Genomic DNA, 144,179 nt, shown 5'->3' with positions numbered 1-144,179 from the left:
CTGTGGAATATTAGCAACTAGTGTATCAATTCTAACAGCTGCCTTTAATGAAACTCAGGGATTCTGCTCAGCGCAGACAAAGATAACAAATGTATCAACTAAATGTATCAATTTAGAACAGCTAAAGTGTAGGCGACCCCCCCCCCTTCCCAGAGCTGCTTCAAAAGGTGAAAAATGAAACTTTAAACTTCAATATTAGAAAAACGTTAACAAATAGAAAATGGAAAGCAATTGGAAAAAGTCTTTATTTCTGCTAAACTATCTGAAACCATCTGAAGTGAAAAAAGGGTTTGAAGGTGAACAACCCCTTTAAAATGGAGGCTTTCTGGATAATGGGTTTTTAGTTAATGGATCCCATACCTATATGTAATGCTTATGATATCACAGTTGATAATGATAAAACTTATGTCAAAGTACTTACAAAACTGTAATTATCATGACTGCAACTTAAATAGTGCATACAATCATACAGTAAACTCATGACTGTCACTATTTAAGCAATGTTTTTTTTTTTAGTTTTACACAACAGAATTTGGCTTTGAATTCTCAGTTTATCTCATTCTTAAGAATCTTCAAACAAATCAAGTGAGCTTTTTAAACTTTTGCCAGTACTGGTGAAAGTAAGAAAATGAGATTCAGTTACTTAAGATGAATCATCATTCGAGATGTGTTACAGTATTTAGCACATTCCTTCTGTTTCTTTGCCTTGTGACGAAGGATGTTATAGACCCAGTGTCTTTCACTTCTGGTAACGTTTTAACGAACAAAGGTGTTCATAAATTTACTCAGCTGTATTCTCCCAAAACAAACAGAATAATAATGAACAGCTTGTTGTGTTTCTCAGTTTTTATATAGAAAATGCATACATTCCCTTTGCCCTTCTTAAATAGCTCAAATCCATCATCCAATTGCTTATATTTTAATGATAATTCCGAGATGCTGTCATAAATAAGTATGTATTGGTGAAATTAAATGTTAAGCAGAAGAAAGAAAACACAGGAAGTTGTAAAATATATCAGAGGAGCTGTAAATGTTTTAATGATTTCGAGTCTATCTACAGTATCTATCATGATCGTGAATAGTGATGGGCGAATTTGTCCCATTTCGCTGAAAAATTCGTGAAATGCGAATTTTGATGCCAGCGTCAATTTGATGCGCACCTATTTTGTCCAATTGCATTGTCAATGGGCGTGCATACAATTGTCACCAGCGTCAAAATTTGCAGTTTCACAAATTTATTCGGCGGTGGCGAAACGCAGAAATTCACCACAAATTAGTTTCTGGCAAATAAATTCGCCCATCACTAATAGAAACAAAGAAACATGTAGATTGTCAGAGAGCAATAGTCAAGCAAATCAGCAAATATTTTTTCATTTTCCATAAATTTATTTGCATTTGCAAATTAGGGTGGTAAGGGGAAAACATTTTCTACTTCCTTGTTTTGTGACAAAAAGTCACGCGATTTCCCTCCCCGCCCCTAATGTGCATATGCAAGTTAGGATTCGGATTCGGTTCGGCAGAGCAGATGGATTTCCCCGAATCCGAATCCTGCTGAAAAAGGCCGAATCCTGGATTTGGTGCATCCCTACATTCAACAGTGCTTTGATAATGATGTTATTGCATTCAACTGTACAATTAACTATGTTATTGCATCTGTGCTATTATAATGATGTCATTACATTCAACTGTGCTATTTTATTGATACTATTATATTCAACTATTATAATGATGTCATTGCATTCAGCTGTACTAATATAATGAAGATATTGCATCCAACTGTGCTAACTGTGCTATTATAATGATGCTATTACACCCAACTGTACTTTTATAATGATGTCATTACATGATGACATGATGGCAATGATGTCATTATGACATCCATATTAACAATTCTCGTCTTTTTTTTGCAAACCAGATCTATAGAAAAAATTTAAATGAATACACCTAAAGCATATTCTGGTTGACATCAGTTAGTGCCTGCTGGCGTAATTATCCATAGAAAGTGAGAACTATATTGCACATTTGAAAATATTTCAATGCCCACATTTGCAAATACTTTTAAATACCTTACATTTTGCATTAAAAATACATTTATTATTGGACGCAAATGACAAATAAACCAATCCAACCAACAATAGAATGGGCCCTATTTAGCATCACTCAGCAATACCCGACCTTAAATAAAGGGGAGAAACATTTGGCAGCTCGGTTGGCAGCAGCGTCTCGGAAAACAATCCTACACCAGTGGCTGTCTACGGAAATCCCATCAACCACACTTATGAAACAGAAATTGCACCATATCTTTCATATGGACTGGCTAGAAGCCTCGACGAGAAAAGATTTGCAAGCGGAAAAAAAATTTTCCACTTGGATCACATACATCAATAGTCTTCCCTCGCCACTTCGATTTTTAACCACTCACACCTTCATAAATACTACATGGTATGACATGGAAATCTTGAAATGTAATTCTTTGCTTCAAGAAACAAATGACTACTTCCAAAACTCACTTCAAGGAACCGGACCATCCACAAGTTCACCCCCCAGGACTCACCGTACTAATAGGCTTCTGTCGTCTTACTTAAGGTAAATAGACCTAACCTGTCTCTTTAGATCTGGGTATCGGTGTCCAATCTCGGAATATTGATATATATGTAATACAAAACCGTAGAAATATAATGTTATGCTAGCTTTGTTTTATGTTTCTGTTTATTTTCTCTTTCTTTAAATGTTTCTTATCTTATATGGCATGCATACTTCCTTCACTATGTTGACTGATACTGGGACTTTTCTGGTCCATTGATGTATGTCATGCTTACAGAAATCTTTAATAAAAACAATCTTTAAAAAAAAAAAAAAATACATTTATTACAACCTTTCAGAAGATATCCTGCATGCCTGAATTTGAAGTTAAAGCTAAATGTTACAGCTGAAACATATGTGAGCTGAAATGATTTCAGTGTGAATGAGCTATGAAGTATACCCTACTGTCAGGTCTGTCACTGACCCTTAACTGTGCTATGGGATTACAAGAGATGAACCTTTCTGTACAAGTCCTTGCAGAGATGATAGCATTGTGTGTGTGAATGCAGGCGCACGATCGGCTGCTTCATTATCTGCACATCAGCTTTCTGAGAAGTCCTGCTCTCCTGGGACAATATGGGAAAAGTCAGTTTTTCCTCAGTTCACAGCATATCATACTTTATCTAATAAGCGAGAAAGGCTAGTAAAATAATGAGCTAATATGCCATAACATGGTTTAAATCTAGAAATGAAATAATTTTAAATATAAAATGTGTCCAACTTAAATGAAGTAAAAAGTTTATGTTTCAATTAAAACCTTTACTTTTGTGTTGCTGTACTTTTGTTTATGAATTTTCACTGGATCCCTAAAGTTACATGAGTGTAACACAGCTCATTAATAATCTGAGATGTGCACAGATGAATACTGGAGCTATACACACTGGGGCTCATTTATTAATGTAGCACAATGCCTAATCCAATCCAAGCCATTTTGTGCACACACACAAATACATTTGCCTTACATGGCCCATGAAAGATTATTTTTGCAATGGTTTTATTTATGCACATGTCACAAATATAGGGAAATAATGTTGGAAGTAAGGACATCTTTCTTGGGGGCATGTCTATACTTGATTTTACTAAACTGATTTATCTATTTTTACAACATATTGTTCTGCTCAAAAATTCTAGTAGTTGCTGAGAATGGTGTGAATTGGGCAGGGTAGTCATTTAATTATCTGGTCCTAACCTGTGGCTGGCCTTGGTAAGTAACTCCTTCCTTTTGTGCCTATCCTAGATGAAGTTGACTTTGCATATTGTGGCATGTGTGTAAAATATACTGTACAGTTGCTATTTATCTAGACCAGTGGTCACCAACCAGTGGCTCGTGAGCAACATATTGTTCAACAAAAAAAGCAATTATACGGCACTCTGGTTTAAAAGATTTATTGCAGCAGGCTGCAGATGGGTATAACCAGCCACCTCCAGGAACTTTTGTCATAGTTGTGTTGCTCCCCAATATTTTTACATTTAACTTCTTACATGAGTAAGAAATGTAATGGGGACTCATGACTTTTGGGGCAATTGAACACAGCCTGATTGCTCAATAGCTCTGTAGTCAGGCAATGAAACACTAGGCGGCAGATTTATCAAAGGTCGAAGTGAAAATTCAAATTTAAAAAATGCAACAGTTTCAAGCTAATTTTTGTGTACTTTGACTAGGGAATAGTCCAAATTCAATTTGAATATCAAAATTTGGAGTCAATTGGTGCACTTTGAAAAATCAAAGGTTTTTTTTTTGGAAAAACTTTGAATCAAATTAGATCAAATTAACCCCTATATGAAATATAAGGCACTACATTTGCACAGGAGCAGTAACCTATGGCCAGCGTCGGGCCAAGCGCCCTAGGCGTGTACATGAAAAAAAGATGCGAGCAAACGTCCGAAAAAATTATGTGAGCGCAATAAAAAGAAGCAAGGAAGCAAGTATTATTGCAACCCCCCTGTCCGGGGACCGGACAGGGGGGTTGCAATAATACTTGGCGACCTTTCAAGTTTTCTTTCTTTAATAAATCAAGACTCTTTATGGTTTCAAAATATACACTAATATTCACTGTCACAATTTTTCTTTTTCTAAAAAAAAAACACAAACTCAATGTTTAATAAGTAAACCCTTTACAGTTAGGGATGGGCGAATTTATTCGGCAGGCGCGAATTTGCATCGAATTCCCGCGATTCGCCGCCAGCGAATAAATTCTGGAAACCACCATGAAAATTTGCCGGCATCAAAAAAAATGGACGCCGGTGCAATTTCGGGAAAAACGAGACGCCGTTTTGTGAATTTTTTGCCGTATCTGGAAATCTGCCGTTTTTTTCTGGGAAGCGAAACGCCCCAAATTCCCCCATCACTACTTACAGTTGATGAAAAAAATTGTAATCAAAAATGCAAAATTCTTTTTCAAGAATAATCAACATAGATAGTACACCCACTGGAAATGTTTATAGCAGTATCTATGGTACTTCACCAGATTTATAAGGAAAGGTTACTGCAGAAAAGTTGTACCTATAGCTTGACATAAAATCAATAAGTAGAAATGATATGTTAACAAATATGATATCAACTAAGGCTAAATACGTTTTCCTCTGAGGTCTGTGCCAACAACACCAGAGGGAGTTATGAAAAACTTTTTTCTTCTAAAAAAATGATAAACCAAACACAAATACATCTGATATGAATGGCTAAACTAAAACGTTATCTCTTTTTCACAAATTTTTCACAAAAAAGTAACATAAGTAACATAAAGTGAGTAAGGTGTAAAAGGGTATCTGTATAGGTCACTGGGCAAGGCTTAGTAGAGATATCCTTGATTTGTCTTTACTCCATAGAAAGGTTGTACATATGTTATACAATTCTCGAAATAATATTGTTGGCATAATTATGAAATCTCAATTTGTTTGGTAGCATGATACCTTGCGGATTAAAGATAGAAAAGCTTTTATTATGATGAGTAAATATGTGCCGAAAATTTGTGAAACACATTTAGGGCAATATGAGTTTTTTGCTGCACTTCATTCCATGCAAAATACATTAAAGTCAGTGACTATTTTTTCACAGTCTTATTTTTTTTTTTGAGAGGCATTTTTTCTAGCATGGTTGTCTGCAGCAAAGATTTTCATGGTGACATTTTGCTGACGTTTTAAATAACAAATTTTAAGATGGTAAAACGCAGAATTTTGCTGTAAATCCAGGCCTGGCAAACATTTCACTATTTCCAACTAAAAATGGCCTTTTTTTTATATTTTTGGTAACAATGAAATATAGTTATACTTTTAAAGTATTTTGGGGTTCGCCATTATCTTTACCCCTAAGCAATCTATAGTATGTCCCTTGCCTTGTAATGGGTAATGTTTCTAGCTCTTTTGCCAACATTTTTGTTGAAGAGCATGGTAAAGAGACCTCAGAAATGAAGTTTTCATATTTAAGTGACTGTTTAACGGTTGTGCTCACTGGAATAACCCCAGGCCGTTGATCACTTGGGGGTGTCTAACTTTTGGCACCCTCAAGTAAAAATTACTTTCCTTCTCCTTTAATAAAAAGTGTTTTTTTTTTGTTTTTTTTTAATTTAGGGATGGTGTGCTCCATGAATTATTTTCTTATTCTGGATGATGCTGCAGCTTAAGGGGGCCATGCGTTGATGGATGCAAACCCAATTCCTTCTCTGGATATTTATAGGATCAATGGATGAGACCAATAGGTTAATAATATATACATTTTTATCAGGTACTTTTATTTCTTGAGGTACACAGGGCAAACAGGAAAATAAAGCTACTCATGTTTGGAACTTGCATGGTTTTTCTTTTGACTGTTTTGAAAATAGAATTACAGGGGGATAATCTTTGGTAATCTAATTATCTACCTTGCCAGAACCAAACATGATGTAGCTTCAGTTTCCCTGTTTGCCCTGGTAAGATCAAGAAATCAAGCTACCTGCTGATTGGTTGGCATAGATGACACGACTTATAACAAACTTGGTGCCTTTTATTACATAATCCTTTAAGTATATTGTTTGAGTTATAAAGTATCATAAAAATATATTTTATACATTTAATAGATCAGGGTATATTTTTTATCATTTTCTACAGAAAATTTAACAAAATCCAACACAGAGGGGCAAATGTATCAAGGGTCGAATATCGAGGGTTAATTAACCCTCGATATTCGACTGGGGAATTAAAATCCTTCGACTTCGAATATCGAAGTCAAAGGATTTTGCGCAAATAGTTTGATTGAACGATTGAAGGAATGATTCAAAGGATTTTAATCCATCGATCGAAGGATTATCCTTTGATCAAAAAAAGATAGCCAAGCCTATGGGGACCTTCCCCATAGGCTAACATTGACTTCGGTAGCTTTTAGGTGGCGAACTAGGGGGGTCGAAGTTTTTTCTTAAAGAGACAGTACTTCGACTATGGAATTGTCAAATAGTCGAACGATTTTTAGTTCGAATTGTTCGATTCGAAGTCGAAGTCGTAGTCGAAGGTTGAAGTAGCCCATTCGAAGGTCGAAGTAGCCAAAAAAAACACTTCGAAATTCGAAGTATTTTTTTTTCTATTCCTTCACTCGAACTTAATGAATGGGCCCCATAATCAAGTTTAAGAAAAAATCAGGACTAGGCAATAATAATTTAGCAGGTTGACAAATTTAACATGTTGAAATTGCCATTTTTCCTGCAGCTGACAACCGAAGCAATAGGATAGTGGTAATAATAATAATAATAATAATAATAATAATAATAAAAAGGTACATTACTCCTTTACAAAGATCATTAACTTACACCTATAATTGTAATGTTTTTTCATTTGTCTTTTTCAGACTAAACCTAAATATATAGATTATAAGGGAGGCCAAATGTAAATGGAAATCTGCCAATAAGAAAATATAATAAAATGGATAATTATAACAACTGAATTGTTTGGCATTATTCCCTAAAATGTCAAGTGTATGGAAACTGAGCACTATCCAAATAATAAGTATCATTTAAAATAGAAGTGTATTGAACTGTCTCTATTACTAAACTTGGTAGAATGACTAAAAGAAAATGTATTGTACCCAATTATGCCCTTGTGAGCAGGGAAGTATCAGTATATTCATTATTATCAGCATTGCTATTATTCTGCAATGCCACTGGAGACATAAACAGTATCCTCACTGAATTTGCAAGAAATGTATGTTATGATCTTAATTACACGTGCATCCAATTAAGTCCTAAGCTATTCTCAAGCAATATTCCTTGTAGATAACTTTAATAGAACTCCGGAGGATTGGCTTGGCCAGTTAACTATAATTCATAGTGAGTGGCATTTTTGGTGCAACATTAAAGTTTTTATCTTCATAAACACATTTTCTATGGAAAAAAAAACACATGATGCACTTTAGAATTCTGGAAAAGATGAGGATAAAGCAACTGTTAAATGATATACTTCCAACATGGATTTTTGGAGATATGATGTGGGGGGAGAGGAGATAAAGAAATAAGGTGGCTCGGTCTACATCAACTCCTGTGCCCAATGCTACTCCATATTTGTCAGGGAATCTTGACTGAGCAAAGTAAACACGTTTTTCTTTCAACAGAGAGTCAATGATTAGTTTTTCTATTGACTTCCATTGTAGAAGAATGGCTTCCTGAGCATAGGAAAACAAAGGTAGATAACAGAGTTATAGGAATACATATTACTAGTAATGCCCTAAAGGCTTAGGCTAGGAAATACTATATTGGAAAATGTCAGCACATTCTATATAACTCAGGAACTCACAACAAAACCCTCAAATTATTGGACACTCCCAAACACATCGAAGAAGCTATCAATTGCATTCAGTTATGTTCTCAAATCATCTCACACTACAAACACCAATGGCTGTGGGAGATATTGCTTCTAATGTTTATAAAGATGATTGCTATCATTAATGAAAAGTGTGGGGGTTATTTATCAAGGTCGAGTATTTCTAACCTAAAAATCCGATCAACTCCGAATGCACGAAAGGACCTTATTTATCATTTAAAAACTCCGAAAAAATTTGGTCGGGCAAAAAAATTCAGATAACTTCAGAGCTTTGGCCGAAAAGTACGAAAAATTCATATCATACTACAGATTTTTCTGACTTTTTGGTCCAAAATCCCCAAAATTATTGGATATCAGTACAAACAGCAGATGGACTTTTAAGACCATCAGGCTTTAATACATTTCTGAAAAATTTCTGAAAAACCACAAATTATTCAAATTTTGGATATTCTGAGCATAATAAATAACCCCCTGTATGTACATTGCCAATTTCTCAAGTTACATGCAGCACCCTCTGTATTATACAGTACATGTTTCTAATGTAATACAGGATGTTGAAAATTTTGTATGAATCAGTGGGGGGGGGGTTCTGATATCCAATGAGTGTATGGTAGAACCCCCATTTTACGTTTTTCAGGGGACAAGAAAAAAATAGTGTAAAATCAGGGTAATGCGCAAAGGCATTCTTCAGGCACTCAAAGGATATAAGCGCATGAGTCAGTTTAACTTTGAAATATATGATTTATTGAGTGGGGGAGTTAAGTATTGCAGTATTAATGTTACACTATAGGGGTATTTTAAAGACCTCTATGACAGTCAGAGACACAACCTAAAGCAAAAGGTATCTATGCACAACTGTATGCATTGCAGACTAATTGGACTTGGCTAGGCACAGACAAAACCATGGCAAAATACTCATCTGGTTAGTATTTTAAACCTTTTAATTTCACTATCAATAACATTTACAGAGGACAAACAGCCATTTCTGGGAACATCAGGACAACATTTTGGTGTAAATATGTGGAAACATGGTGTAAATCCAGGGAAAAACACCCACTGAAATGCATTATAAATCGGTGGGACCACAAACAAAGCTGTAAAATGTGAGGAAACTTAGAATCAGGGTAAAGTGAGGTTTGACAGTATTTTCACATTATGGTATCAATGGGCCAAGTCAATTATAATAATTGCACAGTTGCTCAAGTTCTCAAAACTGTACTTGGATCTTACACACTAAACAAACCCAACTGAATTGTTTTGCCTCCAATAAGGATTAATTAGACTTTAGTTTGGATTAAGTACAAGATACTGTTTTATTATTACAGAGAAAAAGAAAATCAATTTTAAAATGGTTGTTCACCCTCAAACACTTTTCTCAGTTCAGTTGTTTTCAGATAGTTCACCAGAAATAAAGACTTTTTCCAATCACTTTCTATGTTCTATTTGTGACTATTTTCTAATATTGAAGTGTAAAGATTCTTTTTTCACCTTCAAAAGCAGCTCTGGGAGAGGGGTCACTGACCCTGTAAAGTATTCTAAATTGATACATTTAGGGGCATATTTCAAGGGTCGGATTTCAAATTGGAAAAACTTTGAAATTCGAATTCAAAAAGACCAACCGAAATTAAGTCAAAGGATTTTTTGGGTCAAATAATTCCATTTTTGATCGAATAGGTCCATATTCAGCCGAATTCGAATTCAAAAAAAACTTTGATTTTTCAAAGTCTACCAATTGACTCCAAATAGGTTCTAGGTGTCCCCCATAGAATAAAACAGCAATTCAGCAGGTTTTAAATGGCGAATGGCCGAAGTCAATTTTTAAAAGAGACAGTACATGATTAATTTCGATTTTTTTTTTTTCAAATTCAAATCGAATTTGGACTATTCCCTAGTCGAAGTACACAAAAAATAGCTTGAAATTAAAATCTTTTCATTCAAAAATTCACCTTGACCCTTGATAAATCTGCCCCTTAGTTGATACATTTCTAATCTTTGTCCCTGCTCAGCAGAATCCCTGAGTTTTAATAAAAGCGACTGTTAGAATTGATACAATAGTTGCTAATATTCCACTGATACTGCTGAGAAATGTATCAACTAATTGTATCAACTAAATGTAGGAAATTGTATCATTTCAGAATTCTCATGGATTACTGAGTTGTCAGACTGAGACACCAGAGACACGAACATTAAACTTTAAACCTCAATTTTGGTAAAAAGGTAAAAAATAAAAGATGAAAATAAAAAAGTCTTTGTTTATGTTGAACAGTCTGATAACAACTTAACTGAAAAAGTGTTTGGAAGGTGAACAACCCCTTGAAAGATTTCAATTACTTGATTAAAATGGAGTCTATGGGAAATGGGTTTCCAGATGATGGATCCCTTACCTGTACTATATGTGTTAATTATTCATTGATCCAAAATGCTGTAAATCTCTCTAAAAATGGCAATGTCACATGGTACATATTCATTATGCATTTGGCTGGGAAATATACTGATATCAAAGAGTCACAAATATGGCATAATGTACTCTCTGCTGCTAAATGTGTTAGAAGAGACTAAAGCTGGCAATAGATGATTATCCCGAAACGATCGTACGAATTGTCCATCAACTAAAAAGACCAATTTGCCAGGAAAACAAAGGGTAGCTGCCTGCTTGGCCCTGCAAACATAAATAGATTGCACTGGGAACGATAAAGATTTTTTAACCTGGCTGATCAATTTTCTGGCAGATGTCGACAAAAATCGTAAGATGTACGATCGTTCGAATCCCACTGACCGCACGATAATTTCAAAGGATTGGTTGGACATCCCTATGGGGACCTTTAGGGTCAAATTTACTAAAGGGCAAAGTGACTAACGCTGGCGAAAAGGAGAAGTGCAATAGAGTAGATTGGACTTCCTCAAAAGTAAGTTGAAAAAACCCTGGCGACTTTTACTTTTTACAGGGTGATAGGCTGAAAAAGATCGTAAATATTTTTTTGGGTTCCCTCCTTCCCCCCTACATTTCCTAACATATGGCACATAAACTATACAGTGGGCACATGTGTAGGGCAAAATAACAACTCTATTTTATTTTATTAAGATTTCCTGGCCTTGTGTAGTGTAATGTAGTTACTGTAACATATACGTCAATGGTACTTTAACTTCACGCCGTATGCTAATTAGGCAACGCTAGCCCAACTTCAAACTGCTTATAATATTATCGCTATTGCAACTTCACAAGCATTCGGAACCAGGGGCGCTTCGCTAATGAGGCGACTTGAGACTGTCGTCTCAGACGGCATCGTCCCACTAGGTACCAGGGGCGGCAAAAATGCCGCTCCTGGTGATTTAAGAGCCAAATTTATGGTTTTCAAACCGGAAATTTGGCTCTTCTAGCGCAGAGAGCGCAGTTAGGCGCTCTGTGCTAGTGTACTGGCCCTCTGCCACCCTGGTGGACCCCCCCGGACCCCCTCAGGCGCAAAAAGGTAAGAGCACGGGGGAGGGGGCAGCAGCAACTGCTGCTGCCTCGGGCGGCGGAGGGGCCAGGATCGCACCTATTTGGAATCCTGGACGCAACTTGGGATTTTCATGAATTAACGTTGTCCTGGGGAATCTAGTGCTTGTGAAGTGGTGCAATGTCAGCAATGCCATCGCTGGCGTAATTTCGGAGGTAAGTAAATTTGCTCCTAAGAGAATACACGACTCTATAAAGGTTTATATAAAAGCTATAAAGGTGTTTTGAAGGGTCAGAAGGAACTGGACATATAAGGAGCAGTGCTACCCTGTCTATATGTCTTGGAAGAAAATTCAAATTAACCTTCATGTCTGGAACAGCACTTGAATTGTCTTTAATCTGCTCACATCATGCAAACATTTTGCAGGTTCATCACCTTAACATATTACTGGTGGTCATGGCTTGGAGTCTATTTACCTTCTGCTCCTCAGACAGTTAGGGGCATTTTTATCAAAGTTTGATGGTCGAAGTTAAAAAAAACTTCGAACTTCGAATTCAAAAAGACCAATCGAATGGAGGTCAACGTTTTTTTGGGGTTGAAGTGGGCTGAATTCGGCCTACTTCAATCGTACTTCGATTCAAAGTTTTTTTTAACTTTGACCTTTGATCTCTTAAACACCCCCAATTGCCTCCATACAGGTTGTAGAAGGTCCCCCATAGGCTAAAACAGCACTTCAGCAGCTTTTAGGTGATGAAGGGTAGAAGTCGAAGTTTTAAAGAGACAGTACTTCAAAAAAATTCGACCTTCGAATTTCGCCGTTTTTTCATATTTGAATCGAAGTATGACTATTCCCTAGTCGAAGTACACAAAAAATAGCTTGAAATTCGAAGTTTTTCACTTCGAAACTTCACCTCAACCTTTGATAAATCTGCCCCTTAATGTCATGTACAACTTAACTCCATTACACAAACTACTGACTGACTGATCTGTCCAGGACGAGTTATTTCATGTGTATTTAGCCAGGATGTCAATAGTGCATCAAACGAGAAGGAACAGTGGCATATGCAGTATCCTTATTTAACATCAGTTACAAGGTTTTATTTAGCAGTATAATTGAAGCTGTTATGCACTATAAGGCTTTTTCATGGCATAACTTAATCATTTGTGTATTTTAGAAGAAAATTACAATCCCATAGCACAGAGATACCCTAAAGCTATTACTTGTTATTCTTGTTCTAGTAATTACTTGCAGACACAGTAAGATACAAAATTAATCTCAAAAGAATAGGGCTAGTACAGACAAGAAGCGATAGAATATGTGTGCTGGGGAAGACATGGATAGAAGAGGTTCAGTATACTGTACCTTCCAAAATTACAATATAGCAGAGGACAGGTCAGAAGAAACAGGAGCCAGATTCGCCTTGAAATTAACACATTACTCTAATGCCATTTTGTTGATGTTGATCGATATTTGAGGAAGTTTTTTAAAATGTCTGTTGGTGGCATTGTAAAATGAATCCGATAAAACAATATGGAATTGTATTTTATGTTATGGGATTTCACTATTTATTGAGACTGACTTAAAACGCCCCCCCCCCCCACTAGGGGTCATTGTTATTATAATCATTTGACATTTTAAGCAAACAAGTACAATATATGATGTAGGAAACCATCTTTTGTAGAGATGTTGTATTTATGTAACTGAGTTTGTTTACTACTGTGTTTCTCTTTATAAGTCTGTTTTTTTTTTTCTTTGAAAGCTTATACTGTGCCACTATAGCTAAATAATAAAAGACTCCTACTGATCTATGTAATATATATTCCAGAAACTTGTTTTTCTATATAACATCATGCTTCCATGAGCATATCAAATCACAGTGTTTCATATATTCCTGTGGAACGGAGATGTTGCAGTATGTGATCAAAGACAGTTCCAGTTCTGCAGGGGACATTAAAAGAAATAAAACAATTTTGTCTGCAGAGGAATTATTTCAGCCCCTTTTCAGTTAGAATGGCTCATGTGTCCAAAAGGACAATGGTAATTTTACAGTGCTAGAATTTGAAAATTTATAAAACTAGGCTGAAAACATATATTGTGAATGACTGGATGATATTTGGAAGAACATTTACATAATTTATGTCAGAAAGAACAAAAGTAACTCTATTCATGCAAAATTAAACAAATCCGTGCATCATCCGGAGATAATTGGCAGGCTCTTATTGCCAGCAGTTCGTACCCATGACATACAGTAAAATGATTAGAGTGAAGAAAGATAAAGTGTCCAAGTTACTTCGGAAATGAATCATTACATGGTGCCCTTGGGAGAACTTTAAATAGTGTTAAGCTTTCTGGCAGACGATCCAAAATTCATTTTTGTTTTAACTCCTTTTTTTTTTTTAAATTCTTACCAGTGGGATGATTTGATTTGCTTCAAGTTATTCAAAGCAGCGTAGGTCATTGTCAATCTATCATAATGTTGTTACTTCTGTTATATATAATTTAATTTAAAATCATCTTCATTCATCTCTTTATCTTAATTTCACAATCTTATGAACTAGTCACTTAGGAGGTCGTTTTTATTATGATGGAGAAAGGAAATTCTAGACACTGTTGGTGCCCTTTATTATTGGTAGTGATGGGCGAATTTATTCGCCAGCGGATAAATTCGCGAAACGCCCGAAAAAATTTGCGTCAAAAATTTGCTGGTGTCAAAAATGTTTTTTTTTTCGAAAAAACGGACGCCGGCGTCAAAAACGGGCGCCAGCATCAAAAACGAGATGCCGGCACCGTTTCGCGAATTTTTCGCCGTTTCGCGAATTTGCAAATTCGCCCATCACTAATTATTGGGAATGGAATGAATGGTACAAATCCTGAATTAATAAGTCATTTTTAAAAAAGTAACCAAGAACTGCACACCTTCGCGCAGGTTGTTCAAATCCCCTGCAATGCTGCTTTAAGACATGAGTGCAAAGATTCCTTAGCTCAGGAAAATCTCCCAGAAAAGAGAAATATGAAGTAAAAGTACAAAAAGTATATCAACCCTTGTGCTTAAAGGCAAAAACTTCCAGCATAATTAGTGCTTCACTCTGAGTATGAATGTAGTATAGTAAAGTAGTAAAATAGAATGTTGTAGAGAATGAAGTTGAATTTCCTTTACGTTGTGTAGTCCCCCCCCCAAAAAAAAGCATTTTACAGCACAAAGCCTGCAAATAATTGTAGCTATTTGAACACTGCTCATCCTAATGTGTATGGTAAGTTCCATGATTTTGTGCATATGGACTGAACAAGAAGTGGAAACATCCAGTGGCACCATTCTTAAAGGAAAACTATACCCCCGAACAAAGTAGGTCTCTATAATAAATAAATTGCATAAAACAGCTCATATGTAAAACCCTGCCTCATTTAAATAAACCATTTTCATAATAATATACAGTAGAACCCCCATTTTACATTTTTCAGGGGACCAGAAAAAAATGGTGTGAAATCCAGAAAAATGTAAAACCAGGGAAATGTATTATGCATAATATAAAGGTGAGACCACAAAACAATAATGTAAAATGAGAAAACTTTAAATCAGGGGATGTAAAATTGAGGTTCCCCTGTACTTTTCTAGTAATATGTGTCATTGGGTAATCATGAATAGAAAATTGTCATTTTAAAAAATAAGGCTTGCCCCCTGGGATCGTATGATTCACGCTGCACACAAACAAACCATACATGTTATGTCACATGAGCCAATTAATAGACAGATCTGTATTTTGCTGACACACTTCTTCATTTTACAGTAAGTATTTATCAAAGTCAGATTTTTTCTGGTTGGAAAAACACCATATATCCTGATTTGCACTGGGTTTCATTCAATAATCTGAAGATTTTGTTATTTTCTGGGGTCAAATACAAAAAAGTTGCAGGTTTCAGCAACAAATTCAAAAAAGCCGCTAGTTTCTGCAACAAATTCCAAAAATTTGATGATTCCGATTTTTTCATGATTTTATTGATTTTCAGAAAAAAGTGAAAACTTTGCAGATTTTATACAAAAATTAGCCCAATGTTAATCAAAATTACAACAGTGATAATATTAGCATCTTACCAGGGCCGTTTTAGCTTGTTCTAAACAGTCATTAAGGGGCACATTTACTAAGGGTCGAAGTAAATTCGAAGTGAATTTTCGAATTTAAAAACTTCAAATTCCAAAGTAATTTTTGGGTACTTCGACCATCGAATAGGCCAAAATTTGATTTGAATTGAAAATACTTTGAATATTCGACCATTCAAAAACCGAAGTACTGTCTCTTTAAAAAACTTTGAATTTGACACTTCGCCACCTTAAACCTGCCGAATTGCTATGTTAGCCTATGGGGACCTCCTAGCACCTATAGCCAATATTTGGCTAAGTTTTTAGAAGTCAAAGTTTTTTTTCTGAAAATCGTTTGATCGCTTAAATCATTCGAATCGTTCGATTCAAACGATTTCTACGATCGATCGAACGATTTTAATTCGATCGAAAACAGCTAAATTTAATCAAAAAAAAATCTTTGACTATCTGATTTTTTCAATTCGATAGTCGAATTTCGAAGTTTTAGCCACTTTCGAAATTCAACCCTTAGTAAATGTGCATTTACTAAAGGTTGAATTTTGAAGTGCTAAAACTTCGAAATTCGACCATTGAATTGAAAAAATTAGATAGTCGAAGATTTTTTTGATTAAATTAGCCCCCAGATTTATCAAGGGTCGAAGTGAATTTGAGGGAATTTTCGAAGTAAAAAAATTCAAAGTAATTTTTTGGGTATTTCGACCATCGAATAGGATGCTATGACTCTGACTTCGAATTCGATTCGAAGTAAAATAGAATATTCGACCATTCGATAATCGAAGTACTGTCTCTTTAAAAAAAACTTCAATACTTTGCCAAATTAAACCTGCCGAAGTGCTATGTTAGCCTATGGGGACCTTCAAGAACATTTTTCTGTGTTTTTGGAAGTCAAAGTAAAATCGTTCGATCGTTCACTGAAATCCTTCGAATCGTTCTTACTTCGATTTTACTTCAACCTCAAGTGGCCAAATTGGATGTAAAAAAAACTTTGACTTCGATATTCGAAGTCGAAATATTACAATTCGCTGGTCGAATTTCAAAGCTTTTTCTACTTCGAAATTCGACCCTTGATAAATCTGCCCCCAGATCTCCACCACAGCTCTGGGAACCTAAAAAGAGTGAAATCATCTTATATCCAAAAAGCATGTAAGGCTGAAGTGATTGTTATTATTATTATTATTAACATGTATTTATATAGCGCCAACATATTGCGTAGCACTGTAAAGTAACTGTGATTATACAACTACATCACATGAATTACATACATAGAATATATGGAGTAACAAACATCACAATCAATACAGGTACAAAGAGGTGAGGAAGGCCCTATGCATAGGCATACAGTCTAAAGGGAAGGGAGTAATACACAAGGTGTGGGAGTGGGCAAGATCGAAGTAAGTGGGTGAGAAATGTGGTGTTGTATGTGGTGTTGCGTTTGGTAGTTAAGCAGAGTGAGGGTAGGCTTCTCGAAAGAAGTGCGTTTTCAGAGATTTTTTGAAAGCAGAAAGGTTGGGAGAAAGTCGGACAGATCGTGGGAGAGTGTTCCAGAGGAGGGGTGCAGCCCTTCCAAAGTCTTGAATGTGAGCATGTGAGGAGGTAATGAGAGAAGAGTTGAGTAGCAGGTCAGTAGAGGAGCGTAGTAAGCGAGTGGGTGAGTATATAGAGATGAGTTCAGAGATGTAGGGTGGAGCAGAGTTGTGAAGTGCTTTGAAAGTCAGTGTCATTAATTTGAATTTGATTCTGAAAGGTAACGGAAGCCAGTGCAGGGATTGACAGAATGGCGAGGCAGAGGATGAGCGGTTGCTGAGGTGTATGAGCCTCGCAGCAGTGTTCATTATGGACTGGAGAGGTGACAGTCTCTGGAGGGGGAGGCCAATTAAAAGAGAGTTACAGTAGTCTAGACGCGATATGATGAGAGAGTGAATAAGAATTTTGGCAGCGTCTTGGGTGATAAATGATCGTATTTTGGATATGTTCCTTAGGTGGAAGTGACATGATTTAATAAGTGACTGGATATGAGGAGTGAATGACAGGGCAGAATCTAGGATAACCCCAAGGCACCGGGCCTGGGGAGAGGGGGTGATAGTGGAATTGTTAACTATGATGGATACTTCGGGGATGCTACTGGTGTTTCTTGGAGGAAAGAGAACCATTTCAGTTTTAGAGAGGTTTAATTTAAGGTAGCGTTGCGACATCCAGGTAGAGATAGCGGACAGGCAGGAGGAGACGCGAGTTAGGAGTTCTGGGTTGAGATCAGGAGATGAGAGATAGATCTGAGTATCGTCAGCATAGAGGTGGTAGTGGAAACCATACGAATTTATTAATTTGCCAAGGGAGGAAGTATAGAGGGAGAATAGTAATGGTCCCAGGACAGAGCCTTGAGGAACTCCAACAGAAAGAGAAGATGATACTCCATTGTAGGAGACACTGAAGGAACGATTGGTGATGTTAGAAGAGAACCAGGACAGGTTTGTGTCACGAAGGCCAAGCGACTGGAGGGACTGGAGGAGGAGAGGGTGATCTACAGTGTCAAATGCGGCTGAGAGGTCAAGCAGTATTAGTAGTGAGAAATGATTGTTGGCTTTAGCGGTTAAAAGGTCATTAGTTAGTCGAGTCAGGGCAGTTTCCGTGGAGTGTTGTGGCTTAAAACCAGATTGTAGGGGGTCCAGCAGGTTATTGTCAGAGAGGAATGAGGTAAGTCGGTTGTAGACTAGGCGCTCAAGTAGTTTAGAGATGAAAGGTAGCAGAGAGATAGGTCGGAGGTTGTCAAGATTGGAGGGATCAAGAGAGGGTTTTTTCAGAATGGGGGTGACAAGAGCATGTTTTAGTTGAGAAGGAAACAGTCCAGTTGAGAGCGAAAGATTAAATAGGTGAGTTAAGGCTTTGATTAGACAAGGATTGGTATTGCGGAGAAGTTTCGAGGGAATTGGATCAAGCGGGCAGGTGGTAAGGTGAGAGGAGGCCAGAAGCTTTGAGACTTCCTCATCAGTGACAGGGGTGAAGGAGCACAGGAGAGACTGGGCAGTGTGGAGGGAGGGTGGTGGAAGTCTAGGGTGGTTGAGTAGTGTAATGTCCCTTCTGATAGTGTCAATTTTGTTTTTGAAGTGCTCAGCAATATCTTGAGCAGAGACAGATGTGCATGTGCATGTTTAAGCCTAATGGAAACCTAGTTTGTAGCCAAACATCCAGGGATAATTAAAGGATATTGTGATCTATCCCACAATTTCTATTCGGGACTGGCTCGATGGCCATCAGTCTTAACAATGATACATTGTGTCTGAATTGTTTACAGTGCTGAACAAGCGTTATAGTTAGCGTAGCAGCCTTGATTACACTTTTGTGTTTCATATATATATATATATATATATATATATATATATATATATATATATATATATATATATATATATATATATATATTTTAATTTTTCTACAATTTTGCCAATATAGTGTAGGCCACAAGGGAATTTAATGACATAAATATCATGAGTACTTTGCCAAATAATCCTCTGTCTGATGGGAAACATTTTATGAGTCCTAGGGTGAGTCATCTAGTAAACTTCAATAGAATCCTACCTCCAATACTGTGGTGCTCTATCTGGGAACTTTGCTGCTCTTCAGTTCCATACATGAAGCAATAACAAGGAAAAATCAGATGGCACTCACCAAACAAAATGTGCTGAATTTTTATGATTTATTCAGATCTCTGCACAACATTTCAGGGGATCAACCCCCTTTCTCAAGTGCTCTTCAGTCATCTAGTAATTGCAAATGCTGCAATTATATCTGCAATAACAACCTGCTTTTGGTTCCCAAACAAAGTGGTCATCTCAGTAGTATTCCAATATAAGGTAAACCTAATTGTGCTCTCTCTGCTGTTCAGGTAGTTGATAAATTGGCATAAGGAATCTTCATCCCCTACCAGATAAGAAAAGTGACATGAAGAGGTTAGCGTATGTGGGGGCAACATTGTTACCTTGTATTTGCCTGTAAAGAGAACCCTCAAATTTAAAATAATTTCTGAAAACTTAATAGGTAATCCAACAATGCCACTAAATCATGTTAGGGGAAGTGGGTCTCTAAGACCTTATGGATAACTCTCTTACCCTGATTATGTGGTGATATCCATTGATAAATTAAAGATCACTTGTCCTTCCCCTGGCTCCTGGTTGCTATCTGTTGGCCTTGGGGAGGCTCCTTTTCCCTTGCCCCTTCTACTTTTTTTTGGATCTTCCTCTTTTGGGTTTTGCTAAAGAAGAGTACAAAGTTTGTCCCTGGGAGTCACAAGGCCCCTCCTCTTATGTGTGATCTGCAATTGTACCTGTAGTCAATTTTTAGCCACCTTACCAGCTTTAAGGGAAGCAGCTTTAAAAGGCAGCACTTGGATGCCTATATTGAAAAAAACATAACATGAGGAAAATTTAGATAAAAAATATGTCTAAAAAACTGATACTTTGCACCCATTATCACTCCCTAATTTGCATGTCTGAATGATGTGCAAGCTAGGAGTCATCCAGTGGGATGCCAATGTATCTCCTCTAGCCTACCCCACATGAATGCAGTGCTGCTGAATACATGCAGAAGTTTTGGCAAGGGTGAAAAGTTTGAAAAACACAGCAGCTTGGACCAAGGCCTCTTGAAAGGTAATTGAACTGTATACTGTATAATACTAGTCACATCTGTGGGGGATTTGTTATTTAATAAACTTTGCTGATCCTTGCTCACCCTTGTTTACTTAAACCAAAATCATGATTTTAGCCCAAACAGTGCAGTTAGAGAAGCTTGGCTTCGTTCAATGTACATCCTCAAATCCATTCAGAAACCAACATGAAGGATGGCTTTTCCTCCCTTTTATTCAAGCTTGTGCCAAATACAATGGGAGTTTAGAGTTCTAAACTTTGATTCAATGACAGGGTAATAAGTCATTATAGTATGTCTATAAGTCCTCCTATTTGTTTTTCTTGCAAATTTCTAGCAGATTTCCATGCTTCTCAGGTTTGCTGCATCATATACAATCCAAAAAAATCGTTAAAGAAACAAAACCAAAGCAAATAAAATGATACCAAAAAAGTGAATAAAAATGAAGTTATATCCTGTATATATATATCTGTTTACTAATTTTTTATCATTGAAGGAGAAAAAGAGAAGTAGATTTAGCCCAAGCAGAATAAACAGATGAACAGAATTTTACTACAGGTATTGGACTAGTTATCCAGAATGTTGGCGACCTAGGGTTTTCCAGATAAGGGATCTTTATTTAATTTCAATTACCGTACTTATTATTTATGAAAGTTCGAATTTATCTCAATATTTTCTGCTACAAACTCCGATCAAATCTGCTTGGGTTTTTAACACTTATTGATTATTGAATTTTTTCCGAAAATTTGCTTTGCGGGAAAAACTCTGATTTGCACAATTTCTTTGTATTTTTTCATCCAATTTTCCCGATTTTCATGTAATTTCCATAATTTTTACCAGAAAACTCTGACTACTCCAAATACTCCGGGGTATTGCACGAAACCCAGTGGACATCAAAAAATCATTGGGACTTCTCCCATTGACTTATATGCAACCTCGACAGGTCTGAGATGCCGGATTTTCTGATTAGGACTTTTCCATCCTCGGGGTTTAATAAATTCAGAAAAATTTGTAATTTTTTAAAAGTCTGATTTTATAAAAAAAAAAAATCCGAATTTTTCATGATTTTTGCATTTGGAGTTAAGTTAATAACCCCCTCTGCTAAAAAAAATTATTTATTTATTAAATAAACCCAATAGGGTGGTTTTACCTCCCAGGGTCAGATTTGTGGCGAGGCCACAAATACCCGGGCCTAGAGTGGCAAAAGGGCGCCACAGAGGGAAATCCGGGTCCTGTTACCTCCAATAAGCATTAATTATATTTCAGTTGGGATCAAGTCCAAGATCCTGTTTAATTACTACACAGCAAAAGGAAATTGTTGTTAAAAAGTAAAACTATTTAATTAAAATGGAGTTTATGGGAGGTGGCTTTCCCATAATTTTGAGCTTCTAGAATATTGGGTTTCTGGATAACGGATCCCATATCTGTACTATATAAACATGTAAGGGGGTTCTCAAAGACCATTGTGAATGTTAGCGACTATGTTTGTGTCCTTACAGACCTCAACGACTTCCTCGCAAAGTTTGTGACCAAATGGCTTTTGCAAACATTCGCAGAGTATGTAATAATATTTTGCAATCGTAAAGTATATTTTGCAACAAAAGATTTTACAAAACTCCAGAGCAGGAGTTAACGCTAACCTTTGCTTCACGATAATGACTGATGTAATATTTGTTAGCATATAATTTTACATTGTGAGCAATGCTAAACATTCTCAAAAATGCAATTTTCAATATTGCTCGTGATTTTTAATTACATTCCCCTAATAAGGACATCTGACAATTTTTAACTATGCCCCTAAATGTCATTGTTACAAATGTTGGTATTGGTATCCCTTTAGATAAGTACATATATGCACTCTATTTTTACATTTAAAATATATATCGTATGGCTAACGTTCAAAATAAATGTCCTTCTTGCACAGGATGATACAAATGAATGCATCTCTATCTTTTACTCCCCTTGACCATGCTCATCTCATGATTACAATGACTTTTCAAAAGATCAAATGTAACCTCCCTTTTTCACTCAAAACCATTCACAGTTCGATTCCTAAATTAGGCAATTTTTAAATACTTTTTTTTTTTTTAAAAAAAAAGTGTGAAGCTTATAGCGTGGCAAAGTCTTTATGAACATCATTTTTTTTTTCCCTTCAAAATCGTCTCCATTTTATTTCTCCATTTTTCTCCAGAAGAGGTAATATTATTGCTGCAGGCTGGAGATATAAAGGTCAAGGCATACTAGAATCATGCAGTCATTCCCTTTGTTCAATCATTTGACTCCAGCAGTCAAGTAAACCAATTTCATTAAACTGTTTGAGAAATTGTGCATTTTCTTTCGCTATTCTTTGGCTGCTGCATTGTTATGCAATACAAATAAAAGACCAATGAAGTATTTTGGGGAAACATGAGCTAGATTCACATGATTCAAAAAGTACTTGTTAATGTATAAAGTCCCTTAAATCATATTTCACTGTTCACTGCCTCCAAGACAGGGAGGCCAATTTATCAACATTCACATTTTAGCGGTTTACAGTTTTTTTTAAATAAAAAACTATGATTGCAAGTATTTCTGACAATTACTAGTGAAAAAAATGTGTGTCCAAATGGATAAAAAAAGGTCCAATAGAATCTGCAATAGAATTCTTGATTTACATCTCAAATATTTAGAGCTTTAAAGTAATAAGAAAAAACACAATTTTGGGAGAATTGTTAAGAAAATAGAAATGCAAATGTTAATAAATTAGTTAATAGGCTGCTTTAACTTGTTACTGATCACCCCCTGTGGGTGTGTCTCCCAGAGCTGAAGAAATCAGTTCTTAGAAATCCTTGGCTTTGATTGGTACATTTAAGGGCCTATTTATTATGCTGTGTAAAAACTGGAGTAAAGCACTTTTGCCCATAGCAGCCAATCAGCAATTACGTAGATTTCAGCAGTTAGAAAACAAAAGCAAAGATCTGATTGGTTGCTATAAGCAACATCACCGATAATGTTTCACTCCACAGCATAAATAGACCCCTTAATGATACCAGATCTACCTGAAAGACTCACGTTTAACTGATGAAATATGACAAATGATTTGAACCATGACTGGATCTCTACTAAACTTCTCTTTTTTTTTGGACTGTATTATTATTGGAAGATATTAATTAATATTCACATCTATAGAAAGTTGCAATAGTTTGGCACTGCCAATGAACTGTAACCACCCATAGGATATAATTGAATTAGACTGCTGAAAGGACCATCAACATTGTAAACACAAAGTGAAAAGATTTTTTTTTTACATTTAGGGTTTTTTTCTTTAAAACTTGACTTCTTTTCACTATAATAAAAAGAATATTAGACAAAACCCGAATTCCCTTAATTAATAACAACTAAATTGTGCATCAAATGTGCATTAAATCGAATTGTACTTCTTTTTGGCTCTCGAATTCTCAACTTTTTCAGATTATCAAACGAAAACCACCCCAAAATCCTTAAACATCATGAAGGCAAGAAACATCTTCAATTGTTAAAGGGACATTTGCCATTGATCATGTTTCGACAGGTTTCGACAGAGTATTTTTGGATTCTGATTTTTAGCAGCTCTGGAGCATAATAAATCTCGAAAAGTTTGAGGGGTTTATTTGCCTCTAAAAATTCAAATTTGTCTACAACTAAACTTCTTGGCATCAAATGTCCTTTTGTATATGTGAGATGCCATCCTTTTTTAGTTCACTTTTAGTTTTATGTGTGAGAAGTTTTCAATTTTTAGTTCTGTAGAAAGTTCTACAGAGAGACACAAATGGCATTTCACACCTGTTATCTTCCTGTGTAAGAACCAGCAACAATTGTGGAGAGAGGGATCAAACTTTTTTTCCCAGATTTCCTGGGTACTTGCACTTATTCAAATTGGGTGAAGATGTTGGCACATGACAATTTAAGCAACAATTGCATTCCAGTTAGCAAATGGAATGCAGTTATGATCCAAAATTGTATCTTTATGTAATGGCTTTATTTATAGCTTTAATTTAAGGTTTAGGTCAATTGGCTCTTGATAAAATTGAGTGTGAATATGATAGGGACCTTGGATTGTAAGCTGTTCTAGGGTACAGACTGATGTTAATGATGTATAACCTCTGTAAAGAGCTGTGGAATATGTCAGCACAATATAAATAAAGGATAATTAATTAATTAATTAACAATTTCAGTTTTGTTTTAAATCTCCTTCATCTTTTAAAGGATTGGAACAATCATTCCCTGGCCAACGCCATGTCATACCTACTGGGATATCCCTGTCCTATTGCTCCCATCAGAAGGACCCTCCCCAAAGCTTTAAAAACCTAACCCCACCCCCAGTCCAGCGTCTTTTTGTCCTTCTGCTTTAGTTTTTTGCTCCCATTGGAAGCAAGTTTTCTTTTTAAGCTGGCCATAGACATGCAGATATACCAGCAATATCGGACGAACCATTGGACGTCCCAATCTCCCGACCTGCCACTAACCATTCAGATCAAATAAAGTAGTAAAAGAACAGATCGGACAATGTTCTGCCCCTGACAGCAATCGTATGAAAGTTATGTCCAACAAAGCTGGTGACAGTCTCCCACTGATATCGGCAGAGATATTATGGGTAACCTGTCACCCAATTTGAAAGAGTGCAAGTACCTAGGAAATCTGGAAAAAAAGTTGGATCCCTCTCTCCACAATTGTTGCTGGTTCTTACACAGGAAGATAACAGGTGTGAAATGCCATTTGTGTCTCTCTGTAGAACTTTCTACAGAACTAAAAATTTAAAACATCTCACACATAAAACCAAAAGTGAACTAAAAAAGGATGGCATCTCACATATACAAAAGGACATTTGATGCCAAGAAGTTTAGTTGTAGACAAATTTGAATTTTTAGAGGCAAATAAACCCCTCAAACTTTTCGATATTTACTATGCTCCAGATTTGATAATCTAAAAAAGTTGAGAATTCGAAAATGAAGTACAATTCGATTGGATGCACATTTGATGCACAATTTAGTTGTGACTTTTTAAGTTAATTAAGGGAATTCGGAGTTTTATCGAATATTCTTTTTATTATATTGAAAAGAAGTCAAGTTTTAAAGAAAAAACCCCTAAATGTCTGTCTGTCTGGTATCATTAAGGGGTCTATTTATGCTGTGGAGTGAAACATTATGCTTATAGCAACCAATCATGTGACCCCTACATCCTTATGATTTTTACGATGGGAGAGGGAGAAGTCTAAACTTTTGAGTTCAGATAACCAAGCTTGTTTTGGAATCCCTGGGTTACCCCAGTGTTCTGGAGTTTGCAGACATCTCTCTAGTGAGGTATGTTTAGTTAGGGGGTCTGAGCCTTATAGTATTCTTTATATTTTCTCCCTATGTGGGAGCATCCTACTTTCTTTAATGGAGGATTTTAGGTGTAGAGACAGTTGCCTCCTTCTCAAGAGGGTTGAGGTGATTTACCAACAAAAAAAGTTTGCCTTTTATCTGTGAGCACAAAGGTAAAGTTCAAGCAAGTGCAATGCTGGTTATTGCAGGCTCCAGATGCTGTTAATCGGGTAATTACCTTGTAGGTAATGTAATTAGGTAAGTTCCCCTCCCACTCCCTTCTGTAGCAGCTCACAATGAAGCTGTTGGAGTTTTGGGTAAGGTTCTGTGTCGTCTTAGTTACTGCACAGGTTGGTGAGCTTCAAACTGATTTAACTTATCTATATAGCCTGGAATTTGTAGTCAGTTAGTATGTATAGCACTTGGATTATTAGCAGAGTGTTGCTTGCATAAGGCAACATCAGACCTGAAAACATTTCAATGGTTCTGGAGCTGGCTAATATAATCTGAATCTCTATGTTTAAACATGTCAATGGTTCTGGAACTGGTTAATGTAACCTTAATATGCATGCTAAACCCCTTTAGTGGTTTTTGAGCTGGAAAATGTAATAATGAAACCTGAACATGTATGCTTAAACATGTCAGTAGTCCTTGAGCTAGCTAATATAACCTCAATCTGTATGTTAAAACATGTAATTGATTTCTGGAGCCAGCTAGTATAATTTAAATATGCATTCAGCTCAGAACTACATGTCCCCCCCAAAAAAGAATAAAGTAGGGGCATATCTTTATATCTCTGCACCAAGATTTATTACCTTTGTTTCCTTGGATGTTTCTTCATGTTAAATAGGTTTACATAATAGATGTTATCTGTTAATGTCCTGGGCTGGATCCCTAGGATAAGGAGGTATTTCCTGGTAGCTCAAAGTCAGTATTACTTTAAGCAATAAAGTATAGAAGTAATTCTACTTTTCAATATCAGTGTTTTACTTCTGTTTAATAAGCTCTCTGTGGAGCATGCCAAATAGATATATAGCCATAGTTCTAATCTATGTGGTTTGGAGAATTTTATTCTGACCTGGTCACATCCTAATAGATTCAAGAGATCTGCATTCCTGCAAATGCTAGGCATTTCTGCATGTATCTAAAGAGGCCCGTACCATATAACATGCAGATCCACTGATGCTAAACAGGTTAATTTTGGTGGGGGATCATGGGCATAAGGTTATAAGAATTATTTTTAACACTTGACTGAAGCTTCGTCTAAGCTGCTTTATCCTTTAGGATAGTTTTCAGGACATACATTATAGGCTTACAATGTCAGTCTGGGATATGCCTGAACCATTATTTGGTATATAAATTGGGGTGCTTATCCAGCTGGGAACCCTGCAGGTGTTATGTACAGAACTCCATTTGGAATTCAGCATCAGTAAATAGGAGTTATTGGGGCTCATTTATCAACACTGGGCAAATTTGCCCATGGGCAGTTACCTATAGCGACCAATCAGTTATTAGCTTTTTAAATCCAGCTGCAAGTAGAACAATGAATGCAGCAATTTGATTGGTTGCCATGGGTTACTGCCCATGTGCAAATTTGCCCAGTGTTGATAAATGACCCCCATTGACTTTATGGATTGCCAGATATTGTACTATATTTGTCTGTTGCCTGTTGGTCTAGTTTTCTATATCTTTTCAAGTAAGTCCAAAGTGGGTTTTTGGATGTCCAACAGTGGTTTTCTGGGTGGTTGTTCTTGAATTCCCCTGAAGTATTTTTTCTTAGATTCCTGTCTAGGGGACATGCATGAATTATGTACAGGCGGTGTTTCTCTTCTCAGTTATTGAGGTACTCTAAGGGGGGTTATTTATCAAAATCCAAAAAGTTCTCACTATTTTTTGAAAATTACCCCAACCAAATCTGCAGTGATTTTTGCCCCCTATTTATCAATTAATTTTTCCGAAAATTTCTTGTGAAGGAAAACACTCAATAAAATTGTGTAAAAATCGGAATAGTACAAAGTTTTCAAATTGGTCTCCAAAAACTGGGATTTTTTTCGGATTTGATGCCAAAACCTCTGACTTTTTCGGATTTGACGCCCTAAATCATGAAATATTCAGATTAATGAACGAAACCCAGTGCCTATCAGGATATCAATGGGACATCTGCCATTGACTTCTACAAGAACTCAGCAGGTCTGAGTCGGAGTACTTTTTAATTCGGACTTTTAAAATCATCAAAGTTTAATAAATCTCGAAAAGTTCTAGTTTTTTTTTCTACTAAAAAAAGTCTAACCAGAAAAAAATCGGACTTTAATAAATAACCCCATAAATGATTTATTTTATGGTGCAAGGGCATACTGTATGTAACAAGATACATTTCTTTAAGTGCTCAGTTGACTTCTATACTATGCAGATGCATAGATGTGCCAGTATGATGGCTATCTGCTATATTTTATACAGGTCTTGTACAAATAGAATGTTAATGATTGTTTCTTTCTCCTGAGAGAATGTTAGGCTGGTTTCATACTCAGTGACATTATTTTGGTGTGGGTTTTTCCTTGGAATACTATTCCTTTTCATTGCTCTGAATATTTGCACTTTTTTTCTTCCCTTTGTCTGGTTCAGTCTGTTTCCTCCGCAGAAAGGGAGTTCACATGTTTGCTACTGTGCATTTCTTTCTACTTTCACCTGTGGAGGTTTCATTCTTCTTGGGATTTGTCTGTATGCAGTTACATTCTGTAATCCAGACTTGTTTGGAGCTTTCACCATTCCATTTTGGACAGTTAACTTGCTACGTCCCAGTAGATATTACATGGAGTTGGCCAAGGAAAAGGGAAAATTGTATCATACTTAGTGATTTCCTTTTCCAAGTCAAATCCATGTCATAGGATTCCCAACTCCATGTCATAGAATTCCCATCCCCTTCTCTGTAGTTTCTAGAAGCTTGTCTAGATGCCAGACTGTGAGTGGGGTTGGGCTTTTAAAGCTTTCAAGAGGTTCCTTTTGATGGGAGCATTGTGTGGGTTATACTAGCAGGTTTGACATGAAGTTGTCCCGGAAAAGAAAATCACAATACAGTTTTCCCTTTTTCTTGAATAAATGTCCATTGGGGAAGCAGTATGGTGTCACCGTATTCAAAAATGCACTATTTTCTGTAAATTATTATTCAAATATAACCTACCTAGAAAATAATGCCTATATAACTGGCAGACAGTATGACTATGTTTGCAGTTATAATATAATATTAGAAAATTAATACAAAAAAACACAGAAAAGTAATAATAAGCCCTATTTATGAAACACATGAAATCCAATACAATCTGTTGCCATAAATATGACAATATTGTGTGTGTGTGTTGTGTGTGTGTATTTTTCCGCACCTTACATTCAGGCTATTCTGTACTATGACTTTTTGCAGACCACATAATCCTTCAGCATCATAATTTAGTTCTCCTCAAACTGGAATGAATTGTTCAGAACAACAAAACAAAGATGTTCTCAGTCTTCTACTAAAATGTAAAGGTCATGGATAGACGGAAACCCTAGTATATTCCATTTCTAGCCCTGTCAGAGACAATTACAAGGCAGCAGAAGAAAGAAAGATAGTGAGTGCTTCAAAAAGAATTTTTGTTAATTTCTAAGTTAAAGGGTACAGACTCGTGTCAAATCTTAAATTTGCAAAAATTAGAAAAAAAATATTCTGACAAGCACACTTGGTCAATGTTTTAATTTTGGTGAATGTTATTACGTTTCTGTCCAAAGCAACCAGATAATATATATACAGATCCTGTGCGTTGTGACTGGGACATGTACAGAGTTTGGCTACCGGATCCTGAGTTCACCAACCAAAATAAAAAAATTAAAATAATAATGGGTGTGCTATGTTCTAAAAGAAAACATCTAGGCATAATTTTAAGTTATCCTCTGCCTTCAAATGGTTTGTAGCAAATTGGATAGCTGACAAGAACTAACATGGTACATAATAAACTTTTATCTATTGAATTAAATATTAAAAAGAACTTAAATAGTCAAATTTTTTAATAAGCAGCTTGTAAGCTTGCCAGGTCACTCAAGTTCAATTTGTCAGGGCCTTCTCACTGGGCTTGTAGATTTTATAGGTGAAACCACATACATCTTGGCAAGCTCACCATATTTATGACAATAATTATAATTAAATATATAATTGCAAAAGCGATGCTTGAAGTATTGAGTATTATGACTTTCTGTAAGGGTAGGTCAGCTATAAATAAATACATTTTTCTTCATAAATTATTCATATAATAAATAAAATATACAAAAAAAACTTTACTATTCAGAGATTTTATATTATGGTACCATAATGATATCAGATGGCCTACACCCATCTCCCATGGAATTAAATAGACAAGACTTCCCTATTTATGTCTGGGGTTTCATTTATTTACCCTTAAATGGCAACAAACCCCCCCCCACCCCAAAGGAAATGTGCTTTAAGCTCCTGTACTGATTTCCATGATTTCACATGTATAAGGAGTTAGCAATGCACCTGTGAACGTTCCTGTTCTTTTGGGTGATGACTTGCTAGGTCCCCAAGAGCTTGATTAAGGGGGGGTTCCTAGGGAAATTACTTCTTCACATCGTCACTATTGTGTGCACAGATTCTTCACCAGTAGCTAACATACAGTATGGCTTACTTCAGCAAATGTGTGTCCATTTTCTATAGTAATAGAACATTGTATTTTATTATTGATCATTGGGTATGGTGTTATGCAGAAGATATTGAAACAATCAATATGGCAATATTACTTTTCACTGAAAATCCCTGTAGTAACACTGTCTGATATTCTTGTTGCCCACAGATAATATTTATTGTTTTCCTAGAGGGGGTGGAAGAGTGACATAGAACAGCATATCATGCCCATGTCTTCTTTCTTCCTTGATGTACCATAGCAATAGATTCACTCTTCCACTTTGACACTTTAGCAAAGAAAAGTTTGGGAATATGAATCAACTTTTGCACTAAACTATAAAGCATTGTAATAAATCTAGTGATTGGTAATACAAACCAATGGAGTCTAGACTACCCAACAAATTTTGTGAAGAAGGGGTTTCAGAGATATGAACACTGTGGCAGATATTGCCCTACTCAAGCAAACAAATTACTTTTTAACTCTTTCAGAATTTAAGTAAATGAGCTTTTCAGCAATTTGGATTTTTGCTAAAAACTATGCAATGTTTTCAAGCACATATACAAGGGTTTTAGTTCAAATAATTGAGTCCCTGTTTATTGGGCCTAGATTAAGAATGACAACAACTAGTGCTAGACCACCCCAACTACCAAATAAACCTGGCAAGATATCTAAATGTTTATTCCAGCATTTCCAAGGGGCATATCAGTCGTTGGGTCAGTTAAAAAACCTTTCCACGGGTGGCATTTCTGCAGAAGTGCCAAAACTTTCTACAGAAAAAGAGCAATATGCTCCTTTGGAAGGCATGTCTGTTGTACATTTAAGAGCTGATCTTCTGGTCTCAAAGTACATTTCAAGCTGATCTTCTGGTCTCAAAGTGAAAGTTTAAGGCTTATAAAGTAGTAAACCATGCTTTGCTTAGTTGGCATGGGAGAATCTTTGCCACCCACCTGTTTTCCAATGGAACCTGCACATCGGAAAAAGTTAGGAGGTCTTGGTTGTGAAGACTTTGGGGCAGCTGGAGTCTATAAGAAGAGTTCAGATCTTTTTCAAGCAATGTTATCTACTGCTAGACATACATGGGCTCCAACCTTGACTGTCTTAGGAAAACATAAAGTTACCAGAGTATAAAGACATATAAAGGCTAGATAGAAGTAATTGGCATTATGGAATATCATACAGTGAACGTAATCTGTTTATTATACTGTTTATATAGTACCAATACATATCAGTCATTTTACTCCCTGCCTCTATGGGACTGACAATCAAGTTTCCTTATAATAGTCACACAAACATCTAGGAATAAAGTCATTAGAATCCAATTACTCTGCTGATGTGCTTCTAGAAGAACATACCATAACCCCACACAAAAATACCTGGAGACCATACTAATGCCACTGTCAGAACTAATCCCAAGACCACAGCAGTAATTGCACACAATACACACTGCAGTCCGATGAAAATGCTTTGGGGAATGGTAGGGAACATACTGATGGGTTTACTTGATCCTGAAGAAAATTATGTGTGTGTTTGTGTATGTCTTAAATTGTGGTACTAATTAGATTAGTAAACATGAATAGTGCACATTGCATGTAAACAGGTGTATAGATTTAAAAAGTACTTGGTTATCTGTCGACTGAGAGATGCATTTATTATTTCATAAATCTATAATTTATAAACTCCTATTCAATATCCCCCAAGAAGCCAAATGCTATTGCTGCTAAGCCATAACAGCAATGAATATTTTCTGAACTATTTTTTTAGTTAAAGGAATGCCCTTGGTTTATACTGCCCAAAAAGCCATAAGACTCCATATTATTTTCAGTATCCAAAGTCAATCATTTTAATGTGCATGAAATGAAATCACATGCATCATTACTAGAAAGCAACATATAACATTTGTCCAAACTGTACTGTTGTTACTTCTCCCAGGAACAGTTGCCGCAACAAAGCACTAAGTATGATACTGTCTTTAGACTTTTTCAATAATATTTTTACCTATAGGCCTCTGAATATAATGTAAAATTTATAACTTCCAGTAGGCTGTGTGATTGTGGGTTTTTTCTCCTGGTACTAGAAATAACATGTCTACATGGAGCGGCTCGGAGCTCATGTGATGGTAAGTCTGGCCATTTGTGAAATTGGAGATATTGTGGTATCCCCCCACATATAACAGTCACTTTTACCCCATATGTAATATAAGGCACTAAGTTTGCCCAGGAACAGTGACCCATGACAACCAATATGATTCTTGCATTTAAACAGGTGACTAGTAAATGATACCTGCTGATTGGTTGCTATAGGTAACAGCCCCTGGGCAAACTTATTGCCTTTTATTGCATAACCCCATAAGTCTTTTAAATGATTATAATAAGCTAATATATATATATATATCAGTCTATGAAATCTTTCCTACAGCTAAAGTTAGGGAGGAGGGGGTTCATGACAATGCTCGAAGCCACAGTTTGAAGCATGGGAATGATATATTTATCACAGATCAACCTAAAGTCCTCCAGTTGCTAACTATCCTTCAGTGGCCAGGGACATTTTCAAAGTTGCAATTCAACAATAAAAAGACTACAGGGTGGATATATCTGATGTATATTTTAAAAATATCAAACAATTATACAATATAAATTGTTCTTAGTTCATTTATCTATTTTTATCCAATCCTAGGCCTCCTTTGTGAATTCAGTAATAAGTTTAATAAAAAATGTTAATATTAATTAAAATAATGCAAACAGATTTATGTCGGTAAACGGATGGATCTATTTTTATCCAATCCTAGGCCTCCTTTGTGAATTCAGTAATACGTTTAATGAAAAATATTAATATTAATTAATATAATACAAACAGATTTATGTCGGTAAACGGATGGGGCAAACTTTCTGTAGAAATTGGACTCAAACGGTTTACCATGACCCACAATGTCACTCTACTTAAAATGATCTATATTGCATCTAGAGCTAAGGTATATTTCTTATACTGTGCTCTGTGTTGCAACATGAGCCATTTGATGTAAAAACAATGTTTGCTCCATCTGTATATCTATAGTAATAGGACAAAACAACTGGACTTGCTGTATTTTTTTCCCTTGTATTTTTACCAATACTGCAGGACCCAAATCTAAACTGTACCTGCATTCAATCTTAAACTTTGCCCTTTAACCTGCTTTTATTAAATGAATAGAAAATATACTGGATACACATACTTTGTGGTTGAAGTGCACATTACTGATTATAAGTGTACAGTTCATTTGAAGGTTGCTCTGCATTTAAGAAGTCCGGGTAATCATATAAGCACAAAATCCTTGTAATAGATGCGAATGGAATGGGTCAAATGAATGGAACAGTTCCCTTTGAGATGATAAAAACTGCAACCTGCCAGCTGGGAATCTGCGGTAAAGCTTCTGTAAGAGCAACCTGCATTATCATTGTTCAAGGTGAAAAGTCTAGAGAAACAACTGGAATGCAGCATACACAAACTACTGCTAAAATCTCTGCATTAAAATGCATTAGCCTTAGGGTGATAACTCTCCAGCTAAAATAGCTTTTTTAGGTTTGTGTTTTCAACCAGGTTCATTGCATCATCCTGTGTTCAGTGAAGGCCAGGACAGAACTGGTTAGTGTGTATATTGTAGTATCAGCCATAAAGTGAGATTCATGAAGTAAATTATAAACTGGGCTGATATTGACTTTATATCACAATGATATGGAGACAAATGCATATGTATATGTGTAAAGCATACTGATAAATCACTGGCCAGCCTAGCATATATCCCTATAGCAACTGATGAACTGCACCTCCCAGAACCCCTTCCATAGAAAGTTTTACTTTAACAACTGGACAAACAAAAAAAAAAAAGCTAAATTAAAAAAAAAAATAGAAATGATTGTGGTGTGCTGATTGCTTTGCTTGGGTTCTTAAATGGGAATTCAAGTCTAAAATAGAATAATGCTAGAAATGCTGTATTTTGTATACTAAATATAAACATGAACATAGGGCACCAGAAGCCTAATAAAACAAATGATTTTTGCATTTAAATTTGGCTGCAGGGGGGTCACCATCTTGTAACTTTAAACATCTTTGCAAGACCAAGACTACACACATGCTCAGTGTGGTCTTGGCTTCAGTTGGGAGGTTAAGCTTAAGGATCATCATAAATTATCAAAACAGCACAAGTCAAATAATTTCTGTTATAGAAGCTGATACAGCAAGAATGATTAATAATTAGAATAGTTAGACTGCACTGGGTCTGTGCATACAAATCTCTAAACAGTCGCCGGCTGCTTTATAGGGAAACAAACAAAGCTGCTTGAGTTCTGGGAAGTAAGTTGGTGGGCTGTTTGAAAGTATGATTCGTTTCTCTGCAGAGCAGTTAGGGACCGTCTGAATCTGCATCCTATCTGCAGCAATCAGAGCAAGTAAAATGAAGGGGGAATTTCACTGCATACAGTCAGGTTTCTTATAAAAACAGTAGACATTTTTTAATTGAAGTATATTGGAGATAGGTTTCTTTTTCATTAAAGAAAGTAAACATTGAATTTCATTTTTTTGCCTTTACATCCCCTTAAAGCAATCTCAAAGCCAAAAGCAGAACAAAAAAATCAAAATAAGAATGGTCCTGTATTTAAACACAGCAGCTGGGCACACATATAGTAGCTCTAAGGAAGAGCATGTGTGTTTTCATATCATTGATCCTAGGACCTATGCAATGAAATATGCAAAAGGCTTTCAGCACTGACGTCCACACTCCCCTGAATATTAAAGTATAGAAAGTAACTTGGAATCACTACAGGAAATCTAAAACCTGATCCCATGTTTCTGATAAATACGCAGCAGAAAATACACCAGATCCTTTGGTAGCTTCCAATGCTATTGTTCCTACTGAATATATACTGTTCCCGAATATATATATATATATATATATGTATTCTACCTAAGATGACATCACAATAAAACAGAATCATTCAATCTGCTATGAAGTTGAGCTCCGACCCGTTTCAGGAATAAAATGAGTAGAGACAAAGCGCACAACTGTTGTCCCCTTGGCGCAAGAGATAAAGCGGTGACATCTCTTTGCATATTACTAAAAATGCTCCGGTAAAACCGTGTGTATTACATGATATGCTGTACATATACCACACACAGGGCGTGTGTCCAACTGTATTACAATGCATAGGGTAAGTAATAAATACTCTGTCAAGTGATGGAACCAATTTAATCAGCACATTGTAATGCGCAATAGTAAAATCTTCTTTATGGCCACCGACCCCAGACAGAACAAATGCATAATTAAGGGACGCGCAACTCTAGGGAAAGCAGCGCACAACAACGCCAGTTCCAGCATCAAACCCTGCGCTCAAACTCATGTTTCTCATGGTTTCAGCATATCCCTAAATAGAACATGTGCTGTTTGTTGAGATAGACACCTACATCTAAATCTTTTACGGTCCAACCATGTTTTAATGGAAAGCCGACCCTATATGGGATACTTTGTTACTACTGACTGATTTTCCGCGATGGAGCGCAACATGCAAACCCTTAGGCAGCACTTAGTATTCAGCCAGTTTATGATGGAGCGCTACATTCAAGCACAGACAAATCAGATAGATGACTTGTTATTATAGTAGTGTTGTGTAATAGATTCCCTTATTCTGGGTGCTATGAAGAAGCGCTGCATCCAAGGCTAAAGGCCAGACTATTATAAAAAAAACTTCGACCACCATAAGAAGCGACAGCTACACTTTCTGCTATATGATCAAACTATACCGAAGTGTTACAGAGCCAGTACTTATTACAGTAGTACAGTAGTGTCCTCCAACGTATTCTGTATGTTATCTCCAGTTTCAGATACATACAGCTACTGTTTAGGGGCACTTGTTGTACAACAACTTACTGTGCGCTCCATTGCACCAAAATCTCAATAGTGCACTTGAGGTATTATACAGACTACAGTGGGGCGTAACTATAGAGGAAGCAGACCCTGCGGCTGCAGGGGGAGCCAGGAGGTATAGGGGCCCCCTGAGGCCTTACTTAATAAACAATTTCAATATATATATTTGTAAAACAGGACAACCTCTGGATATTTTGGGGACCCTAAAATTAATAGAGGGGCGTAACTATAGAGGAAGCAGACCCTGATGCTGCAGGGGGGCCCAGGATTTATAGAGGGCCCCATGAGGCCCTACTTAATGAGCAATTTTAATACATATATATTGGTAAAACAGGACAACCTCTGGATATTTTGGGGTCCTAAAATGAATAGTGGGGCGTAACTATAAAGGACGCAGACCCTGTGGCTGCAGGGGGGCCAGGATTTATAGAGGGCCCCATGAGGCCCTACTTAATGAGCAATTTTAATACATATATATTGGTAAAACAGTACAACCTCTGGATATTTTGGGGGCCCTAAAATGAATATAGAGGAAGCAGACCCTGTGGCTGTAGGGGGGCCCAGGAGGTATAGAGGCCCCATGAAGCCCTACTTAATGAGCAATTTCAATATATTTATTGGTAAAACAGGACAGCCTCTGGAGATTGTGGGGGCCCTCAAATGAATATTGGGGTGTAACAATAGAGGAAGCAGACCATGCAGCTGCAGGGGTGCCCAGGAGGTATAGGGGCCCCATGAGGCCCTACCTAATGAGCGATTTCAATATATACATATTGGTAAAACAGGACAACCTCTGGATATTTTGGGGGCCCTAAAATAAATTTGCTGTGGGGTCCAGTAACATTTAGTTATGTAGCCACTGATAAAGGGTGCCTCCAAACCCAAAGAGTATTTATAAGCGTTTGCGAAATAACGCAGTTTCCCTTTATAAAGGCTGCGCCGAAATCCAGAGAGACCACTTGTAACAATAATCGTTGTCTTTCACTAAGGCTGCACCGTTCTGTTCTGGAAAGCCTGCACCAAAAACAAAAATCAGACCGGGTATGTTTTATAACAATAGCCTGATTAACTGGAATGCTCCTTGGGGATTGGTGCCCTTTGTTTTAAAGTAAAGGTTCAATTCAGAACCATGGAGAGCGCTCGGTTATAAGAAACACTTGATGGACGTTTAACCTCCAACCTGAATACCTGGACAATTCCTATATGCCCAGTGAAAATGTTACTCACAAAACACTTTGTCATGTGATGTTGCAATTAAACACTGCACCCAAACCCCAGTGGGAGCACTTGGCGCAAGATTACTCTCTGCTCTACTCATGCGCCGCAAAATAAACGCAACTTTTTTTTGCAGTGCTGAGGCCCTGGGCGTAATTTGGAAACAATAGACCAGTTGTTCATTGAGAAGCTTTACTTTCATTTCACTTTCACTTTCAGGTATATATTTTCTCTCTAATGTACACCCTTCAGCACCCTGAAATAAAATAGATCAAGATACAAGTACAACACAAAACGAAATAGGTAATTCCAATCGTGCAAAATAGGCTTCTGGGTATAAAGCACTTCTTGACACAGTCATGTCCAGAAATCCCCTCTAGAAACATTGCTCAGACTGAAGCCATTCGTTTCTTAAGGCTGTACACAAACTAAAGAAAAGCATTGCAAGAACACTGATTCTGGATTGAGAATTTTTTTTTCTTCTTCTTTTTTTTTTTTGTGTGTCATTCTTGACTCTGTGGTCCAAGGATTCGTCTCAGCAGCAACAACAACGAAAAAAGAAAAGAGTCAATGATCCCAACAAAATAAATTCCGATATTGACTTTACAATCACGGGTACAAATTGCTTGGGTCGATAAATTCATTTATCCTAAAGATCACTGTCGTCTAAAACGAATTAGATGAGCCGTTTCCCAGCGGGGGGAGAAAAAAAAATGACGATGCCAAAGTTTAATATTTTGGAGAGAAGAGAATGAATTCTTCTTTAGTGGGAGGGAGGCTGAAAAAGTGATGTCTTTGTTCCGCCACATTAATGGCTACATGGAAAGAAACAAAATCCAGAACTCCTGCTTTGTTTTGTTTTATAGTGGAAAAATTAAAAAGCCAGAGAAGGTGGAATATTGCCAACCTCCCATAAGGTTCCCTCTTTCCAGTCTTAGATGGACTTTATCAGATCTTTCCATGTGCAGAAGAACTCCATTACTTGCTGCTTCTCTGGTCACATCCTGGTCCCCAGCAAAGGCAGAGATCACCGCGTAGTTGTTCTGCATTAGACTTACCTACAAACAGACACACACAGTCACATCAGACAAGTGGAAGAGGCACCTAAACTAATGCAATGCCATTAGCGCTGGCTACATCCCATCCCCTGTCAATTAGTCAATGATAAAGTAGACTGTAATGACTGATTTTTAGGGATTTACGTTCCTACCTGAATCGTTTGCCTGTTGTACACCTTCACCACGTGGAAACTGAAGCTATAGATCCCCTTCCTTGGAGCTGTAAATGTGCTGGAGGCAAGGTCAAAGTGATTCCCAACATTTACCAGCACCTAGAATCAAAAAGAAGTCAGTTGAGCCATAGCTGCAGGCCGTTGTCACTTTCTGAATTCAATAATAATTTGTTTGGGGAGTTTAAATTTTCCATTAATTTGATATACATTTGCAAATTCTTCTTTAAATACATACAAAATATATACCAGTAGTTATTGGCTTAGTTAGAAAACTCGCATCAAGCTCAATGTTTCACTTTACATATTCTACTTGTCTTGACTCGGTTACTCAGCATTGTACACAATGAAGCTCATGGATGCAAGAGCAATGCCATTTTATTACAACAAAGACTAAGGGGACACAAATATATACAATGACAATACTTATACACACACACACACATCTGCAACCAAATGCACGCACATACATAGCACAGACAGACCCTGCTTTCCTCTATATCTATCTCTCTCTCTCTCATTCTATCTGTCTCTCACTCTCTCTCTCTCTCGCTATCATCTCTCTCTCTCTCTCTCTCTCTCTCTCTCTCTCTCTCTCTCGCTATCATCTCTCTCTCTCTCTCTCTCTCTCTCTCTCTCTCTCTCTCTCTCTCTTTCTCTCTCTCTCTCTCTCTCTCTCTCTCTCTCTCTATCTATCATCTCTCTCTCTCTCTGTCTCTCTCTCTCTATATATATATATCTTTCTTTCTCTCTCTGTCTCTCTCTCTCTCTCTCTCTCTCTCTCTCTCTGTCTGTCTATATATCTCTCTCTCTGTCTGTCTCTCTCTCTCTCTCTCTCTCTCTCTCTCTCTCTCTCTCTCTCTCTCTCTCTCTCTTTCCTATTGCCCAGTCTGTGAAGTCTGCTGATTTTTTCCTACAGACACCGTGATAATAATTCAATATTTCGGGACATAGTTCGGATACTATTAAGTTACACCCTTGTGACCTACATTTCATGTGTTAAATTTACCCTCCATTTACTCAGCTGACATGGGGGGGGATGCAAATATGGAAGCAGAGTATTTATTCACAACACCTTCAGTTCAATGGGAAGGTGAAGTCAGGCTGAGCAATCTGGGTTTCTATTACAAGCATAATTTAGCTCAGGCAGGTTGTTTAGTAATTAATCCAGGGAGGGGGAGAGGGGGAACGCTGGATCTTGTAATTAGCAGTAAATGATTTAGGCGCAGACGCGTTTCTTTACAGCTCTATTGTCCCCATTAGAGCCTGGAGTGCTGCAGGTTCAGCAAGTTATCCATAGACTCATACATACATACATGACATGTGGGCTGAAATACTTTCCCTTAGCACTCGTATTCTATCAGAAAGCAATAACTACAGTTTTCTAACCTTTGACGTTTTGCTTATGTATCATAAATAGGCTGAATCTGTAATAGTGACTGTCTGTACTTGCCCTTTGTACTTATGGCCCTGGGGCTACAACCTTTCACAGAATTAGGGGGGGGGGGCTGCAACAAACACTGATGGATTTGGGGAGTAACCCTCCTCCACCCCCACCTCCCGCTTGTTGCAGATGAATGTTGATGGTTCCTTGGGTTACAATTATGTGACAGCCTGGAGGATTCCTCCTAATCCACAAGCAAGCATACAAACTGTCATATAGCACATGTCTCCGAGTGTGTTTGTGTCTATATGATGTGTATGTGTCTGTGAGAGTCTATGGATGCATGTGTGTGTGGGGTGGCATGTGTGTGTGTCTGAAAGGGAAGAAGCCACATGGGGAGCGACTGTTGCAGACTTTTCCCTGAAAAGTGCTGAGTTTTTAGACCTGTACCTGCCTGAGGAATTTCGCTATGGTAAATTAAACATAAATTCACCTCTGTTAAATGTTAAGTCGGGGTTGCAAGCAAAAACAACTCCAAAATCGGTTACATTTTCCCAAAAAAAAAAAAAAAGCCCTACCTGATCAAAATAGATGGTGTTGGTGCGATTGATCATCTCAGGCGGCTCATGGTTGGTGCTCCTAATAACTGAGAAGCCGACCTTGGCACTCCCAGAGCGAACTGAGATCCCTAAAGAGGAGGTGGCGGCTCCATCAGAAGACGGGTTTGAGTCGCAGACCACCAGGCACTTGCCTTCCAGCACGATAGGCTCCGTGTCATTCTGCGCATTCACCAGAGGGGGCGCAAAGAGCATCAGCACAATGGACAGCGCCAGTTTAGTAACTAGGTCCAAGCTCCATCTCCAGCCTTCAGCTTCCCTCTCTCGTGCGCCATTCTTCTCTAGATTCATGGTGCTACAGCCAGTCACTCTAGCAGGTTCCTAGTGTTGGGTAACTGAGCCTGAACAGGAATCTTCTCAGTTTGCTTGCTGGATTAAACCTTCAAATGGAAACAACTACATGCTGTAGCAAGTTATAGACATAATAAGCGCCAGCATGTCCATCCCAATGGCCGTTACTGAGTTATGCAATAGGAGCAGCCCATACAGATACCCAAGCGGTTTGTGCGCAGTCAGTAGTAGCAGGACAGGCTAGGGATTAACACTATTTATATGGACAAGCTCATTTCCCCATTAGGCTTTTTATAGATCAACCCAACCCTCTTAGATTGTAGAAAAACGAGCTCAGTTACAGGAATGCAGTCAATAAATAGATAACCGAAGTCCCCTGCCCCATCTGTGAGCAGAAATTCATGACTTGCAGTCAGCTTTAGGGACTAGTAAACTTTGGCCAACCTTGCACTTGTCTATCTACCCCCCCCCCGACCACTGTCTCCAGATGCTCCGACCTGCTGCCCATCACCAATAACACATCAATAAGTCAAAGGAATCGCTTTGTTAAAATCTAAAGTGCATCCCATCTTCTCCATGAACAGCAAAGTCACCGTTAGGCTGAACAATACATAGAGATGACAGTGGGGGAGAGGAAAGAACTTTGGGTAAAAGCCATGAGATAGATCTATAATGCTGCCAGTTATTGCGCTGAGTGTCTCTGATACATTCTGCTGAGAAGAAGTGAAAATAAGAAGCTTTTACCTGGAAGGTCCATGGTGCGACTACAGAAGGCAGGTGGCTCCTCAGTTCTGTGTGAAGTTGGATTTCTGAGAGAAGCAGGGGCTGTACTGGCAACACACACACAGGGAAACAGCAGTCGAATCTCCCCCGCCCATTGCCAATAGTGTCTCTCTCCCTCCTCTGCCTGCCTGTGTCCCTCTCTCTTCACTCCTCCCTTCTTCTCTCACTCTATTCTCCCTCCCATCATTTACTCTACATATCTGCTGCTCAGCTCTCCCCCTGTCTCACAGCCTCAGCCAAACTTCTCCCAGGACTTTTTATTTTATTTCTTTAGTCAGTCTTTCATAGGCTCCTCCAAGCTGCACAGTGTGGATCAGATCATCACCCCCCACCATCCAGTTGTTGTTAAACTATAACTCTCAAACTCTACTGACTCCCGACAGCTGCAAATAGTAGTTACGTTCACCAACAATTGGGGGGGCTGTAGACTTAGTATCCCTAAAAGAAGAGCAAGATGACCCCCCAAATAAACAGGGGGATCGGGCAAGGATAAGTCTTTATGTTTTGGGGTGCACTCAAGAGCTACTCATAAGGGGCGCACATATTTGTGATGGTTTATACATCACCGTTATGTTTTATTCATATACCTGATTGCACTTTATCGCTAATCAATATCGTTAAGTTGATAACATGACATTCGCTCTCTCGATATCGTTCTTCTAAATGGCTCTTCCTCAAAACATGAGATTTGCATCGGCCAGCTCTGATCTTCCAAGTACCATTCTTCATTGTTCGTTTTGGCAAATGACTTATTTATCAAGACCATTGGACCTTCTGTTACACTATTAAACTCACTGGCGGAGCGAAGACAACACGACGCATTGTTAAGTTGGTGGCGCCATCTAGCGGTGGAAATTGGTATACAGGAATTTTCCAATGTGCGACCAGAAGGAGAACAAGGGATTTTTTTGGGGTCTTTAGTATTTTTTAAGCGCAAACTTGGATATTGGGTTTGCAGATTGTCCCTGCTTTCTGCCAGGTGGATAAATGTCAATGGCAAAAGCACTATCCGTTCTCACTGTGTGCAGGTTTCACCAAAGAGCTGTTTCTACTCAATGCGCAGATAAAATGAGTTGGCTGGATCAAATGGAACTGCTTTTTAAATAATTCCTGGCATATCCACAAGGAGACAGTGAGAATGATATTTTATTCTGTAGATTTTAGCAAATCTTTTATTACTGTTTCATGACTTTACATGTTACACTTAAGTCGCATCCCATAATGATTTAGAAGCATTCTTCTACTTCTGTCTTGTCGGATGTTGTCAGTTTCTCTTCTCTAAAAACAAAGGCACCTGGTTTATGTGAATGGAGCCAGCTGGGGCAGGTTAGCCTATCCTTGATGCTTTTACAGAGGCGACTTTTGTAGCACTGACTTTGTCAGACTGACAACTGCACAGAAAGAAAATGGAAATGATTGGCACTGGATGTGGGAAGCTCATATTTTTCTCCCTATTACATCCCAGGCTCCCCTGAGACTCTTTCATAGGAGGAACACACTTCAAACACCTCCTAGTAGATGTGATCATCTCTTGCATGGCTGGAGGAGATACCATAGTTTTTAGATTACAGTTTGTACCTGAGATTCTGCCTTCACATTTTGGGCATCATGGAAACATCCCAGCCCTGTTTGATTGCACAGATGCACTGTATTGCATGTATGGCTAATGTCTTGATTGGCATTAGAACCTGCTGGGGAGAGTGGGAAACATCAATGCACATAATGCACATTGCCTTTAGCTTCTTTCCATGGCCTGCTTTTTATTGATGTCCGATTTAAGCAATAGGCGCTAGTGTCATCATAGGATATTGACAGGCAGAAAGCATGAGATTTTCATCCCACAGACCTTTCAGAATAATGAGACCCAATCTGCCTTTCATTGCAGGTATCATTTTCTAAATGCCATGAATTATTTGTGTGTGCAAGCTATGCTGCATTAGCCCAGGGAGCGACATCTCTGTGTCTCCATTGTCTTCCCCCCCTAAAGTACAAACTCTGCAAAGGCAAGTTCCACTGCTTAATTACAACAGGCATGGCAGTACCTTTCATTTTTCTACAGATATTAGGGCACATATTAACAGAGCCGTAGTTTTGGTCACTGGTTTTTGTGTGCTCTCATTCAAGCAGTTAAAGCAGTATAAACATATCTGTGCACATTTGATTGTATAATGGGATCTTCAAATGGTTTAGAATCATAACATTTAAAGCTAGGACACAGTTTCATCAGTTTTAACCTATATGGAATTCTTAGCATCATATCCAGCAAGATTATATCAACAAAGATAAAAACACAGTCTCACAGTTATTTTTTGATAACATCACAGTATATTTTTCTGCAATTTTTATTTCTAACAGGGTGAAGGATTTTCATTGCTCTTGCTCTATTCAGACTGATGTGAGCTACAACAGCATCTGCATAGTCAAAGCAAGGTTCATCTTGCCTGGGCAAATAATATTTTCATATACAATATAAAATATATCAGCATTTCTTTAAAGGGGGTTTAAAACTAAAAATAAAATGATGCCAAAATAAAATAAAATATAATTCTATAGTATTTACTACTCCCTGCAATTACAAGGTTTTAAAGTTCTATGTAAATGTAATTACTGTTAAAATCAGTATTTGTCAGTCCCTTGTTATTCTCCACCCTGCTGGTTCTGACTACTATAACAATGCAGATCAGTGAAAGATACCAGACACACGATAGCTAGTGAAGCAGGGGTGACCCCTGTGTGTTTATTGCGTCAAATGTAACGTTTCGGGGGCGTGCCCCTTCGGCAGGCCCCCGAAACGTTACATTTGACGCAATAAACACGCAGGGGTCACCCCCGCTTCACTAGCTATTGTGTGTCTGGTATCTTTCACTGATCTTCAAGTAGGAGAGGCGCCTACCTCTCTAACCAGCACCGGGCTTGAACTACGAGAGAGGTGGGGAAAGAGGATCATTGTGAATACTATAACAATGCACCAGACACCATTTGATTATCAGACTTGTGAAGACTCCTGCAAGGCATTACGGGAAATGGAGTCATGACTGGAAGAGAGTAGATTTCTGTTTCAGAACCAGAAGTGCAGAAAGACACAAACAGAAACTGTTTTCAATAGCAATTACATTTACAAATAACCACTGAAAATGTTTTAATGAATTTACATTGCAAAGTTGCTTAATATTGTTTTCTTCCATTATGCAAACTAGCTTTTATTATTATTCTTATCATTCTTATTATTTTTCTTATTATTAACATGTATTTTTAGAGCACCAACATATTTTGCAGCTCTGAAGTCCACCTTTAAATTCACAGGATGGACAATATGTTCCTTTACGATGCAACAGTACAATTCATTGATATGTTTTACATTTCTTATACTGTACCCCAGGGCTCGTGGGATTTGAATGCCTTGAACAGTCTAAATTGTATATGGTATTGTTTTCCTAAGGGCAGAGGGAGAAACTGACCATCACTGCCTGAGTCTCAGTGTGGAATAATCTCTGTTTAAACTCCTGAGGAAATGAAATCTGTAAGATCTCTGTGGCCTGAAAGCCAACTTTAAAACTTTGTTTTGTTGTTTGTGCACAAAGGCCATCAATCAACTCTCTCTAATTCCTTACCCTTGTCACTGGCATTAATCTACTTTAGTTGTAGTGGGGATTTGCTAAGACTGTGTTAGAAACATGGCCATGGTCCTGTGGGTATTTTCTGTGCCGTTCACTATGTGATTCAGTGCTATTTCCTTTCATTCAGGATAAGCAAACAGTTAGGTAGAGATTCTGAAAAAGCCAGCCTTAATCAGGCATTCCCAGATGAGAGTAAACATCTGTATTTAACTAGCCTTAGAGAAAATACCAAATCTCACTTGATTTCTAATTGCGGCATAATAGGCTTATGCTAACAAATATTAGCAGCTACATCTCAGAAATATATTAGTGTGCTGCATATTTTACAGGGCTAAACATATTAATTTAAGCATACATTTGTGGATTTTTATCTATCTTTTTTTAATTTATGTGCTATTAGATGACTTTCTTTTATAAGATACAGACAAGGAATAAAGGCTAAGAAGCACAGAGCATTCAGTTTTATTCAGTAAAGCAGAATGCATACTAAGTGATATAATTTAGGGAGAATGACTCCATACTAAGGATGCATCGAATCCATTATTTTAGATTCGGCCGAACCCCCGAATCCTTCGCGAAAGATTCAGCCTATATATTAAAAAGGCTGAATCCTGGATGAATCCCAAACCGAATCCTGGATTATGTGCATCCCTACTCCATATCTATGTACCAATCATGTTATTAATGGGGGAGGGGCATGTTTTATAGCCTGTAGAAGGTCCTTGGCAAGATATCTAATGTCTCTGTGCAGTGTACTTCTGGCACCAGAATTTAATATTAGCAGGAAAAAAAGAATCCCCAAATCAGAGGCTCAAAAACAGCAACAAATAATGGTATGCCTCTACTGCAAGGAAAAGCCATCATCATTTATTTATATTGCTTTAGTAATATACTAGTGATGAGCAAAATTTTTTCCCCAGCATGGATTCTAAGCGAAAATCTGTATTTTGTCATTGGCTAAAAGTTTTAAAAAATGCCAGCGACCCAAATGTATTTTGCACAAAAAAAAATTACCACCACCCATGTATTTCATGCAGAAAAAGGTGCAACATAAAAATGGCCATTGACTTCAGTGTGTTTTGCAAATTGAAGTGAAACAGGACAGAACACTTTATAATAATGAATAACAAACAGGGGTTTTACAATACTTCAACAAACAAGGGTTACAACATAAAAATAGGAATGAAAGGCCCTGCTCACAAGAGCTAAAGTTCTAAAGATGCTTAAAGGATATCTAAACCTTTAAGGAACAGGAACATCTCAAAATGAAAGTGTTTTAAAGGAATGGCTACTTAATGTAGTGTTGCCCTTCACTGGTAAAAATGGTTGTTTGCTTCAGAAACACAACTATAGCTTATATAAACAAGCTGCTGTTTAGCCATGGAGGCAGCCATTCAAGTACAGGATACACAGTAGATAACAGATATGTTCTCTATTATTGTATTAGGGTTGCCACCTCTCCGGTTTTGACCTGGAAAGCCCGGTTTTTTTGAAGGGCAATTTTGGTCAAAACTGGCTGTCCGTTTTTCTAAATTAGGAAAACCGGGCAGGAATTCTTGGGATTGACGTGACGATTGGCCAATTGCAGATCGCCATGTCATAGCCCCACCCCCAATATCACAGTCCCACCCTCACGATGTATGACCCCTCCCCTGCTATGTCACTGTCCCACCCTCCACTTCTTCAAATCACACCCATACCAACCGATAAGATATTTTATTTTAAAAAGGTTACCAGTAAATGCTACTTGCTGATTGGTTGCTCCAACTATTATTATAGTCCATAATTATCTAACATATAAAAATAGTAGCTGGCTAGTGTCCTTATGCATTGAGCTATAACACATATAAAAACATGGGGGTATATTTTAATATATTTAAAGAACATAAATCCAGCATAGAAATCTCCAAGTTACTAATTTTCTACATGCAATATAAATCCCTATTAATAAACACATAGGGCAGATATACTAGGTATTCGAACTAGGGAAAACAGAGAAATCCCCAGCAGTTCAATATACTGTATTCCCCAGTTATTAATATTTTTTTGACTGTCGGTAAAATATTTTACTGCCAATAAATGTGTTTAATTTTATCAAAGCATTTACAGCTCTGATCAATAAGTCATTTTGGAAAATGAATGCAGGGCTGAGTTCTTATTCCCCAGTTAAACCACATGAGTTTAAAGAGCATTGCGTTAATATTAATGGAGCTTAACTATTTGTTGGAAATCATGTTTCATGTTAACATAAATCAGTAGCAATATTACATTTGATTATTTTATCAGACCTTCTCATTATTTTTTTTCAAATGAAAACTCTTGCCACTGCTCAAAAAACACAACATAATTAATTTGCACACAGTCATTTATGTGGTTCTGCCAACTGGAACTCATGTAAAGCCAAAAAAGCCCACTATGTGGGTTAAATTAAAAAGTGTATGTAGAAGGTTGGTCAATGACTATTTTTAGATGAGTAATAAATGCTATCAGTATTTTGTTGAAACCTATTGACATCATTTAGAAGCAGGACTGGCAGCAGGAACGCAACTGCCAGGCAGAGGTGTCAACAAATATGGAGACCAAACCCAATAAATAACAAAAAGGGTTGCTTGCAATGTCCCAGGCAGTGTGCAAAGTGCAAAAAAGTTAGTAATTTGTACAGAGAGCAACTACCCTGGGGGCTGCAAGTCCTGTTAAAGCAGAACTAAAGCTTAACTAAAGCAGTAAGCTAGAAACGCTGTACATTAAGTTCTGGACATCTGTACCAGCCCAAGGCAACCACAGCCCTTTAGCAGTAATGATCTGCGATTCCAAATATGCCCCTGTAGCTCCCCATCTTATTTTCTTAGGGACAGACTCAAAAATATTCAGTACTCATAGAATATACAGTACATGTCACAGTATAAGGCTGATTTGTAATTAATACAGATAATTTTTACATGACAGCTCAGTAACCAGTGCAACTAGCATCAGAATTTAATAATCAGCCCTGTGGCATTAGCTTATATTACAAGCCAACCTTGTTTACTGATTGATAATTAGTGACGACCCCTTAAGCTTATTAGCTTCTCAGACGCAGACACTTTTCAAGATGGTGACCCCCTGTGACAAGTTTGAAGTCCTGGATCATTGCTGCTATTGAGAAGCGGAAACTTTAGGCTCATACAATAAGTTCAGTATATGAAATGTGAAATTTTTAGCTGTATCTATTTTTAGGGTTTAGTTCTCCTTTAAATGAGTACTAAGGTGTGTTCCCCTGGTGTTGTAAATGTACTCTAAAAACTTTATGGAAAGTGAAACTGAAACAATTAAAATGACTTTCACATAACAGATTATACATACTATAAGCTCATATCTTTTTTCTTTTTATTTCACTGATAAAATTTTAAGAGGTTAGCATACAACTTTAACCCTATGGGTGTTCTGGCCTGTTACTGGCATACATTTACTGCACACTATTAAATGGAATGAACTGTGGATTAACCTGAAGCTAAAGTCCTTTGGGAAGGCCCAAAATCTTTGGAGAATGTCTGAGGTCTTTACAAATGATTTAGACTTTCCCAAAGAATTCAGTTCTATAGTTAGGGAGTAGAGTAGAGCTGAATGGTGAACACTAGGCTGACTGCTAATATTCAATGTTCCGGGCCAGATTAAAAACTATCACGCTAGGCCGTTTGCCTCAGAGGGGGAAAAAATTCCTTCCTGACTCCAAAATGGCAATCGGACTAGTCCTTGGATCAACTTGTACTATGAGCTATCTCCCATAACCCTGTATTCCCTCACTTGCTAAAAAGCCATCCAACCCCTTCTTAAAGCTATCTAATGTATCAGCCTCTACCACTGATTCAGGGAGAGAATTCCACATCTTCACAGTTCTCACTGTAAAAAAAAACTTTTCCGAATATTTAGGCGGAACTTCTTTTCTTCTTATCGGAAAGGGTGACCTTGGGTCAGCTGGAAAGACCTACTGGTAAATAAATCATTAGAGAGATTATTATATGATCCCTTATATATACATAGTTATCATATAACCCCTTAAAGGAAAACTATACCCCCAAAATGAATACTAATGCAACAGATAGTTTATATCAAATTGAATGACATATTAAAGAATCTTACCAAACTGGAATATATATTTACATAAATATTGCCCTTTTACATCTCTTGCCTTGAACCACCATTTCGTGACTCTATCTGTGCTGCCTCAGAGATCACCTGACCAGAAATACTACAACACTAACTGTAACAGGAAGAAGTGAGGAAGCAAAAGGCAGAACTCTGTCTGTTAATTGGCTCATGTGACCTGACATGTGGTTTGTATGTGTGCACAGTGAATCGTACGATCTCAGGGGGCGGCCCTTATTTTTTAAAATGGCAATTTTCTATTTATGATTACCCAATGGCACATACTACTAGAAAAGTATATTATTATGATAATGGTTCATTTACATGAAGCAGGGTTTTACACATGAGCTGTTTTACTCAGTATCTTTTAATAGAGACCTACATTGTTTGGGGGGTATAGTTTTCCTTTAAGTGCCTCTTCTCCAGCGTGAACATCCCCAATTTGGCCAGTCTTTCCTCATAGCTAAGATTTCCCATAACTTTTACCAGCTTAGATGCCCTTCTCTGTACCCTCTCTAATACAATAATGTCCTGTTTGAGTGATGGAGACCAAAACTGTACGGCATATTCTAGATAGGGCCTTATCAGTGCTCTATACAGTGGAAGAATGACCCCCTCCTCCCGTGACTCTATGCCTCTTTTAATAAAGCTCAAGACCTTATTTTTACCTCCCAGGTGCATGACTTTACATATATATGACATTATATGACATTGAATCTCATTTGCCACTTAGCTGCCCAGATTGGCAGTTTGTCAAGATCATGTTGCAAGGATGCTGCATCTTATATGTAATTAATTGGGTTGGATAGTTTTGTGTCATCTGCAAACACTGATACATTACTTACAACACCCTCCCCTAAGTCATTAATGAACAAGTTAAATAAAAGTGGACCCAATACCGAGCCCTGAGGGACCCCACTAAGAACCTTACTCCAAGTAGAGAATGTACCTTTAACAACCACCCTTTGTACCTGATCCTGTAGCCAGTTTCCTATCCATGTGCAAATGATTTCATTTAAATTCTTTGCTGCTTCTTATCAATCGCTGGGGACTGGGTGGGCAGTAGATTCAAACAACTGTCAAAGTTTCCCACCCAATACCCAGTTCAGATGTGTCCAGCGGGTGGCATGCCGCCCCCAGCAATTTGCCACCATAGGCTCAGGCCTTTGTTGCCTGCCCACAAATCTGGGCCTGCCAGTGTCCTTCTAATTAATTTTTCTTTGGTGGCTTTTGAATAGGGATTTTTTTAATACTATAAAGCCTATTTATCAAAATTCAAACTATTGGATTTTTGGAATTTTTTTTCAGTTTGAATAAACTGAAAAAATATTTTTTTTTAGCAAACTTGAATGTTTGTGTTACGATTGGTATCCCAAACCCAGAACAAACCCCAAGGTCCTGGTCACAACTTAGCCTTCTGCCTATAACAGCCACCTTTCACTTCAGGAGAAGCCCTCCACTACTCATGTGCCGCCAGCTCTTAATATGAGAAGACCAGGCAAAGGAAAAGGAGAACAAGGAGCATAGCCGGGGTCACAGGCCGGGTCAATACACCAGACAGGCAGCGCAGTACAATGACAGGAGACAGGAGTGTAGTCGGGGTCAACGGCAGTGCAGTACAACAGGAGGACAGGAAATTAATCGGGGTCACAGACCAGGTCAATACACCAAAATCACAGAGAGTAAACAGAATCCAAGAGAGTGGTAAAAGTACAGGCAGAGGTCAGGACAAGCAGAAGCCAAGACTTGGTCAGGAACAGGCAGGGCCAAATACAAATTAGAAGTACAGAGAATCGCACCCAGGAACTAATGAATAGACCTTTATGTTGGGCAAGGAGATTTACACAGAGAGCCCTTTAAATATTTGAATTTTGTGCCGCCAGATGATGTCACATTGGGCACTTTCCAGATATAGCCAGAAATGGTGCAAACCCGGAAGAAGATGCGCACTGAAACAAACATTGCTGAAGAGGACGGACGTGTTGTTCCCGCTGAGGGTGCGATGGGCATCCCTGTTGCACCTCCACTAGACTACCAGAGTGAGTTCTCACAGTTTGCTTATTTGAATGCAAAAAAACTTGATTAAATACAACTGTGCTAAGAACTTGATTGCATCAAATTTGTATTTTATTCATAATCTTCAATGGGTGTAAAAGCTCTCAAGAACATTCGAAAAAATCGCTAAATTGTGCCTCTTGAACATTCAAGGTTTTGAGAGTTGATAAATCACCATCTGTTTCTGACGGGTTGTTATGGCCTCACCCAAATCAAGTGTAGTACCGTATACGAGTATAAGCCGAGTTTTTCAGCATCCAAAATGTGCTGAATAAGTCTACCTCGGCTTATACTCGAGTCAGCGGGCAGTAGCTGAGATTGCAGTCACTTTTAATCATTCCTATACCAACAGTTCGCTTGGGGAGAGACTGCAATATCCCACAATGCCCTCTGTTGGTTATATGAAAGAATAACAGTGACTGCAATATCACACAGCGCCCTCTGTTGGTTATATGAAAGAATAACAGTGCGCCCTCTGTTGGTTATATGAAAGAATAACAGTGACAGCAATATCACACAGCGCCATCTGTTGGTTATATGAAAGAATAACAGTGCGCCCTCTGTTGGTTATATGAAAGAATAACAGTGACTGCAATATCACACAGCACCCTCTGTTGGTTATATGAAATAATAACAGTGACTGCAATATCACACAGTGCCATCTGTTGGTTATATGAAAGAATAACAGTGCGCCCTCTGTTGGTTATATGAAAGAATAACAGTGACTGCAATATCACACAGCGCCCTCTGTTGGTTATATGAAAGAATAACAGTGACTGCAATATCACACAGCGCCCTCTGTTGGTTATATGAAAGAATAAAAGTGCGCCCTCTGTTGGTTATATGAAAGATTAGTAGTGACTGCAATATCACACAGCGCCCTCTGTTGGTTATATGAAAGAATAACAGTGACTGCAATATCACACAGTGCCCTCTGTTGGTTATATGAAAAAATAACAGTGATTGCAATATCACACAGCGCCCTCTGTTGGTTATATGAAAGAATAACAGTGACTGCAATATCACACAGCGCCCTCTGTTGGTTGTATGAAAGAATAACAGTGACTGCAATATCACACAGTGCCATCTGTTGGTTATATGAAAGAATAACAGTGCGCCCTCTGTTGGTTATATGAAAGAATAACAGTGACTGCAATATCACACAGCGCCCTCTGTTGGTTATATGAAAGAATAACAGTGACTGCAATATCACACAGCGCCCTCTGTTGGTTATATGAAAGAATAACAGTGCGCCCTTTGTTGGTTATATGAAAGATTAGCAGTGACTGCAATATCACATAGCGCCCTCTGTTGGTTGTATGAAAGAATAACAGTGACTGCAATATCACACAGCGCCCTCTGTTGGTTGTATGAAAGAATAACAGTGCGCCCTCTGTTGGTTATAGGAAAGATTAACAGTGACTGCAATATCACAGAGCGCCCTCTGTTGGTTGTATGAAAGAATAACAGTGACTGCAATATCACACAGCGCCCTGTGTTGGTTTTATGAAAGAATAACAGTGACTGCAATATCACACAGCACCCTCTGTTGGTTATATGAAGGATTAACAGTGATGGCAATATCACACAGCGCCCTCTGTTGGTTATACGAAAGATTAACAGTGATGGCAATATCACACAGCACCCTCTGAACATGGTAGTGGGACAATGCACACAGTAATCCATTTGGCAATTCTCTGTCACCATCAACTTTGCAAAGAAGTCAGATTGATCACTGGGGGGGTTTGCTTTGGCAGAATGTGCGCTGCTGGGAGACAGGGCTGTAGTTGTGTCTAGGCTTATACTCGAGTAAATACGTTTTCCCAGTTTTCGTAGGTAAAATTAGTTACCTCGGCTTATACTCGAGTTGGCTTATACTCGAGTATATACGGTATATAAAAGAGACATCCATGAAGTAGAAATGTAATCACAAAAAACCTCTGCCCAAAATCTTTTTTTTTACTGCATAATTTTAATGTATATATTAAAGAGGATATATTGCCTTTATGCAACTTGAATATATTAGAATTAGACCCCTATCACCTTCAGGAAAGCTAATATACAGTATATAGTATATAAAGTATATAAAAAAATTATATTCACCTTGGCTATGGATTATTATTTCAGAACTCTCCTGATTTCTCAAAGGTATCATTTTGTAAGAAATGCAAAGAATATAACGCTGAATTTTTTCATTATATTTGGTCATGTCCAATGATAAAAATTTTATCTGAGATAAGTGAACGATTCATCAGATTTAATTAATATAAATATTAAATTGGGTCCAGAGTTTGCACTTTTAGTCATGAAAGTTTCATCCGTTATGACAAATGATGTCTTTTTTGTCAAATCTTCAGCTGAAGTTCTTGACTTTCGTCAACTATTAATGGCAGCCACAAGGAAATCTATATTTTTATGCTGGATAACAGAGAAAGCCCCAAACCTGAAATATGTACTCTCATATTTACATAGCTTATGTACTCAAGTTCAGAATGGAAGATTTTTCTTTAAGGGAAACAGGAGGTGGTCAATTTATGGAGAAACTTTAGATGACAACAAAAAGGAATTTATACATAAACTCATGGGGAAGGCTGATTAATAATTCAGGAATTAAACTGAGTTGTCGCCCCATTCATGTAATTTTTAAATTGTGTTTACTAATTCTCTCTTTCTGAATTTTAAAATTCATGTGTTTTGAGCAATAGTGAATATGAAATAAATGAGAAACAGGTCAAAATAGTTAACAAACTATGATATAAGATACTAGATACATAACTTAAATGCAACAATGCAGAATCTTACTGTCTAGTACTGTATGCATAAATACTATGTACAAATCTTTAAATAAAATTTAAAAAAAACAAGTTTTAAAAAAAAAAATAGTTAACAATATTTGTTTATTGTTCATGTAAAAATCTGTATGATATTCATCTGAAATATGAAGCTGCATATTTATTTCCATGCTGTAAAATGGTCATATTGTTTTATTGTAAAATTCAATGAAAATAATTTGAAAAGAAAGAAACAGACCAAGAAATTAGTGCAAGCGAGAAATTGTGAGAAAGGGACAGTTATATGTTTGGAAATAATATATATCATTTTGAACCATATTTGGGATGGAAATGCAAATGGTATGTTTACGTCTAAAGATTCTGGAAAACAGTTCTGCACATAACGTAATCAAAGGGTGTAGTCTATAACAGTGTCATTGCGACCAGTAATATTTGGGCCATGCTAAGCAAATCCTATAGTTTCCAAAAGAACATGTATGAAATTCATTCTGGAGGAGTGATGGGCGAATTCATTTGCCAGGAGTGAATTCGAATTTGCGCCGGCATCCAAAAATGGATGCCGGCATAAAAAACGAGATGCCGGAGCAGTTTCATGAACTTCTCGCCGGTTCGTGAATTTCGCAGGAAATTCGCAAATTATTCGGCGAATTGAAACGCCACAGATTAGCCCATCACTATTCTGAAAGTTTATTTGCTGTCAAAGTGATTGGTACAACATGCATTGTACACTAATTAAGATGGCCATACAAAGGCCAATAAAAGCTTTGCTGATCCAGACTGAGTTGGCAGCTAATTAGCCCATGTATAGAGGGTTCCCAATGGTCTACCTGACCATTATCTGATACAAAAATTGACCAAATATCTTTTGGGCGAGTTAGAAAAGCCTGCTAGGCATCACGGCACTAAAACTTCCTTGCCGAAATATTTCAACTTAGCACCATCGCAGTACCCCAAGGTCCACTTCCAACCAAATTACTGAAAATTGCTACATATACTCTGCTGCATTGGCTGGTACCATTTTAGGCAACACCCCTTCTGTTCACTGCATGAATCCCACAGGTGACACTTGAACAGTGCACTTGTGCCTGAATGTGAATTCAAAAAGAAAACATAGTTACGTAGTTAAATTGGGTTGAAAAAAGACCAATAAGTTCAACCCCTCCAAACGAAACCCAGCACACATACACACACCCCTTCATACACTCACATAAACTTTATATACCAATATCTATACTATATCTATTGTAGATTTTAATAACACTATAGCCTTGGATATAATGGTTGTGAAAGAAATCATCCAAGCCATTCTTAAAGGCATTAACTGAATCAGCCATCACAACATCACCCGGCAGTGCATTCCACAACCTCACTGTCCTGGCTGTGAAGAACCACCTACGTTGCTTCAAATGAAAGTTCTTTCCCTCTAGTCTAAAGGGGTGGCACTGGTGTGATGATTTATTTTATGGAAAAAAATATCTCTTGCTATCTGTCTATAATGGTCTCTAATGTACTTATAAAGAATAACCCTGTCCCCTTGCAAGAGTTTTTTTTCCAGAGAAAACAACCTGATCATTTAAATCTCCCATCCCTCTAACCGGTTTAATTGCACATCTCTCTTGACCTCATTAATATCCTTCTTAAGGACTGGAGCCCAACAGAAGTGACTTTGCCAAAGAAGACAGATGGCAAAACTGCTGCACAGCTCTTCGCTTTTCTCAGTGCTACAACACAACAGTTAAGTTCTGGCAGAGATGCCGTTGAAAAAGGGGCCTGGGGCAAGATAAAAAGTTCTGAATTAAAAAGTCTTCGGAAGGCTTTAGTCCCCCTTTAAATTACAAAATCACAACTGCTACATAATTCTGTTTTGAAAAATCACTTCATAATGACAAAATAAAATTTCTCACATTTTAATTTCATATGACATGGCTTGGTATTTTCCACTAGTCTTTCCTGTTTACATGAAGATTTTATTTCGAAAGAAATCAATGATCTGTGGAGGCTTGCTTTAGAAAAGAAAATAAAAAGCTCTTAAAGAAATCCTAAAGGGCAGCCGTGGTCTAACTAATATATTTGGCTTTCTGGAGAATAATACAAAAAAAGATGGCAATCAGATGTACTTGACATTATTATGTTTAGTTTTTTAAAGGGCATTTTACGAGTGGCAGAAGATAAAAGCTGTTTTAGAAGTTGAGGCTCTTGAGGTTGGAGGAAGAATAACAAAGTGAATAGAAAAGGAGGTGGAGAAATAAACAGAGAAGCAGCAAAGTGTCTGCAAAAGTGTGAGCTGTAAGACGATGCTGCACATCCATTGATAGGTAAGTGGTATCTGCTTTGTAGGACAACTGCTGTTAGACAGTAAAGTTTTGTGCTCTCAGTGTTCAATTATATTTCCCTGGATAAACATTATATATAATAATCACCCATGGAATTCATTGTAATTCCCATACCAAGGTTTTTTTACTTTTCCTTTATTTAACATTGTTGTACTATATAAAAACATTTTGAAATGGCACATTAAACAGTTACAATATTCCCGGATAAAAAGACAACCTGAAGCTGTGATTTTGCATGTCTAGCCCTAGTTCATATAAGCATATATGGATTAGAAAACTAGATTATTGTACATTCTAGGCAAAAATGTAGAAAAACACATTCCATTGATCAATATGATTAAAAAGTAGGTATATGCAGTTCTGGGTTGACTAATGAGCCTTAATACTGAACTGCCAGCTTGTTTATCCATTGAGAAAACTGACTGCAGTGGTGCGGCCATTCTTTTAGGTTTTCACTGTTTGTGTACAAATGCAAATCGGCAATAGATTACATCATGCTTATTATTTATTGCTGCATATATTAATACAGCAATAGGAACACCTCTGCTCCCCAGGGTAAATCAGGAGATTATGAAAGTAGATCAGAATGGAGTAATAAGAAACCCAGACAGATATGTGAAAATTTGTAAATAAGAAATATTTTGAAGGATGCTATATACCCTTGTGAGCGTGATTAAAAAAGTACGGATATGAAAGAGTTACCCCAATTCCATAACTCATGTGTGCGGAATGTTAGATTCATTTATACATGATGCAGAACCTCAAATACCCCTCATAGGTACCAAACTATACCCCCAAAATAAATACTTAAACAACAGATAAATTACATCGTATTAAGTGGCATATTATAGAATCTTACCAAGCTGAAATTTATAGTTAAGTAAATATTACCATTTTGCCTTTTTTACCTTTTTTACCGCATTTTATGATATTCTCTGTGCTCCCTCAGAGCTCACCTGACCCAAAATACTGCAGCCAGGGGCGGAACTACCGGGGGAGCAGGGGGTGCGAGCGGGCCAGGGCCCGCACCCCCTCAGGGCCCCCCGGCAGTCCGCCCGCCGCATGTTCCCCGGCCAGTTTCCGGGTGTACAGAGGGGGGCGGGGGCCCGGCTGCACGTCCTGCGCCAGGGCCCGCCCCCCTCTAGTTCTGTTTCTGACTGCAGCTCTAACTGTAACAGGAAGAAGTGTGGAAGCAAAAGACTTTGTCCTTTAATTGGCACATGTGACCTAATATGCATGGTTTGTTTGTGTGCAATGGGAATTGTAGGATCCTAGGGGGTGGCTTTTATTCCTTAATATGGCGATTTTGTATTTAGAATTACCCAATATCACATACTACTAACAATTATATTGTTATGAAAATTATTTCTTTACATGAAGCAGGATTTTACATATGAGCTGTTTTATGCAATATCTTTTTATAGAGACTTGATTCAGGGGTATAGTTTTCTTTTAATGAAATCGACATTGTTTGCTATGTAATTGTGTGACTCATTTCCTAAAACAGATATGGGTTTCCTTTTTATTTATATCTTACCTGTGTTTTCATCATCTTTCCTTTTTTTTTTTTGCCTTACTTATTTTTTTGGTGTGTTATTGCTGACGCTTAGCTGCAAAAATGGAGCCGCACACACTAAATTCATGCAGTTGGGGAGATTACCCCATTTATTATTTCACCAACAATGTCAACATTTTGGGGGGTACATCCTTGAAGAGCAGAACTATAATTGTCAGGAGTGCCTGATGGCGCTCCAGTCTCCGGCGGCGTCAGATCCAAAATGGAGGCGCCCATGACCCACCGGCTTGCTCTTCCAGGTCACGGGTTTAATACCCGATTATAGGATTTGTTTGGAACATTCCTGGGTGCTTTATTATACCTGTTATACTGATTTCTGGACTTCTGACCCTGCCTGAACCTTGACTTTGCTCCTATTCTGGCTCCATATTGGACTTCTGCCTGGATATTGACTACGACTACGCCTGATCCCTATTTGTACCGTAAACTTGGACTTAACCCCTAAGCTTCCTCCTTGGTCCAGACTACTCCCACTGGGAGCCGATAGGCCCCCTGACAAACATTTATTGCTTACATTTAAACATGTTGGTCAAGGAAACTGCTGGCATCAAACCAGCCAACAAAAAGGCACTTGGATATGGGCTAAACTGGAGCCCAGTGTTGAAGGCTATTAACAGGGTGATAGGTAAGAAAAAATGTTAGCTCTACACAACTCCTCTAAATAATTTATAAAGCTAAACTATATCCATGCTTGATTGACCTCAGGCTGCCATTACAAGCACAATTCATTATGCACTGTATATTTTGATATCTAAAGTGGTAGTTTATGAAGCCCTAAACGTTTGATCTCAAAACATTTACCAATTTAAAAACAATACCAAATAATAAAGACATTCCATGATTACCATGTAACTCTGTGGTTTAAGCATTGGATTTATTTGACACAATTTATTTCTTAATTAGCTCCATTGATCAGCTGAAACTCCTTCTTAAATGACAAAGATATCTCATATTTAACATTAATATAAAGGTGAGATTTCATTATTTCTTTCAAAATAGTAAGTGTCCTTCATCCTTCAGGCAAAATACTGTGGTCTGACATGTAAAGAATTTGACAGTATTTGTTGTGTCAGCCATTAGTTATATAAGATAGTGATGACTGAAATGTCTCTTGAACTAAAAGATGTCAGCATTTGATTCACCTATGACTGGTGCATTCAAAGCAGACATTATGAGCCAACCAATTATCCAAGGACTGTCTATTTTTATACAATAAAGGGACTATAGAAATATTCATTTAAAAAAGACAGCTTGAGGAGCTACAGTAAAAAAATTCATATATTTTGGGATTATAAAATAGACCATTACATGTCACCCCTGCTATTGAATTCACTAGATGCCTTTATATAGACATCAAAATCTCTGGCTGTAATCATTATATTCTGTCATACTTCATGGTTTGGGATTGAAACAACCAAGAATTTAAATATAGCAGCTTGATGTTTTCTAAAGCTTGTTGTTTTGGTTATGGCTACAGAAATGTGTTTTTATTACTTTTTCCAAAGAGACGGGGTGGATGTAGGGGTATATATATCACACACTGCCCTTTTCAGTGTCAGGCTGGGACACCAGGGGCCCACCCAAAAACCTTAGACCAGGGGCCCACCAAAGAACCATATACCAGGGGCCCACTCTCAGTACTATTATTCTTCTTCTCCTCGCTCAACCTCTATTCTCCTAGTCTCTATTCTTTACATACTATAATCTATTACACCATCTATATAGCCTCTTTGTTCTCAAAGAAATACAAAATGGCCATTAAATAGCCCAATCTTTAGCAGCACAAGGGCCCCCTGACACCTGGGCCCACCGGGAGTTTTCCAGGTATCCTGGTGGGCCAGTCTGACACTGGCCCTTTTGTTATTGGTTGAATGAAGGAGTCACATTTCTTTGAATAGGAAATCCCTGTTTTCAGTTTATTAGTAAATAAATGATCTTTTTTGTTATGTGGCAGCTGGATATGAGAATATGTAGATTCAGGGCTGCTTTATCCATAGGGCCAATAGGGCATCTGCCCAGGGTCCAATGATCTGGGGAAGCCCACTGAATTTAACACAAGCTGTTGCCTCCATCGTCGTCTCCACTTCTGTTGGCCTCTTCCCCCACCATGCATCTCTCTTCTGTTCTTTGTGAAGGTCTGTGCGTTCCACTGTGGAATGCACAACCATCTTGGATTTTTCTGCAGTGTACAGAGCAGGCAGACAGAGAGAAAGTGTGTGCCAAACAGCTGTGGGAGCACAAGGAAAAAGTAAAACTTGCTACTAGTATTCTGCTTGTGCAAGAGTAATGTAATGCTGCACTACCTGCAATCGGGCCCCACGGGGGGTAGTTACATTACTGGTGTCAGAGTTGCTGCAGGTCCCTGTCTTTATCTGTAACAGGAAATATAGACCACTAAAATAGACTTCATGCTCAGGAAAATAGAAATTTATAGAACAATTTCAGGGACAGCTAAGAGTTTACATAAAAAAAGTACAGCAGTGGCAAATAAAAGTTAAGATAGAGGGTAGAGGTTAGAGCTTATAATGGGTCCTGGTTCTGTCTGACTTATAAAGCAGATATGCACAAATAATGAGGCAGGTCAGAGCTAAGGTTTTTGTGCTTGTGTGTTCTTGGATCAGTCAGTTTTTAAATGTCATCCTATGTGACAAACCTGGTAGTCGCTATGATTGGTCAGTTACTTTCATTCAGAATAAAAAAAAATGATCACAATGTGTCGAGGATGTTTTTATTTCACACAGCATTTAGTTATTTAACACATTTCCCTGTTTTATTTTTACCGGAACTACTATAATAATGGCATTCCTCTGAACTACATTTGGTATAAAAGTGAATAGCTTTTAATATATACGAAAAAGAAGAAGGAGCTGCTTAACTTACTTTTAAATTATTATAAAATGAAGTCAACATTAAGGCACAAAAATGCATTTTTTTTCTACTTTGAATCCATTTTGGCATCAGAGATGCAGTACATGACCCCTGCACAACACACGGGTATATAGATGCTAGTGTGAGCCATAAATCAAGCTGCAGCCAAGATTTACACACCAAGCCACACATTTTGCCGAAGTTTGATCAATGGCAACAGATATGTAAAGACATTAATATTCCTCTACCTCCCATCCCTGTTGTAGCTCCTAAATGTAGATGTGTATACATGAAAGCAAAAGAATCTCATGGGGAAGGTGTACTTTACAGGAGCACAAACTCTTTTCATAATGTTCTACACTAAATTGGAATTAGTGACTCTGGGGTTATTTAATGTTAATGTTTCTGTAATGTTTGCCAGACAGCTAATTAGCATATGTCAGGTTCATTTCAGTTAACTAATTGCCTTGTTAGATAATGTATGGGCAGGTATATTTTATAGCAGAAGAGATTTTTTCCCCCCAAGTACAAGTAAGGTTAACATTATTTATAAATGTCTAATTATTCTTTACATTTTCATATGAAGTTACCGTAAAGCGCCATTAATCTTCCCTTAAGGCTATCAGTCAAACCGAAAGTGATCTATAATGTAATACGCATAAGGAGAAATATATAGTGATAAGCAGCAAAGTGTAACTGCCAGAAGTCCAAATTTGGATGAAAAATGTGTTTAATATATATGACAGAAAGTCACCAATAGACAATTCCTGGCCGTGAAGGCAAATGAGTCCCCAAGGAAATAGCAAAGGAATAACAAAAAAAAAAAACAACAAAATTACAGCATGCTACTGTAGTTTTCAAGGCTTAGTCCTGGGGTTGTCTGCATTGTGCTTGCTCTGCTTGTTTTTTTCTTTTATTAGTGTCCTCTAGGCCAGAGGCAAACTGATGAGTCGGGAACATTTCTGTAAACGGGATGTCAAAATTCACCAATTCGCCAAAATATTTTCATTCTCCTCTTTCCAGCTTCTGCTTTGACGCAGCACTATGACAAGTATTAAACGTTTATTAAATAATTTTTCATGCACAGGTATGGGATCTGTTATTCAGAATGCTGGAGCTTTCCGGATGACGGATCTTTCCGTAATTCAGATATTTTTTCTTTATATTTTAAGTCTACTAACAAATAATTTAAACATGAAATAAAAACAATAGGCTGGTTGTGTTTCGAATAAGGGTTATTATGTCCTAGTTTGGATCAAATGTTTTATTATTACATAGAAAAAACGAAATCATATTAAATATAAAAATGAACACAGAACAGTGTTCACGGTGCAAAATCTTGTGGACTACCCACATCAATATGTATGCAACTTGTGTCTATTACAAAACAGGCTCATTTTTTTGCTCCAGGATTGATACATCACATGAGGCACAAATAGCAGTGGGCGCATATTTTGAAGAGCATGCTTGCACTCAAATACTTGCTAAGAACATTGCACTGTAAGCAAGAAATGGGGAGTTGCTCCAATTTATAGCATTTTGCACAGTGTTCATGAATGAACCCTAGGATTTTTTTTCCTGGTGGTAGTTTTTTTAAAGGAACAGTGACATCAAAAAATGAAAGTGTTTTAAAGGGGTTTCCGCCTCTGAAATCCGGCCCTGCATAGTAGATAACAGATAAGCTAGGCAGAATCCCATTGTATACTACAGAGCTTATCTGTTGAGTATCCTGTGCCTGTTCTCCTTTTTCAGCTTTGGATTTCAATATTTTTTTATGGATTTCAATTGTTTTTTTTTTTGTCATTTATGAGAATAATCTTTTCAGCTTTGAATGGCTGCCCCCATAACTACTCAGCAGAGTGTTTACTGTATATAAACTAAAGTAAAGTTTGTAAAGCAAACACAGCAGTTTTACCAGTACAGGACAACACTACATTATATTTTAATTACTTTAAAACACTTTCATTTTTGGTGTTACTGTTCCTTTAATGTCTTGCTACTAATTGCCAAAATCTACATATTGGGTAATTGGGTTCCCACTGGGATTGTATTTTACAGGTTTGGCTAGTACAAATTATGCTGGACAACTATGTTATTTATAAGGAAGAAAGCGAAAACTATGGGAAGGTATTGTTTTCCAAAAAAGATGCCATTCTTACTGGGCAGCAGTGTAACCTGTGAATTTCTAGTAAGATTGATCTAAAAATACAATGGGTGGCTACAGTTTTTGTTTTGGCTGATCACCCATGTTGCATTGTGTCACCATTAATAAGCAACAGTAGAAACAGGAACATCAAAAAATGAAAGTGTTTTATAGTAATGAAAATATAATGTACTGATCTTCTGCACTGGTAAAAATGGTGTGTTTACTTGAGAAACTCTACTATAGTTTATATAAACAAGCTGTTGTGTAGCCATGGGGGCAGCCATTCAAGTACGGAATTCACAGTAGATAACAGATACGTTCTGAAGAATCCCATTGTATACGACGGAGCTTATCTGTTATCTGCTGTGTATCCTGTGCCTTTTCTCCTTTTTTCAGCTCTGAATGGCTGCCCCCATGGCTACATGGCAGCTTGTTTATTTAAACTAGAATAAAGTTTCTGAAGCAAACACATCAGTTGTACTTGTGCAGAGCACCCGTGAATACTAACAATTTCACTTACTGAGTTCCATAGATGTTCAGCACTTACTCATAGTTACATCTATTTATTTTTTATCATTTTGTTGCAAACTTGTGTCCAAATAATGCAAAGGATATATATGATACAAATTTTACACTTGGGCATTGTATTTGAGCTCAGAGTCTTCTAATGAAACTCCTTTGTTTGTTTGGTTTATTCCTTTATACAAGGACTCCATATTCATTCATCCTTTCTTGAACAACCTCTTGTCTTATAAGTAAGCTTAATTAATAGCAAGGTCTTACAAGCCATGGTCTACCACTGACAGATGGCTGGGGGTTTCAGTCTTATCCATCAGGCTATGATATTTATTCAAGCATAAAATAGGAGGAACTGTATCAGTGTCTTCACCTCAACCAAAATCAATAGCTCCAAATAGACTCATGCCAGACGCAGACACGACTACCATGTATGATAGAGTAATGAACACATGAAGCCCATCAGGCACGTTGTTTGCATTAATATGTTAATCAATAAATGTTACAGCTTATTCCCCTCCATCTTCCAAATCACATTAATGGGTGACACATTTAAAGATGATCATGCAGTTCAGTTCAAATGGCAAATATTACCCTGATTCAGTAAATTCTGCACCTTCTCCCATAAGCAGGCCAACTCTTCATAAAACCAGAATCTAATATTAGGTATTTGATATATATATATATGTGTGTGTGCACTATTATGCAATGGTTAAATGTGCACATAAACTGCCTCTGTGTTATGCTAATCATGTACCTGGTAATTGCTTCTCAGATCACATATCAGGGAAATAACAAATGAAGTGAAGCAGCAGAGGAGCAGCTGGCTGGGTTGGTAGCTGGAGCCTCCCACGCTCAGACAGTTTTTTGTGCACTTTTAAATGGTGCATAATGGTGAATACTTATTTCAGGTGTCAGGGTGACTTTCCTACTTGACTTTTTCTTTCCGTGGGTACGTTTGACAGCATGATTTATACAGGGCTCTGCTCAGATCTGTGCCACACTGTGAGTCTCATATTCATACTAAAGAAAACAATTGTGAGTATACAGCTTGCAGAAAGAAACATAATATGTAAAAGGTATATCATTTTAAAATGTATATCACCGCTTCCAGTAATGGTTTCATTTTTTTTTCCTTGCCCTTTTCTAGGTAATTGACAAACATCCGTAAAAGGGTAACTAGCAAGAACAATAAAATCTCTCTTGAATCAGACATCCATAGCTGCTGGTTACATGTCTCTGGCCTTGAAACATACAGAAGCAGCGTTGAAATATCATCTTCTATTAAGTTTGATACTGAATGTCATTCAGGCATGATGTGGTGTTTTTGCAGGCTGTACCCTGAAACAGCTACAGGCGCAGTTAATATCCTAAAAAATGAGACAAGACCAAAATAAAATGTATAGCAATAGATAGATTATACATTAGAGAGAGAAAGAGATGTATTAGTTCATTAGCTAACGGTTTACTGATATAGTAACAGAGCAAACCTTTCTTTTAAATAAACCCCACTTTCTTATGGATCAGTACGCGGAAATGTCACCATGGTGGAACGTAAATGTAGTTAATATAAAATATTTTTTTTACGAAAAAACTGATTTATCTGATCTGAATAGCTATGAATTTTTATCATGGGATCATCAGAAAAATAACATCTTGAGCACTGATGGAAAAGTGTGCCGCAAGGTTCAATATTTTGGAATATGTTCAGCTTTCAACAATTTTTTTCTTTTCCCAACATTTTTTTTTCACCATTATTTGTAAATCTATGTTGCCCTCTAGTGGTCTGAATCTATTATTACTACAAGGTTATTGGTAAAGATGATTCTGTAACAGTCATTCTTATGCTATCATTAAAAGGAGAACCAGGGCCGCTCCGGCCATGAGGCAAGGTGAGAATCTTGCCTCAGGCGGCACGGAGCAGCCAGTTACCAGGGGCGGCAAAAAGCCGCCTCTGGTAACTTTAAGAGCCGAATTTCCGTTTTTTAAAACGGAAATTCGGCTCTTCTAGCGCAGCGATGCGGCCCCTCCTCCACCCGCTCCGACGCTGGTAGTTAGAAGAGCGGAGCAGGAGGAGGGGCGGCATTGGGGCTGCTGCCTCAGGCGGCAGCAGCCCCTGAAACGTGCCTGAGGAGAACTAAAGCTTAACTAAAAAAGTAGGACAAAAATGTTGTACATTATGTTTTGGGCTTCTGTACCAGCCCAAGGCAGCCACAGCCCTTAAGCAGTAAAGTTATGTGCCTCCAAATATGTCCCAGTAGCTCCCCATCATATTTTCTGCTGATTCTCTGCACATGCTCTGTGCTGCTGTCACTTACTGAGCTTAGGGACTGATTCACAATATACAGTACACATAGAATAGAAATGTCACAATATAATGCAGATTAGTAATTAATACAGATGATTAATACATGGCAGCACAGAAACCAGTGCAACTGGGATCAGAATTTAATAATCAGCCCTGTAGCCTCAGCTTATATTACAGGCCAACATCATCTTATGCATGTAAATTTGAATCGCAGACACTTTTCAAGAGGGTACACGAAACACAGAAAGAAATCGCCAGTGCTCGGTCTAACCCACACTGTGGCATTGACCAGCTGTTATGTGTCAGCACTCAGTCTAACCCACATTCTGGAGTTGAGCAGCTGCTATAAACAATAAAAAGCCAATATTTGTACACAAAGAGAAAGAGAAAAATTGCGAGCGCATGGTTCGCCTTTTAAACTAATTATTACAAAAAATGTGGTGTTACTACTAGTGATGTGCAGGCCGGCCCAAAACTCGTAGGACCCGCAGGTCAGGCAGGTTCAGGCCGACTCCTGCACAAAATCCTCTAGCACTGCTGGCTTCCAGGGCTTAAATTTATAGACTCGGGCCAGACACTTTTTTTCATGTCACTGCAGGCTGGGGTGGACACGGTTCTATAAATACAGGGGGAACGGTGTGCTGTGTGCAGGTTAGGAGGGGGGTTAGATTAGGGTCGGGTGTGGGTTGAGAATTTTTCGACCCACACACACCACTAGATAGTACCACACTGTGGCCAAAATATGTAGCTCATGTGCCATGTCAAGGCCAAAATAAGAGATATGGGGTGCATTACTTACACTCTTCAGGTGTTGTTGCATACGGTGGGGCTATTCCTTAGACGTGCGGCCACATCCATGAAGTGCTTGCCTTCCATGTCAAGGCACCTCATTGTGCGTGAGTCCTAGACTATCTATTAGCAAGTTTGTAGTGCATTTAATATCAAGTCCCCCAGCAAACAGTGTGACTGAGTAGCAAGACCAACAGTGCACTTACCCTCAACTCAGTGTCTCTAGTGAGAAAGCAGGGAGCTTTTAAGCCCTAGTCCATAAGCAGAAACCAAGATGGTGGCCCCCTGTGACAAGTTTGAAGTCCTGAATCATTGCTGCTATCGAGAAGCTGAAACTTTAGGCTCGTACAATAAGTTTAGTACAGGTATGGGATCCATTATCCAGAAACCTGCTATCTGGAAAGCTCAGAATTTCAGAAAGGTAATCTCCCATAAACTCAATTTTATCCAAATAATTCTGTGAATGACTGTAAAGTTTTTTATTTTCCTCTTCAGTAAAAACTAGAAATAATAAGCAGATGATTAGCTTCCTGGCACTGCAATGGGGGACAATCCATGAATTACTCATACCTGATATAAGCATAATTAATTATTAACTAAAAAACGGTGTAATCTGGTTTGGGGGTGCTAAAGCTGTAAAGTTCAAACTAGTGGGAGAACTGGAAAGCCCTTTTATTCAAAGGGGAAAAAATCCTGCTTTGTATAGAGAGACTTCAAGGGCCACAACCATCTTGAGGCTGTAGCTGTATAGTGCAATTAAAATGAGCATGTTGATTCCCTTATGTTTTAACAGTATTCTGTGTCAGAAAGTAGTAAGTAGCTATAGTAGTAATTGTTGTTATTATGGCGGTACGTATGTGTCGGACTGGCCCACTGAGATACCAGGAAAACTCCCGGTGGGCCCAGGTGTCAGTGGACCCTCATGCTGTTAAACATTGGCCTATTTCATGGCCATTCCCTATTTCTATGAGAACAAAGAGGCTAAATAGATGGAATAATAGATTATAGTATGTAAAGAAAACAAACTAGGAGTATAGAGGTTGAGTGAGGAGATGAAGAATAATAGTACTGAGATTGGGCCCCTGGTCAATGGTGTTTGGGTGGGGCCCCTGGTGTCCGAGTCTGACACTGTATGTTTCTCTTTCCTCTCTGATTTCACAGGTAGAATATTTGAATAAAGGATTGTAAAGGGTCTCAACTATTTTTAATCCTTCCCTTCTTACTAGTTGCTTAAATGTGGAATTTAAACATGAGCCAATTAATAAATATCAGCCCAAATTTACCCTAATTTCAGACCTTTTAAATATTCAGATAATTTACCTTTGGACCCAGATACAGTAAACAATAACTCTAATAATATCCAATTGCTGTGTAAGAGCTGTGCATGATGTGTAGGTCACAGAAAAGAGGATTGAGTAAAAATCTGATTAACCTTATGCATGTGACAGCTTGAAATACAACATGTTTGCCTAAGCAATGTATTCCTTATCTTGATAGATAAATCATAGAGAATGCATGATATTTAGATGAAGAGTGATAGATAGATGAGATATATATATGGATAGATAATAGATAGATAGATAGATAGATAGATAGATAGATAGATAGATAGATGATAGATCGATCGATAGATAGATAGATAGATAGATAGATAGATAGATAGATAGAAAGATAGATAGATAGATAGATAGATAGATGATAGTGTTTTAAAATCCAGTGCAAACTTCATCTCTCCTTGACTGACATGCTGAGACAACTAACTTTCTTTTGTGGTGACAAATCTCTCATGTGGAAGATTAAATGAGTTTCCCTTGAGCATGTATTCCCATAGAAAGGGCAAATAAATAAATCAAAACTCACATGTCAGTTTATGAAGGGCAGAGGGTGAATATTATAGGGCCTGAGGTATTGTGTGCCCTTGTAGCTCTCCATTTGTCAATGGCATATTAAGACTGACAATACTGAAAATGTCATGCCTATTAGTGCAACTAAACAAGATAAAAATGACATGCTCCTATTTAATTGACTGCAGGAACAATCACCTGGAACCCACTGACAACAATTATTTGCTCTAAAATTAGGATATATATATATATATATATATGTGTGTGTGTGTGTGTGTGTGTAGGGACCCGTAGTGTTAATCCTACAGTCTAATACCTCATGGTCTGGGAATTCCCCTGTTTGGCTTGAGAGTGGGGTCTCCCAGAGTTTTCCAGGGGCAAAGCTCTTGGATTGGAGCAGCATGGCTGATCACAAAAGCAGCCACAAGGTGTCGCTGTGCCATATAAAAGAAGGCTGCCTTGTGCTCAGTCAGCCATTACTGCTGGAGGAGTTGCTGCTGATCGTGTTTCACTAATGAGTAGGAGTTCAGCTGCCACTATGTAGGGGCAGGAAGGCCTCCAGCTCTGGATGAGCCTACCCAACTGTGTGAATCCCCAGGGTAAGGTGTGCCATGGGGAGGGTAGAAAAAGAGAGGATCCAGGATGGTTATGACACAGGCTGTTGTAGATGCCTGCCACGAGGGAGCCAGTACCTAACCGGAGGGAAAGGTATTTTGGGCTGTTGCACTACCTGGGACCAAGTGTGCTCTTTTGGGAAAAGGGGCTGAGACTCTTTGTCTGCAAAGGAGTAGTGCGGGACTTTGCCTGGCAGGGAGGTGTCAGGACTGGACTTGCACAGGTTCCCCAGGGTAGTGGGTCATGTTATGTTAATTCATATTTGTACTATGACTATTTACTCACCCTTTAAATTACACTTTCCTTATATAAAGTTGTTGTTTTTACATAATAAAGTTTGTGTTTCATGTTATTCCTAATGGGGCCATCCGTAGGTGCATTCCCGGATCCCATTAGGTGGAGGCACTGCCAGAGAGAAGAATTCCCTGTTCCCTTTCACCTAGCAAAGGGCACTCAGGACCTGTAAGTCAGTAAATATTGTGATGTACCACCTTGGCACCAGGGGGGGGGCAAAAATGTGTTACATATATATGAACATCTGCAACTTGTTTGATATGAAACTGAATTTCAGAATATTTACAAAGGCAAAGTAGCTCTACTGCTTTTATTTACTTCCTATTGTTTGCATTTCAACTGGACAGCAAATGCAGATTTAAATATAGTGTGTTATTGCATGCAAAAGTAAAAAAGAAGCAGGAATCATTGCTCACTGAATAAAGCAAGACATCTTGGTAACTAAGGGATAATATTTATTTGTGAATATTTTTTCATGTAGAATCAGAATTTATTGTTGCTTAAAATGACCTTTAATGAAATTGAATTAATAGGGAACAGCCTGTGTGACTGCAGGGCTGTGTTTGGCTAATCCCCTCCTACTGTGCTTCTGGGAGGGACTGTTAGGACACACCCATCCTTCATTTGAAACATGGACAGCAACAGTAGCCGATCTAGGGGGAGCTCCAGTAAAGGGGCTATTCATAAAGATAATCATTATCCATAGGCCAAAATAAAGCCAGCACCATATATTATTCATTATTGACTACAAGATTGGATAGGTATTTAGTATTTAGAATAGTAAAGGGGATATATATATACAATATATAGATAGGTATGCACACTCAAAAGAAGGCAAGTATGGTATATTTAAAATAAAGTTTTACTTGTTTATGCAAATAATACACACAAAGCCACAATAGTAGGCCTGTATAATACAATACATAAGCTTACATGGTATATACCTAACGTTTAAACATAGCCACAATTACATAACAGTAAACAGTAAGTATTACAATTATACAGCAAGGAGCAGATACACCTACCACCAGTATGAGAATGGCCCCAACGTTTCGGCGTAAGCCTTTGTCAAGGGGATTGGGGCCATTCTCATACTGGTGGTAGGTGTATCTGCTCCTTGCTGTATAATTGTAATACCTACTGTTTACTGTTATGTAATTGTGGCTATGTTTAAACGTTAGGTATATACCATGTAAGCTTATGTATTGTATTATACAGGCCTACTATTGTGGCTTTGTGTGTATTATTTGCATAAACAAGTAAAACTTTATTTTAAATATACCATACTTGCCTTCTTTTGAGTGTGCATACCTATCTATATATTGTTACGTTGTGGGGTACCCATTGTAGGGGTACCCTTTTGATGTTTGCACCTCTTGCACTGTTTACCTACAGCATTTGCTGAATTGGTGTGCCCTCCACCCATTACTAAATTCGATATATATATACAAGCCATATATATGGTACAAGCCATTACCATGTGACCCTGTGATTAAATTTAAAGGTAAAGTAGATGCTTTAATTACTGTGGCCCTAAATGGAAATATTGATACGGTCCTATATGAATTTCTGAAACAAGATTTCCCTAAGTGCCCGGTTTTGTACACATTACCTAAGGTTCACAAAAGCCTAGCTTCGCCCCCGGGACGACCGATTGTTTCAGGTCGGGATTCACTCCTTCATCCAATCGGCATATATCTAGACACACTACTACAACCTGTAGTGAGCGATACTCCAACTTATTTACGTGATACACCACATCTACTGGATAGTATTAGAGATTTGCCTTTTGTACAAAATAAAACATACTTTCTGGCCAGTATGGATGTGGTCAGTTTATATACTATCATTCCACATTTGGGAGGTATAGAAGCTATTAACCAATCCCTCCAAGAGTCTTCGTCATATAATGGTCCACCGATCTCCTTTGTACTAGAGTTATTGGAATTGGCTTTAACTTTAAATTATTTTCGGTTTGAAAATAATTTTTATCTCCAGACTTCAGGGACAGCAATGGGGGCAGCCATGGCACCCTCATATGCCAATCTATTCATGCACCAATACGAGCAACGTTATATTATGCCCCGGTTTGGCGATAAATTGTTTTTCTTCAAATGCTATATTGATGATATGCTCATCATATGGCAGGGCACACAAGTGGAGTTTGTTGAAATGGTGGATGAGCTTAACACATTGAATAGTCCGGTCAGATTTACATATGTGATTAATCCCGAAAAAATTCCGTTTTTGGATATTGAGTTGTTACTGCATAATGGGAGTCTAAATTACACCTTATCCAGAAAATCTACGGATAAAAATGTACTTTTGCACTATAACAGCTGTCATCCAGACCCAATGAAAAAATCTTTGCCCATCTCCCAGTTTTGCAGGGTACTCCGCAACAATTCGGATAATGAAAGTGCTGAACATCAGTTGAATGAGATGTGGTTTCGCTTTAAGAAGCGAGGGTACCCAGACACAGTCCTATTAAATGCTTTGGAGATTGCCAGGAGTAGGGTGAGTGAGAAGGCCATACAAGTGAAAAAAGATCAAGCACTTACCTTTACCACTACCTTCAATACTGGTGCTAAGATCATTAACAAGGGGGTCAGGGACCTTTGGAAGATTGTAGAGACAGATAATGTATTGGGAAAAGTTGTAAAAGGACCTCCTATGATGTGCTATAGACGAGGTACCAATTTGAGAGACGTTTTAGTCAAAAGCGATCCAATTAAATGCTATTCTAAAACTCAGAAAGGATGGCTAAGTGGAGGGAAACTTGGTTGTTATAGATGTCCAAATTGTACATCTTGTAGGTACATGACACCGGGAACATCATTTCACCATCCCCAAACAGGTAAAAAATTCTCCATTAGACATCACATTACCTGCACCACCACTCATGTGGTATACTTAATAACATGCCCCTGTGGACTCTCATATGTTGGGAAAACCGACCAGACATTAAGGTTGCGGATGGACGGTCACCGTTCCGCAATCAGTACGGCCTTTAGGGATAATACAACCAACAAACCAGTTGCCAAACATTTCTTGGAAAAGGGGCACAGATTACCTACGTTTAGATTCATAGCTATAGACCATATCCCCCCCTTGAGACGGGGGGGTGACAGATCGAAAGTACTGTTGCAACGTGAAACGTTTTGGATACGTAAACTAAACACTACTGCCCCTCTGGGTCTAAATGAATACTGTTCTTACCTATGCTTTCTAAATCAACGGTAAGGGTTACTTTGTAATGTATACTTTGTTGCCATTCAGTAATAACAAGTGACTATGTCTAAGATTCTGTATGTTTCATTTAATATATTTATATGAAACATTTTGTTTTTAAATCTTAGCAACAAGATACCATTTACTTCTACATTTGGTGATGGGTTTCCTCTCAGTCACATGACCATCATGGGGGCGGGCACGAAGTGGTGAGTGACATGTTTTTAGTTATTTATTCATGGAGGGCTTACTGTGAACAGGGTCTTGATAAAGGTCTTAGAATTAGACCGAAACGTTGACCAGCTCTTTTTAAATGTAAATTAATAAAAATGGATTTTTAACCTTTTTGCCAAATCCTGGTGTGCATCTTCGTTTTTGCAAACTATATATATATATATATATAAATATATATATATATATATATATATATATATATATATATATATATATATATATATATAGCACCTATTTGGCGGTATTTCGTCAAATACCCACTAGCAGGGTAGAGCATTGCTACATGCGACTTACACAACAGGGTCAGGGCCTTCGCCATGTGGAAGTGTTCCCTCTATGGTGTAGTGCAACTACCACCCTTAGGCTACTGTGCACACAAAACATACAAGAGATGGGCGCCAGTAGGTTCTTGCAGTAAAACAGAAACGGTTTATTTAACTATGCACGAGGCAAGTGACCACAGGTTTAGTACTCATGCAGAAGCTGAGGCAATAGTAACATTTACTCACACAGAGCTGCAGGCATTAGGCATTTCTCACAGAGGAAAGGTCTCAATTAAGCATTTGCAGAATTCACACACATTCCCTCCTGGAAGTTGTCAGGAAAGCAGCTTCTACCCTACAGTCCCTCTTCACTGAGGTCCCTGACTGAAGACAACACATAGAGCCTCTGCGAAGCTACTCCCTTACTGCAAATCCTCTTTGGAGCTTCAGCTGCTCTTTCTCTCTTAGGGTAAGGACACACGAGGAGATTCAGGGAGATTTTGTCGCCTGGCTACTAATCTCCTTGTCTTTTGAGCAACTATCTCCCTGAACTGCCTCAGCGTTTTTCCCCATAGGCTACAATGAAAAGTTGCCTGCGCTAATGCACACACGGTGATGCGTTTTCAATAGTTGCCCAAAGTTGCCTCAGTGAGGCAATTTCAGGCAACTATTGAAAACGCATCGCCCTGTGTGCATTAGCGCAGGCAAATTTTCATTGTAGCCTATGGGGAAAAACGCTGAGGCAGTTCAGGGAGATAGTTGCTCAAAAGACAAGGAGATTAGTAGCCAGGCGACAAAATCTCCCTGAATCTCCTCGTGTGTCCTTACCCTTAACCTCTCTGCCTTTCTCTCCTAGAGAGACTATGACAAGTCTGCCCTAGTGTAACTATTCCTCATTCACGGGGTTACCTGGTCCCCGACTTCTTCTCCAAAGCACATGGGCCTTTCTGGGCCTAGCTGTACCCAGGCTCTCCTGAGCACACCCAGCTGGATCACCATGCCCAGGCCAAAGAGGAAGTGGCCACTCCCTACACACACTATATAGCAGTGCAGAAGAGGAGTGTCATTACACCTCTCAGCCAATAATGCTAAAGGTTATTATAATACAGGGTTTCTTACCCAATAACCCAAAGAAAGAATGAAAAGATTAACTCTCTATAGGGTCTATTAACCCTATAGGGCCCTGTCTCTTTGGATCCCACTTAATGGATGAGGTGGAAAGTACTCAGAGAATGAGGGGGAGGTAGGTCTCAGTAGGCATAGCTAGCATGTGACTAGAGGTAGCATAGAATAGAATAGTTCAGTCTAGGGCTGATAATAAGGATCAGTATAAGTATTGAGCAGTCTGATGCTCCAACAAGCAAGTGGGCTTTCCACTTATACAGCGAAGGCCCACCCTGAGAGGAAAAGTCATATGTTTCTGGGAGTTGCCCCTCACACAGCTTGGTTGAGGGCAGGTAAAAGTAAAATTACAGTACCCTCTCTCTTAATGTAACAGCCCTTAAATTAACCCTAGTGTAGCCCACCCATAGGTGCTGGCGGTAGTATATATGAGTCTGCTTTCCTTTTCCCGGTGAAACCCGAAGGCCCCAGTAACCAGGCACACAAGATGGCAGTGCAACAGGCACAACCTAACTTTATTAAACAGCTGCAGCTGTAAGAAAGAATTGGTTAGAAAACAACAATAGTAGGACAATTAGTACTCTGCCAACACTGCAGTAATTAGACAATGCAAACAAAAAAAAACAGCCCCTGTAAAACCCCTCACACCCCTGTGTGCACACCTAAGTCCCACAACGGGTTGTGTTCTGGTGGGGGGGGGCTTACTGGGTTGAAAGTACTAGATGGGCTGCAAATGGCACAAAATAAACAGCAACTTCCACTTTAGGTTTCTGCTGAACTGAGAAACTGGGTGTAACCACACAAAAGATGGTGATGTGTCCCTTGGTAAGGGTTTAGATGGTGCTCCCTCTGGTGCTGTTGGAAGGGTGCAGCAATGCTGTCAGCTCTCCCTGCACAATATGTCTCACCCTACAATGGACTAGCAGGATAAGGTATTTTTCTATAACGTCCAATGTTCCTTAAACTGGGCACATAATGGTTAATAATTTACAGTTGAGAAGTAACCTTGCTTCTCTCCACACTGTAGCTTTCTCCTTATCAAGATGGCTGACTGTTGTACTCCTGGATCACAATGGGACCTGACAACAAACTTCCTCCAGGGAACAGAAGCAAACAACTCCAAGCAGGCTGCACACTGCAGTGTAATCCCCTTGCAGGTTAATAGCAGTCTCTCTCTCTGGCTGGTCACTCAGCAGGCTGGAACACAAAACTACCAGTCTCTAGATCTCCCAGCACATCTCTCCATGCTGGCTGGTACCTCCTCCTCTTCCTGGTTCCAGGCTGATTTCCCTCCTGTTTCTGGCTGTGGAGGTACGACACAGACTGTCATATTTATCATTGGCTGGAGAAAATCCTTTCCTTCCTGCAGGCTGAAGCATTAACTAGTTCCTCTGTACTGCAGTGGAAGGCACAGGGGACTACCTTAACCAGAAGTAATTTTTTGGATACTTCAACCATCGAATAGGATACTACGACTTCGAATTAACTTCAAATTCGATTCAAAGTAAAATAGTTTGAATATTTGAATATTCGATAATCAAAGTACTGTCTCTTTGAAAAAACTTTGACTTATAGTTTGCCAAATTAAACCTGCTGAAGTGCTATGTTAGCCTATGAGGACCTTCTACAACCATTTTGTAAGTCGAAGTAAAATCGCTCGATTGTACGCTAAAATCGATTCAAACGATTTAATAGTTCGATCGAACGTTTTTACTAAGATCGTTCGATGACCAAATTCGGTTAAAAATACTTTGGCTTCGATATTCAAAATATTTTAATTTGATGGTTGAATTTCGAAGTATTTTACACGTCGAATTTCGATCCTTGATAAATCTGTCCCTAAGTGTGCTACACTAGTGTTACACTAATATACATCACAGTCTGAGTGTTTCTATTCTAATGACTGGTTCTTCAAATGTAACAGTGTCAGTTAAAGTTGAAATAAACAACGTGGACAGACCCATTCTCATCAAAATTGTTAGGCATATAATGTAGAAAAGTAGGGTTGCATTGATGTACACCTGGAAACCTTGCTGCATTATGAATCAAATTAAATGATTTTGAAACTGAGTATTGTAATCTTAAACACATGCTCTGCTTATAACTAATTACCAGTACTATGCTTATTGAACCACAGTAACCTGAGTATGTTATATGTTTGCGTTGCATGGGGCCATTAAATTGTGTAATTAAAGTTACTCCCAGCAAATCTGAATCATTGGTAGTTTTACAGTCAATGTAAAAAAGGTGCCTCCTGACTTTCTGAGAAGCCTGGCATAGATGTGATGTATTACGAAGAGTTCTGAGAATGAATAGTAAAATATATAAGCTGGTGTTTGGTGATGCAGAGGAAGTCATATCCTAGGGATCAAAAGACAGGTGGCTGCAAACTATCTCTTTTGTAGTACTTGGCCTTATAAAAACAGGTTTTGGCTTTGCAATAACTAAGAGCTTTTTTGTTTGGCAGCCCAAAAAACATCCAGTATGAGCAAATATGATGTTCTGATTTTATACTGGCATGTCAGAGAACATACTAATTGTAACGAGCACCAGGCATGTTTTCGCAACAAAATTTTATATTTCTTCATCTGCTAATTTTTCTTGTGAAACTGAAAAAGCCAAAAATTTGAAGGGACAAAATAGAAAACATTTCGACAAAAAGTCACAAGGCAAAAAAGTCACCCAAGAAAACGCCCATTAACTCATTTTGCAACTATCTTTAGCAACTCTTTTCATGGAACCATGTCAGGTATAGTACTAAAAACAGCATTAATCGACCCATTCTAATCCAAACCTCTACTCATCATCTAAAAAAAGGATCAAGCAAGAAACAGTAATTTGTAATTGTGAGACTTTCACTAAAATACAAATGATCGCCATATTTATATGTTTCCGATGTTAGACTCATGGTGTTGATGACAACCTACAGCAGGAAAGCACTGATGTTTGCAGCAATAGTAATATCAGCTAAATTAGCACGAGCACCAACTTTGTATGTATAGATCCCTATTATGGATAAATACTATAGATTGGCATGCCATCCAGACAAGTATATCTGTCAGCCATGGTTTACACTGTTGAATACAATAGAGAAAACCATGCAATTTATGCTATAAAAATTTTGACAAAAGGTGCAGAACACAGAGTCAGCCGTTGAAGGCCAGCCCTGTCCTTAACGCCTGCAACAGGTCAGGTGGTAAGCGCCCCATTGTGGCCTGTGTCTGCCACTGCTCCCTGCATCCACTTTGTGCATCTGCTCCCTAACTTATTTATCTGAATGATGTACAAGTTAGGGGTGGAAGGACGGATGTCTAGGTGCTTCCCACCCCTCATTAATACAGTGCCGCCTAGCAGGTAGTGCCTTATTGATAAGAGAGGTAGTAGGTCTCTTAAGTGCAGAGACTTCTGGCATTTCATTTGTTCAGAAAGGCAGTGTGATAGTTTCAGTGTTTTGCTCTAAGCACATTGCCTTCCCAGTTCTAAACACATGCACATAAACCAGCCCTTAACATGGTCTCTTTAATTTACATGGGGAAGGTAAGTCCATTCTACGACATTGGTAGGTAACTTCCACAAAGCTTCCCCAAATGGCGTAAGAGTAAAATGTTTCTTTACCTCTTGCATTGGTTATTGATTGATTTTTGTATTTACTCTTGTATGTTTGTATTCACCCATTTATTGTACAACACTGCGGAATATGTTGTCATTTTACGAATAGTCGTTAATAATAATAACAATAATAATAAAAACACTATTTTACTTTTCTGTTAACTGTATTGTTCTCTATAAACTTTATGCAATGTTTTAAAAAAGTAGAAAGAAAAAAAGGAAATGTATTCCCTATATATTGCACTATTCGAAAATGAAATTTAAAAAGACAGTTGGTTTTACTTCATAAAATGGCAAAGTTGCTTAGAACAAAATTTATTTCAGTAAAACACTGATTTATCATGCTAAATTATGTTGTTTGTTTTCAGATGATTTGATCGTTTTAAGGTATAGAGATGAATGCTTTTCATCACCCGTGCTTTCTAAACCTGCATGCCTTCTATATACTAGATCGCCCCATGTTACATTTTTCAGAGTGCCAGAAAAAAATTGTGTATAATTAGGAAAATGTGTTAAAAAACTCAAGCCTTAATTACTCAAAAGGCATAAGCATGACTCGATTTTTCTTTAAAATAGAGTTCTTCACTGAGTTACTGACACAATTTACGCAGTTCATCTTTAATATAACACTTCAAGAGAATCTTTGAAGAATCTCTTTCCATTTGTAGGAAAACCAGGACAAAATGTGCCATAAAGAATGGGAAATGTGGTGTAAAATCTAAAAAAAAACACCCACAAAATCCCCAAAAATACAGACATTGGAACAAGCTAGAATGGAACTGTAACTATGAAGAAGCTTCATTAACGACAATGCCATTGAAGCACCATTTGTAGCTGAACAAATTTATTGGCAGATGGTACTTCATAATAAAACAAGCCCATTGTAACTAAACCATCACAATAAGACACATGAAAATAATCTGGAACTGAACTACAAACATTCAACCTTGGAAAAGACTGGAATCAAATGAGTAATGGGGGATTTGAACTTGAGAAGTTATGTTAAAGAGTTGCTTCCCTAACCAGTACACAATTGAATCCCTGCTGTGCTTGAAATGCTTGAAATGTTGCAAACAAAAGGGCCCTGCAGCCAAAGTAGTGGTTAAGGTAACTGCCTATGGTGTATTGCTTAGGCGGTTCAATTAAAGTCTAAACTGTTTTGGGGTTAGACAGCTACATGTGATTTGTGTTTGAAGTGCTGATTACAAAGATGTGGAAAGGGATGTTGTTGAGCTGAAAAGTGTGCTCTAAGGAAACAATAAAGTCTTAGGCAAGAGGAAAAAGGGGGCGCATACAGTGTGTATGGTGCAGCTACAGCATATAATGGGCGAGAAGATAGTGCAAGAAAAGTGGTAAAGCGGGTAAAAAATGGCTGACTTATACATACATAATGAAGCAGAGGAGAAATGCATAATGAGTAATTGGCTAATGGGTGGAGTGTCCAATGAGTGAAGCAGAAGAGGCTTGCTTGTTTAGGAGGGAGGGAGCGTGGGAGCTGACCCATGGGAAAGTATTTTGGAAATCTGGTTGATATGGGTTACTGCACCTGGGAAAATTTAGTGCATTTTATTACATAATCCCTTAAAAGTCCTACTTTGACTCATTCATGGTAAGTTCATTGCCTTACCTTGATATCTGCTAAAAATGAGTCATTCAACAATAAACATTGTCAGTTGTTTTGTATAGCATTAATGGCCTTATTTATCAAATTTTGAGTGTGTGTAATAGAAAAAATACAAATGCTTGCTTATTTATTAAATGATCCTAATATATATAAATATTTAATGGAAAAAAAGTTTTTAAAAATTGAAATAGCTCAAATTTACACTCAAAAACATCTTTTTTTGTGCTTAATAAATGTCATACATACAAGTTTTTCAGAGCATTATTCAAATTCACAATATTTGGCAACAAAAAATTTATTAATTGAAAAATGTTAAATTTGAATGTTGATTAATAACCCCCCTAAATATCTTTTAAACCAACATTAGGGTTATCGTATTACATTGCTGTATATGTGTATCCATTATGTTCATATATGTCATACACACCCAACACTATCTTAGTCTTCACAGTGATGTTCTGCCAAATGAGAAATATTTTGAGTTGACCTTGGAGATAATTAGATTGTACAACTTGTCCATCCTGTGACATATCAAATGCAATAAAATTAAGAATAGGAAATTCAGTGAAAATACAGTGAAAATATAATATAAAATACAATTTTACATACCCTGATTTTAGTTTTCCTACATTTTACCCTGTTTTTTGTGGTTCCGCCAATATATTATGCATAATGTATTTCTCATTAATAATGTAATTAATCATTATAATTCAATTTTGCACAAGGTCTAATATCCCTTAATAATTATTTAGAAGGTTAACTAGACCTGGACAAAATGTTTCAACTCTTATTATCCATCAAAGTGATTTAGGCTGACGCCAATTAATCTTGCTTCCTTTAAAGGGGTTGTTCAAGTTAACATCTGGCATATTATAGAATTTCCCATTCTTAGAAAAAAAAAAATTTTGGTTTTTTTTTTGCATTATTTCCCTTCTGCCAGCTTTCAAATGGTGATCTGTCTGCCATAAAATTGAGTGTAAAGTTGGGGCAGATTTATCAAAGGTTGAGGTGAATTTTCAAGTGTAACAAATTTTAATTTTGAGCTATTTTTTGTGCACTTCGACTAGGGCTATAGTGTAAATTCGATTCAAATTTGAAAAAAATTCGAAAATTCGAATATCGAAATTTATCATATACTGTCTCATTAAAACTTCGACCATTCACCATCTAAAAGCTGCCGAATTGCTATTTTGGCCTATGGGGGACCTCCTAGAACCCATTTGGAGTCAATTGGTGGATTTTGAAAAATCTAATTTTTTTCTGGGAAAAACTTTGAATCGAATTCGAATTTGAATGTGCTATTCCTTCGCTTCGTACAATTCGAATTCTGCCAAATACAGCCATATTCGATCAAAAACTGACCTATTCAACCAAAAAAAACCTTCAACTTCATTTCAGTTGGTCTTTTTGAATTCGAACTTCGAAGCTTTTTCAATTCGAAATTCGACCATTGATAAACATGCCCCTTAGGGGCAGATTTATCAAAGGTTTCAAAAAGACCAATCGAATGGAGGTCAAAGTTTTTTGAGGTCGAAGTGGGCTGAATTCGGCCTACTTCAAATCATACGATCGTACTTCGAACGTACTTTGATCTAAGTTTTTTAACTTCAACCTTCGATATCTAAACTCCCCCAATTGCCTCCATACAGGTTCTAGGAGGTCCCCTATAGGCTAAAACAGCACATCGGCAGCTTTTAGATGGCGAATAGTCAAAGTCGAAGGTTTAAAGAGACAGTACTTCGAATTTTTTAAGTTTTTTCAAATTCAAATTGAAGTTGGACTATTCGATGGTCGAAGTACCCAAAGATTACTTCGAAATTTGAAGTTTATTACTTCAAAAATTCACATTGACCTTTGATAAATCTGCCCCTTAATGTAATTGCTAATTTTTATTACTTATATTTTTATTTGTTATCTTTCTGTGTTCAGGCCTTCTCCTATTCTCCTATTTTTTTTTCATTGAAACCATTGCCTGTTGTTAGGCTAAGTTGTGGCATAGCTACCTCTGAAATTCCAAACTAGAAAGCTGCAGTAGAAGACCAGATATTGATCATACGAAATGTGCATTTAAAGGAGAACCCTAAAAATTAATATGGCTAAAATGGCATTTTTTATATACTGAACTTATTGCACCAGCCTAAAGTTTCAGCTTGTCAATAGCAGCAATGATAAAACTTATCACAGGGGGTCACTATCTTGGAAAGTGTCTGTTAAACTCACATGTTTAGTGGGCTCTGAGCAGCTGTTGAAAAGCTATGCTTAGGGGTCGTCACAAATTATCAAGCAGAAAATGAGGTTGGTCTGTAATATAAGTAGTGATGGGCGAATTTGCGCCGTTTCGCTTCGCCGAAAAATTTGCGAAATTCGCGAAACGGCGCCGGCGTCTCGTTTTTGACGCTGGCGGCCGTTTTTGACGCCGGCGCCCATTTTTTCAAAAAAATGTTTTTGACGCCGGTGAATTTTTGCCGCGAATTTTCGCGGGCTTTTCGTGAATTTATTCGCTGGCGGCGAAACGCGCAAATTCACCGCGAATTCGCACCTGGCGAATAAATTCGCCCATCACTAAATATAAGCCGATGCTACAAGGCTGATTATTAAATTCTGATGCTAGTTGCACTGGTTTCTGTGCTGCCATGTAGTAATTATCTGTAATTCTTTAAATAATTACCCTTTTAAGTGTCTGAACTGTATTACAATTCAATTCTGTTGCAGTTTATTTTTAACAATCCCAACCACAGAGAAATTATTATTGGGAATGATTCATACTGATTCATACTGATTCATACATATACTATTAACAAATTATATAGATGTAGATGTATATGGATACTTACTTACAATTACTTTGAGAACATAGTTTCTTATGCTATTTAAGAGTTCATTAGATTAGTTAAAGGCACTATCTAGGTATATCTGCCTGATGTGAACGGCTCAATAAAATAGACAAGGGTTTCGGTGGGGCAAATGGCTTCCCACAATACATGAATGGTTTCATAATAAAGAAGATTTTGTACACACAAAACTACCAGGGGGCAGATGAAAAATGGTGGAAGAGTCAGAAAATTTTCATCCTTGACGTGAAAAGAGTAAAACAACAGAATTAAGAAGAGCATTTGAAGGCGTAACCATTCTTTATGTTTATGCTTCCAATTCTTAACTACAATAATCATAATACCTGCATAAGAGACACATTCTAACAAGGGAAATTGATGCCACAGCCTGATAAAGCCTTGTTATGAAACTAACATAAAAATCTTCAGTTATCCAGACCACCAGCAATATAATTTTTTTCTAAAGTATATTTAATACATTTTATCAGATACAATATGTTGCTGTTAGTTTGTTTAAAAAAATAACATATAAACAAGTTTAGTTTAGTACTTCATTCATTTCTGTAACACAAATACACTGAAAAGTCTTCTTTGCTTTGGAAAAATATCTCTACATTTCCCTTCACTTAACAGTAAAATAAACTTAGCATGAGCTCTATATATGTTTTTTTGAAAACCTTGAAGTTGACAGCAATGCTGCATCACTAGGGAGCAGATTTATCAAAGGTCAAATTTTGAATTTATGTGTTTTTTATTTTACTCTAATAAATGTAAAATGTGCTCACAACTCGAATGGGAGGTTATTTTAAAAAAATTTGAACGTCATATATTCGACCTGAAAATTTGAATCAAATTTTCCCTCGGAAAAAAACTTGAATGTCAGGAAGGCAATTAACATATTCAAATGGTTCAGCAGACCTCTGCCATTACCTCTTGTAAATTACCTTAGCAGGTGGCAAATATTTGAATTAGAACTGTTTCCAAGGTTGAGCTGTGATAAATCTCACATTCTAATTGGGGGATTAAAAATCGAATGTGTGCATTTTGACACCAAAATTGCTTTGAAAATTCAAATTTGACCCTTAATAAATCTGCCTCTAGGTATAAAATAACCAAACCGAATAAACGAATAAATCTATTCGGTGATAGAGAAATCTATTCAGTGGTTGCTTAAAGTTTTCCATTTTCATCTTCAGATTAAGTTTGCAGAAGGAATGAAATCATCAATTTAGAAATAATTGTAAAAAAAAATTGAATCATTGTTTTATGCATGAATCTATCAAAAAGTACAGTATGCAAGCAAACAAAATGTCTGTTATGATGTCAAATGAGAATGCATGTTTTGTACATTTTAATAGTCAAAAACTTTCACCTCCTTTTTAAGTTACAAGCTTGGCAATCATTCCCCTTACATAGTATCCATCCTACTCATGTTGACATAATGACACCTGCTGATGGGATGGAGAATTTAAAAAAGACGTACAACATACTAATGAAACATTGCAACGTTTTTTCAGCATGACAATAAAACACACATTTCTTATTGCGATTTCGCTTTTTCAATAATGTTTTTTTCTGCATTGTTCAACAAATAGCAAAGCCTCTCAATAACATCAGTGTCCATTGTTTGAAATTGATCTTTAACCAACTTTATAAACCAGGAAATTTCAAGTAGTTAGTAATGGGAAAAGCATGTACAAATGCAGAATAAGAAATTGTTCTGTGATATTTCCCTTCATCTTCCATGCCATGTTCACTAACTAAAACAAAATGCACAATTCGGTCTTCAAAAGCAAGCGCTTGGGATATTTGCAATCAGTTAACTAGATTCTTCTTCAAGTATCCAGTAAATTTCAAAATGTATTTAAAAACTAAGGAGCACTTGGTGGCCAGCAACCAAATTACAACAAATGTCATTGAGTAGCAGGAGCATCATGTTGAGGGTAGAAATTTCTGTTTATCCTACATTTGTAACAAGTAAGTGGAATGAGAAGAGAACAGTCTCTTTTTTTTTTTCAAAGATGGGTATAACAATTTAGAACAGACTCATTCGTCTCCTAGTGGTGTAAAAAGAGATCTTCTCTGAAAGCAAAATAAATATTTAAGAAATGTTCATCCTAAAAAGTAAACACAAAAAAATGAAATCAATACATTCTGCTAATAATTGCATGAAATAATAACTGAAATTAATAATAACACAAAATTACAGCGGTAGAAAAAGTTTGCACACATGTGGTCATAACCATTCCAGAGAATGCATAGAGATGAAGCAAAGGGAAATGTTGTGGATCACTACCAATTATGGTAAAATGTAATCACAGCATGCATGATACATGGGCATGGTTATCACACAAAAATATAGACAAGCTGATCAATGATACATTTAGGAAATAACATATATCTAATGGGATATATCTTTTTCAGAAACGTTCTACAAAACCTCTTTAATGGAAAACGACACCCCCTAGAATGAATTTTTAAACCATATATCATATTAAGTGATACCAAACTGTAAATATTGCCCTTTAAAATATCTTACCTTGAACCACCATTTTGTGATGATCTGTCTGCTCCCTCAGAGATCCCCTAACCAGAAATACAGCAGCTCTAACTATAACAGCAAGGAGTTTGAGAGTAAAAGACAGATCTTTGTCCATGAATTGGCTCATGCTACCTAACATGTACGTGTGACCTTGGTTTGTTTAAGTGCAATCGTATGGTCCCTGGGAGCAGTCCTTAGTATGTAAAATGGCAATTTTCTATTTAGGATTCAACTATAACAAACAAGGGAAAGTTGTGCTCAACACTAATTTTTAAACTCATTCTGCAATGAGGCTGTGACCACAAAATTAATTTAGACAAAATACAAGAAATCCTCTGCACTCCACCTATTATCAATATATTTAGAACATTGAGATATTGTGTGCCTTAATGGAGAAACAAACCCCTACCCCACATAGAACCCCCTCCCTCCCTCCTCACCCCCAGCCTAGCTGCTTCCCCAGGCAAATGCCCGGGAGTCTTTACTTACTCCTTGTTGCAGATTCAGAAGTTTGACTTCATAGCAGCCATTTTCCGGGTCTTCGGTAATATGAGAATATGAGAATAAGACCATTGGATAAGGGCAATTTCCCAGTTCGTGACATCTGCGCATGCGCTGAAATGGACGTTAATTGTCGAAGACCCGGAAGATGGCTGCCGTGAACACCAATTCCTAAATCTGCACCGAGGGGTAAGTAAAAAGTTAGGGGCATTTGCCCGGGGTAGCAGCTAGGCTGGGGGTGAGGAGGGAGGGGGGCTATGTGGGGTAGGGTTTTTTTTAATAAGGGGTTTGTTTCTCCTTTAAGCTACTAAAAAATGCCTTACCCTTTAACTCCACACTGTGAATCCTATCCAGCAAAATGTAGGCAAAAAGGGAGTTTGATAGGCCTGCCAAGGCTGGGCAGGATCCTCCAGTGCCTGAAAGCTCAACCAAGGAGGGTTTGGAGTTTGGATTTCTAGATTTGTTCACACTATGGAGAGTGTTGAGAGCTGCAGTTCATGCCATAGACAGTGTTGGGAGCAAATAACCGAAGGATTCAAGCATTGTTATGTGCTCGATTGGGAGAGTCTGGAGCCTATAAAGAGATTATTGCTGTGGATGAGACTACCCGTCTGTGTGACTCCTTTGGGGTGAGTTTTACCTGAGGGAAGGGGTAGGAAAGGATAAGGATCCAGCAATCTCCTGTTTGAAGAAACAGGCTGTTTGTGTGCCTGCCACGTGGGAGCAAATACTTTCCATCGGGAAAGTTATTTGTGCAGTTAGCGCTACCTAGGACTAGTACTCTTTTGGGGACAAGGAATGGAGACTTGCGGGACTTTTCCTGGCAGGGAATTACCAGGACTGGACTGCTACAGGTTCCTAGGGTAGTGGGTCATGCTTTGAATGCATTTATGTGTATAATGTTACAGTTTACTAAAATTGCACTTCTTTGTATAAAGTTTATATTTTTATATAATAAAGTGTGATTGATTTGTTTCCTAATGGGACTATCCTCAGGTGTATTCTTGGACCCCATTAGGTGGAGGCACTGCCAGAGAGGAGTTTCCCAGTACCTTTCACTTAGCAAAGGGGACTCAGGACCTGCATCGGTGGGGTGGGGGTTGGCTAAAAATGGGTTGCAATAATGCTAAACGGGGGAGGGGATCTTTCAATTTGTCCATCTATTTACAAAATTGTCTATTAATCTAATGACTCAGATAAGCTATTAATTAAAGCCATATTATATTCACTAATGAATGTTTAATATCAACAAAAAAACATTTGCTTTGCAACTATTGGAGGCATAAAACAAAGTCATATAGATAGATGCTTAACTTAAAACATAGTCTAACATGTTTAATATTGACATAACTAGAGGGTGACTGTTTTCTGGAAAATACAGACAATAATGTATAACACTACCTATAAACATTAATACCTGTAGAAACTGAAAAACATAAAAAAGCTCCACAAAATAAAATAGAACCTTATGATTAACTGTACATTTATAGAAATGTTTTTTATTTATTTCGCTTTTAAACATATTCCACAGTTGCAGGACAGTTGCACATGCAAACCAATATTCTCATTTCTAAAAATGAATATTCAGTGAATCTGTAGAATGTCATTAGAACTAGAGCCTTATATCTATAATTTAATACAAGATGAGCCAAGTCAGCACTATGGATAATGATACTGCCCTACGGTTAATGCAATGATGCAGTTAGTCATGATGAATAAATAAACACAGCCAGTTATATTTGCTTACCTTGAGTTTTCTTTTCATACTCTAGTTGTGTTGTATTCTGTTTCATGTTTGCTTAGAGACCCAATGAGGCAGAACCTGTAATGTTATGGCTATTTCACTCAATATGCATAAAATGTTGCCAATACAGAAAACACATCAATATCAACATGCAATTGAAAAAAAAATACAAAAATAACAGAAGAGTGTTTAGAGATATATAAGTGGTTTTAATGTGCAAAGAAATTAGGAAGAGTGTGTAAACAAGCAAGTGGCACACTTATTACGCATGCAATACAAACACAGATCCACAGAGAAATACTCAATGATACAACATCCAAAGGGGGCTTCATGGCTTTTCTATTATGTTAAAGAGTTACCTATTTACAGGCATTCAGTAGTATTACAAAAAAAACCTGGTTGCATTAAAAAACATGTGCATCTTACAGTGTTATCATAAAATCACATTAAAAAATCAATAGTAATTCATGTAAGATCTATTTTGTTTAAATATCACTTTTTTGTGCCTTAAATAAGCAAGTTTGAAGTTACGTGCTTGTATGTCTAATTCATGCCACTCCTACTGCTGTGAAACAGAACTCCCAGCATCCAAGTGGGCTAAGGATGATACAAGAGGCAGTTGCCACCTACTAGAGGCCAAAGACATGTACATCTCTGGGTTAAAACATTACAAACATTTATATAAAAAAACATAACTAATGTCATTCACTAAATACAGGAGGAATCTGGATGCAGTATTCTAGGGATATCAAAATTTCTAATAGTTTCAATTAATGAATAATTACTATTCAGCTAAAAGCAACTATTTCTATATTAGGTCAAAGTGGCTTTGGTTTTCTTTAGTTGTGACCGCTCTATGCCCTGCTACTATTTGAAAGCCATTAAAAAAGAGAAAAGGACTTAAAAAAAAGGAAAATGGTCAAAGTGTTCATGATCAAAAGAAAAGAGAGAAAAGTATGAAAAGTTAGGGAGAGGAAATGAGTCCTTAGGCAACAGTCTCCATCAAAAATGTATTGATACTGACCGCTGGACAGCTTTTTCATGTCTGGACAGCCTGTGACTTGTAGTGGGAACATCTTCGATTTCGTCAATGTCACATGTGTCTGCGGCATCCTGGGAATAGCTATGCTTCATAACGAGGATGTTCCTCCTGTTTAACGGCTTTACAGGCTGACATTGCGTTTCTGATAATAAACTTGCATCTCTTGTACTCAGGTTACTATGACTGCCCTTGATGCTGGATCCACAGTGATGGTCATTAATGCATTTTGAAGATGATCTCCGTAATTTATGATAATTTTCAAAATCATCTGCAACATCTGCAAGGTCAACTGTAGGCTCTGTGCCTCTAAGAGTGCATAACTCATAGTGAGGAGGCTCAAACACCTCCTGAAACACTGTTTGTTCAAAGTCTGTTTTCCTTTGGACAAATTTTTTACGAGGTTGCTTGATCTGTACAATAACAGATATAATAATGAGGATGATAACAATGCAAGAGGAGACTCCAATCACCGTCCCACTTGTATTGGTAAGCTGGTCCAAGAGATTTGATTTTCTTTTTTCTAAATCAGAGGATATAGAAAAAATAAATATTCAGAATTACTAACATGATATAATTATTTCATAGATCTGAGAGCTGTGACAGATCTATTTGCTAATGAAATTATAGCTGGAAAAGGCATTTTGTGGAACAATATAACATACATTTTCAGATGAGCTTTATGATAGGCAGAATGAGCATATGTCTTGTGCACATCAAAGTACATCAAGTACACCAAAGTATATCCTAGGTAACAACTGATAACAGGGAAGCAAACCATTCTGATGCTCAAGATAGCGAAGACCTGTGGCCCCCAACTCATACTGCCCCCACCAAGCTTACCTCTCCCTTGCTCTACTGTAGACAAGGTTGTCTTCAAATGTAGGCTGCACTGGAATGTCCTGCACAGATTTCTTTATGAGGGGCTATTTATCATACATGCAGGAGTACCACAAAATCTAAACATTGTTTAGGACCTTCCAGTTATTGCAAAAATGCAGCTGTGATCTTTAACATACCTGGGGGTTGGAATGGATAGTCTGCACTTATAAGCATCTCTATGATTCTATCATTCATCTAGCCTAGATTTATTTCTGTCAATAGCCCACAATGCAGTCTGTAAGATCGGTGTTTCCCCAGTGACAACTTTTTTCTGCTGCATAATGGTTTTAATGAAGGTTACAAATAGCTTTTAGATATTCAATTAAATAATTTGTATATCTACTAAGGTTTATTTTATGCATTCTTCTTTTAACTTGTCATTTAATGTCTTCAGAGTGTAGGAAAACATTGCCTGTAAGTTCACCTGACCACTTTCTGAATCCAACAATGGGTTTTTCCTAGACAGGGTCAGCAAGGGAAAAGTAGGGTTTCCTCGTACTTATTGAAGGTTGGCTGACATATCCCAAAAGCAGGTAACCAAATGTTATGTTATAGAAGAGAAAAGGGGAGAGGATTGTGAATGCTCATTCCTAGCCTTTTTTTCATATTTGAGATTGTAATGTTAATAACAGGTACTTTAAATCTAGTTAAATTTTTGCCACGGGTAATGAAAACATTTACATTATAACCTAGTGTCAAATGTACTTAGTGAGCCAATTCTAGGTTAAAACTCAAACAATTAATAATAATATGCTCTTCTTTACTGCCATTGGATTGTGATATATTTGTTACCTTTGCAGTGATTTTCATCCCACGGGTATACACAGTTCTGAATTCCATTGCAGACCAATGTATTATTAATACACATGTTACTATGACAAAAAAATGAATTTGCTTCACATGGAGCTAAAAATAAAGCAAAAAAGAAAATAAAGAACTGTCAGTACACATAATAAAAGTTTGCATGCATATACTATCTAAAATAGGCAAAAAACGGTACAATAATAAAACTTCTTAGTTAAAGGATAAGTAAACCTTTAAAGCAAGCTTATGTTAAATTAATGACAGTGCTATTCTAAGCAATTTACATTCTACCAGGAAGTGGTAGAACTGGAAAAGACATTTAAAGAATGATTAGATTACATTTAAAATGGGCAGGGGGGCAGGGCGGATGATGTTGGAGGCAGTGATGGTGATGTTGGGGGAGGGACTGATCGACATCTCATTATTTTATTCACCCAGCTGTCCGGGTGAAATCCAGACAGGTGCAACCCTAGGAATAACTGATCATTTCAGTCAAAGGCTGCACTAAAATGGTCAGTGTGGAGGGAAGTACAGAGAAGTGACCACATAGTGAGGGAAATGTTTGTTTATTAGTTTGGCTGAAAACAAAATTGAAAATGGGCATGTTTAGGATTATAGTTGAGGTACAGGACCCTTTCATTGTTTTGAATGATAGTGAACTCCGCCACCTAAAATCTAAGAGATTCTATAGAAGCCAGTGTAGGTTATACCTAAAGAATTCAGAAGATTTTTTTAAGATGAGATTTCATAGCTTGTTGAAATTTTATTTTTTTTTGCAAAATATTCTAGCAATCAAGTTTCAAGCCATGCCTTTGTTTTTTTACTGTCACATTTTTTAAAAGCATGATCTCAAAAACAGATAAAACACCCACTAATTTGATTACTGTCATTTGTTATTAAAAATAGCTCAAGAACAAATAACATCTGAGCTGATATTTCTTTGTAAAGTTTTCATATATTTTAAGAATGTGTTTCCGTTTATAAACAGAAAATACATCCACTACCCATTATAAGATTAGGGAACAATTTTCGTAATGCGGCAACACCAGCAGATGGCAGTGTTTGTCCGTGTTTATTCGCATTGTTTCAAGTCTTTTCGCTTTGGCTGCATTTGCTCAGTGCTTACAAGCAGTAGTTTAAGGTTATTGCTATTGCTGCAGCACGATCTATGCATTAATGATTCTGAAATGACATTGCTGCTTTGTATATACTGCAATATATCTCTCCTTCATTCATTTCTTTTAATAAAATGGGATTATATCTCATTTAAATCCTATTCCAATTAAAGCCAATCCAATTCCTAAGAACATCCGTTTGAAACTATGCCTAAAACTTAAATGGGTAAAATGAGTTACTCCCCATACTCCTTTCATGCTAAAGCAGCTCAGCAGCAGTAGTGGGTACTAACAGCAATTCATTTCAGAAAATACTTTGTTAAACAGTAAAAGATCACTATTTCTTCACTAAGCTGCAACTATTGTTGGGGATCCATAATATATAGGGACTTAACCATGAAAAATCTACGGTATTCTAAATATTTATTCTAATTGGAAGGGTTTTTAATATTCATATATTGTAGGGGCAATTAGCCTATAAAACATATGCATATGTACTCGCCTTTCAGATACTTCTACTGACATCTCACCTTTTTTTTTCTTTGGGGTACTGTATAAATAGCATTGCTGCCCCAGCTAGTTATCTAAATGTGAATAAAATATTTCAAAACAAAATGACCAAATCAAAGTCAGGAACAGTAATGGTAATTTATTTGAGTGTTAAAAAATCTGACTCTAAATTATTTTTAGCCATTTTGCATAGCAACATTTCATCCCCGCTGGAATTTGTCTCACTGGGACTCCAGACCTGTATTATGTAGGGGGTCAGACATGCCTTCCCCTTGTTCTGCCCGTGACATCACCAAGCCCGGTTAAAGGAAGAGTGTGGGGTTTGAGCCAAATGCAAGGGGTTGCCAGAGAGAGTTTATAAAAGCTCCCCTGCGGCAGCATCCAGCCAGATCCAGTGTGTGTGAGACTGTCCAGGAGTGCAGTCAGGCTGCTGTTTCATGCTGTGCAGTTTTGGTTGAGAGTTCTGCATCTCTAGAAGTACAGAGAGAGCCTATCCTGTTCCCTGCCAAGCTGCTAGAGACTCAGGAAGTGAAAGGTGTCACTGTTGAGATTGAGCTGCCTGTCTCCAGTCTCCAGTGTGACTGCTTCTGAGAGCACCCTGGTGAGTGAGCCACCCGAGGGAGGATATTTACAAGGATAAAAGTGTGGGGGCCCTGTCATGTTGTGCACCTGCCACGTGGGAGCAGCTGCTAAATTCCAAAGGGAAAGGTAGCACTACCTGGGGTATTGGGAATGGATTTTTAATTTGAACTGAACTCTGTGGTCATTAACCTTCCAGTGTGATTGGGATTTTGTTAGAGAGACAATCAGTGTGATACCTAATAGTTAGTTAAGTAAGCCCCCACCTGCCCCTAGTTCAGGAGTGCATTGTGTATTAAATGCCCAATTTATTTTTCTTCAGTTAAATATAACGTTTATATTTGTCTTACTGCAAACTTGTGTGCTCATTTTCCTGGTGGAATTCCCCTGAGGTATAATTCCTCACTGCCCACTAGGTGGAGGCACTGCACTATAAATCCCAGTTCCCAGTAACTTTCATATGCAAAGAGAATTCAGGGCCCTAGATTGCAACGGGTTAGTTGCTATTTAAGAGAGTGCAATGCACTGGCAACTCTTCTTATGCTAGTTGCGTCTTTTTTTAAGTAATCTGGTTTTTAAAAAAGGGTCGTCCAATTTTGAAATACTGTTTCGGTGTATACTACTGTATTACTAGAGCTTGTTTTGAAAATCTGTTCCCTGCTGTTTTTGCAATCTTAAAACAATAATTCGATTTGATGTTTTTATCATAAAAAGTGCTGAAAATGTGGCAGGCAGGGAAAGGTGGCAACCCTATTTTGCACCAACTATTCTTATACCCCTTTACTCTGTTATCATCCACTTGTTTGGATTTTGGACTAGATGGCAGAATCTTATAGGATTTGCACTATGCATGCATTTTAACATTAGGTGTTTTCTTCTGCTCATGTAGACATAAAAGGTATCCTATCTGTACAGCAGATACAAACACATCTCGAAAGCTTTATACACATACACACACACACACACACATATCCCCAGGCTGTGGTGGCTTTCTTCAGGGTTAATCTAATAAGAATTGTCACATAGTGCTTACAATGAACATTAGGCCCTTATTTTACGCAAAAGGAACATTACATGCATATGAATAAAGGCAGAAGTTATTGAAAATTATTTCTCCATCCAAGATAAGACAATCCACATTTTTGCTCATACCTGATCTCAATGACTACAAAGTAATTAGGTAATATGTCATTTTATGATCGACAGTCCCTCATTGATATACTAATCCAGTACTTCCGGAATTTCGTACTGACTCCTGTGACAACATTTGAATATAAATATTTTTGATTCAAATTATTGATTTTTTTAACCTGACCTGACTAGGTGGAGAGACTTAAGGTTAATGAGGTTAGGAGGCATAATACCTTGGAAAAATAGATTAGAAATATGTTTCTTTATTGACACACTTCCCCTGAACCAAAAGCAGTTTTTTGAAAAATTCCCCCAAATTATTTCAATAAGAGGCTTTTGTAGAACATACTTTATCTGTTAAAAGAGGATGTAAAAAGAATGAATAAAATAAACTGTAGATAATATGATGAATTCACTGGTAGAAAGTAGGGATGTAGCGAACTGCCGTTTATGTGTTCGCGAACGCCGTTCGCGAACACCGGCAAAAAATTCGAACAGTTCGCGAACAGTTCGCGAACTTCGAACATCCGAAAATCGTTCGATTCGAACGATCGAAGGATTTTAATCGTTCGATCGAAGGATTTTCGTTCGAATTGAACGATCGAAGCCATTCGATCGAATGATTTCATTCAATCCAATGGCTTCGATCGTTAGATTCGAACGAAAATCCTTCGATTTTAGCGGTCGAAGGAATCGAATGGTCGAATGGTCGAACGATTTTTGACGCGAACGCCTATTGGCGAACGTCGCGCGACGTTCGCGAACATTCGGCGGACGCGAACAGTCGAAGTTCGCGCGAACTAGTTCGCCGGCGAACAGTTCGCTACATCCCTATTAGAAAGTTACCAGATATTAAAAACTTTGAGCATTAGTCAAGGGAAATTTTTAATTTGCCTTACGTTCTTGAAAAGATGTGAAGAGCATCTGAAAGCGACTATTTCGACTGCCTTCATCTGCCCACATTCGGATTACTCCAAGTCCCGTGGAAAGCATCACATCATTGGCAACAGTACTGCAAAACTTTGCTTTCAGGTCTTCCACAGAACTACTCCCATCATACACAGCCACAAAATTTCTTTTACACTCGTTTGAATTCTGCATTTCATAGTCCAAAAATCGCAAGTATATCTGAAAATAAAGAAAGTACATCTTGTGATCACACCATAGCTATTGCGCTTTGATTGAACATTCACAGCTCAATCAGCAAGCACTTCAATTATCTGCTATTCAAAGCAACCCTTTTATTAAACTGTGAATCCCTTCAATGCTTGATGAATTGAGGTTTATAAGATTTTGCCAAGACATCTTGTTCTGAGACCATCTTAAAGTGTCTACTGTATTCATCCAAACAAATCCATTATGCAAAACTTTTTCCTCAAGATAAAATAAAAACAAGACAAATAATAAATGAGAATGCCCTGCAAGACTTGCAGGCACATTTTGATTTATAGGTGTATGCGTCCAAAGATGTTTAATGAGCGATATATATATATATATATATATTCAGGAACAGCAATACTCCAGTGGATCAATAAAACTGCATATTTTATAAAGCATTGCAGGGGGGAAATGTGACACTTTGGGAGTATTGCCCATGTCTTGTTAGTTGTTAGTTCTCATAGGAACTTCTGTAACACAACAAAGGGGATTCTCTAAACTCCAACAGAGAGTAACATACTGTAGGCAACTGTTTTGATAATAAATGTACATGTCATATGTGGATAGCAAGCGTTTATAACTAAAATACATAAAGATACTTCTCCAGATTCCCTTTTCCTTCAATAATTCCTGCCTCCCAAATCAAAAATATCCGCTTTTTCTTTTTGCAACTTATTTTCAAGGAAACTAATCAACCCATATCCTTCTCAAAGGATTTCCCTGTACACTTTGCCCAATGCTTGTGCCATTACCTTGAGGTTTACTCTGATGTCATCTCATTCCTAATACATTTATTTTGTTAGGGATTTTAAAATGTTATGTTATGCAGCAATACAATAACAGAATTGTGTTTTTTAAGTGAATTTGTATGTGTGATTATGATAAATCCAAAATATTCTATTATGCAGCCTATCCTGCTGTCTAATTTATTGCTTGAACAATTTGAATATATTTAGTCTGCTTTATGACTGATGTTGTGCTTTCTGTTCCCTTTGTCCTAATCATCTCATACTGTCCAGGATTCATACAAGAAAAACTTATAGATGGCATATTTTTAAGAACTGTGTTTAAAACATTATGAGAATACATTGTCAGAATACATACAGTTACTTTCTGCTTTGCACTAAGATCTAATAATTACCTTGGAGCGAGGTGGTGCACGTATATACCACTTGCAGTCTACTGCTTCATTTGCTGAAGCCTTTCCCTCTTTCACAATTTGCATGGATTCAATTATTCCTTCTGGGCCCCCCATTTCAAATTCACAAACTAAAAACAAAAAAAAAAAACATATTAATATGCAATACATTTGGATAGTAAATAGATGCCATAACTGAAACAACTATGTTAACAATATTACCACAAACCTGGTAAAGGCTTTATAATTCCAAGGTCTTTAAAATCTGGATCTAAATTAAAAGAAAAGAGAAATGATATCAGCTTTTCAAAAGAATTGAAGCATTTAGGGGCAGATTTATCAAGAGTCGAATTTCGAATTCAAAGAACTTCGAAATTTGAATTCAAAAAGACCAACTGAAAAATATTTTTGTGGGTGAATAGTCCGTATTTGTTCCAATTCATGTGAATTCAAATTGTACGAATCAAAGTAATGGCACAATTTTTAAAGAGACAGTACATGATAAATTTCAAATTTTCTAATTTTTTTCAAATTCGAATCGAATTTAGACTGTTTCCTAGTCGAAGTACACAAAAGTTAGTTTTTAATTTAGGTTAGGTTTTAAAGAATTTAATTTCTTTAAATTCTAATTTTCACTGATGTATCTGATGTGACCAAAAATATACAGTATAAATTGGATAAAACAGCTCATATGTAAAACCCTACTTCATGTAAATAAACCATTTTCATAATAATACACTTTTTTTAGAAGTATGTGCCATTGGGTAATCATAAATATATATTTTAAAATATAAGCGCCGCCCCCTGCGATCCTAGGATTCACAGTGCACACAAACAAATCAAACAAATAATACATGTTAGATCACATGAGCCAATTAACAGACAGCGTTCTGTCTTTTGCTTCCACATGTCTTCTTGTTACAGTTAGAGCTGTAAGAGAGGCAAGAGATGTTAAAGGGCAATATTTACTTAGATATATATACCAGTTTGGTTATATTCTTTAATATGTCACTTAATTTGATATAAAATCTGTTGCTTAAAGCGGACCTGTCACCCAGACATAAAAAGCTGTTTAGTAAAAGTCCTTTCCAAATTATACATAAAACCCAATTTAAAACATCCATAGTTATTATAAATGCATCTAAAGATTTCAGCCGTCAATTGCCTGCCACGCCATAGAGGCGGGCAGGCAATTACTTTCACTTTCCATTCTGCATTTCCTACTTGTTGCTGCACTCCCCACATCCCCCCTCCATGTTCACAATCTATAATCGTGTAACCAATGCAAAGGCATGGGCATCAGGTCCCCCATTCTGGTGCATAAACGAGATTTTGAGGCGTTTCAATGCATATCTTAATAACATTGTCCACAAAATGGCTGCTGCCTGCTTGCTGTGCTGGTGAATTTCAAGACTGACTGCAACCAAAATTGAAATAATTTATATAGTGTAAGTAAAGTTTGTTTTGCTTAACAAACACAATAGATAAGAATTTGGCATTATTTGTTAGGGGGGACGGTTCTCCTTTTAAGTATTAATTTTGGGTGTATAGTTTTCCTTTAATGTTCTATTTGACTCATCAAGATAAATGTCAGATGATTACAATTATTTGCGATCCTTAGAGAATAACAATAACTTTAATCTTTTGGTCTACCTCTTGTGGTCTAATTTTAACTGAGTCGTAATGATAGTTACAATATTTTCAAGAAATCAATTTAGTGTGGAAAATAATTTTTCAATACCCATTTAGTATCTGTTCAGTGATACTGCTCAGTAGCAGGAATAAGCAATATTACTCCATGGCTCAGCATTCATACAGAGGTACAATGTCTGATAAATGAGTCATTTAGATAAATGTCAGAAGTCCTGACATTTAGAACAGTTTTGTTAAATAGGGAAGTGTCATCCTACAGTATTATGATGTTTTCAGCCCAGAATTTTAAATGTTGCTAGGCAGTGACCCTAATAACCATGAAGTGAATTTATTGGAAAGCTATTAATGGCATACATTTTAGGACCTCACTCAAAAATTCTAAAATCTACTCCTATTGCCCTTTTGTTATTTTTGGTAATTTTGGTGTTTTGAGACAATTCTCATTGAAAGTACATGCAAACACGTTTGTTGGCAACATCATGTAAAATTTTCACAATTCCAATAGAATACTGGGCAACAGAACATTTTATTATTTTGAAGCAGCATTTTTAGGGCAGCTGTAAAAGAAGCCCCATCATAATAAGAAGTGCTTTAGGTCTATTACCAATTACCCAACCCCCACAAGAAATTAAGAAGTCCTAAATATAAAGTTTTTAAAATAAGCATGGGCACATCATATAAAAAGAAAAAAAAATACTCGATGAACAGCTCTAATGTTTTATTACTCATAGAGTAATGCACCTACTTGAACAGGCACCAAATATAAGTACAATAAGCGTTCCAGTGTGGTTGGCTTTGGACCACACTTTTAATTGGCTGTTATTCTGCTGCCAATAGCATGGAAGGCTATCCTCTAATTATCTTTTTCCCAGGCTGTCTTAATCACATTAGTTTATTGGTTAGTACTGCTTACCTATAAATTAGTTTGTAAGTTATCTTCTTATTGTGAATGAACTTAATTTATAGGGAAATAAATGACACATTCTCAATAGTAAAATAGTAATAGTAAATAGTAAAATAGTAAAATAGATGTATAAACAAAGAATCAGAATTGCCAAAAACATAAATTGACAAATTCTAAGGCAGTGTAATAAAAAGAGAGAACATTTTAAATAAGAATACAGCACACATGTCATAATGAAAAAATAATGGTGATAACAATTATCGCAGGGGATCATTTCAGACTAGTAGAAATGTTAACCTCTGTGTATATTATGGGGAATATGAAACAAAACAGTGACATTTGTCTTTGTCCTGTAGTCTAAATCAGCTAATAAGTAATTATGTGTGATTGGGATTGTGCAAATAGAAAAATCAAACATTTGATCTGATTTCTAATGTGTATAGAGTAGTAGCAAATGTTACCCTAGATTCTGCATAACTCTGAAAGTACTAATATGCATATAACCTGGTGCTTGGCTGTATATTAGCTTTGTCTGTTTACAAAGCAATTTGTCTTCATTAATTATTAAACGAGTACCAACATGAATATGCAAAATTTTAACAAACAGATGGAAAACTGTGGGGAATAGGGGAACCGATTGACATGTTGACCACCCAAACAAATGCTGCTTGAAAAAACTACAGTTTACTGAATACAATATTTTAGGATCCAGCAATATACCGAATCTGAAATGAGTGGTGGAGCTCTTTGCCATTGTATAGTTGTCCCTGCACCCCCACCAGTTTGGAGAGCTTACATAGTGAAAGGCAAGTTAAGTATTAAATAAATATTAATTAAATATGATTTAATACCGAAGAAGTACTAGTCTACCCCAACCTATTGGTCCCCAAGTCTCAATTAAAAAAAAGAAAGCAAAAGTCCCCAACTCTCATATAAAAGGTGAGTGCAGAATGTTGCTTAGCAGGATGAAAACTATGGTCTTCATGACAACCTGAAACAGTGTGTGAACTAAAATAAATTTATTGGGCCAGATTCAATTCAGTGAGAAAAATGTTTATCACGTGAAAACTCATGGACGATTCAATTTGAGATGCAATTCAATTCAGAAAAAGTTATCTCATGGTTTATCACGTGAAAACTCTGTTGCAGTCTATGGGAAACTTTTTCTCACCTACTTGAATCTGATCCTGAAATATTACAGAACTGTCACTTTCATAAAGACAATTATTGGATTTATTTTCTTTATGCAATCACAATTCCAGGTATAACTTTTAATAATGTGTTTGTTTCAAAACTATTATATTTGACTCTACCTTGTTGTCAGATACACATATAGATAATTTGAAATAAAAGTATTTTCAGTGTTGGCTGAAATGGACTACAACCATGCCATAAAAACATGCAGTTTATTTTACACCAACTTTTACACCTTTTTCACTGGAACAAAGGTCTTTATAAACGTAGGAGAATTAATTTATGTACAATGTAAATAAAGAAAGGTAAAATGTGTCAAACATCCTTCAAAATTTATAAATAATTCACGAAACTCATTAAGCAGACAATTTATAAGACAAAGATTAGCAATAAAAATCAGTGGGAGCAATCTATAGAAAGTAAAAAATTCACCAGATAATTGCACCATTAATTAAAAATAACAGTGAATAAACTGTAGTGAAGTGAGATTGGAAAATAAAGAACTATCTACAGTACATTACATAAGAGGTGTCATTTATGACCTAAAACTGCATTTGTGGTCACGCTGTAATTGGCACATGTACTTGCATCCAAAGCCATTTCTTGGTCTTGAACATTGTGGTCCCTAGTACCAACAAGTCCCACTAGTCAGTTGAGATGAATCTCACACAGGGGAGCCCCTGTTAATGTTTCAGTGATGTAGTGCTAAAATAGATAATGTGAGAGCAGGCTTCTGAGAAGTAAAATATGGCTTTGAAATCCTTTGAAAAGGTGGACAATAAACTACTAATTACATTTTTTTTATTTTGTCTGTATCATTTTCTAATAATAAAGATCAAATTAAAAAGGATTTATATGAAGAAGAAATACAAAAAGAAAGTAACCAAATGGACAATTAAATGGGAAAAATAAAAGTTTTACTTTCTTTAATGAAAAGAGACCTATCTCCAATATATCTCCAATATATTTTTAATCTCCACATTTTTTAAATATACTTTAAAAAATGTGTACCAGTTTTATAAGAAACCTGACTGTATGCTGTGAAATTCCTCCTTCATTTTACTTGCTCTGACTGCTGTGGATAGGAAACAGATGGTCCCTAACTGCTCTGCAGGGAAACGATCATACTTACAACAGCAGGGGGCAACCCCCCCACACCTTACGTTCCAGTGGTGCATAACTCAAGCAGCTTTGTTTGTTTCCCTGTAGAGCACCTTTTTTTTTTTAGCAATGATTTGCTTGAATAAAGATAAAAATGTGCTCATCCTTATTTGTGAGTGCCTGGAATGACTTCTAAGACAAGCATAATATGCAAGGCTACAGTAATCTCAAGATCTACAACATGGGGTTGATTTGATTATGCTAATTACTCTAAATAATTTAATTTAGTAAAAAAAAATAATAAACAGGAAAAAAGTAATACAAAACTTCACCATATAAAAGCTGTCAAGGATATGTAGAAGCCAATGGTACTGTCCTTTTTCAATTGTAAAATCTTTCTTTATTTAAAAAAGTTTTTTTTTTTCATTTGTTTTCGCTAGATAAATTAGAGGATTTCAATGTTTTCATAGAAGTATTAGGGTTAGTTCCACATTTTTTTTTATCGTACTTTTTATAGTAAGCTGTTTTAATAAATGACTTGACATTTGTGGTTTTAGAGGACTTTTTTCAAACCCAAATCAACTGTATAAATATGATCTGCTGCCTAGCATCACTTGGGAGGAGGTCATGCATTGTATTTCATGTCTTAAGCTGCCCATAGATGTTGAGATTCTTAAAAGATCAGAACCTGATCGTGAGACCACGATCTTCTCAGAAAGATCGTACGATCGTACGAATTTACCATCAACTAAAAAGACCAATTTGCCAGGAAAACAAAGGGGAGCTGCCTGCTTGGCCCTGCAAACATAAATAGATTGCACTGGGACTGACAAAGATTTTTTGACCTGGCCGATCAATTTCCTGACAGATGTCGGTCGAAAAATCATAAGATGTACAATCAGTCAAATCCCACTAACCACACGATAATTTCTAAGGATTGGTCTGGCTTCCATAAAATCGGTCGTTCGGCAAGAAGAATCGTCGCGTCTATGGGGAGCTTTAGAAGTGACCAGGAAAGAAGTGCTTCCCTGGTTTAATTTACTACACCACTGCACGATTGACATCTCAAGTGTTTTGGAAGAACTTCTGACAAATGATGAGAGGATCTATCCTGATTCGCTCCACAGTAAAATTTACAAATGCGTGAGAACATTTACAAAATGACAATGCTGGAATTTTGCCAAAATATGCAGCATTACCAAGTTGTGCAGTTAGAAAACTGCGCTTGATTTATAAATGACCCTTTATATTTTATAACCACTAGACATTAAACATATGTATTATAGGCAAGTCCATAAGCATTATGTTTGTAGTTGAAAATGTATGATGTGGTTCAATAACTTAAAGCGTTCCTCCGAAGGAGGCCAGTGTTCGTTCCATAACCCCCTGGCTATGCATCCAAATTTCCTGGTATTGCCTCTTGTGTCATTTACTAGATGTTCACTATCTCTACATTAATAATTTATTTCTGTTGTGCTCTATTACCAATGTGCTCTGACTGGGATTCTTATGTTCCAAGTTATTAGTTTGTGTTTAGAGGTATTAAATTATATTTAACCCATGCTCGCCCTTTCCTATTGTATTGGGAAATTATGCTTTTATTTAAATTTATTCACAGTCTCTATTGTTTTTTAAAATAGAGTTATAAACACTGATAGGTGATGATTTGCAGTAGAATTCTTAGGTCTCAAAGTAAGGACTCACCAGTTTGGAGAAGGGGTCCAGGTGCACCGCCCTGAACCTTCAGCTGAGGGAGCAGATAACCGAGTAGAAAAATGAGCAGGCACTTCCTGCCTATGATTAAGTATCCTATTGATACGAAACGCATAAGGCTGTATCCTAGTGCACTGAAATAAAAATACTTTTTTACTGACTTTAGTCTTTGGAAGTGCCTGCTCATTTTTCTACTCTGCTGTTTTTCAATTTTGTGTCCTCAGGCAGGCATATACTTTATTACTGTTTGTCACTAATATACTGTAAGGATCAGGCCAGGACTTGAACACTGAGAGGTGTGCTCCTAGTGGGTTGCACTTACTCCTTGAGCCACTGGAGCCTATTAGGGCTGATCTTGTTCCCTATTCCATAGGTTCGGTGTTTTCCATGTTTATAGTTGTCTCCTCTCTGTTCTCCACCCACCTCATTTCCCTCATGTTTTCCCATTCCGCATCACCATCCCTTTATAAACCAAGCCCTGAGCTGAGTCATTCTTGTGTTTTGTTCCTGTACCCCCTGCATGACCTGCCAACCTTGTTCTAGAGTTCTTTGCTCCTGAATCTGACCTTGTTCCAAAGTTCCTTGTTCCTGAATACCTTGTTTCTGAGTGAGTACCTCAGAGTTCCCTGTTCCTAGCCTGTGTTCCCCATTTTCTCCTTACCTTTATGGATTTCCTGGTAACGACCTTGGCCTGACCCTGATTATTGCTTTTTGTCTGTTTCTGCTTTCTGTCACAGTTTGCCATTAAATCTTCAAACTTATCTCTTCGTCTCCAATTATCTATGGGTATACCCCTGGACTTCCGCTCTACCCACTGCCCACTGAGTGGCCAAGCCTTACTTATACAAATTGAATGAACTATAAAAGCCTCCAGTACTCTACTTGTTACCTATCCTTAAAATGTATACCACTAATAAAATAGGTACTTTATGCAGCTTATACCTGATTTTCATTTTCTTTGAGGAAGTGTCAAGTGATTTGTTAATATTAAAGGCAGACCCACTCTCTTGTCTGCCACTTAATACACAGTAAAATAATTCATACTTAATAGGCTTATCTACCACTTATATACCCATGGTGCTTTAAGAATTTGTTGTATTACTTTAATTTATTCTGCTGTGTAAAATGAAATTGATAGAAAAAAAGCTGTGTAAAATCAATGGCGAATTTATCAAAGTGTATGTAATTTTACGCTATGCGAACGTCAAATTTGCTACCATTATTTTACATTAGTTATGGTGAAAGTTATGCAATACAATTTGCCTCTGTTTTTTAGCCCGATGATGTGTGGTGTATTACCCCAATGTTTTTTACACACCCTCTACTATTTTGTCAAAATGTATTAAAGTCAATGAGCGTCCGAATAATTCTGGTGCGCAACAATTTTTTTGACACACGGTTTTTCCCCCGGCAAATTTTCCCCACAGTTTTGCAAATCGAAAAAATTCACCCTGAATTCGCGCCTGCCAATTTTTTTTGCCCATCACTAGTCCTTAGCAGATCAGGAATGAAAAACCAAGATAACAACAAACTAAATGTGTATGTGTACGGTTCCAGTGCACTTTCCCTGAGAGTAAAGCTGCTGACAGAATTTCAGAAATTGCCTTTGTTGGGTAATGACTATTCTTTGACTGCCAAGGATCTTATTGACAATTTGATATTAGTGACAGGTGAGCATGGTTCCTGTATCTAGGGTCTTTGATTATAATAATTTGCCCAGCCTACATCCCTCCATATTGTCAATATATTTACCATTCCTCTTATTATCAACCTTGTTTGTTGCAGCAGCATTCTCCATTTAAACTCTATTTGCCTAATAACCTGATTTTGAGATGGAAAGTAAAGGCAGCATTTCTGAATGCTCCATTCCTTTTGCCTGATCAGTGTGTATAATAAATGTGTAAATTGAAATGAAAACCAAAAAATATTTCAGTATTATTTCTAATATTTTATTATAGAATAGAGAATCAAAGAAGACTTCTCCCTGTGCTGCCTGTGACATCATCAAACCCAGTTACAGACGGGGAGCAACCCTAAAAGCTGGGAGCCCCAGAGGACATCTTGGAAAAAGAGGAGGATCCAGAAAATGCCAGCGTTGGAGCCAAATACACAGGGTGGACATGCAGAAGTTATAAAGTAGCCCCTGCTGCAGCATCCAATCAGAACCAGTCTGAGGGATACTGTCCAGAAGGTCAGACAGGGCAGAAGGAAAGGGACATTTGCATTGAACTTAACTGTGTATTATCTAGTCCCCTCTAGGGTTGATTTTGGGACTGTGTAAGGTAGACCCCACGTGTCCCTGGTGCAGGAGTGTCATTTGTATAAGATTCCCATTTATTCTCTTCAATTCTACCTAAATTATACTTGGTTCTGGTTTATTTTCCAGGTGAAATTTCCCAGAGGTGTACTCTTCAATGCCCACAAGGTGGAGCCACTGCACTGTAAATCTCAGTCCCCCGTATCTTTCACTAAGCAAAGAGTATAGTTGGTCTCTAAGGGATGTAAATTCTAAGCGCTGGAAATTTACATATACACATATCCCCATCCAAGATTTCCAATTGATGAAGTACATGCAGCTCATTTATGAAATTCTGCTTGGTACCTTAAAACTTCTTAGATAGTGTCATAGATAGATAGTGTCAAAGAAGATTGTTGCCTTGTAGATCTTACAATCAGTTTACAATGATCTGTTTATCTAGAATAATTGGTAACACATTTATTAAAATATTTGTTTGCATTCTACTTTTCTAAGTGAAATTATATTTTCAATTTCCAAAGTCAAATGGATCTTAAAATGTTTGGCCTTCATATAACAGACTAGTGATGTGTGGGTTAGGTTTTACCTTGTTACTTTGTTACCTTGCTATCAATAGTTTAGGGTATTATTTATTTATTTTTAATATTAATGACAGTTCCTCTTTAAGCATTAGAGACAGCAAATAACATGTCAATTTGATTGCATATGCAAGCAAAGGAATTGAGCTAATGGCCCTCTCACTCAGTTATAAACCAGTGAAAAGGCTGTCAGTACAAGAAGAGAGAATTGGAATCCTCTTCCTCCCATTATGACACGAAGGCACATGAAGACATGAAGGTGCATCAGGAAACCATCTCATGCATGAGTGACCAAGTCAAGTCACACAACGCAGCGTGATTGGGAATAGTTGATTGCTTATGTGGCTCTTTTACTCTGGAGGCATGAGAATGAATGGAAGAGGCCGAGTACAACAAACACAACCTATCACTTGTGACCTGTGTTGATTTTAAGTAGTTTTATGGTGAAATAATAACAAAATACAAAAGCAGAATCTTCAGAGAGCTGAGGAAAGCCCTGAAGGCAATCTTTCTAAATTATATTTCTTGTATATCTTTCAAGGAGCTTGAAAGCAATTCCCTTCTCTGCCCCTTAGGTCAGTCCTTGGTACATACATTTGGAAATTACTAAATATTAGGTGAACTTTCTCTTACAGAGCTCTAAATGCACATTACTGAATGGTAAACCTGCTTTGTTTTTATTTGATTAGCCATAAGATTTCAGTATTAGTAATGTGTTAAATCCAAAATGCTGCGTTCTAAGCTCCTATATGGTCATTTAATAAAAGGTGCAAAGTAACCCATAGATGTCCAATAGAGGTGTTTAATCAAACAGGTAATCAGCAAATGCTAACTGTTATTTGGTTGCTGTGGGTTACTAGACCAGTAACAAGCTTTCCACCTTTTAATACTCCTTAGAATTAGATTTTGGAAAGTATTCCTTTATAATGTAAATATGGATCTGCACGCATCTGGATCCAGCAGAAGCCTAGAAGCAAGGCCTGTGGATATAGCCTAGGGGCCACACATTTTATTAATCCGCCACTATAATGATCCTAATTATGCTCTATAAATCTATATTGGTGGCAATTGTATGAGGTTTATTGAAAGTTTAAAAGGTTTTTTAGTAGACTTGTGGTATGGTAATTGAAATTACAGAAAAAAACCTTATCTGGAAAATGCCATACCTGTATAATAAATGTATTTGAAAACTTAAGAAAAAAAGTCAGACTGTTAAACCAGCCAGCATTATGTTTAGGTTTTTAACACAAAAGGATAACTAACTGCTTACACATTTAGCAGATACAATACTGCTATGCTGGATGCAAATATCTGCTGATACATCTACCAGAAAAGGAGTTGCAAAACCACAGACAATTTAATAATAATCAATGTAAGAATTGTAAGAATTCAGCAAGACAAATTCTTGTGTATGGTTTTCTTACACAGATTAATATCTTTGCAGGGAACACATTTATTACTGTCCCTTTTTGATTCTTGGATTTCATAGATACTTATGGCAGACACTGCAACTCAATCTGTCAGCAGTCGTGATCTGGCAAATGACATGAGTCATGACAAACACGACAACTGTAACTAATGCTACCTCTGTCCCTTCTCTAATCTGCTCTATTTCCTAGGCAACCACAATCTAGACAGCAAGTCTACATGGATCTGTCTCAGAAGTTAGCAGTTGTTTAGAAGATTGAAAAGCAAAAAGACCCTCAGGAAAAAGATGAAAAGTAAAAGTGATAAAAAAAAAAACATATGGTTGGCTAAGAAATATATACAGAATATATATAGTAGTAGGAGCGTATGTACTCTCTGGCAAGTGATGATAAATTGACAGTGCAGATAAATGTGCATGTTCAGCGTAATGTATTTTGAGCATTTATTTGCTCTAGATGTCACATCCAGGTTAACAATGATTCTGGCCATTATTTTCAACCCTGAAAATAATCATAACCAAGGCTTGCTGCATAAAATAAGCATGACAAAGCTCATTTTATAACTAGGGTAACAACTTATTAAATAGGTACCTTTTTATGGTGGTACACAATGGTACTGTATGTAAAAAGATACCAATGCAATACAATTGCTGGTACATCAGCCAAAATATGCACAGACATATAAGCCATAGTGAGCCACTTGCACCTCAACAAAATATTCCTCTTGAGCATAAAGTAAATCTAGGATAATAGCTTTCATTTAGCAAAGAATAACTTCCAGAATCCCACAATTTTTTTTTTTGCAACAAGCCTTTTTAAATGTGTTTGTATATTTTTGGATAAAAAATGCCTTCCTAAAGATATGTGTAGGGGTCCATAGAATTAACTTCCCTTATGTTCTGGAAATCCCCTACAGGTTTGAAATCTGGTGTGACAAGCTAAAAGTTGGGTCTAAATTGGATATGGGAGAGGGGGTGATTCTGTTTTCCCCAGTGCAATGTGCCCTGGCAGCTTTAGATTTGGCCAGGAGTTGTCAGTGTTGTGCAACTCTTTATAAAAGAGAGATGGCATGTCCTCTCCCTCTTTTGCCTTCCAACTCAGGAAGGGGTGAATGCTGCTGGGATCAGCACAATGGATGGTGAGGCCCTTGGTGAACTCGGGTATGGGGGCAGAGTTTCATGTGGAGCTCAACTTGAAGGAAAGGTTTGGACCCCAGAAAGTAGAGGAGCTGCCTGGTGATCGGATTCCTGTGAAAAGGGCTGTGGGGTACTCATGCTTTGGATAAGCATTAGAGCTCCAGTCATAAAGAAATACGAATGTTACTGTGTTTGTCCACCCAGAGTGGAGTGTGATTGTGTTCTGGGGAAAGACTGTGCCAGGGTTGGGACTTACAACAATGGTACCCCAATGCAGGGTTTACTTTTTCTCAAATTATATACATTTCTATTTTTTTGCTGAAACGTGTGTGTTTTATTTGTCCTAGTGAAATTCCCATGAGGTGTAATTCCTCAGTTCCCACTAGGTGAAGGCACTGCATTAAAATTCCCAGTACCTTCCCTGTGCCTAATGAAATTGCACATGGAAAGTCAGCTAAAATCATCTAGAGATTTATAGACACCAAAGTCTATTCAGCATTGTCTACAAACTCCCAGTACAAAAAACACATAGCGGCATTGAACCTTTTTTTTTAAAAAAAAAAAACATTTCAAACCTGCAATAAACAATATACAGCATATTGAAATGAGTAATCGTTTTCGTAGGAGGAGATCACGATTTGTACATTTTTGTAAGTCAAGCAAAAGTTCTCTAACACTGATCACGTTTTATAATTCCTTTAAGAGAATTGAATTACAATGCTCTCAAGGTCATATGAGCTGTGTGAAAATGAGTCACGGTATATCAAATCTATAAAAATAACAATACAGCAGTGCGAGTAATTGTGCAATAAAAATACATTAGCAGATGGCCATGTAAAAAAGATAAATATGAGTGAAAATTTAATAAATATTCTTCTACAGCAGAGGTCTAATTTCAGAAATGAATCAGAAAGTTTTGTTAAAATACCATTATTTTGCACTTAAGTGTAAAGAAAATGTTTTTTTGAAAAGGGAATACAAATTGCAGTGTGAAATGTCACACATTGAGTTTTAAAATTCAATATTTTATAACTATTCTTTTCTTCTTTAGTTAATGAGTGTATTTTGTGTATTATGAATCAATTTGTAAGGCCATTAGAAATGGATTCAAGCTCTGACTATTTCATATAATAACAAAGTGACTAGAATTATTAGGTACACGATCCTCCATGTTAAAGTTTGGTCCCTTGGGCAGTAACTATTAGATAACATCTGGGGAAGGATGTTTGTAAGTCCTTTTACACAACAATAGGTGGTTTCACAGTTTCATCCAGAGAGTTGGCTTGTGAGCAGAATAATAATGCAACCCAGTGAGAGTCGGTTATGCTTCAAAGACTTTCTTAATAATAAATGTGCCACAGCAATCAATTTGTTTGAATTTTGGGTCTGGCTCTACTGTATAGTCAAATGTTTATCAGATACTTAAGAAAATAGCTTAGAGCAAACACAAATCTAATTATCACCCAGACAAAGATATAAACGATTATTGATTTATGTGTGTTCAGTCTATCAAAAGTGAATGTATATTGATCTAACGAGCATTGTACCCGTATTATTCCATCTGTTTTTCATTTGGCATTTACAGAAGTAGAAGTACATATTTTTGCATAATATTGGATTTAGGTTGCTATACATAAAAGTCATAATTTATCATCTGTTTCTGTATTTTAATTTTTTTGTCACGGTACGTCATCAATCTCAGAACTGCTTAGCTATCTGTATTGAAGGTATTGTTTGAAATATAACGTATTAGTAAGCTGAAATTTACATGAGTTTATGGAAATTTCCATATATGCATAATGAAGGTAGTGTTGGGTCTCCTGACTCACCTGCCTCCTCCTACAGTCCAAAGTATTAAAGCATGCAATAAATACTATGTCTCCTTTTGGGAGCAGCCATGTTTGGTGCCAGCAGCAGTTGCCTAGCAACTTGTTGAACACCAAATACAGTTAGATTCATGATGAATTGCTAAGTGGTTAGAGACAAGAAGAAGTAAGTCCCTAACCTGTGGAGCTTACAATTTAAGTGGAAAGGTCATTTATAGGCACACATCAGTCGGTAACTAGTGTTTGAAGTTTTGATTGAGTAATTGTTTCATAAATGCAAAGGTTAGGGTTTATTCATAGGAATTCATAGACAAGGAGCAGCATGAGAGAAATGCTTAAAGGAGAACCTACGTAGACCCCCCTCCCTCCTCTCCCCCCCCCCCCAGCCTCACTACTAACCCAGGGAAATGCCCCTAACCTTTTACTTGCCCCCTCTGTGCAGATTCAGGTATCACAGTTCATGGCAGCCATTTGATGCGGTCATTGAGTCTGGCCTGGGGGGGGGGGTTATATAGCAAGAAATAACTAATAGCAAGAAAGGAACACATGTATCAAGCTGCTTTCATGGTATTCCTTCCTCTCCTACAACAACTCCTGTTCTGTCTTAAGGTGCAATAGAAGCACCCAATTTACAATGCAATACAGTGGTATACAAAATTAAAATATGGACTTCAAAGTGGAAAAAATATCTAGATGAATCCTGAAAAGCTTATTACAATGTCAAATTTTTACTCAAATTCCAAATGTTCTTTTTGCTATCATCCATTGCAATATTTTCAGCCAAAGTAGGCACATTGCAGTGTGTGTGTGTGTGTGTACATTTTAATTTGAATCTCTTCTGATTTTTATCCTAAAAGGAAAAATACAAGTTCAATCATCATATTTACATTTACACACGATAGTTACATCTATTAAAAGAAGACAAATGGCAAATTACACTTGGGGGTGCCAAAAGTTAGGCACCCCCAAGTGATTATATTTACTTTCCTGACTCCCTGGGCTGATGCACCTATCAGTAGAAATCTGCACTGTCCTGGGGTTCTTCCAGTGAGCACCATGGAGCGATACTCTTCCTGCTTCCTCGGCCTTCTTGCGGCTGTGCATGTGCAGTAGAGCGAAAAGCCGCACATTAACGAAAAGGCCTGCTGTTTCTTTCTGCTGAACATGCATCTGCTCTGGGAAATTTGAAAACCGAAGAAGAAGAAAGAGGATAACTCCGTGGTGCTCGCTGGAAGAACCCCTGGCTGGTGCAGTTTTCTGCTGACAGGAGCACTGGCCCGGGGTGTCAGGTAAGTAAATATAATCACTTGGGTTGCCTAACTTTTGGCACCCCCAATGTAAATTGCCTTTCGTTCTCCTTTAAACTAGAATTTAAAAAAAAGAAGCTCACACATATGCTTTTACAAAAATAACAATGGTTTGGAATGGGATCTGCTATCATGTACAAGTAACTGTGCCTGCAAATCAGATAAAATTATGCTTAAATTCATGAATACAACCATGTACAATACAATGCAATATAATGCTGTACTGAGCACAAAACAACCTTCAACATTTATACTAGAGAGTTATGGAAATATTAATACTATATGACATCCTGTATGATTGTTGTACTGATTCAATTGCTTTTGAATAAAACAGCCTCTACAACAAGAGAAATAGGCAAACCACTTTAGTGCAGGGTATCCATTTCAACTCTTGATTCTTACAACCACATAGAAAAGGCCACCAGCAATGGACTCATATTTATTTATGTGTAGGCTGCAATAAACAAGCAAAAACAGGCCTGCCTAGTAAAGACAAACTGACTTCTCAGTCAAACCAATAATCAATATTCTAAATAGGCAATTCACAGCTACTGCTAAACTATACCACCCAGCAATCTTCAACAATTGATTTTATGTTGGAGCCAAGTGGGACTTATAGTTTGGCAACAGCTGGAGGCACAAAGGTTAGGACCCTAACCCAACCGTGCATCCTACAAATCAAGATTTCAAACATCCCCCAATCTCACAATAGCTTGAGAACACATCCAACAGGTCACTTTGTTGCAGTTAATCATGTACATATGTCTTTCACAGTTCTCTGTTTATGCACCACATGTTCTTTAATTTGACCTCTTATGGCAAGTGTTACTCCCACAGCATTTTCTTGTCCTTTCTTATTTACCAAAAGAAAATATTTTCATAATAGCAATTTGCCATGTACTCTAATCTGTGGAATGATTTCCCTTAATTAATATTCAAAGGTGACTGAATACTATGGGACAGATTCACTAAGGGTGAGGTGGCCATTGCTAGTCAAAATTTGCCAGAAATCTCATTGCCGATTCACTAACAGGCGTAAAGGACTATTCGCTAGTGAACAAGACAGTCAGTCATTACTCTGAAAATTCACCAACATGTGAATTTTACTGAACGTTACCCCTTTCGTCAGAGTTTACTTCACCACCTCAGACCAGGCGAACTGATAAAACAAAGCTACATCTTTCTCAATCCTAAATCAGCGACATCATATCCTGTATGCTGGAAATGCATTAAAGTTGTAAAAAACGCTTTTTTAAAGCGAGATTGCATTCAAAAGTCCAAACTTATGTGTGAACAAATCTTTAACTAATTTGAGGGGCATGCCACATTTATATAAGGGTGGGCTCATGTCTAGGGCATTAGAGGATCTTTTCTGTCTTTATTATGACTCATTGGACATTTGTTTTAAAAAGTGGCCACTTTAAGCATTTGCACCAACATTACTATTAAAGTCGTCCATATGACTTTTAGGTACTATTCAAATTAACCTAAACGTAAGAGTGCTAGTTTCACTAGGCAGAAATTAAAGCTGGTGAAAATTCACTATGATATGCTCGTCCTGCCAAAGTAACCATATAGAAAATTCACCAGCGTTCGGCTGCTGCGACACAACTTCGCATTTTAGTGAATTAGCGTAGTGGTACGAATTAACACCTGGTGAATGTCGCAAATTATGTAAGACAAATTGGTATTGTGTTCAGTAGAAACATAAGCTACAAGATATTTTGCAAGGATCTGTGGGACAATTATTTATAGTGAACGTAAACAATGCTAAAAGCTAAGGCATGCTTCCCCTGGAATTTCTCAATATAGTATTATATAATCAGCATTTATAGATGCTCTGTTGTAGCAGAATAACATTTATATAGCCAGTAAATGGATTCTGTACCACATTTCCGAGAGACCTGTGTATATATATATGTACACCAGCCTTACAAAAAAAACTGAAGATGAATGGAAATGATTTAAGGATTTGTGACTGAGATTAAATTGACACTGTGATGACATTACATTTCCCTGATAAACTGTGCATTTCCAATGTCCTACGGCATGTACTGTATCTTAGAAAGAAATCATTCTTCTTACACATTGTAAAGAGCGGATTGTAATACATTTTTGGTGTCAAAGTGGTGATGGCTGCTTGCATGGTGATGTTGTTTTACTGAGAGTTATGGAGTAAAAGATTGTGAAGAAATTGTATTGCAAAGTTATCATTCCTCACCATTCCTTATTTGCACAAACCAATGGTAGCAGTCTGTAGAAATATTGTTGTGATTTATTTGTTTCGATTGCAAACTGTAAAGGCAAACTATAAAGATACGTACATATTTATTTTTGCATTTGCCATTAGATCTGCATATTTTCTGCCATTTGTTCTTCTCAGAAGAAACCTTTGCATAGGCAAGAATGAATGACACAATAAAGCCCCACAAAGTTAGAAAAATATAAAGTGTTCAACATAAATATTGGGTGTGTGGAAGCTCTATGCCATTATATATCTAGCAGCACAATGATTATTATTCTTTGTTAAAGAGTACTGACATTACATACTACTTACAAAGATTGTTCATCATTCCCAGCCTCAGTGGAGTTTCTAATCTAAGGTCCCTACTAGGGTCAGTATTCTTAGAAGCCAATTAACCTGACAACGAGGGGTCGATTTATTAAGTACAGGTACATTTTAAGTGGTAATGACAGTTACGAGTCAGTAAAACAGTACCAATACTTTAACCATTTATATTGCGATCCAGAACTATTCATTACAGAATGGAAAATTGTTGTCTGAATCTTTTCTCCACACTGACACCCCATTCTGATTAATAGGCAACTATATTTTTTTACAGCACATTAAAGACGGGTTCCTGACAGCTGATAATTAGAGAAAATATCAAACTGCTGGAAATTATTTGGGGTTCCCCAGTTTGATAAATTTGATAACTTTGTCCCTATGATTTTGGGGTGCTGGTGAAAACTTGACAAGCACAAGGCATGTTCTGAACAGAATCAAACCCAGTACCACAGCACTGTAAAGCAGAAGTGATAACCGCTGTAACACCATGCTTGCTTTATTATGTACCTTGTATATATATATATATATATATATATATATATATATATATATATATATATATATATGTTGAGTACTTAAATCAATGGGACCATATTTTAAATGCCCAAATTTTCCTGCCATGTTAATTCAAATACAGCAGGAGATGATTTCAATCAAACAATATATAGAGAATATAATATATTGTGTGTCTATGAAAATATATAGATACATTGAGTTAGATGAGTTAGATAACATGGGTGTTACAAGAGACACAACAGGCCCCGCAATCACTGGAGGGGCAATGGGTAAAGAAATCTGCTTTGAACTATACTATGACTATATATGTGCATCTGTCTTATTTGCAAATTCTATGTTAATAAATGAATAATTATATATATATATATATATATATATATATATATATATATATATATATATACACACACACACACACACACACACAGGTATGGGACCTGTTATCCGGAATGCTCAGGACCTGGGGTTTTCCGGATAAAGCATTTTTCTGTAATTTGGGTTTTCAAATTAGTCTACAAGAAATTCATTTAAAAAACCCCAATAGGCTGGTTTTGCTTCCAATAATGATTAATTATATCTTAGTTGGGATCAAGTGCAAGCTACTGTTTTATTATTAGAGAGAAAAAGGAAATATTTTTTAAAAATTTGGATAATTTCGATAAAATTGAGTCTATGGGAGACAACCATTCCGTAATTCTGAGCTTTCTGGATATTGGGTTTCCGGATAAGGGATCCTATGCCTGTATCAGGATATTTATGACTCTTGTGTACGTATTATAAGACTATATTATAAAATTACTCATGGTTCTATATACAGTATTTTTTTTTAACATATTGCAGGATTTCAATGCATTTTTGCTGTCAGTGTGGTAGTAGCTATTTGCATGTATGTTATAATTATCAATAAAGGTGAGTATGGGTCATCTTTATACCACTAAATAGATCATAGTATGACACAGACTGTACATAATAACTTAGACTTAGATACTAGAACAGCAAACCAAAAAGGTTATTAAGATCATGTTTCACTGGTTAAAACAATGTTTAAATAATGAATAAAAAGATCCATACAAAATGAATTCTTTAACACATTAGTGAACAGATTTAAACTAATTACTAGCCGGTTTCTTTCTAGCAAATATTGTGGAGATACAGGGGCTTCAAAATTCAACCCTTAGTAAATGTGCCCCACAGACTCCAAAAAGGTGAGAAAGACAGATAAAATGATTGAATACCCAAGAGAAAAAGAGAATAGAGTATACTGTTGATTTACATCGTAAATCCCCTATTAGGGCTAGTGAAGGAATCAGCCATTTAAGCTCAAATATGGCTCTTGACAGCTGATATAGATTGATGATAACAGTGATTTTGTTAAATGTCAAATACCCCACAATTCAGATCTGTGAAAGTTACACCATGAATTAATTCTTCTTAGCAAAAGCACCATTTATGGTAAAAATTTGAATGATCCCAACAACAACTGTACTAGTGAAGAAGAAGAAATGAGATAGTATTTAAGTGACAATGATACGCAAAAATCCAACAGTACAGCTGCTAATCACATCACTATAGAAATACTGTATACTGTATATATAAAAAATATTAAACTTTACAAATAAAAAAAAACCGAAAAAAAAAATGTTTACTCACCTGGTGTAAAATTATATTGTGCAGAAAACCCCAAAGATTGCAGTTCACCATCAGTAAAAAATTTAATCCAAAGGAATCTTCCACTTGATTTTATTAAAGGTGGGCTTTGTTGTCCACAATAGCGCCCAATGATTGGAGAAAAGCCAAATGGTCCATCTCTCACTTCAATGTGATCAAATTTACATTCCCATGAAGATTCTATGGAGTAATTTTCATCAAAACGCAGCTCGATGCATTGTCTAGGGGTCGCTGGAATAGAAATGTCATTGAAAAGAAATATTCAGTTTCTAGTTACACGAGCGTTGAGATCCAACATTATTTATACTAACACCGTCATTTAAGAGTGTTTTAGGAAGTAGCAGCAAGCTAAAAGTAAAGTAGAAAATTGTTATTATAATTAAACAAAGTAGATGTAGGAGTAGCAATACGAACAATAAAAGTGTTGGAGGATTACCAAGAAGATAATGAATTGTGCATTTTGGATTGTGCAATGTACAATGCACTGGAAGGATAGGTAATTATGCACTTTTAATTTTGCAGAAATAGCAAATTGTTTGAAGGATCATCTGTTTACACCGTCATCTAAAGTTCTTTTTGTTTTATGATCGTTTCATATTTTATTGATTCTTTTGTAAATAAAAATAATAGCACACTACGTACAAGTTACTACTCCATGTCAGGCAAATGGAAAAGGAGGAGGGAGTCACTGAGCTGAAGCTTACACACTAAAGACACAGTTCAGTTGCACAGACTGTATCACTACTTAGAATTTTCATATCTAAGCATTTATATCTCTATGTAAATAATGCTACTTGAATATGCAGCACTGTGCATTCAAACATTATATTACAGGTATGGGACCTGTTATCCAGAATGCTGGGGACCAGAAATTGCGTTTTTTTCATGATTAACGAGAAATTCACGGTTTTCCTGGTTTTCTAAAAAGCTCTAAAACCAAGATCCAAGTGAAAAAACCACGAAAGCCTTTCATACCAAACTTCCCCAAGTAAAAGTAGTAGAGGTGCTGCAGAAATCAGTGGGAGGAGCGCTGATCCCCATTTTAAAACCTATCAGAATTTTAGAGGTTTTTGGATTTTTTTTCGATACGAATTGTCCAAAAAAAACACATTATTAAAGGATTTTGTGGCATTCCGATTTTTTTGATTGTTCAGCGCAATTTGTAATTTTTTCATTTTATCATACAAACTTTTAATAAATTCAATGACAGTTGTGGTTTTAGAGTTTGTGAGTTTAGTCATGGTTTCAAAAACCTCTAAAACCACTACAATTCAAACTTAAATAGATAAGACCTGAATATAAAACGTACAAATGAAAAAAGCCCTGAATGATGCGCTAAAATATATGAATGCCTCAAAAACCTCTAAAAATTGGAGTTTTTAAAATTCCTAGTAAAAAAAATCCAAAAACCACTAAAAGTCCAAATTGATTAAAAGCAGTGCAATAAGATCAGTGTAATTCCCACTTCTGTAGCACCTCAACAACTTTTCTTTGGCGAAGCTTTGCCTTAGAGGTTTTCATGGTTTTTACACTTAGGGGCCGATTCACTAAGGGTCGAATATCGAGGGTTAACTAACCCTCGATATTTGACTAGGAATTAAAATCCTTCGACTTCGAATATCGAAGTCAAAGGATTTAGCACAGATAGATAGATAGAACGATCGAAGGATAATTCCTTCGATCGAGCGATAAAATCCTTAGAATCGAACGATTCGAAGGATTTTAATCCAACGATCGAAGGAATATCCTTCGATCAAAAAAAGTTAGCCAAGCCTATGGGGACCTTCCCCATAGGCTAACATTGACTTCGGTAGCTTTTAGATGGCGAACTAGGGGGTCGAAGTGTTTTTTTAAAGAGACAGTACTTCGACTATCGAATGGTCGAATAGTCAAACGATTTTTACTTCGAATCCTTCGATTCGAAGTCGTAGTCGAAGGTCGAAGTAGCCCATTCGATGGTCAAAGTTTTTTACCTTCGAATCCTTCACTCGAAGTTAGTGAATCGGCCCCTTAATAAATCTCAAATTTTTAGAGCTTTATAGAAATATAGGAAAACCACACATTTTTTTGAGATTCGTTAAAAAAAAAAATCGCAATACGATTATTAGTAAATGTTCCCCTAAGTCTACAAAAAAATAATTTACACATTAATTAAATGCAATAGAATTATTTTACCTCCTGTAAGGATTAATTATATCTTAGTTTGGATCAAGTGCAAGGTATTGGCTTTGTCTTGCAATGCAATAATAGAACATAAATAACAACATGCCATGCACTAAATTGTACATGTGTTAAGGAAGGAGGAAGGTGTTACTTGCCCTATAGAGTTTACAATCAAATTAGGTGGGTAATTTACAGATACAAACATGGGGTAATAAGCACTGCCATTATCAGTGCCTGAGGCATTGCCCAAAAAGTGCCAAGACTGAATGAGATATCATGCCAGTGCTTGAACATGTCGTTTTTCTGTTTTCATTTGAGGAAATTGAGCATGAAATACAAGGATAAAAAGCTGGATGGAAGGAGAAGCCTGACAGAGAGAGATTTAGGATGGGATACAGCAGCGAAAGTGGGGGGAAAGAAGAGAGGCAACAGTTAGGAATCTATAGTAACATAAAGAGATATAGCGTGGTGCAGAGGAAGTAAGGGTTATACCCTGTATGTAAATAAGAAAGTGGTGACCTTCCTGCAATGTTAGTGCTTCCATGATATTGTGTTTGAGCGCATGGGATGGCAAATGGCACTGTTTTTTATTTATTTTTTCATTGTAGTCAGGTCATGGGGTCTTATTTTTAAAACTAAGTATGAACATTTTCTACTTTGATGTCTTTTGAGGTGTTTTGTTGAAGTAGGAATTTGTTATTATAGCTGCAATTGAAGAAAAAGCATTAGGATAGGAGCGAAAACAATGTAAAACGGCTAAACCCAAAATTAAAGGGATGGTTCACTTTCAAACACTTTTTCCAATTCAGTTGGTTTCAGATAGTTCACCAGAAATAGACTTTCTATTTGTGACATTTACATTGAAGTGTAAAGTTTAATTTTTCACCTTCTAAACCAGCTCTGGGAGGGGGGTCTATTGATACATTTAGGGGCAGATTTATCAAAGGTCGAGGTGAATTTTCGAATGAAAAAAATTCAAATTTCGAGATATTTTTTGTGTACTTTGACTAGGGAATAGTCCATATTCAATTTGAATTTGAAAAAAATTCGAAAATTCGAATATCAACATTTATCATGTACTGTCTCTTTAAAAAATCGTCTTCGACCATTCGTTTAAGACCTGCTAAATTGCCTTTTTAGACCTCCTAGAACCTATTTGGAGTCAATTGGTGGACTTTCAAAAATCAAAGGTTTTTTTGGGGAAAAACTTCTAATCCAATTCGATCTAATGCACACTCCTTCGATACGTATGATTTGAATTCGGTTGAATACGGACCTATTTGATTGAAAACTGACCTATTCGACCAAAAAAAAACTTAGACTTTACTTTGATAACAGTTCAGAATCTTCACCTGGATCACTGGGCTGCCAAACAAACACCAGAGACACGGATATTAAACTTTAATCTTCAATCTTGGGAAAACAATAAAAGATGGAAAGTAATTGAAAAAAGTATTTGTTTACGGCGAACTATCTAAAAACAACTCAATTGGAAAAAGTGTTTGGAAGGTGAACAGCCCCTTTAATTTAATGGTAGCATTCAGTTAAATCTCCCTAGTGTTACCTAATTGCTCAGCACTTTCTTTTCTGCATTTTGCCAGGTCACAGGCCAGCAACCCCCACACTCCAGGAGGATCAATACTGTTTGAGTAATGTCAGGCAGCTTTTTGTTTGAATGATCAGGTAACTGCCTTCACCCCCAAGTGACTGCCACAGTGGACTGATTGGAATGATTTCTATTTGAATGTCTTCTGCATTGACTAATTGATGTCGATGATTTTGCAGCTGCAGTACACTATTGTGCAGTGGTTGATTATATGTTTTACTGATTATATGATATATTGATTCCCCTTGAGCAATTTCAGTTTGAGTCCTAAATTCCATATTAACTAGGCCTGTTTCCCCCACCTCTTATCCTTCAGCATCTCTATCCTCAGCAAGATGCATTAATGTAGTGTACAACATAAATATTAATTCTGACACTTCTAAATCACTACACTGCTATTTAATATGTATGCTAGGTTTTATAAACAGCATACAGTTTAGTTACTTGGCTACTTAAACCAAAATAATAATTTAAAATTAACATCAAGACCATCTCTGGGATCCCAGCGGCTATGTCTCATTATGGCACCCCAAGGATGAACCTTACTCAGAAGACAGACTTTAGCAATACAATGTGAACTGAAATAATAATGGGAAGCAAGAGGTTGCATTTTACCACTTACAGGAAAATTGAATAAACAGGTCTAGTGAACCAAAGCAACCAATTAGGCTTAGAGATGCATTTTAATGCTGATTGGTTGCACTTGCTTTAGGTTATTAAATTAGTAGTAATCTCTGCACCTTTAGTTCATTATCTCCAGAGTGTGTCTCCATGGAATCTAGCAGATCAGACTAGATGATTTCATGTAAGTGCAGAAGGCAGAAGATTCTTTCACCTTTGGGTTCATGTTGGGTGGACCTTTTTTAAAATAATGCTGTGCCCCAACGTTCTTCCCTTTTACATATCTTTCTGTTATACATTGTCTGTGTTATAATTTAAGTCTCTTGTTTGTACAATGTAATGTATGTCATCTATTGGGATCGGGGTATTTTAAATAAGGGGTCATAACATAATATAGGGAACTATACCTTCATACTATTAAAAAAATGAAACATTAAAAAGTTCAATGGGATTTGTTTAATATTAGCATAGATTTATGCAGCTTGATTAACATCAAGTACAAGGTTCACTTTTACTATTACAGAAAAAAAGCATAAATAGAACACTATTGGCAGTTGCATTTGCAGTACTGTAGTTTGGAGCATTTTTGATAAAGGATTTCCGGAATAAACATCCCATGCCTATTATATTGTTTTACAAGAGCGGTATAACTTGTTAGTGATAAATTATGGAAAAAAAGCATTCATGGATCTCAAACTTAATTTAGCTTTAAAGAGTATCTTGTATTTACGTATAATTGCTTCCTTTACAATTTCCATTCAGATGATAGCATAAAAAGCCACTGCTTAAAATCTCTTTATAAGAATCCACAAGTTGTATGTAATTCCCATGCCTACTATACACTTAGGGGCAGATTTATCAAAGGTCGAAGTGAATTTTCGAATCAAAAAATTTCGAAGTAATTTTTGGGTACTTTGATTATAGAATAGGCCAAAATTGGACTTTGATTTGAATTGAGCCTATGAGCGACATCCTAGAACCTATCTGAGGCGTTCGATTCGAAGGGTTAAATCGTTCGATCGTATTATGAAAAAAATCTGTAGCACTCTCTGTTCTTCAGTGGCATGAAAAGAGTGGCATAAAAGAGTGTATGGATTGTGTGTGATATCAAGATTTGATTGATAATGCCTAGTAAGCAGTCTGTTGGATGGTTGCATCATATCCCCACCACAATGGGTATCTATATATATATATATATATATATATATATATATATATATATATATATATATATATATATATATATATATATATATATATATATATATCTATATATATCTATATATATATATAGATATATATATAAAAAACAAGGGAAAGTTGTGCTCACCACTATTTTTTAAAACCATTAGGCGGGGGTGCAATGAGGGTGTGACCACAAAATACATATAGTCAAATACAAGAGTCCTCTGCACTCAACCCATTATCAATATATTTAAGACAGAGACATTTTGTGCATACTGCTACTAAAAAATGCCTTACCCTTTAAACAACACAGGGATTGTTTGTCCATATATTGCAATATATTTAAGCTGGCCAACTACATCAAAGTCATCCCATATATATATATATAATACATAGGATGCCACTGCTACAGACTGATAATGCACTGGAATGTGCCGATCCCCCAACATATGATAAGGAAGTGAAGCATGCTGGGTGTTGTAGCTTAGCAATAGCTGAGGTGATATTTACCTAGCAAGGTTTTACAGCTCATCTGTATTATTTCCAATCTGCTTCATCAGTATGTGACTATAGTATATATACTGTATATGATGATGGCTGGTTTTTATGGTTGCTTTTAGCATAACAAACTGCTGTATACATATTGGCTGATGTGAATGATTAACTGTCTCTTTCATGTGGTGCATTACATTATAGGCTGGACCATAAAAATAAAGGATAGTGATAATTTATGTCGCTATACAGATAAACTGTACACACATGCAATCATGCATGCAAGACAAACAATTCTCCATATGTCTGTGCAGGAAAAGCATTACATGTAATACAAAATAAAAACTCAAAACACACCCTACAAGTTGCTACAGATGTCTTGTCCATATATAAAGGATATAAAGGATTATAGGATATAAAAGATTAGCAACATCCTTCCGGGGGAACTCATAAAAATGTATTTAGCAAGTAGTGATGGGGGAATAAATTCGATAGGCGCAGATTCACAGTGAATTTCCACATTTCACCGCCGGTGAATAAAGTCATGAAACTGCTGCGTAGATTTGCCGGCGGTCAAAACATTTTGGACGCGCGACTGAAAAGTGACTCACGTCAAAACCGTCACACGTCAACATTATTCGGATGCTCATTGACTTAAAGTCAAAATTGACACGGGTGTCAGAATTCGAGTTTTGCAAATTTTTCGCAGTTTCATGAATTTGCCAGAAATTTTTTGCCGAATCGAAAAGGGACAAATTCGCCCATCACTAATAGCAAGTTATTTATGTTTAAATGAAACACTTGGATCTGCTTTTTTACAAAGGGTTGTTTATGTCAATTGCAGTTACTGACTCATGACCTGCTCCTCAAACCAGATGTGTCATGATGCTCCTGCAATACTGATAAAATTAACCAAACTATTCACAATATCACTCCATATAATGGCATCTTGTAGCAAAAAATTACTAAAATATTATAGAATTAACTTTGGTTTAAATTCAGGTACAAAAACACTAAGGGGCCCATTTACTTAGTTCGAGTGAAGGAAAAGAGGAAAAAAGTTTGAATTTCGAATGGTCGATTATGGCTACTTCGAACATCGAATGGGCTACTTCGACCTTCGACTATGACCTTCGACTTCGAATCGAACAATTCAAACTAAAAATCGTTCGACTATTCGACCATTCGATAGTCGAAGTACTGTCTCTTTAAAAAATTCTTCGACCCCCTAGTTCACTACCTAAAACCTACCGAGGCCAATGTTAGCCTATGGGGAAGGTCCCATTGGCTTCCTAACAATTTCCTGATCGAAGGAATATCCTTGGATCGATGGATTAAAATCCTTCGAATCGTTCATTTCGAAGGATTTAATCATTCGAACAATTATTCCTTCGATCGTAGGAATAGGGCAAAATCCTTCGACTTTGATATTCGAAGTCGAAGGAATTTACTTTGACGGTCGAATATCGAGGGTTAATTAACTCTCGATATTCAACCCTAGGTAAATGTGCCCCTCAGCTAGATGACATAAACATGCATATAGTAGAAATTAAATTCCCATTTTGTGAAATGAATAGAGATCCTGCACATCAAAGAGCAACTGCCCCCTGACCACGAAGAAACTCACAAACTCTAAAACCACGAATGTCATTGAATATATTAAAAGTTCCGATTTAAAAGCGCTGGACGAATAACTTGAAGACCTCTAAAACTTTGACGTTTTCCTGACAAATCTTAGCAAAATCATCTGAAAAGTTCTAAAATTCTGATTTTGGTTGAGAAATGGTCCAATAGGATCAGCCCATATCCCATTGACTTCTACAATCCCTCGCAAAAGTTTAGCATTAATCGCATCCGTGGTTTTTTTAACTTAATCTCACATTTTAAGAAGTATTTCGAAATATAGAAAAAACACCCATTTTAATTTGTTAGCAATATATAAAAAATCATTCTCTTCGCCACCTTCTATCTCCTGATCTCCTATGTGGGTCCAATTTTGTAAACTGTCTCTGAACCCAGACCTGCAACCCAGAGCCCTGACCCACAATTTTATCTGACCTGATCCGCAACTGAGTATAAGACCCGCAACCCCTAGATCCAACAACCCATATTTATACTGGCAGGCTACCCATTTTTTTGTGCTACCCAACCCACTGCAGGACCCTATCCTGATTTGTGTGTTGGACTACCCTACTATATCCATGCTTGTGGCTTATAATCATAATCCCCCAACCTCTGTTTCCTTCACTGTCATTCAGATCATAGCACAAGTCACCAGAAAAGCTGTACACCTAATAGCATCATCACAACTAGGGTTGATTTGATTTGATTAAAGCTTGATTCACATCATCACATGTACTATGGCAATTCAGGAGCCTTCACGATCAGAATGCACACAATTATCTAACATCAGAATAATGTTAATTTTAAAAATTGTTTTTTAATTGTTTGCCCATTTTACATTTAAAGGGCATGTAAAGGCAAAAAATTTTATGAAAAATAAACCTATCTCCAATATATTTTAATTAAAAAATATGTACCATTTTTATAACAAACCTGACAGTATGCAGTGAAAATCTCCCTTCATTTACTGCTGTGGATAGCAATTGTCATCCCGTCCCTAACTGCTGAGCAGGGAAACAATCATACTTATGAACAGCAGGGGGAGCCCCCGCCTTACTTCCCACCATGCAGAACTCAAGCAGCTTTGTTTATGACGATCCCTAAGCAGCCCAGACCACACTGAGCATGTGCACAGTCTTAGTCTTGCAAAGATGTTTAACAAAGTTACAAGATGGTGACCCCCTGTAGCCAAGCATAAATCATTTGTTTGATTAGACTTGCGGTGCAGTAAGTTCATGTTTATATTTAGTATACAAAATACAGCCTTATTCTATTTTAGATTTTAAATGCCCTTTAAATTGTTATTTTGACAGACTCTGGGAGTAATAGAGAAATCTAAAATAGATCCCTTGCAGTAAATATGTATGCAAACCCCAAGATTATCCAAGAGTATGATGTATTTTTCATGTAATTGCTTAAACATCCCAAACTGCTGTGCAAAACATTTCAGGGCATTGAAAAGAGCTCAGAATAAACCATTTGATAAATCACAAAACATCTTTCACTCATACCTTCCTATGAACTCTAAAGGTCTTTTACTGAACAAAAAGCTATTGGCATTAAAAAGAACAAGAATACAAAATGCATCTTGCAATTATAAGATATGATTACCATTATCCATAGATATAGAGATATGGTGCATTTGTATTCTGCAAACCCAAGAAAAAACATCACTGCAGTAAAATCTGACCGTGATTATGATGATGTATACTCTAGTGCCTGTCCTTCATTTCTCCAAGGAGCAACTTCACACTCTCCTGAAATTTTGACACAGTGACTAGCACTACGCAAAACTGCAGCATCAGAAACAATGTCACACAAGCTATTGTAATAATTGTATCATCATAGCACCCTGATAACAGCATGATTGTTACACATGACCATCGTGACTATACCTTTGATCATATAATTATACCAGTCTCTAGAATTAGGAAAACAACATTGATTACGTTATAGGAGAAGCTAATAAAAGCCTTACACAAAATATACAGAAAGATACTTATCTAGAAACATGGGCAAACTGTGCCTCAGTCTAGTAAACCAAAGGAACCAATCAGGGTGACATCTGCTTTCCCTAGTCTAACTGCAGCAGACATGTAAAAAGGTAATTGCTTTTTGTTTGCTATAGGCTATGGTTGTCTGGACTAAGGCAAACTTTGCCCCATAATATGACATACTAAACTGACTTTTCCTGTATAAATACATGTGTGTATTTCTTAAACATATAGCAAGTGAATGTTGTGAAGGCTTATTGTGCCACAAAAAATTAAAATTTATACCTTCTATGATGTAGACACACTCCCTGTCAGGAGGGTACTTGTTGGGGTAGTTGGGAGATGTGAATGTGCCTCCATTTGAGTGTTTTGTCCAAGAACCACACTCTACTAGATTCTGCCCTTCTGTGGTGGTCGGTTTGTCTAAAGAAATAAGAAATTAAATATATCATATCTTTATATTCAAAAACTTCGAATTTCAAAGTAATTTTTGGATACTTCGACCATCGAGTAGGCCAAATTCGACCAATTAGATTCAAAAATCGAAGTACTGTCTCTTTAAAAAACTTTGACTTCGACACTTCGCCACCTTAAACCTGCCGAATTGCTAAGTTAGCCTATGGGGACCTCCTAGAACCCAGTATTTGGCTAAGTTTTGAGAGTTCGAAGGATTTTTTTTGTAAAATCGTGCGATCGTACGATTAAATCATTCGAATCATTCAATTCGAAGTAAGATCGAAGTACAATCGTGCAATCTTAAAAATCCTTCGACTTTGAATGTCGGATGGTCAAATTTCGAAAAAATTTCCACTTCGAAATTCGACCCTTGATTAATCTGCCCCACAATGTTGTATATGCCTTCTATTAAAAGCAGATTCTTTTCTACCGAAATCTATTATGACAGGAAACCTGAAACTCTGAGGATTATGAAAAAAATAAAAAATTTTTTGGATACTTCGACATCGAATAGGATACTACGACTTCGAATTTACTTCGAATTCGATTTGAAGTAAAATAGTTTGAATATTCGATAAACAAAGTATTGTCTCTTTAAAAAAACTTTGACTTCAATAGTTTGCCAAATTAAACCTGCTGAAGTGCTATGTTAGCCTATGGGGACCTTCTAGACCATTTTTCTAAGTCTTTACACATCGAAGTAAAATCGTTCGATCACACGCTAAAATCGTTCAAATTCGGTGAAAAATCCTTTGACTTCGATGTTCGAAGTATTTTAATTCAATGGTCGAATTTCGAAGTATTTTTTACTTCGAAATTCGACCCTTGATAAATCTGCCCCTTAAAGTACAAAGAAATGCAAACCAGAGAAGCAGGTAGAGGTGGATACAATGTCTGGTCAGTTCTCAGTTGGTCTAGTCCTGGCTTTTAGTGCACCTGCTCATGGCATGGCAGCTACCAATCCTGCTGCACTGCTCTGTTTTAACAGACCAGGTACCTTTTAAAAGCGGCAGACTATGTGGAAGTACGTCATTCCCAATAAATAACTGACCAATCTCCAGACAGATTTCAGCCCAGCAGACCATTGTTTTTATCCCTTACACAGGCCCATAAACTACTGACACAGTCTAAAATGGCAATGTCAGTCTGTATACCACCTTTACAGTCCCATTCCAACGAAGAAATGCTATTGTGAGATGCAGTCGAGTTTTTATTCTACTTCCCCTTTGTCTACAGCTTTTACTAAGGTTAATACACCTCTAAGGCAGCGTATTATAGGTCACTGGGCAACTTACTTCTGTCCTTGCTAATACTCTTAGGGGCACATTTACTCAAGGTTCGAATTTCGAAATGAACAAAAACCTCAAAATTGGACCATCGAATTGCGATAGTTCGATATTCGAATTCGAAGTTTTTTTTGATCGAATATGGCCATATTCGTTCAAAGTAAAATCATCGTTCAATCGATTAATGCATCGATTCTAACAATTCTATCGATTAAATCGATCGAACGAATGATTTTCAAAAAAAAAAACTTTGACTTCTAAAAACTTAGCCAAATGTTGGCTATAGGTTCTAGGGTGGCGAAGTGTCGAAGTGAAAGTTTTTTAAAGAGACAGTACTTCAATTTTTGAATGGTCGAATATTCAAAGTTTTTTTCAAGACGAATCGAAGTCGAATTTGGTATATTCGATGGTCGAAGTACCCAAAAATTACGTCGAAATTTTTGAATTCGAATATTCACTTCGAATTCACTTCGACCCTTAGTAAATGGGCCCCTTAGTAACTTAACATTTTAAATACATTGTAACTACATTTCCATACTAATTTATTGTATAGTAATTAATAATAATCTGTAAATAAATGATTAATCTTGTAAGGCACTTACCTTCTCCTGATTTCGTTGCCCAAGATACATGTAGAATAATTAGACTTGTTACAACTGAAACAGAAGAAGACACTTTGTTTTTCAAATGCATTTATACTTGGAGATCAATGTGCAAAATCGAAAGGTTTAATAAAGCCCTTTGCTCTGGGATTTGTAAACAAATATTTTGGGGTTCAGTAAGTACTGGTGCCAAGATCACACATTCTAGCCTTAAGATTTCACAGAGCACTTAACATTACAGTACTAAACATCACTTGACTATGTCCAGGCAACATATCATATGTCTCTGGCACAGCCAAAATAGCAGCACTATCTGATTTGCATCCGGCACATTAAATGGTTTGATGCATTAAATAAGCTATTTAAAGCCTTAACAATCAGACGGAGAGAAAGTAATAGCTGTCAATGGAGAAATACCCAATGATTGCATTAACCTTTAAAGCTGTGCTTTCATACACCTTTTGGGGGAATATGAATCTCACATGAATATTTGTATAAAGCCTGTTCACTTTTAGAAACCATTGGCAACAAATCCAAAATGAGGGTTTACAAAAATACACTCACAGTTCTACCTAAGCAGGCCTCAAGCAGAAGTACTTCAATTAAAATGTATTTGAGTTTATTCTGGGCTGTGCTAGTGGAAGGGGCATATGAAAGGGATAGAGGAAAGGCAGTTATGATAAGAGACAGTGGCATCAAAAGAGAGAGCTACAGTGACACACAGACGGAGCTGTCCTTGGTGCTTAATGAGTTATGGAAATGAACCTCCTTAACATTAAACGGCTTTTGAATGTTTAATCCAGTGAAACAGGCAGCTGGGGCAATTTTTAGTGCAGTTGCCTGAAAACAACAACCACAACCATGTCCTTTTTTTGTTTGTTTGTTTTTTTGTTTTTTTTAACATCAGCACAGTGCAGGGAATAGACACTATAAGAAGCAGCTGGGATAAACCTATATAAATATCCATATAAACAGCATTTGCTAATCACTGCAGAAGAGCCAGGACTGTGCTACTTTAGAGCAGCAAGGAAGCATCACAGTATCTGCAAATAGTTCGACTACATCCTATGGCTGTCAATCATGGCCAGCACAATCCAGCCAGCTCTCTCCCATATCCCAATAGCAGTCTTATGCCTCAATAATGGCCATTGGACATTGGAGCAGGGGCTTCATATTCAGACAAACAGAACTAGACAGAGAGACAGAGAGTCTGGAGAATATTCATGGCTGAGAGTGGAGCTCACTTACTGTGAAACAAACTGCGCCCATGGATCATGTCTGTTCCTTACACAAGGGGCTTCGATCTCCACTAATTCCATTTAGATACAGGAGGACTTCCAGTGCGGGGGGAATAGGATGGACGAGAAAAAAAGAAACCCAGCACAGCAGGAACCGCCACTTCCTCTCGATCAGCTCGATCGCATCCGCAGATAAATGTCTGGAAGCGCCGCAGCCGAGCACAGTCCTTCTACATGACATGTGCGATCCGGATCACTGGAGCTCTGCTGCAACAGATCGCTGGCACCGCAAATGGACAGCAGCCGCTCGCTTTACCATGACTGCTGCTGGGAGCAATGAGACAAATCGCAAAAACGAACGCAATCGCTAGTTTCATCAGAAGATCGAAGCATCCAGGCGATTTACATAGCGGCGCTCCACCTTGGCAATGTTCTCCACCAGAGCTTTTATTAATATCCCCGCGATTAAATCCCCCCGAGAGGAGAAAATCCATGGTGTAACCAATCTGATTGCTGCATATTAGTGGATGTACCAATGGCTAGAGAAATCCAGACCACCAGCGATTTGCTTGACCGGTTCGGCCAATGAAGGAGAATCCCACTCAGTGCTGACTGTCCCTTTAATATCACAGCTGCAATGAAACTTTGGCCATTGAATCCACTAGGCCGGATGACACTGCCCCCCCCCCCAGTCTGAGGAGTCCTCACACTTTAGATCGTACCGGCGTCTAAGCAAACAGCCTGCATCAAGGCAGATTTGCTCGGTAAGCAATCACCGACATCATTTCCAGACTGAAAGTTAAAAAGGAAGCTAAATCCGTGTTCTGGCCATTTCTTTCTTCAGAGATCAGTTATCGAGATCAGTTATCAGCAGCCGAGCGCTGCAACATCCTCCTGCTCTGCTTCAGCTTCACTCCTGCTGCAAAATAGTCGCCAGCAGCAGCAGCAGCAACAAACTGGGAGGCTTTGCACAGGAGCCAAGGAAAGGGGGGAGAGGGAGGGAAAGGGGTTTCTTTTATTTCATCACTGTACAAGAAATCAGCAACTAGACAATGCTTATGCGGCAGGGACCAATTATATACCCATTGATCACATAATGCAAACAACATGTAACACAGGGGCATCTACATGGTTGTTCACCTTTGAGATAACTTTTAGTATGATATAGAGAGTGATATTTTGAGACAATTTGCAATTGGTTTCCATTTTTTTTAATTTAAGGTTTACGAGTTATTTCGATCTTTATTCAGCACCCCTTCAATTTGCATTTTAAGCAATCTGGTTGCTAGGGTCCAAATTACCCTGGCAACCATGCACTGATTTGAATAAGAGACTGGAATATTAATAGGAGAAGGACTGAATAGAAAGATGAGTAATTAAAAAGTAGCAATAGCAACACAGTGTAGCCTTGCAGAGCATTTGTTTTTTAGAAGGGGTCAGCGAAGCCCATTTGAAAGCTGCAAATATTCAGAAGAAAAAGGCAAATAACTATAAAACTAGAAAAAATAAATAATTGAAAAGTTGCTTAGAATTGACCATTTTATAACATACTAAAAGTTACCTTAAAGGTGAACCACCCCTTTAAGCGCTGCCATTTATTTGGAGTGTTACTTTTAGGGTAAGGATTGCACACTCAATTTAAAGAAATTAAATAATATATTTATTACATAAGCAAAAAAGGAAAAAAGAAAAATATACAAAATTACAGAAATAAAAAGTAAGCCCAACGCATTTCGACCATATTGGTATTCCTCAGGGGCACAAATAACAAAAAAAAAAAAAAAAGAAAAGGGCTGTCTTTTTCTTTTCTTTTTTGGTTGTTTGTTTTTTTATTTGTGCCCCTGCGGAAGACCAATATGGTCGAAACGCGTTGGGCTTACTTTTTATTTCTGTAATTTTTGTATATTTTTCTTTTTTTTATTATTGTTTACATGATTTTCTAGTCGACTTAAGGAATGAAGATCCAAATTACGGAAAGATCTGTTATCCAGATAGACCTCAGATCCCAGGAATTCTGGATAACAGGTCCCATACCTGTGCCAACTAGGCAATTTCGGAACCTCGTTTTTTTTTCAAGATCACTATCATAGAGCCTTAAGGAGGGTGCTTTGCATTGGGAGCTCAAGGGGAAAATGATTGTGCAGAGGGTCTCAGAACTTCCCATATTATTCTGTAGTATTCCTATACTCAGTCTTATACCCCTTATATTGGGTTTAGAGCACAAAGTTAGGATACCAAGGACCCATTGCCTTACCCCAATCTTATGTCCTTGTGCTTAAGTGCAATTCTCTTACCTAGCGTCTCTCTATGACCGCTTATCTCCACTATGTGAAGGATTCAGGAGAACCTTCCTCTAGAGCTGTATGAAGGTTGTACATGTGAGGCACTATAATTAAGCCCCATTTTGCACAGGGAGCCTGTTTTAGAAGTCAAGGAATAGGTATAGTTGTCACCATTTATTTCAACTACAGAAAAAGTCATTTCCCCCCATCTTTAGCATCAAGTTTTTCGATAAGCAACCATGAAAGCCTTTCAGCATAAAAGGTTCTCCTGCAATTAAAACAAAAATGGGAAAATGGAAAAAAAAACCACTTTACCATTTACAGTATCAATTCTCCTGTCCACTGGAAAGAAGTGCTGGTTTATTTTAGAGTTTTTGCAAGTATTTGTCTTCTGGACTGCAGTTCTTCATTACATATTCTTTATAGAAACATACTTTGTTATTGTCACTTATCTCCAACACCATGTCATTTTGTAGAACTGCAAATACAAAAGCCCAGACAAGACATTCTGTATGGAGTGATACTTACTTATCTGATAAAGTGGTACTGACACCTAAAAATATGACATATTCTATATTTTTAAAAAAGAACACCAAAGTGTGCTTTTTTTATTAAGAAAATGACTGCTTTCTTTCCCAGACAGGGTGAAATGTTAGGTTATTATGCCATGAACTGTATGTGGTAGTGACTAGTGCGAAAGAAGAAAAGTCCTAATATTTTAAACAAATGGATTCTACAGTATTTATAGTAAATGTACTGCTGCAGACAATCCAGGGCCCATTACATTGTATCTTTTATAACACCTGCACACATTCTAGTCTAAGAACACGTTACCTGTTATATTTTTTTATTCACCCCAACGTACACACAAGCGCAGATTTTTCAAAGGTCGAGGTGAATTTTTGAATGGAAAAAATCAGAATTTCAAGCTATTTTTGTGTACTTCAAATAGTCAAAATTAGATTTGAATTTTTAAAAAATTTGAAAATTAGAATATCGAAATTTATCATGTACTGTCTCTTTAAAACCATCTAAAACCTGGCGAATTGCTGTTTTAGCCCATGGGGGACCTCCTAGGACCTATTTGGAGTCACTTGGTGGACTTTGAAAAAGCAAAGGGTTTTTTGGGAAAAACTTCAAAACGAATTTGATCAAATGCGCTATTCCTTCAATTCGACCGATTCGAATTCGCCCAAATACAGACCTATTTGATCGAAAACTGACCTATTCAACCCAAAAAAAACCTTCGACTTAATTTCGGTTGGTCTTTTTGAATTCAATTTTTTTTTCAATTTGAAATTCGACCCTTAATAAATACTGTATGCTCCACACTGAAAAAATAACAAGCATGTTGGCACCAATCCATCAGTATTTAAGGGAAAACAAGGGCACTCAATAACTATGTGCCCTGGATAATGATTGAACCTTTTAGGGTCATGACTTGATAGAAAAACACATGCTGGTACTCCCAGTTCCAATAGTATCCATATTCACCATGAAAGTGTAACAGTAAGCTAAAAGAAAGGAGCATGGGTAGAGACGAAAAAGGTAATTGAAAGCCTTGTCTATTTTGAAGGCAGTGCACAATGTTCCAGGGCAAAGGCCATACTTCAGGTTAAGAAGAGGTCTGCTTTTTCTCCAGAAGAAGGTGAAGGCAAACTATGGTCACAGCCGTGGAGAGCAACTAGTGCCTATTATTGCTCAATGATATAAAACTACATTGAAACTGTATCTTAATGTCAGCGAACTTAGGAGTTGCCAGTTCACATGGAGAATTGCTCTTTGTAAATTACGATTAAAAAGATTCAAGCTATTACATCATCGGATTTACAAGTCTTAATAAGATGGCTCTTCCACATATTGTAGATGTGGTTTCTACCTACCTTTTTCTGAAATCATTCCATGGCCTTTTTTCTACTAGCTAACCTTTCTATAACAGCTCAATCAGTAAATCCTTTTCTGCATTTTAATTTTATAGCAATACTGAGCCTTAACCATGCCCTGATTTGCATATTAAAATGTAAGCAAAATCCACAAGATTACTCAAATAAAATTTGTGACCCCCTTTAAAGGGCATATAAAGTCTAAAATTGAATAAGGCTAGAAATGCTGTATCTTGTATACTAAATATAAACATGAACTTACTGCACTTCAAACCTAATCAAACAAATGATTTATGCTTTCAAAGTTGGCTACAGGGGGTCACCATCTTGTAACTTTGTTAACCATCTTTGCAAGACCAACACATGCTCAGTGTGGTCTGTGCTGCTTAGGGATCGTCATAAACAAAACTGCTTGAGTTCTGCATGGCTGGGAAGTAAGGCGGGGGCTCCCCCTGCTGTTCATAAGTATGATTGTTTTCCTGCAGAGCAGTTAGGGACCGTATGACAATTCCTATCCACAGCAGTAAATGAAGGGGGAAATTCATGGCATACAGTCAGGTTTCTTATAAAAATGGTACACATTTTTTAATTAAAGTATATTGGAGATAGGTTTCTTTTTCATTGAAGAAAGTAAAAATGGGATTTTATGTTTGTGCCTTTACATGCCCTTTAAGATACAAGAAACACATATCTTGTGTTGCTGTTTGTTTCAACAATTAAGATGTTTTACATGTAAACCAAGTGAATAGATCGATAAAGGAACCAATATTAGGTCTCTTGACCACATTGTGATCTTATTGGCCCTTGTATATAGCCAGAGCCATAGCCATGGGCTTATAATTGTGGAGCAGGAGGGGTAATGTGAAATAAATAGTGATGACCGAATATTTTACGTTTCGCTTACCAAAGAATTGGCAAAACCGAAAAAATATCACAAAAAAATGTGCAAAATAGTCAATAGGCATCAAAAAACGTTTCAATTGCGACAATTTTTGATGCGAGCAACAATTTTTTTTCTCACTCCAAATGCATTAGTCACAACGGCGTTTTTCTTGTGGCAACTTTTTTGTCTTGTCAACTTTTTTTGTCCAAATGCATTAAAGTCAATTGGCGTTTTTCTTGTGGAAACTTTTTCGATTGGCGACTTTTTTGTCTCTTTGACAATTTTGTCTTTGGTGTCTTTATTGTTGCGCGAAAATTTTTTGCAGCGGGTTTTTGTCACAGTTTTGCAAAAATATTCGCAGATGGCGAAGTACAGCATTTCATTGCGTGGCCAAAAAAATGCCCATAAAATAAATATTGAAAAATGAACCTGGGTCTTCAGTCCAATTGTTGGCTGTCGTTTACTACTTTTTTTCCATTAGACTCAGAGCTAAATAATGTCTTGCTCGCACCTTAATAAATTTGAAAATAACAATAAAAATTTTCAGTTTGCTTTTTACTTGTACATGGTATGTAGTTTTTCATTTACATTTTGATTCATCGGTAGTGATGGGAAAATATCTCCCATTTTGCTTCGCCTAAAATTTTGCGGGAAATGAACACAACATCAAAAAATTCATGAAATGCGAATTTTGACGCTCGCATCAATTTTGATGCCGTCATTAAAGTCAATGGGCGTCCATATAGTGTTGACGTGCAGCGGTTTTGACACGAGCGACTTTTCCCTTGCGTGCCAATTTTTTTTTGATACAGGCAAATTTTCACAGGAGTTACGCAAATTTATTCACTGGTGGTGAAACGCGGAAATTCAAAAAGAATTCGCACCTGCCGAATTTATTCGCCCATCACTATTCATCGGTTCTTTTCCATATTTTTTTCCTTCTCATTATAAAAATCCATCTGTACCTGTTATAAAGCAGCACGTTTTATATTAAATTGTTTGTGTTTTATGTTCTGCATTATGTGAATTCGTAATAAAGAAAATCCTTGTTTTTTTCTTGGAGGTGGTGGGAGGGCTTTTCCTTCTCATTAAATTAATACTGAATGTTCATTAAATGTTCATTGTTTCCTTTTACCTAACGCATCTATTTCAATCACTCAAGTTAAGCAATGAATGAACACAAACGCTATGGTGTTATTTAGATGTATCGTCAAAGCTGGGGTATTTGTTATTATGTCTAGGCTTATTTAATTTTGTTGATTACCTGCACTGAATTGTGGGAAAATACATTGTCTGAGCAAATTAAAGTATTGACATGGCCCTAAAACCAGAAATCTTTGTTGCATATCAATGTGAGATTCTTTTCAACATTTTAGATTTTCAGTGTAAGAAAAAAAGACAGACACCAAAAGGTGGAATTTTTTTTACAGGGATTTAGTTAGAAAATCTAAATCTGACTATATACAGAAAGATCTCATCTTTCATTGTGCCATGTGACCCCATGCAGCCATACAAATAGTTCACAGTTTTTTTTAGAATCCTGCTAAAACGTATTTCCTGGAGCAAACAATACAGTAATGAAAAGTAGTATCTGTGAGGATCTTCAAGATGGTTTCTTGAGAAAAAAGCAACAACACAGTGTTAGTCAGAATCTGACCAACATTTCATTGGGCCCATCTCAGTTTAAAACATTGTCAGAAATTTCTAAATATATACCCCCTAACAGACACGTTCCTTTGGGTATCCCAGACAGCAAATGATGCTTTACCCTGACATTTAGGTCCGATTGTATTCCAGTCTGGGCTTCCCCTCCCTCCACCAATTTTGATGCCCCTAGGGGGGCAGCCCTACAGTTCAATAACCACTTGATAAGTATAACACAACATTAATAAAAAAACACTAGAATGGGAATGTAATTAAAAATCGCAAGTGTTATTTACAATGCCATTTTTGCAAATGTTTAGCTCTGCTCACAATGTAAAATAATTTGCTGGTGAATATTACAAAATATCGGCCGCAACAAACAAGTCTCCAAGACAAAATTGATGCAGAGGCAAAAAATCCGCCTTAAGAAAACACGCCCATTGACTTTAATGCATTTGGACAAAAAAAGTCAAAAGTTGCCACAAGAAAAACACCCAATGATATCAATGCAGCTCAATGCAGATTGAGAAAAAAATTGTCACATGCGTAAACATTTCTTTTGCATAAAAAAATGCCACCCATTGACTGCAATGCATTTCACAAATTTTTAGACGTTTTGCTAATTTTTTCTTTGTTTCGGAATTTTTTCAGTGAAACCGGACAGATTTGCTCATCAGTAAAAAAGAACACAAACGTGGTCGATAATGTTTTTCAATGGAACACAGCTCAAAACACAATGCCTTTGTCCTAGTGATGTTTGAGCAACATTCTTCTTCTCAACCTATTCCCAAGAAGGTTTAGTCCTTCACAATTCAATAATTGTTATTGAAAAGTTTGGCTCATATTTAATACACCCATGGAGCTCATGCACTGACTTCCAGAAATGTTGCTGTGTATATTTAGCGATACACAAATACAGAAGGAAATGTGTGATGTAGGAGCTCTTCCAATAGTCTCTTTTTCCTAGCATTGCCTTTTTGCAAATTTGTACTCACAGGCACAGACATTTGCAGCTGTTTCCGATACCCTTGGTTAAGCCAAACAAGTGCTAGCTAATCTGTGGGCAAATATGATATTTTTCCTGATCAATATTTTATTGGCAGTTGTTGAGATAATGATCTAGTATGTAGGAAGATACCATTAGTAAAGGTACGATGCAAGAATATTCTATTTATGTCTTAAATTCCTCATCATCTCTATCTGCTTTGAACATAAAAGAACCACTAAAATGACTCCAGGCACACTTTAACCATTAAGCGGCTTTGAGGGACGTAATACAATTCAGGTTCTAGTCTCCAAGGAAACATTCACGCATAACTGTAGAAAAATCCCTCTTCTAAGGCCATATATCACAAACAAATGTTCTTTTCCATCCACTGATTTCATTTACTTACAGCAGTTCAAGGAATCCTTTGTAGGAGGCATGCTTTTAACTCGCACATGAAGAAGTAACTGGTTAGAGCTGTCCGTTTTTTTTCTCAGTTTTCCTTTCTAGCTCTCTCTTCCAGGAGAGTTCTGATTCATGATTAGATTGATGGCATGGCCCAAACTGTCCCAATTTTCTAATCTGGAGTGGTAAAAAGTATGCCAGGTCAATGCCATTAACAGCAACAACCCCATTTAATCCCATTGTCAGTGCTGCCTAATTCTATCTATTTTGCTTTTGTATTCTAAGTTTCAGTTCTTCTCTGGCCTCTCTTTCTGATGCATTGTACAGCTGTTCCTGGTCCTGCATAATTTTTCATATAGTATTGTCTAAAATGACAATTCAGCACTTTCTTCCAAACGCAAACTCCCTGTTTAACAACAGAACTTGTTTTCTGAGCTTTTACCATAACTTCATAAATATGGCTTAATTAATGCACACATACTTAACATTGTAACATAATATCATTTCCATAGTCATGGCAGCTTTCTTCCCTACAGGAAACAGATGGTACGATATCAGTTTAGTACCTAAAATATCTGTAGAGCATAGGCACAAACATAAATACAAGGGGGGCAGCGGGAGCACTTCAGGCTAAAAAAATATGTTTAAATACAATGGAAGTGCAACGGACATCTTATTAATCAATGCACATTCCCTGGTCCCCTGTCTCACAAGTAATTCAATATATATGCTAGTGCATGGAGTGCTGGAGTGCTCCCGCTGCCCTCTTTGTATTTTTGTCTTGTAGCCAGAAGCAGGCGCTGCTTCAAAGTGGTTTGTAGTACCCCCTACCCACCCCTTCAACTTAAGTGGTTCCATGCCTTTAAAAATGGGCAATCACTCTCTCTTAAAAGGCGCATTAGTCAGTGCAGGGGAGGATCTAGACCTCTGATTAAAACCCAAGGTCGGGAGACACTGCTCCCAAGGATCACCATATGGGGTTACTTTGTAACTAAAAACCCTTGTTTTTATTCACACATGCACTAGCATATATACTGAATTACTTGTGAGACACAGGACCAGGGAATGTGCATTGATCAATAAGATGTCAGTTGCACTTCTATTGTATTTAAACTTATTTTTTTTAGCCTGGAGTGCTCCCACTGCCCTCTTTGTATTATAGGCACAAACATGGCATACATTTTAGGCTAAACATTTTATTTCCAGAAAGTGATGCAAAGATGGTGTCTCAGCTCAGCGATGCTGGGAATTTTAGAAGTTGTCCTTGTACCTCTTAGTGGTCTGCAATTCTTCTTCTCCACCCCCCCCATCTGCCATAAATTATCCCTTGTGTCTTCAGGTTGTTCTACAAGTAAAATTGGACTATGTACGGGTCACATATGACGCCAACATTTATCCTGTTGAGATTTTTAAGTCAGGTTTTTGATAACAAAGTGTTCACTTTATGGGAGGGATGAATGGATATAAATTTGACGCTGTAGCTATGGTGTTAGGAGTCACGGAGGAAGTGCATTGACTTCATATACATCTTTTATGGATGTTTAAATAAAGATTTTAAATTCTTTTTAATCCAGGCTGTGATCTTTGGTTCGTGGTGTGTGCTGCTAATCAAGACAATTGTAGGTTCGTGGTGTGTGCTGCTAATCAAGACAATTGTAGGGTCAAAGATGACGGCAAACAGTGGACAAGCCTTTGCTACAATTCCTTGCTAAAACATAAATATTGACAAAAAAAGTGGAGAGACAATCTAGTAAAGTCTAGTAAAACTACAACCTCTATTCCTGTGTTTTTCTCAATTGTGAACATTGCTTTATTAGTCTACATAAACACAGCCAATTACTTTTTACTTGTTTCTGAATAATTAATTGCCACTTGTCCTCTAGATATCTGGGAGATGGCTCATATCAAAATCCCTAGGATTAATGAAACCTATGCTGCTAAAGGGGAGTGAACATCTGGAGGTTAGGTCCATGATCTGCTCTGGCACTGTGATTATCCAAGCACAACAACCAGCATCTAAATATTTGAGCTGTAAAAGCCCCCAAAGGATCACACAGCTGAATTGCTTTCAAGTCACACTACCTGTTCAATTAACTATGCAATTATTCTCTTAATGAGAATGTAAATATGTTGCTGCAGGAAAGGATTCTCACTTATGTGTTCAGTTTCTATATTTAGTTGAACAAAACATGACTGTATATTAAAGCTTCATGCAATAAGTAGTATTGTAACCAAAAGCAAGTGCAGTGGTGCTAATTTAGTAAGAAGCCTTAATTATGTGAAGCTGTGACATGAGAATTTGTAGCCTCTTGCTGCACCTTTTGTGCCCTCTAGCAGTTTTGCATTACTGATTTGCACGGACTGCTAATGTTGTTAATTATATTATATTATATTGTTTGTGGTGCTGACCATGAACACAGAGTGATCAGCTGTCTATCTGTTATTAGTTATTATTTAGGGTCGCTAACAACTGTTTCAGTGTATTATAAGGATGGAGCAAATTCCTAAGGTGTTTCGGCTTTTGCTCCATTCTTAGTCACATTTCAATGTAATACAGGGCTTTACAGAAAGAAAGATTAGTGCAGAAAGAATAATTTGTGTGACATGGGTGGAATTGCTGAATGGAGAGATAAGGAAACTAAAACAAGAAAATCCTATTTGAATAATGCAATGAATAACTAAAGTAAATTTCAAGCAGAACATTTTTTTTGTTGCTCTTTTCAATCTAACAAAAAAATATTACACTTATGGGATAGTAATACAGCAGTGAGAAACAATCAAATCTCATATACATACAGTATATACATATATGTATAAGTTGGGTTGAAAAAAAAAAAAGACTAAAGTCCATCAAACCCTTCTAAATGAATCCCAAAGTTTTGCCACAGTTTACCTGTGACGATTTTCTATTTCAATTCAAGCTATCAATTCATACGAATGGCAAACCTGTTGACTTAACCTGAAGGTGTTTCTCCCTTTTTATTTGCCCATTGGTATATTAAAAACTGTGATTTACTAAAAATTGGAAAGATTTCTTTTTACCATATGATTTTCCCATAAGCAAGTTGAAAGAGCTAGTTGAGGTTTTCTTTTTTTTTTTGTCTGGGTCAACCAATTGCAGCAATTTTGCCAACAGGTCATACTGGTTTTTACCATGTTAGACTTGCTGAAACCTTGTTGAGAAAACCATTGGTGGTGAAACAAGCAGGCCCCCTCACAAACAAAGGGGCCCGGCACTTACAAGGTGCTCCTGTCCAGACCAACTTCGGCACCCCTGCTGCCTGCTTGCTCAACCACTTGTGAATATTTAAAAAAGAAATGGCTGGGGAGGGGGGATTATTATACTATAGAGGAAGATGACTGCACAGTCCAAACCCCCTCTTCCCTGCCCCCTCCCCGCCGCACCCATGGGGGGTGCTTCCTTTCTAGTTATGCTACTGATTGGTGGGAATCCTAAAAATGCTTTGGCATATAGGCAACAAATACTTGACAAGATAATTGTATACAAAAAAATGGAATCATGAGAATGTATTTATTAAAGACTTAATTAATAGTGATGAGTGACATTTTTTGCCAAATTCCACTGGGAAAATGACACCCATAGACTCTAATGGGTGAAAAAAATTGATCACACGTCAAAAGAAATTTGTTGCCCATAGACTTCAATGCATTTTGGCAAATTTTCTCTGATTCACAAATTTTCCGCAAAGCAAAAAGGGTCAGATTCACCCATCACTATTCATAAATGTAAAGCAGTGGCCCCCAACCTATTTTACCGGTGAGCCACCTTTAAATGTAAAAATAGTTGGGGAGCAACACAAGCATGAAGAAGTCCCTTGCAGTGCCAAATAAGGGATGTGATTGGCCATTTGGTAGTCCCTATATGGACTGGCAGCCTATAGTAGACTCTACTCTAAGCTTTTATGCAATGAAAACTTGCTTCCAAGCCTGGAATTCAAAGATAAGCACCTGCTTTGAGGCCACTGAGAGCAACATCCAAGAGGTTGGTGAGCAACATGTTGCTCATGAGCTACTGGTTGGGGATCACTGATGTAAAGAAATTCAGAACTGAGAAGGGGAGAACCCTTTAGAAATCCTGCACCATGATGGAGTGGGCAACTGGGAGAAGATGACTCAAACTACTTTTTGTACATCTGCAACAGCAGTACATATCTCTGCACATTGCTGGTAATATAATGGATTGCAAAAAGTGATCCTAAATAGCTTCATAGGGATAGTATACAGTATTGATATGACCAAGGTAAGCCTATAAAATACTGCTATACAAAGTATATCTATATAAAGTATTGCATTGTTCTTTTTTTCTAAGCTACAAATCATCAAACATGATGTCTATACTCATTAAGGAGGGTTGTATATTTTTCTTATTTTTTTCTTACCCATAGAGCAAGTGCTATGTGCTTAGAAAAACAAAACTCTTTAACTACGCTTTTTCTTTTTTTTTAAAAAAAAAAATGCGGAACATAAGGTTCTATATTGTTTCCAACAGCAAAATGAATTACTTTCTTTTAGTGAAAAATGAATCACAGGCAATGCTAAACAAACTTTAATTAGTATCTATTTTGTCTAGAACAGAAGAAATGAATAAGCACAGTTAGATCCATCTGTTACATTGTAAATTTAATCGGAGACATTTTGTGATTCTATTTTGTTGCGTGATGACTCAATAGCCAGTTACAAACTGTTCAGCAGCATCCTGTAAAACCTTCGCTTGCGTACAATGGTATTCTAGCAGGGGAATATTTCAACATATTATCTGAATTTGGGTGATGATATTATTATATTGTATAGGCTAGACCGTTTTTGCTGTTAGTTTATTAATAAAAGGCTTTTTTTGTCATATAATTATTGTGTTTTTTGTTTTTTTTTATATGTGTATGACTGGCAAAGAGTATGGTGGACTTGATACTGGGTAGAAGGCCTGCGCCTTCTACCCAGTATCAAGTCCACCATACTCTTTGCCAGTCATACACATATAAAAAAAAACAAAAAACACAATAATTATATGACAAAAAAAGCCTTTTATTAATAAACTAACAGCAAAAACGGTCTAGCCTATACAATATAATAATATCATCACCCAAATTCATGAACCAGAATCACTTTACCCTGAATGGCAGACAACTCAGTCATACTTTGACTTGGCAAATTATCCTGCTGATTGGCTAGCACTTGAGGAGGCAGATGCGGTTATAGAGGAGGATGAACATACAGTACTTGTAAGTAGTGCTGAGTGAATCTCCCATTTCACTCTGCCCAGCCGAACCAAATCCGAAACCTAATTTGTATATGCAAATTAGGGGCGGGGAGGGAAATTGCGTGACTTTTTGTCAAAAAACAAGGAAGTAAAAAATGTTTTTCCCTTCCCACCCCTAATTTGCATATGAAATTCGGTTCAGTATTTGGCCGAATCTTTAGCAAAGGATTCGGCCAAATCCAAAATAGTGGATTCGGTGCATCCCTAATATCTATATATATATATATATATATATATATATATATATATATATACAGTATATATATATATATATATATATATATATATATATATATATATATATATATATATATATATATATATATATGTACCGTCATTTTATATAGATCCAATATATTTAGGAGCTCCAGCTCACCGTTTGAAGTATTTATATATAGATCTTCCTGCGGGGTATCCTGTGTTGATCCCCAGTAGAATCAGTCAGAAAAGAAGTCAAAGTGCAGGACAAATTCACAGCAGTATTCTTAGACTGCAAAATATTTATTTTATTTTATAAATATTTTGCCATCATTTTATATATTCATTGTTGAACTGGAGCAATTCCCATCTGCTGCTACCTTTTAAAATCTCTCATGCATGTACTGTATGTAAAACTTCATGATCCCACAATTCAAACATTGTTTCATATGGCAGATAATTAAACTTTTTCATACATCCTGTTATTGATTGCAATGTAGGTAGGCAGGGCACAGAAACATCATGATAAATAGTCCTTCACAGCACAGAGCTATTTGCATTGAGTCCCAGTCCATCTGTCTTTTCAGTATATGCGATTTTAGGAGGTTTCTGTAAATCATTCGCATACACATATGCATACTGTAGGTCAGTAACATCAAAGTTTCAAAGAATATGTTATATATTCTGCATTTTTTTATGACATTTTTCTTTACACAAACTATGAGTGACCGAGTTTAATTTGGAAATGCAAGAAATGTATTCTCATTTTAAAGCATTGTTTTCTAAAAGCAATAGATGAAATGTAAAATCTTTGACGTTTGTCTGGCATTCTCATTAAAAATATAGAAACATAAAAAGGAATAGTTTGCCACTTGAGATGGCAAGCTATTAGGGCCAATATTTTATAAATATACTGCACAGGTATTATTAACTAACAAATGACATCCTACAGTAGGTTTGTGGATAGAACTCAAAATTGTTTGTGTTGTAGCCACAAAAATTTTCCACCCTTCAGATACCAATATTCTCAACCTTCCTAAATCTCCTCTTTCCCTATTCAACTTGTTTGATCTGGTAACTGAGTATAAAGTCTCCAAACTTCTACTGTCCTCTTCACCTACAACTTGCTTACTTTATCCCATACCCTTACCATTACTAAAACTGTGTACCCAAAACTTTTTCGGTACCCTTAATCTGCTGGACCCTACGCAGTCTGACTTTTGATCTTCACACTCCACTGAGACTGCCTTATGTAGAGTTGCAAATGATCTCCAGACTGCCAAGGCCAAAAGATATTACGTTATCGCCATTCTCCTGGACTTATCTTCTGCTTTTGATACTGTTGATCATTTTGCTCTAATGCAAATTCTCCACTCACTTGGTATCTGGGATCGAGCTGCATCCTGGTTCTCTTCCCACCGTTTCAATTGCTCCTTCTATGTTACCATTGTTGATAAATCCTCTTCTTCAATACACATTAGTGTGAGGGTGCCCTAGGGCTCTTTACTTGGTCCTCTGCTGTTCTCCTTGTACACTCTCCTTTTAGAAGGCCTTATACTATATCTTCAGTTGGCATTAAATTTCACCTATATGCCAAGAACATCCACATTTATTTAAACACCCCTTCACCAACCACTGA

The 144,179-nt window shown here is 37.1% G+C and overlaps 2 protein-coding genes across 2 annotated transcripts; both read right to left on the bottom strand.

The window, feature by feature from the left end:
- Positions 1-38,115: 38,115 nt before the first annotated feature.
- On the bottom strand, positions 38,116-41,922 carry cbln2.S (cerebellin 2 precursor S homeolog). The gene is given in 4 exon segments (NM_001092670.1): positions 38,116-38,687; positions 38,840-38,959; positions 40,820-41,238; positions 41,894-41,922. Coding segments are annotated over 3 exon segments (648 nt in total). The 5' UTR covers positions 41,150-41,238; positions 41,894-41,922; the 3' UTR covers positions 38,116-38,489.
- A 41,828-nt stretch (positions 41,923-83,750) lies between these two features.
- On the bottom strand, positions 83,751-129,908 carry neto1.S (neuropilin and tolloid like 1 S homeolog). The gene is made up of 11 exons (XM_018223606.2): positions 128,993-129,908; positions 127,745-127,798; positions 125,686-125,823; positions 115,699-115,947; positions 96,097-96,138; positions 95,871-95,998; positions 94,471-94,699; positions 90,225-90,338; positions 88,536-89,073; positions 87,515-87,589; positions 83,751-84,841 (listed from the first exon to the last, which is right to left on the bottom strand). The coding sequence occupies exons 1-10, from the start codon at positions 129,018-129,020 to the stop codon at positions 87,529-87,531; spliced, it is 1,581 nt and encodes a 526-aa protein (XP_018079095.1). The 5' UTR covers positions 129,021-129,908; the 3' UTR covers positions 83,751-84,841; positions 87,515-87,528.
- Positions 129,909-144,179: the final 14,271 nt, after the last annotated feature.

Source organism: Xenopus laevis, chromosome 6S, assembly GCF_017654675.1.
Source record: "Xenopus laevis strain J_2021 chromosome 6S, Xenopus_laevis_v10.1, whole genome shotgun sequence".
Taxonomy (NCBI): domain Eukaryota; kingdom Metazoa; phylum Chordata; class Amphibia; order Anura; family Pipidae; genus Xenopus; species Xenopus laevis.
This window is presented reverse-complemented; position numbering and strand designations above follow the sequence as displayed.

Excerpts from the sequence above, each read along its gene's own strand:
- neto1.S (XM_018223606.2), bottom strand. The coding sequence starts at position 129,020 with ATGATCCATGGGCGCAGTTTGTTTCACA. Across the intron at positions 95,999-96,096 it reads AATTATAAAGCCTTTACCAG|TTTGTGAATTTGAAATGGGG; the intron begins GTTTGTGGTAAT and ends TTTTGTTTTTAG. Across the intron at positions 90,339-94,470 it reads CTTCACATCTTTTCAAGAAC|CTCCATGTGAAGCAAATTCA; the intron begins GTAAGGCAAATT and ends CTTTATTTTTAG.